General features: G+C 38.1%; 2 protein-coding genes across 2 annotated transcripts; both read right to left on the bottom strand.

The window, feature by feature from the left end:
* Positions 1 to 13645: 13645 nt before the first annotated feature.
* On the bottom strand, positions 13646 to 28247 carry LOC139942733 (uncharacterized). The gene is made up of 13 exons (XM_071939527.1): positions 28217 to 28247; positions 24256 to 24537; positions 23496 to 23614; positions 22677 to 22938; positions 22014 to 22342; positions 21576 to 21714; positions 20252 to 20574; positions 19694 to 19835; positions 16693 to 17027; positions 15953 to 16091; positions 15041 to 15255; positions 14510 to 14645; positions 13646 to 13929 (listed from the first exon to the last, which is right to left on the bottom strand). Exons 1-13 carry the CDS (start codon positions 28245 to 28247, stop codon positions 13646 to 13648), a joined length of 2736 nt encoding a protein of 911 aa, XP_071795628.1.
* An 18369-nt stretch (positions 28248 to 46616) lies between these two features.
* Positions 46617 to 106718, bottom strand: LOC139942896 (uncharacterized). Its single transcript, XM_071939704.1, has 19 exons — positions 106498 to 106718; positions 99791 to 99862; positions 89611 to 89670; positions 88836 to 88904; positions 87421 to 87492; positions 86640 to 86708; positions 85042 to 85110; positions 84325 to 84390; positions 79256 to 79339; positions 77778 to 77849; positions 76371 to 76448; positions 73902 to 74045; positions 72575 to 72643; positions 71925 to 71999; positions 71643 to 71714; positions 67266 to 67322; positions 66926 to 67098; positions 48857 to 50740; positions 46617 to 47678 (listed from the first exon to the last, which is right to left on the bottom strand). The coding sequence occupies exons 1-19, from the start codon at positions 106701 to 106703 to the stop codon at positions 47485 to 47487; spliced, it is 3585 nt and encodes a 1194-aa protein (XP_071795805.1). The 5' UTR covers positions 106704 to 106718; the 3' UTR covers positions 46617 to 47484.
* Between the last annotated feature and the right edge of the window lie 7115 nt (positions 106719 to 113833).

The following is a 113833-nucleotide window of genomic DNA, read 5'->3' as shown; positions in this document are numbered from 1 at the left end:
GGGGGCTGACTCCGCCTACCCCTTTTGTGACGTCAATCGAGGCAGACTTTGCCTGCAATGCGTACAGTAAACACACGTGCAAAGTACATGTACGTCCAAGTCGTGAGTTGGTACATTTCATAAAGTGTTTTTCTGCATTCAGCAGCAAATACACCTGGTCGGCATTTTTTATTTTGTTTTTTAAACGTACAAACTCACGACTTGGTCCGTACATGTACTTTGCAATTGTGTTTACTCTACGCATTACAGGCAAAGTCTGCCTCGATTTACGTCATGAACAGCGCCCTCTCGGGTCGGGGTCTACTCTTAAGTTTGTAAATAACATAAGAACTGATTTTTTAAAACCTTAGTTAACTGTGTATTCACATTCCACTCATCAAAACACATATATTAGTGACAAAAGCTTTATTTTGAAAAAAATACCACTTCCAGGTGACTTTAACAAGTTGAGGTAAAATGACGTGTTCTTGGATCATTGTCTTGTCTTTTGAGTATGTCCTTGTTATGAATGATACACCTTTGAATTAATGTAATTTCTTTATCCATAGTTTGTTTTTATTAATCTTATTCCTCATTTTGGTTTAACCCATACTCAGTACTTCCACCAAATTATGTGAAAAAAACGCAAGCATGTTACTCGGGTGGGATTCAAACCAATGACCTTTGCAATTCTAGAACCAATTAGACTAGTTTGTATGACACTGCTCTAGAATTGCAAATAATAATAATATAATAACTTGCATTTATATAGCGCTTAAAGGAACACGTTGCCTTGGATCGGTCGAGTTGGTCTTTGAAAAGCGTTTGTAACCGTTTTTTATAAAATGCATATGGGTAGAAAGATGTTGTAAAAGTAGAATACAATGATCCACACAAACATGCCTCGAAATTGCGTGGTTTTCCTTTCACCTCGTCGACTAATACGTCGGCCATTTATGGGGGTCAAAATTTTGACTCCAATAAATGGCCGACCATGTTAGTTCGCACAGTAGAAGGAAAAACACGCAATTTGGAGGCAAACTTGTGTGGATCATTGTATTCTACTTTTAAAACATCTTTCCAACCATATGCATTTTATAAAACACGGTTATAAACGCTTTTGTTTTGACCAACTCGTCCGATCCAAGGCAACGTGTTCCTTTAATACAAGGTTTCTAAGCGCTGCAAGGGTCATGGCTTCGAATACCACCCAAGTAATTTGTCTTTGAAGGTTTTTTTTCACAGATTTTTGAAAAGTACCAAAATACAGTGGCTCACACGCATCGGTTTATATTGGTTAAACCAAAATAAATATTCATAATCCCTAATGCAAATAAAACATATTCTAAATCTTATATTGTTGTTATACTTAATATTTGTGTGTGTAAAAAACATTCACTATGTTCGTAACAAACATTCACTATGTACAAATTAGCTACATACCCTCCCATGTCTCAGTTGCAAAATTTAATTAGCTGAGCTTATAAATTAGTGTGGAGACACTCATACTAAAATAAGCAACAAACAACAAGGGGAACAAATTGTGGGAGTTTTAAAATTAGTTTGGGTTCGAACAATTTGAAAAGTAATTGGAGTGAGACTTGAACCAACAACCTTAAGATTAGCGTACATGCACTCTAACAAAATGAGCTAGCCAGCACTATGTTGGCTGTGTCTCTATTAGTCAGTTTCTGATGACAAATAGGGACACCGCCAGCATGGGCTGGATAGCTCAGTTGATAGAACACTTGTACGTTAATCCAGAGGTCATTGGTTCACGTCTCGCTGCGGTTAATTGTTCTTTGTTCAAACTCAAGCAATTAAAATTTTAGAACATGTTGAAAAATTGCAATATTATTTGTTATAAGAGCCTTCGAGGTCTAAACCGAATATAAACATGTGTGAGGCACCCATTTCACCTTCTAGTGCAGCATTTATTCTCCTCCAGCAGCGTTATATCCCTGAGATTTCTACATCTGCACCATGACAAAACTTCTTGGGGGGGGGGAGCTTGGGGTTCATGGCTTGTGCTTGTTAGCTGCATAATTCAATTGACCTGCTGCAAGCTGCTGTCTCTACAGCTCTGAGGTTACATTTTCAACCTCTTTGGAAAAGCGTTGATGTATTTCTGAAACGGTAGACACACATTATTGTTATTTACATTCAGGCATATTCATCCTAGGCTGTTTGGCAATGTGTTGCCCTTGGGAAAACCAGACAATTGTGATAAGTGTACAATAGCCTTACGACATGTGTAGATCAGCCCTTCCACTATCTAAACTATTTGTAAAAATTACCAGTATACCATGCCTGCACCTGCTCTGAATGTTTTATTTTGTGTATTTATTTTGTATTTGCATACGCCCCTTTAAATGTTTTCCTAATTTTTGGTTTGTAATTTTATGGTTTGATTCATAGTGTTTTTATGTGTATAAATATTATTTATTATCCCCCCTTGCCTTGCTGTATTTCTTCAATCAAGTTCAGTTAGTTTTCCATATACGTAAATATTGTTTTATTTTGATGAAATTCATCCATATATTTTCAGAGACTGATTCAGGTACATGCAGCTCCTGTAAACCATAAAGACATGTTTTAACTTGTCTTTGTACAAAAATAATAAACATTGACAAAATACCTTGATGTTGCTTTCTCTTCTTGAATTTGTTTCGCACAGCATCAGATTTGCCTGTTCTTCCCTCGCCTTCAGTTGTTTCTGAATCCGACTGCTGAAAAATAGTGTAATTGAATTATAGTGCCCTATCCGTTTTCCATAATAAATTGCTGTAAACATTTTTTTGTATTTTTTGTGTAACATGTTTTCAGATTTACATTTAACTTACGCATTTTGAATATAAGGGTAGTAAAAAGCTTCTCTTAAAATGCTACTTGCTGAAGTATTGGGGCAATTGGTAAGACAAAGTCACGCAACATAATCCATCGTCTTCGTTTTAGCACACATGTAAAAACGTAATTACCAGTTATGATATAAATACTAGTATAACTGGTAACACATTTTACATGCTAAAATAATTGTTTGTCTTACCGGGGCCTCAGCAAGTATAGTATTTCAAGGGTAGCTATCATCAGTATTTACCGTGTAAGTATGAGATATTTGTGTTTTGTGTTCTGATCATACAAGTACAATAAGTACTCAAACCGTTTGCCGTTTTCTCGAGAGATAATTATGAAACTTCACCCGTTTTCCATAACGGTGAAATATAACGAAAGTGACAATAAACACGATTGGATCGTGGTAAAAAAAAAAATAGTGGTAATGCTTTCTTTATTATTGAGATTCCTGTTGTTGTTCCTCACTTCCTTCCGGTCATTTTGTTTGTCTTGTGCCACACACACTTGCATAAAGTTGTAAAAAAAATAATTCCGCAAAGGTCCCTTCCGTGGGAAAGCTCCCCGTGTTCCACTGTTTTCTGGCAAGTGTTCTTGCAACAAGCACAGAGTGACGGGCTTACCATGAACAGTGTATCATCTCCGATTCCGCCATCTTTGTATTCACGACGAATTAACAGAGGGTGTAAGTCACCGTCGCAAAACAGCGTAAACAACTTTTTTTGTTGAGCGAGAGGGCGCTATTGAAAAAAACTGTTTTTTTTTTCTTTGACGATAGGGGGCCTTTAATTCTTTACGACAATTGGCATGCATTGTCAAAATCTACTTATATTGTGTATAATGAATTGGTATGGAAACGAAGAGCTATTCTTGTATGGACACGAATAGCTATTCTTGTTTGATAATGTTGTAAAAAGTTCAAATTTAGTGGATTTATTCTTCGAGACTTTGACCGCTGAAAATGGTTTCGGTAGCAAAATTTGTGGTAAAATGCTTACCTGAAAAAAAGGGTAAAGAAAAAAAAAAAAAAAGCTTGATTGAAAAAAATTCTATAAAATTTCAGAATACTCGCACCTCAACCATTGACCTTTCCAAACTACAGAGCCAGTTCCCGGTAAATAAACTTCCGGGAAAATCCCGGAGTGTTTTCCCTAACCACCACCCAAGCAACCATTCTCTTTATCCAAACTTGGTAATCAAGGGAGAACTACTTCATGGACTTTTGACACTTATAATCAAACCCCAGGTAATGTGGTAAACATGTTAGCCCATGCGAAGGTTAGGGTAAGTTAAACCCGCTTTTGTGCTCCCAGCTGTCCTCACCGAAAAAAAAGTTAAACCGGAGTTAACCCCTAAACCCTACCCGTGAGCGGGGTTAATTTTTTCCCGGGAAAAAAAAGTAATATCTGAGATTTTGTTTGTAGTGTGAAAAGATCGACCAAACGTTCCCGGTAATTTCCCGGGGAATAACTATAGTGTGAAAAGAACTGATGAAAGCAAAACACATCCCAGATAAAACCCCAAAAACGCACCATCCACTCCTAGTCTTAGCGTATCGAAGGCAGCGTTGTAATTAATTGTGGTGGTTTTAATTTGAAGTGTTTTTGTTGTATTAGTTATTTTGTTTAACTAAGTTTTGTAAAGAATATTATGTAATGCAGAGACAAAACAGTACAGTTCATCTGATTTTTTTATAAACCTAAACATTGTATAGTATTTTTTTTTTTTTTTTTTTAAATTGCGATGGGGTCTTCTTTTTGGTTACATTAAAAAACATTGACTCATTTAAATGTTATACAAAAACTACTTGTGTCGGTTAAAGATGCTATGTCAGATTTTGGGCCGAAACATTAAATAATATATTTTTTTTTTGAGTGAATGGTATTTCAAAGAGTATCAGCCGCTCTAACGAAAACAAGTTTTACTTTTACTTTTAATGGTCAGGAACCATGAAAAAAACTTTAAAACGTTTCTTATAAAAATACATAAGAATTGGTCACGTAATTAGTTTTTGTCGGGATCCCGACAAAAACTAATTTTGAGCACTTTATTTCACTGAATAATTGGCGTACTTTTGAATCGCTCAAATTTTGGCTCAAATGAAAGCTTGTAACTTTCTCGACCCCAATCAAAATACCTATTGAATTTTCAATCAAGGTTTTTGGGTCTAATCGGCCAAAAATCTGACATAGCATCGGTAAATGTTATCACTGCTTTCGCGTTTTAAATTAAAGCTACAAAAGCAAGCACAATGTTGTTTAATTGTTTCGTTCTTACTTCCGTAGGTTTTGGTTTATACAAAGTATGACGACCCACAAAACCTAAATCTTTAGTTTATACACATTTTAACCAATTAATCGTTTATGTAATGATCATCGGTAGAAACATCAACACTTTTATTAAACTGTACGCCCCTATCTATTTGTTCATCACACTGATCTTGCAAGTGATTGAGAAGATGCTTGATGTTGTTGAACATAAAGGTCCATACAGTGCCGATATTACCCGTAAAAGTCAAACACTCCACTCTCCGGTAGAGAAAAAAAAAAATATATTCTGAAACCAAGTATTCTGAATAATTGTTCCTCGCAATGTCTGAGCACGTCTGGGGGGGGGGGGGGGCGGGGTACAGGTGACAGAATGTTTATTGTAAGGAGGAAGTGCACAGGTAATGTTTATTAGAATGTTGGGGATGGGTGGCCCAGGCATTTGGCCGGGATTGTAGAATGTGAAGTTATTGCTGTCCTAAACGGAACGTAGTGATTTGTCAATTAATCCAACATTATGTTGGCGGGATAATAAGTTTCTGTATCTAATTTCATAAGTCATGATAGATTCATTTATTATAGCTATTCTTCTTGTTTTCAAGTTTTAGTTAGACAACCCCTTGGAAAAAGGTATCCATTTGGCACTTATCTGGGACACTAGGTTGAAGCAGACTAACCAGCAGGCAACAATGGGGGACTTTTGTGACGCTTGGTGGCAGCAGACTTACCAGGCAAAATCCATTGTTCTCGGTTGTTTGTGCATACTCAGAACTACGTCAACAATGGAAAGTCTGCTGATACCTAGCGCCCCAAAGTCTCCCATTGTTTAAATCCATTGGACCCTTTCGGTAAACAGTATTGTCCAAGGCCCACACTTCGTGTATCACAATTTCTATATAAAATAACAAACCTGTGAAAACGTAGGCTCAATCGGACGTCGGAGTCGGGAGAAAATAACGGGAAAACTCACCCTTGTATCCGCACGTTTCGCCGTGTCGTGACATGTGTTTAAAATAAATCTCGATCTGTAATTCTCGATATCGATAATTGATATTGTTTTACTGTTTTCTCAAAAAGTAAAGCATTTCATGGAATAATATTTAAAGAGAAGTCTTTCACCACTACCTTCTGTAATCTGTGAACTTGTAGTATTTTTTGTCTGTACCGAAAGGGTCCAATGGCTTTAAGGAAATGTGAACAGATGGGTTGCAATACGCGTCATTGACCGCCCTTTCTGATTTCAAACAATTTAAAAGTGCATGCGTGTACGCGCTGCGCGTGACTCTCAGCCAATGGTGGCTCTTCACATCAAGCATCGCGGCCGATGACGCCTCTTCGATCAAAATGACGTAAACATTGGATATTTCCATTGTGAGTGTGCTGCCGCATTATTGTTCATTGGGTTATAACCGCAGAATATAATCCTTCACCTTTGAGCAAGTTTAGGCAAGACAGAGGTACAACCTGCAACGTTTAGGTATTACACCATATTTTTTTTTATTAGCGTCCTCTTTCTACAACAAAACATAACAATAGTTCAAGTACTATAATGTTATTACCATTCATGACATAATGTTATTACATTTCACTGACATGCTCTGTGTCTTAAGTAACCCCTGTAATGGAAAACCTTTATTGGGCACCAAATTATTATTTAAGGTTTTCGAACTTGTAGACTAAATTAATATCCACAAACCTTCAACGCCCACAACATGTGCACTTTATTGTTGGTTTATCTATATACATTTCTGCAAATTGACTTATTAGCTGAGATTTCTATACTAACTTTGGTGGTACGAAAACCAACAATTTTTCGAAGAATTGTAGAGTCAGTTACAACTTTCCATTTACAATTTTAAATTTGAGGGCAGGGAAAACCAATGCGATTATTTGCCATGTTTAACAATATTGGTACCTGATACCGCAGTTAAGCAATCGAGAGGTAAGGGAGGGCATCATAATCAAACACGCTGTAATGCCTTGTTGTGTAGCGAGGTACAACAAAGTTAAAAGAAGGTATTGCCGATCTAGGTTTTTGGAATGGAAATCTTGTGGTTCATGAATACTCAGTAGGCAAGAGGTCAAGCAGGACAAACTGAGACTCATTAAAATTGACTGAGCCCCGACAACAGACATCTTAGTGTCGGTCTACCTTCAAACACTATTATAGGATTAAGGGATTATCGGATTACTACCATGAACCTCTGATTGCCTCCCCCCTTTAACTGGTGAGCTTGTGTTAGGTCATGAATATGCCAGTGACAAAATACAGCTATAACGGTTGGGGTTTGTCTGAAACATTTTTTTCAGTCAGTCATCTTTTGTTCTTCCTTTAAAGTCAACTTTATTTTTCTACTGAGTACACATATTTGTTTTTGACACAGGGATTTCCTTCATAAGTTGTAAAATGCACACTTTAGTAACGAGTTTTGGTGACTAAAGGCCGAGTCACACTGCAGCGATAACGAAAACGATAACGAGAACGACGCAGAGAGAACGCATTCTATCGGTTGAATTGCTCCCATATAAATTATTATTTTACTTCTATATCTATGATTGCTCCACGCAGAATACGCACACGCTCATTCAACCAATGGAATGCGTTCTCTTTGCATCGTTGTCGTTGTCGTTATCGTTATCGTTCTCGTTATCGCTGCAGTAGGGATGTACCAGAACCTAAACGAAAGGACGTACGGAAACCTAAAAATTTCGTCCATCAGTGTGCAGTAGGCCGCATCTGAAAAGGCTGTGCGTGTCACATTGGTACCTAATTATTCCATTTGGCGTACGCCCAGTTCTGAATAATGAGCAATGAACAGTGCACTGGATAATACAATTCACTCGCAGAACTATACATACCGCCCATTTGGGTAAATGGGGGGGGGGTGGGGGGTGGGGGGGGGGGGGCTGCACTATGTGGTTTTCTTTCTAAATAATAGCCTAATCCCGGTGGTATAGCTCCATGTGGACTCGTTTACAAACGGCGAAGGGAAATATTGTTTCCCCCGCTTTAGCCATGTGTCTTCGTTTCGTGCATGTGGCCTTTTAATACGGACCCTTGTTTTGTTTTCTCGAAGTAATGTTTAAATTTCAACTTCAAATATTCAATATCGAGGAGATTTTACATCCGAGTTTTGTTTCTAAAACAACCCTTGGCTCCCCTGAGAAAATCGGAGTGTGCATTCAGCTCCTTCGATACTTGAGTGGGGCGGGGTGTATGTGGGGTATACATTAATTTACTCGAGGGACATACATGAAGAAATTAATGTAACCAATAAATTAACACAAAACTAAAAAATTCACACAAAGCATAAAAGATGGGGGGGGGGGGGGGTCTACAGAATTCTACCCTAAATAGTTAAAGGCATTGAACGCGTTTGGTAATTTGTCAATGACCAGTATTCTCACTTGGTGTATCCCAACATATGCATAAAAATAACAAGCCTGTGTGAACATTTTGACTCAATTGGTCATTGATAACAAAAGCTGAAAGAAAAAACACCCTTGTTGTACAATAGTGTGCTTTCAGATAGTAATAAAAGTCATTTACCTCTTTCTCAAAAACCGTGTTACTTCAGAGGTAGTCATTTCTCGCAATATGTTATACTATCAACAGCTCTCCGTTGCTCGTTACCAAGTAAATTTGTATGCTCATTTATATTTTGATTATTTACTAAACGTGTACTGTGTCTTTAACAAGCTCACCAACAATAAATAACTAAATAAATAAAATAGCGCGAAATGGACCAAAATGGCTTAAAATTGCCCCCCCCCCCCCTTTATTTAGCATTGCAGGCGATCGGCGGCACTAATTTTTCATAAACTCCCGGGAAAAAAATCCCTGGAGTTTTTAACCCCACCGTCACCACAGCAACCGTTGTCACTATCCCGTTTTATATAGGTAACTTCCGGGAGTACTATTTCAAAGGAATATGCACGGCCGTTTCACACTTACGATCAAACCCAAGGAAATACTTTTGGTGTGAAAAGGGCTTTTCTTAGTAGTTTAAAAAGATCGACCAAAGGTACCCGGGAATTTCCCGGGAATAACTATAGAGTGAAAATGACTCATGAGATTCCACACTTCACTCAATTCAATTTGGCGGGTTGAACCAACGACATGCGGTTACACGTGCCGGGGCTCTAAGCTGTCTCTATCTCTTCTGTCAGGAGGTATGCCCATCCTTTGTGTGCCACAATTGGACAATAGGGCTACAGGTTAATCTGGGCATGGTCGTGGTGCGCCTTTCAGACCGCCTCTCGGACAATAAAGATTTGCATACGTTCCAGATGGTTGCAGTAATGAGGGGACAGGCAGTGCTGCTGGTGCAAGAGTATCGAGTGACCAATCAAAATTCTGGTTACACGCCCGAGCATTTACCATACGTCCTATTTAGGTTTCCGTACGTCCTTTCGTTTAGGTTCTGGTACATCCCTAGTGGGACCGGGCCTTTAGGGGGAAATTAACAAAACATGTATACAAATGTGTGATGAACCCCGGCAAATGAGCATGGACAATGGCTGAATTTAAACTTGAACACTATACTAGACGCGCCAAGACATACTGTACGTACATTTCCACAACAAATCAATAGACTGTGTAAGTCGACCTTGATACAATCTGGACTTCCTGACACTTTTAAAAGCAGCTTTACAGCGTGTATTATTAACGTTTTGTGCACTTGTATGGTGATGTAATAAATAGTAGTAATGATGTAGTAAATTCATCCAATGAATCGCGTAAAAAAAAAAAAAAAAAAAAAAAAAATAATAATAATAGTATTTTTGGGTCTTTAAAAACAGTGCAACCAACGCATTGCAACAGTTCTTTTCAGAACCACCACAACTCATTTAGAGATTATTGTTACATGTTGTAACAATAAAAAAAAAGTAATGAGAGATTTGTCATCGTTGAACTTACACGGTCTATTAATAGTTACTACCAACAAGTTTACTTAACGTTGCAAATCACAATCGAGGAACAAAATGTAAAATTTTTAAAGTGGCAAGGATAATGATTTGTTTTTGATAATTCAACAACGTAGCAGTTTGACCCCCTTTTTGATTGGTAAGTGTTACCGTTATTCTTAATCATTTTACAGCCCTATTTATCGAGGCATTATGTGATGGCCTGAAACCTTTTTGTATCGACAAAGATTCGAACCCACAAACCGATTATCTTTGCCACTTTACTTTGATTCCAGTGCAATAAAAACATTCAATTAAAACATGCAATTGAAGTAAAATCTAGGTCTAATTTTTTTGTTAGCTTAATAAAGTTACGTTTAAATAAGACATTCTTATTAATCAGAAGAAACCATTCTTAACGCTTGAATTCTTGAGTATCAATATCAATAAACGTTCCTTGCTTTTTGCAAAATATATATATATATTTTTTTTTTCATTATTTTCAATACATTATTTGTTTACTCAGAAAATAGTAAAACCCTAAGTCTTCCAACTCGTTTTCCTGGTCGTTAGCATTTTGATGTTTAATTCATCAAAAGAGAATTCTAGCATTTAACAATGATTTCAACTATTACCATTTATACATACATCGATATAATAATACATAACAACTCAACAAATGTTGAAAGGTTTAAAAGTTCTTTTGACTGATTATATAATAAGGTTACCTAGATAAAGATTATTGATTTCTCACTTGATTGTGATTTGTTCAGAATTCAAAGCTTTAACAAACCGTCTGCGATAGTGTAACAGACCTGCTTGGTCACCAGATGTTATGAACTCCATTGCTTACCATAGCGAACTATAAAACAAGTACCAGTTGATGCTCGTTACCATCGTTTGCCTTTAACTTTTGAAGGTCAGTGTTCAGAAATAAATGTCAATTATAATAATATTATCGTTGTTCAAAAGATATCTTTCTGGTACCATTTTAGTCTAGTTTATCATGTTTTGTTCCACTAAAACCAAGAGACTTTGTAAATCTTTGAAAACTGGCAGTAGGAGAGCTCAATAATGATCTACTTCTTACTTAAAATTTAGTTGAATGATTTTTAACAAGTAGCTGTGACCTATTTTAACCGCTAACTATCAAGTGTGTTCATGTGTTTGTCTCGTCTTGAGTTTGCTTGCTTGTAATTCTTATTTGATTACATTGACACATACCACCAACATTGGTTGTTCTGTTTACAATTTCCATCAGTTTTGCGGATTATTGTTTTATCCCCTAAACCATTTCAGCTCTCTGTAGACAGACATGTTGTCACTTATAAGTCATTATAACTTAATCCAAACACTCACAATAACTACATATCTTCCATCTAGCCATACATACCCAGCGACCGGGATTTGAATCCAACTCATTGCCCTAGTTACTGAATTTGTTAAACAATTAACGGCAAGTACCACCACTAAAATAAACACTTTTCCCCTAAATTTAGGAACTTTTCAAAACAATTACAATTGAATTACAACACTTAAAATCAGAAACCATTCTTAAAACAAAGTTGTTTTTTTTGTTTTACCAGTTTGGTAAAACGTAATGTTTCTTTTAAGGTTTTTTGCCATGTTTGCTTTGTTGACAAATATAAAACTGTTTTTATTATTCTACTCAATCGCAGCTTTCATGTATTTAATTTTAAAAACATTTTTGTTTAAACCTAGTCTTGAAAATGGTTTATGAGATGACAATTTTACCAATAATTTACCATGTTAATCAACACCAATATAATACTACCTTAACACACAAATATTGATAGGTGCAGATATTAGTTAAAATAAGTTAAAATTTAGTGAAAATTGCTTGCGACAAAAGTTCTTGAATCAAGCTGAAATGTAATACTTAAGATTGGAAAACAAAAGTTTTGTAAAAGTATTCCCACCTATGTCAATGCACAGGTACAACTTCTCTGTTCATTTATCATTCAGCAGTCGTTGTTAAAAGTTGTTTACATAATGATATGTTTGAAGGTTTCTGTTCAAATTTCAAGAACAAATCTTTCCCTTGCAAGGCTAAGTTGTTTGACAAATTTGCCTCCAAAGTAGTCCTGTAACATTCACTGCAGTTGGTTTGCCGCCATGTAAAATTGGCCTTGTGTGACAAGGCCCTTACAGTATCTCTAACGAAATGACATCAAAACCATCGATAATTAGGCATGGGAACACAGTGTAATAATTTTCCTTCAATGTTGTTATGGTATGTTAGGGGGATGTTGATCACCACAAAGCTCGTGACTTGTTTTAAGAGACTTGTTTTAATGTAACATATACAGGTGAACAAACTGAAAAGGTTAACGTATTACCATGACAACTGTTTCATTTTACCATGGTACGCATTGTTTGATATGGCTGTTTGACAAGTTAACTTGCTGGGTAAAAGGGACAAAACGCTGTGCCGTTTTGTTTGTAGAAAAAAAGCAGTCAAAGTATTACATTTGCGTGATTTTGATAAAGTCACTGAACATTTATATAAAGTTATAATTTTTTAAAGCGGCAATGCTAATTACTTAATACTTCTTCCTTCCGAATTGTGCTGAAAAGTTAAATAATCCGTTCGCTTTATTTATAAAACCCTTTTAAATGTTTTGTTTACATCAACCTCTACAAGAAACCATTCTTAAAATTGGAACTCTGTAAAATTCAAATCAATTACAAATGTTTTGTTTTCCTTAATTTAAACCCCACTCATTGCCCATAAATTCGTTTCCACCTGTGTTTCCCCTAAACCGTAGAGTAACTGTAACTTATTTAGCAGTTTGTTTTTAGGTATCCCTTGTGTACGACAAGTTTATTTAACTTTACATTGATGTGATAACTTCTTCTGAATTTTAAAGATGGTTTCAGCATCTATCTACGAAATACAATTCAAAATTACTTTGATTAAAACAATGCTTAATAAATGCATAATATGAATACATAAAGATTTTAGGGCAAACCTGGCAAATTCAATTTCGTAATCTAAAATTATATTTTCATCCGAAAGCCGTTTTTGTTACCACACTAAGAGCTTGATCTGAATACGCCGTATTATTCCAAACCGCCAATCGGTTCTTACTCAATGTGAATGTCAATTTAACTTCAGGCTGCGGTTGATACACTCTACAATCGTAGTAAAGCTTTGCATCTCTTAAAAGAATAAACAAGTCATAGAGCAAGTAGTCCGCTCTCATTGGTGTGTGAGCTTGCTTCTGTTTAAATGAGTGTACTTGAGGGTGAGTAAATGTTTAGAAAAAATAGTGCTTAACATTTTTGAGCCAAGTAAAAAACCAGGTTACCAGTCATGCTGCATTTGTTTTGTTTTAGCTGATAGACCGTATTGAATAACCCTTTTTGCCATGAAAAGTCGCCATCTTGTATGACAAACGGTATGTGAGTATGATAAATATTGCACAAACATACTAGTCTGCGTTTCTTGATCTTTTGACGGTGAAAGACCATATTTTAAATGGATTTTTGTAACACCATGTTTAAGACTCGGCTTAACAGCTTTTCAATTTGACAAATAAACGCACCAACATGCGATTGTGCGTTTCCTAATCATTTGACTGTCAATGGGCTGAGCAAATTTTCATCCTGAAATATTTTTAGCCACGAGGTGGAGATTGGCGGCGTATTTTGATTTCAGTCTTTACAATACGAGACCCATTCCATTCAGTAGCTCTAATAACTCGTTTGTATGGACCCTTAGTATCACCAGTTTGGATATATTCAGCATTAAGGTTATTATCTACACCAGGTATACCAGAGCATCTATTAAACCACCATCCTCCTTCACTATTCAGACCTGGGCAGTTTGTGTCGTGTTGGTTATTATCTGTATGATGGTGAATGCTGAAGGCTTGATTATTGGCAGTCTCAAGAATATCATCTGGAAAAAACAAAATAAAATACAAATATAATTTGATGCTCTTTTAAAGGATTCAGGTACTTTTTCAAAAATTAAGTAAGCAATTTTTAATGTCTGGTAAGCTTCTTTTTTTTTTTTTAGAAAAGTTACTGCACGCGTGTTCTAGAATATAAGTTATATCAAAGGTGTAAATGAGCAGGCTATACTGAAAGGTGTAAATTAGCAGGCTATACTGAAAGGTGTAAATTAGCAGGCTATACTGAAAGGTGTAAATTAGCAGGCTATACTGAAAGGTATAAATTAGCAGGCTATACTGAAAGGAGTAAATTAGCAGGCTATACTGAAAGGTGTAAATTAGCAGGCTATACTGAAAGGTGTACATTAGCAGGCTATACTGAAAGGTGTAAATTAGCAGGCTATACTGAAAGGTGTAAATTAGCAGGCTATACTGTTTCAAAACACTTTAATACAAGGCTTGTTTTACACACGTTTCACATCGTTTTTATTTCTTTATATTAAGATTAAAGCCAAACCAACAAGTAAAACCACACCAGCAGTTGGAATTACAATTCAGTTGGGTTATTACTTTCAAGGAACTTACTTCTGCATCCAACGAGTTCAATGCTTACGGCTGGATGTCCGACGTCTGTTTGAGTGACACGGATGAAGCGTGCTCGGATCGGCTGCTTAAACACGTTGGTTAGCGGTGCGGATTGCAGAGTATTACCATGGAACGTCTGTAGCACAGGAGATAGAACAACATGATTAAGGCAAATTTTGTTTTTACCTTTACTTTTTCTTAATCACAAAGTAAAACATTGTTCATAATGTTGCAATGTTCCTTGTGCGCACGAGCTTCTGGGATTATCAATTGTCCTTGTTTAAAGCTAAGTTGAGTAACAACTCCGCCAGAAACAAAACTCGTCAATTTAAAGAGGCACACCGGCTCACCGTATACGCAATTTAGTGGTGTAGGATCATAACTCATATTGTTATAGTGACTGCTCTTCTCCATTCCTGGCAGACCTTTGAAGTCATTATCTTAGTCTATGTTGTAGCCCTAATAGCCCAATTCAGCCGATGTGCCCCTTTACAAAACCAATTTTGTTTGTGCAATGACAGAACCATTTACCTGAGGTTCTCCTTCATCAGGTGCTCCCTGGTGGCTGACGTTGACCCAGGTAACGTTATCGAGGCTGTATTCTACTTGAAATGACGTTTCATTTTCCCCTTGTGCTATGACTCCCTCAACTTGAGTTACTAACAGCAGGTCAATCTGAAGCCGTGGTGATTCGTCTGGAATGATATGGGCTTGCTTAAGAAGACGTTGTCTACATACCCAGCGTACTGTAAATACAAATATTTGATTGATTGAATATTTGAATTTAATGTGTTGTTCTCCAGTTCTGTAAAGTTCTGGACTGTCTTTGTAAAAGGCTTCTCTATAACACGATAGGCTCAAACTGGGCTCTGGCTCGTGAGTTAAATAAACAAATTTGGTTTTGGTTCATCAATTGAGTTTATAAATACTTCATCAACAAAAAAAAAACTAATTTTTGAACATTATAATTAAAAAAGTCACCAAGCTTTTGATAAATTTCTGGTCATCCAGAGCAATTAAAGCAAAAACACTTGTCCATACTAAGAGAACAAAACGGAGAGACATTAGCGTAATAACCAATTCTCAGATCGAAAGTTTGTGGGGGGGGGGGGGAAACAATTCCGTTTATCAATCAAAAAAGTTGTTATTGCCATTACTTTAAAGAAAGATTACAAAACGTGAATTTATCTTAACTATTCGAGAACAATCTTGGTTTAAGAGTTGTAAGTTGCTTCAAAAAGCTGAGCAAAACTCATTCAAATATGTACACTTTAAAATTATGAATTGTAACTTTGTCAATCACTCTTTTAATGTTTAAAATATTGCTGTGTTGGATTTTTTTTTAATGTATGTACACAGTTTTCACGATCAGTTCACTGTTATATTTAGACGAATACAACTTTTTTAAAGACAATGTGTCTCAGACATCTCGTTAGAACTAACCTTTGCACCCTAGTAGTTCAACACGTATCCACAGAGAGCCATCAGTCTGGTTTAGTGTGATGCGGATATAACGAGCAGTGATTGGTGGATTGAACATGCTGGTAGCTACCGAGTCTGCTGCGGTGTTTCTTCGGATAATCTGTTAAGAAACAAACACTACAAATTATGATCATGCTATCTCCATCAAATAGCATTGAACTTAGCAAAGCAAAATTATCAATATACATTTTGTATTTTGTTCAAATCAGACTTTTATGGTCTCAAAATCAATTCAACTGTGCATATCACAACAGTTGAATTGATTTCGAGACCATAAGTCTGATTTAAACAAAATACAAAATGTGTAGTTAAAAAGTAGCCATAAAAGCTTAAACTAAACTATCTTCGGCACAGCGACATTGTGGTTGTCCAAAAACAAGTTGAACAAGATAAACCAAATCCGTTTGAATAGTTTTGCTTGTCTGTTCTTACAGTCGGACTTAATGGATTTGTGAAACCATTATAAAGCGCCAATTCATCAAGAACACAGCGTGTTATAGTGGGTAAAAATAATGTTTGATACACTTCTCGAATTTGAGGAAAGTCTGACTCCCTGTCTGATTGAGATGGTGAGTGCATTGCGGGTGTGAGGAGCAAAATGCGAGAAAGTGCGAATTGAAGCAGACTTAAGAAGCTTGACAGGTTGACATAATTAGGTTCCAATAACCTAATCAGTTTACATTAAACATGTATGTTCTTACCTGTGCTGAACCCATAGTATGCCAAGTGCTCTGGTCATCACTGTACTCCAGCCTGTACCCATGACTCACATCTTCATTGATTACCTGATCAGATCCCTGCATCATCATAATTCCCTCTACTATGACATTACTTTCGAGATCAATCTGTAACCATGGGTTGTTGTCATTATGATCAGGGCACCAGCCAATAGTATGACTGTTTGCTGATTGAGTGAGTCGTGCATTGCTTGGTTGACAGTTACCATCTTCCCTCTGCTGTGGACTTGATGCTGTGATTCTGTAGTCTGGAATGCTGCCATCTCCCATTCCGAGACGATCCAAACAAAAGAAGCGTTCTGTATCAATTAAAAATAAAAGGCAACGCAATAATAGGTTAATCGGAGTGCATTTTTTTTTTATAATGTATTGTTCGAATTCCGATCACAGTGTGGTATTTTTCGGAAAAAACAAGCAAGTGACTTTACCGCCACTGACAAAAAATGTTTTCTCAAATTGAAATTGAAAATGAATCGTTGTGGGGTGTTATGCCCGAGCGGATAGAGCATCGAACTCAAGCTCTGGTACTTCTGTTCAGCAGAGTGTGGGTTAGAATCCCGGTCGTTACACTTGTGTCCCTGACCAAGACATTAATTGTAGTTGCCACTCTCCACCCAGGGGTAAATGGGTACATGTGGATGAGGGCAGAGATGGTTCTTGTGATTGGTTTTAATAGCCGAGTAGTGCATAATAACGTTGAACAGGCTGCATACTCCCCACTAGGGAGCTGAAATAGTTTAATGAGTAAATTAAGGCCTAGTGACCAGTAATAATGTGAAGCGCTTTGGGACGGCCTCCGGGTGTGAAAAGCGCTATAAAAAACGGGTTGTTATTTATTATTATTAGTAAGGTTTAAGGTTGAAGGTTTATTGTTTCCACAGTAACGTTGTAAAACAGACAACAATATATACATATTCCAACAGTTAAGCCAGGAGGAAATACATACACTTTTATAAAACTGCAGGGGAAAGAGGTACACCCCTAAAGCGGTTGTATTTAGCCCTTAAATTTCGCTACTAATTGTTATTTGCTTAATCAAAATAAAGTATCAATTAGGATTATCAATTGCATGTAATACAAGTTTAAATGATACATGTTTGGATAAAAAGCAAAAGTATTTGCAGCGATTGTCTATAATAATGTTAAAATTCTGTCAAATGGGATCAATTTGAATTCCGTAAGTGTTTGCCTAAAATATGAGACGTAGCCCATTAACATCATTAATCAAAGTTTCAACAAACCAAAATAAAGGAGAATTTATAGTTATGTTGTTGTCAGTTGTTGTTATAAAAATCAACGGGATAAATAATTGTTTTTTATGACTTTACCATTACATCCAAGGAGTTCAATACGCAACCCAGGACGACCGCCCCCATGCCGGGTTGGTGATATGCGGATGTAGCGTGCTCTGATTTCCTCAATGAACATGTTGGTTACTCTGGTATGTCGATCTGTATTTCCAGGGAATCTCTGTGGAAAACAAATGTGATGCTCAATAACAGCAACTATCTTAGAACAAACAAAACATATTGATTTCGCCCATGTCTCAGGAATCGCTGCTCGTACACGATATAAGCCCTATATGTTTTTTTTTTTTTTTTTTTTTTTTTGTTTTACAGTTAAGATTAGTAGGATTTGAAATTGTGCATGGTGGATAACGGTATGGAAAGGTTTGCGGTAACACCATATAATGATTATCTATACATTAGTTGGGGGTGGTTCTGAAAAGAACCGTTGGTTTCACCGAGACGTTTCGATCAGTATGCTCTGATCATCTTCTTGAGAGTTGGTATTCCTAAATAAATGCAGACGCTTATTACTGCAGTTTATTTGTGTAAAACGTGCTGCCGCTCGTTGTTCTGAGGAACACTCTGTTATCAAAAATGTCATGCAGAATCTGGTTTAAACGTTCCTTTTGTTCATAATTTTTAAAACGCTGTAGACATCTGGAAACACTGTACAAAAGAATGATTGACTTTGAAGGAATAGTGAACTTGCCGGTGTCAGTGAATTCATTAAGAAACAATATAATCTGCCTAATACATTACATGTGGTTGTTGTTGATTTTATACAATACATGTAAAGGTTTTCTGTAATGTAGGTATGAAGTCCTACCTGTGAATTGTCCTCATCTGTCCCTCCTACGAAGCGCAGGTCTTGCTCATTGTCTCTGTAAGATACGGTGAACTCTTTAACCCAGTACCCTTTGTCGTTGTTACCCTGTGTAACAACACCTTGAATCAATACCGGGTGCTTCAGATCCACCTGGAACCAAGCACTCTCTCTGTCATCCGATGTGGGACACCAGCCACCTTTCACATATAGCCGTCCAAAAGGGTTCTTGCTGCATTCCTTGTCATCAGTAGACGATGTCGTTATGCTTCCATCAGGGATGGTACCATCTCGCATTCCGAGCTTCTGCTGACAAACTTTATGAGCCAAGAAAATAAATAAACTCATAGTGTTTTATCAAGCCAGCCTTTAGTGAACACAATAAGTTTTTGCGAATTTTGAAGTTGGTCTTGTTAACCTCAGAATTGTTTTAACTTAATTAATTCTTATTGAGAACGCGGTTTACCTTAGAAACGCGTTTTATTTTGCCTATAATAGTACATTTCAGAATAGTAGCTAAGGTGTAGTCTAATTGTTTACACTAACTTTGAAGGGGGGTGAGGTAGAGTGCAAATATATTCTTACTTTACGACTTTTTTTCTTCATTTATATATTTTGCAATGTAATTATTTTATTGATACTGTGCTCAACTCACAAACGAGTACAGTTTGAAATGTCTCAATTATGTACAATGAGATCAAAAGGACTGCAGTAAGTGTCTGTTTAAAATTTGAGATTTGAGTAAAAACAAAAAATCAACAACTCAAAAATGAGAACAATCTTGTGATTATTTTTGTTGGTAAAACTCAAAAGGGATTGAACAATAAATGAAATAATGTGTTTACGACTTTACCATTACATCCAATGAGTTCAATACGCAGTCCAGGACGATCATCTTGATACCCAGTTGGTATTATGCGGATGTAGCGTGCTCTGATTTCCTCACTAAACATGTTGGTTACTATTGTATTCTTATCTGTATTTCCGGGGAATTTCTGTGTAAAAAAAATAATTATGTGATGCTCAATAACAACAGCTATCTCAGAACAGAACAGTTTGATTCCGCCAAAGTCATGTGTATCGCAGCTTCCATACGCGATATCGATTTTGTTTAGGTTTTGATTGTTAAATATGTAGACGCTTACTACATCAGTTTCTTTTTGTGGTAAAACATGCTGAGAAACAGTATGTTATAAACAATTGTTTTTAAATAATCTGGTTTAAAAGTTCATTCCGTTTCCATATGTAAAACAAAATAATTATTGATTATGAAGGAATAGTAATATTGCCGTTTTAGTGAATCGATGGTCAAACAATATAATCTTCGCAATCAATTATATATGGTGGTGTTCAATATTTGTTCAATATTCTGCATTGAACAGTTTTCTGCCATTTATTTATAACGTCATACCTGTGCATTGCCATTATCTGTACCTCCTATGAAGCGCATGTCTTGCTCGTCGTCACCGTAAGATACGATGAACTCTGTAACCCAGTACTCTTTGTGGTTTTTACCCTGTGTAACAACACCTTGAATCAATACCGGGTGCTTTAGATCCACTTGGAACCATGCACTGTATCTGTCTTTCCATGTGGGACACCAGCCACCTTTCACATCTAGCCGTCCGTAAGGGTTCTCGCTGCATCTCTGGTCATCAGTAGACGATGTCGTTATGCTTCCATCAGGGATGGTACCATCTCCCATTCCGAGCTTCTGCTGACAAACTTTATGAACTGAGAAAATAAATAAATTCATAGTGTTTTATCAAGCCAGCCTTAAGTGAAAACATTCAGTTTTTGCGAATTTTGAAGTTGATCTTGTTAAGTTCAGAATTGTTTAGTTTTAATTAATTCTAATTGAGACCTTGGTTTACCTTAGAAACACGTTTTAATTTGGCTTTATAGTACATTTTCATAATATCAGCTAATGTGTAGTCTAATAACTGTTATAGTAGCTAATGTGTAAGTCTAATAATTGTTTACAGTAACTTTGAAGAGGAGTGAGGTTGAGTGCAAACATATTCTGACTTTACGACTTTTTTCCCCATTTCTATATTTTGCAGTGACTCTATTTGTACTGTGCTCAACTCACAATCGAGTACAGTTTTGAATGTCTCAATTGTATTACTTCGAGTTCTTGGAGAACGTGGTGAGTAGTCAACAGCATACATCTTTAAATTATATCCTTTACCTTTGCAGCCACTGAGCTCAATACCTTAAGTATTCCAGGTTGTTGGTTTGCAGCTGATGCACCGAATTTGTTATGTGCAGTGTTCTGTGTAAGTCTGGCAATACATTGTTTTCTAGTTACTTTTTAGATGAGATTTATAGGCGTGTCTCGTTTTAAGGGTATGTGTACTTTTTTAGAACACCACAAAATGTCACTTTACACAGTTTGAAAATAAAAATTGTAGAATGTTTCCCTTGGTGCTGTTGTTTTTTGAGAAATTAGTAAAACAAGTCACGAACATAATGCTCATCTCAGGAGATAACATTTGTTTTAGCATGCAAAACGTATTGTCGTGAAAATGTTTCACTAAATTCTCAAAACGACAGCACCTCAGCAAGTAATAAATAAAGGTAAGCTTTTTACTAACATAATCTTAAAACTATGTTAGTTAAATGTAAATCTGTAGACATTGTGTTTTGTGTTACAAAAAGTACCCAATCATGTTAGTGAGATTATGTACGATAAGCCTGACATTTGAAAACGTGGTAATTGATTGAAACAATACCTCTGCAGCCAATGAGTTCAATTCGTAGGGCTGGTTTGTCTTCCCAGGCTGTTGGTCTTATGCGGATGTACCGTGTTTGAATAGGCTGCTGGAATATACTGGTGACTGGGCTGTTTTTATCAGTGTTGCCAACGAATGTCTGTAAAAAGAAAATACAAACCAGAGGTGGAAACAATAATAAACACAAATGATAATTAACACTTTGGTTATAAATAGTGGCTGTACTGCATATTTGAGTGTCTATGTTTTTAATGAATATTGGTAACTGGGGTGTTTCTATCAGTGTTGCCAAAGAATGTATGTACATAAACAGGGGTGAAAAAAAAAATGATAATTAAGCCTTTGGTCATGAATAATAGTTCTACAGCTTGATTGGAGTGTCTTTGTTTATAAGGAATACATGTTGGGTTGAAGAGTGTCTTTGCTGAGTACTCTTACCTGTGGAGTAGAGGCCTCATTCACGTACATCCATGCAGTGCCATCAATGCTGTATTGTACCTGGAAGTGTGTCACCCAATCCCAGGAATCATAGTGTGGGCCCTGTGTGATGACTCCCTCAATATGCACAGGCTCCTTACCCATATATATTTGAAGCCATGAATCATCGAATTGTTCTTTAGCTGGTCTCCAGCAACCGTTCAGATTCAGTCGTGCATTACTTGGCGGAAACCGTTCATCATGCTCACTGTACTGACTAGATGCTGTGATCCCATCATCAGGAATACTCCCGTCTTCCATTCCTAGTTTGTGTCCACAATATCTACCAACTGGAAAACAAAACAAAACAATTTAGCCTTTAATTATTTTAAGTAATGTTCAATTAATAATAGCTTTGTTAAGATTTTTGCCCGGATTCAACTGGCGGAATTAATTGTGTCGAATTTAATGTTAAATTGAATGACGGTTTTAAAAAGTTAACATAAACAACATAGTAATTGAGAACAGGCCCGTCAAAACATCGTTTGTGATTTACAAAAAAACATTTTACAATTTGTTCTTTAAAAAAATACAATAAATGGAGCCTTAAAATAACCTTAATAGATTATTAATATAATCAGTAGAGCCCTGGTAATGGTGGGAACAAACTAAAAGTAGACATACCAGTTGGTGGTATCTCGGAGTGCTCAAGAAACATGGTGTAATTGTCAGGTCCAACGTGAAACTGTGGCTTCAGCAAATGACCCGTGATGTTCTCTTCATTGGTCAGGTCTAAACGGATTGTCCAATTCCTCTCAGCATCGGTCAGGTTGTGGAGAATCTCATTTCCAAGCCAGAATTCACAATCCATTGACCCAAAGCCTTTCTTGTATTCTGCCCAACTGCGGTTGAAATTGACCGATCCGTTAACGCGCCGCTGGAACACCTTGAAAACAAATGTTTATATGATGTTATTTTGACTTGTCCGTCAGATTTATATCAACCTTTTCGTTTTTTTTTTATAATTTATTCTCTTCGCACTTTGCACCGTCAACCATTGACGTCACCAACGCACCATCCCGGTTTAGTTTCCTAGGTGAGCTGTATAGGGATTAAATTACCCAAGACTCAAGTTGCGGGCGCTGTTGGTGAGTTTGCCCCGCTGCGCGTGAAAGGAAAACGAGAACGTCTTGCACCAAGACTACTACGCGCACGGGGACGAACGACTCCAAAACTTGTCTGTCACAAAAATACAACACACGTACAGAGCGCAAGGACGTCGGAAACGGATACATTTTACAGAGTTGTTGTACTTTATTACTTCTTTTAACCAAAAAGGCATTCACGAATGGGAATAAAAGGGTAGCGACGAGTTCTTAAACTGCCGTTTAAGGGTCGTGGCCGTGCCGTCACACGACCATGACCCTGCCGGTTTTAAAAGGCCGTTGAAGAATTCGTCGTCACAGTTTAATCCCTCAAATAAAACACCACTTGAGTACTTACAATCCAGCCGGTATGGTGTGTCATATCACAAAACACCTTTATTCCTTTATCATTCTGGAATGGATGGATAGTGTAAATACCATCCTCTTTGTAACCGGCATCCAGCAAAGCCTGACAGTCTGAAAGAATAAACAAAACGAAGTTATTTATTGTAATATAATCTATACAATTTGTTTGCTTATAAATGACAGCTGTGATGATTGATATTTCCAATCAAAGTATTTGGCGTTGCTACATGTTTGTGTCCTATCTAAATTTATGAATAAAACATATTTTTTTCCCCTGGAAACAGAGTATGAACAATCATTTCATATACACAGCCGTTTCCTCTATCCAATTTTAAGCATGCTTAACTTTGATTTTTTAACATTAGTATTAAGCTCAATGCATTAGCTGATTTCCTGCAAAAAGTGGTTCTTCTTGTTAGGGTAAAAATATGTTGTTCACCCGATGCAAAACATAGCATTTGTTGATTCGATGCGGTGCTGACTGCTAAAGATTCGTTACGTGCCTCAAACAATCGAGCTAGCTTGGCATTCTATTAGTAATACTTCTTCTGTAGCAATGCAGATGCAATTTTTGTTGGAAACTCGGAGAAGTACCGAACAGCTATTGTGCTAGGGGTATTTTGTGTTATAATAGTAATACCATTTTTATAGCGCCTTTCCCTAAGCGCCTTTTCCTAAGACAGGGGCTAGCTCGATACCATAGTGGTAGTACCACACTCTTGCCATGCAAAAGTCTTTGATTATAATCCCACCTGAGTCTTTTGCCCAAATCTCCAAATCGTCTTGATAATGGCAACCATAATGGTCATGTATATCTTCTTGGTCATCAGTGAAGATCGGTTCATCAGTGTAGCTGGGTTTAGTCTTTCTATTTGGAGCTACTTTAAACAGCCCTCCTGGTCGGATTGACGTACATAAACACATATCCTCAAATGGTTGGATCCATCGTAGTATGTTTCCTTTATCCGGATCAGGTTCTTGGGTTAAGTAGCAAACTTTAGTATCAGCTACGTCACTGGCACTCAGCAAATAAACTACAACAGAGACAGATAATACCACGCAGTTGGATTTGGTTAATCTTATTGTTGTTTGTGCAAAGATATTCTACGTATACGCAGTGATGTTAAAACAAAGTCTTGCTTGATGCAGACAGTTTCGTATTTGGGAATTAAACAGTATATTGTGATATATTGTGATAAGAGTTTTACTTCAAGTTTAACTGTCGGTGCTTTTACATCTTCACTATCTGACCATAACGATTGTGGCCTTCGTCTTAATATGTTTTTGACTTTCATAAGCATACACTTTAAAAAGTAATCGCAACCAAGTTTACAAACCAAAAATCAATTCAAGTAAATGTTCTTGGTTCAACCGTCAATTGTATTGATAGTCACGCGATTGGTGAAAATAATTTTCAGATTGTGACAAAAACATGACACTTTGTACACAATGATCAAGACAACCGTCTTTACACTTTCAAAAGAGAGATCAATGTGAAAAGAGCTTTACACACTGTTGTACAAAATGATCAAGACAACATTCTTTACACTTTCAGGGGTGGAGCCCATATGAACTGATACAAAAAGAGATACAATGTGAAAAGAGCTTTACACACCGTTGTACCCTCAAGTTCACCGTGTACTGTTGTTTCTTATACTACATGCTTTGTTTACCACACAAGCAGGAAGAGATTGCTTAAGCGAAGGCCTAAAGAAAGTTCAAGGTGACAACACAGTTGTCAATTGTTAGTTGCTTTTTCTACCGATGATGTATCGTATAGCAACAATGTTTGGATCCGATGTAAGCTTACAGTGTGAAATACCATTGCTCTCCTTGTATAAGGTATTATTTTGATATAAAGACACCTATTAGTATAATAGTGGTACGTTTATCAGTCAACATCGGATACACTTCGATGATGTCAGTCGTGTTTATTTTAGGGTCGATTTGGGGTGATCGTTCGATGTCGATTGATTTGCCTGACATTTGAACATTGAAAGGTTGTTTCAACACATGGATATGTTGCATTGATCTTCTTGCCGTTTCATAGTGAAACATTATTCATAAATACCCCAGACAATTCTGCTACTCCTTTTGGTGGAGAGCGCGTCACGTGGGGGTGTTTAAACGGTTGATAATGACCAGCTGGAGCTGTTTATAACCGGCTGGCTTCCGCGTGTCGGGCGCGCAAGCTCATGTACGCCAATATTATCACGCGGAACGCAATTCATAGCTATTAGTAACAGCGCGTAATCTATTTCTAAGCGCGCGCGCGTACACACAACCCACGCGCATCAAACAGATTCTTCACCAAGTTTTTGAAAAACATATTTCAAACCTCGAATTTATCAATGTGTCTATAATGGTAATTTGTTACGTTTTTAACAAAAGGGCATCTTATGGATGGGAATAAAAGAGTACCGATTCGTTCTTAAACGTCCGTTTAAAAAGTCGTCGCTACCCTTTTATTTCCTGATTATAAACTGTGCACGTGTCTACTTACATCATTTCGCGACATTGTCACCTAAACTTGTCAGTTACAGTGCCTAAACGAGCGTATACCCTAACCTTTGACTCGCAAATTCGCTTTTTACGTGATGTAAAACCAAAATTGCAAGGGACAAATCATAATTATTACATACATACAAAGAAAAACAGTTACACGAGTATTGCAAACAAAATAAATACCAGACGAACTTAAGTCAAGAGAAAAACAGTGATCAACATTTTATATGTTAGTGGATTTAGATGCAACATCCTACAGAGGTAACTACAAAACGAACTTAAGTCAAGAGAAAAACAGTAATCAACATTTTAAATGTTAGTGGATTTAGATGCAACATCCTACAGAGGTAACTACAAAACCGAAATTTGCCATGAAAAGAAAATATTACTGCGTACATGTTTCTCCTTGTAAATATGAATAGAAACAGGTTTGTTTTTACGAGGCAACCTTTTTTTAACGCGTACACCTCTTTAGCGAGAAACAAACAGCGTGCAACATGCAACACCATAGCGTAATAAACAACCAGCTGGAAAATATACGAACAACACAGGAAACAAAAGGAACAACTCCTACATAAACAAATGTTTCAGAAATAATTTACCATCGGCAATGTACTAACCAACAACATGAAAATGTATAAACGCTTTTAGCGAGCATCAAAATGATCAAACTGACTAATTGACAAGTCATCGGTTTTTGACAGTATCATGATGATGAAGAAACGAAACAGTAAAACTAAATATTTCAACCACCATCAACAAGTCAACTATGAAGGGGAAAGTAATAATCATAATGTCAAAGCCTTTACTTCTATTCACCATGTAAATTCATCTGTTAGCGCGAGGCGCTTGTTGTATTCTGCACACATTATTACTCAGCAGCTTGAACTAATCTGTTATTCAATGAAATCATTAATCAAATCGACATCACGTGTAGTACGCAATGTCAAGTCGTGTTACTTGTTGGCATTTAAAACCACGATTCTATAAATTACTTTAAAGACAGTGGACACTATTGGTAATTGTCAAAGACCAGTCTTCTCATTTGGTGTATCTCAACATATGCATGAAACAACAAACCCGTGAAAATTTGAGCTCAGTCGGTTGTCGAAGTTGCGAGATAATAATGACAGAAAAAAAAAACACCCTGGTCACAGTTGTGTGCTTTCAGATGCTTGATTTCGAGACCTCAAATTCTAAACTTGAGGTCTCGAATTCAAATTCGTGGAAAATTACTTATTTCTCGAAAACTACGTCACTTCAGAGGGAGCTGTCTCTCACAATGTTTTATACTATCAACCTCTCCCTATTTCTCGTAATCAAGAAAGGTTTGATGATAATAATTATTTTGAGAATTACCAAAAGTGTCCACTGCCTTTAAAGAGTCTTTTGAAAGAATCTATTCAACAAACTCAAGCGGCACGGATGGAAACAACAACAACATCCAAGACCTTCGGACCAAGATGGAGTAAGCAATTAAGAAGAGTATGGTTTTACCCAGTGGTCACATTCAATAGACTTGCGAGTCTCGCGAAGATAAGGTAACTATTGAGTTTCCGGGCACCTCTGAGCCGTAGGCCTACAGCTAGCGTGATATTAACGTTGGTTCATTTTGAGGTGAGGTAAAACGCACAAAATAAAAGAACAATCATACAATATAGTTGTACAATCTAACAATGACATCAAACAGGTGTAAGAAGCTGTTATTTAATCCAATCACTCAGAAATGTTGTCAACGCCCCTACTGCGAGTGATGCACAGCAGTTTGACCTGATTGACAACAAGCAGTTTTTTATCAGCAGGTTGAATTTTGGTTCGCACAGGTTTAACAAGTATTCAGCGTACTTCAAATAACAGTTTCCTACTAGCTATTATTTCTACAAGGATGTAAGAGCACCTCTTAAAATAAAAAAATAAAAACAGAGTAGATAATTTAATGATCAAGATAAAAAGGCAAATTACTCATGACGGAAGCAGGTCCGTTGCCTCACATTGTATCATTAACTACCGCACAGTTACTTCACACGCGCGCCCAACGTATTATGACACCATGGGAAACAATTGTTTTTTTTCAAAGAAATATACAGGCTTAAGTAGTTTGTTAGATTACGAAAAAACAAAATATCGAGGACAAATTCAACTGAATTTTTGATGAGAGTCTGCAATACTCGTTTTTTTTTACCTAGAGGAGAAAAACTGTGCACTTACCACCGAGAACCAGGAACAGCAAAGGACCCATCATGTCCTCTCCACTGACAAAAACTCTCTGTATCAACAGAGACAGGCAGAGTTCTTGAATCGTTTTGAAACAGAGTAGCAATTTTACCAACAGATGCAGAGAACAATCTAAAACCGAGGCGAAAATGTGTATTTGTGTTGATCAACAGCTTCCCTCCCTGCACTGAGTAATTAAATATACACACAACGTTTCTATACATATAATGTACACACTGCGTGTAGATACATTATCACTTAATTACACATTTTTGCAAAACGGTGTTTTTTTACAAACTAAGTGGCGCATGTGCAGAACACAAAAACTCAACGGCTTGGGGTGTGGGTTCACGTGGAAAGCTTTTGTTTCCTAGATGCTCTGTATTGCAATCAAATTGTACTATGACACTATTTGGCACATGAGTTCCTTTTGGGCGGGATTTGATATTAGTGGTGTATGCAAAACTATTAACACTTAAATACACTGGACACTATTGGTAATTGTCAAAGACTAGTCTTAGCACTTGGAGTATCTCAATATATGCATACAAAACAAACCTGTGAAAATTTGCGCTCAATTGGTCGTCAAAGATGCGAGATAATAATGGAGGAAAAAACACCCTCGTCAAACGAGGTTGTGTGCTTTCAGATGCTTGATTTCGGGACCTCAAGTTCTAAATCTTAGGTCTCGAAATCAAATTCGTTAGAGCAGAGTTCGTCAATTTTGAGTAATTACCAATAGTGTCCACTGCCTTTAAACTGGTACAGAAATGTTTCCAAGTGTTTGTTATTGCCGACATTCTGCTACACTGAACAGTTTTATGGCGTGGAGTGAGGCCCCCAGAAGCGTCTGGGTCATAGAGATGCTTTGTCGTGCAATCTGAGCCACTGTTTGGTAATTAGTATATCTCTTTGCGAGGGATGTTGTTACTTTAAGGAGCAATTGATAATCCATTTTAATATTCTTTTTCGCGAGGCGAGCTTGGTAAAATGGCCAAATCATAATTTAAATACAAAACCCGGTAAATAGGGTGTACGTTGTGACATTGTTTACTCATTTCAAAAAAAAACTGCAGCACCTCATGAAGTACACTGGAAGCTTTAAACTATCTTCAAACCGTGTACGTTTAACGCAAAGATGTGCATATTTTAGTTTGAGTCCTACTAAAAGTACCCAAAACCCTTCAACCTTACACCGCAGTATAATACAACTTGTTTTTAATATTCTAATTTGATTTGCAGGAGTTCTTCAGTTTTCAATCTGGATTTCTGTCTCAAGAAACCCCCCTGGTTTTCCTCATGAAAAATATTTGGAAACTTATCAGACGAGCTAAGATTAGCCCTATTTATTAAACACATGCATACGTTTTGCATTATTTACCATAACGAATATTCCTTTGGGAACAACCTACTCAAGCCGTACATAGTATGACCATGCCAAACGCTACCGACGACCGTTGCATGCGTGTATATCGCACCACGACTGTTCCATGAACAGCAGGATTTGTGTATTGGTGATGCATGGCACCTGTAGTAAGCAGCGCTGCAAACAATTGTACACTGGCAAACGACTCATCCAGTTTATGCTTTTAGGGCACTGAACAACCTGTGGCTAAAATTGAAATAGTAGCCACTCGATCGCACCGTGAAGCTTGAGCAATATGTATTCAGTTTTAGAATTTTCTTGATTTTATTAAAACTGTACTTATATTAAAGTGTTGGTTTTAAACCTAATGATTCAAACATTATTTTTTGGTAGAGAAAAAAAACAGAAACAAAAACCAACTAGTTAAATGTGTTTGTGAAAACAAACACTATGTGCTCGGCTATCGTTGGGTCAGTGTTTTAAACAATGAAAATAATGTCAATGCAAAGAAATCAAATAACACTTTTGTTGTTGTGTGAAATATTGTGAAGCATCGTAAGGTGTACATTTCAACCTAAAAGCCGCCAACTAACGCCTTTTAAAAGCATTTTACGATTTGACGACTACATAATAGACTATTTAACAGGAAGGGAAACGTATGTTGAAAACGCCTTGAACATAGACTATACACAAAGCTACATAGCGCACTCAAAGGTTGTAGCGTGACCAAACGTTGTACGACCCATAGGGGAAACACGTAGTTCTTTAAAGGAGCACGTTGCCTTGGAGCAAACGAGTTGTGCTATAAAAAGCCTTTGAAACCGTTTGTTATAAAATGCATATGGGTAGAAAGATGTTTTAAAAGTAGAATACAATGATCCACACAAATTTGCCACGAAATTGCACGGTTTTCCTTTTACTTTGCGAACTAACACGGTCGGCCACTCATGGGAGTCAAACTCCCATAAATTGCCGACCGTGTTAGTCGACGAGGTAAAAGGATAACCGTGCATTTTCGAGGCATGTTTGTGTGGATCATTGTATTCTACTTTTACAACATCTTTCTACCCATATGCATTATAACAATCGATTACAAACGCTTTTCAAAAACCAAATTTACCGATCCAAAACAATTTGTTCCTTTAAACAAGAAAAGAAAAAATGTCAACTTCCAATTTGAATCGCAAGACAAAATGGGGGTCATGTCTTTGAACGTTCACGCGGTTTTTAAAGACCTTTCCGATGATATACTAACTGTAAGACTCCATTTTGTAGATCAAAATATTTTTTTCGAAATAATTAATTTTCAATTTGCACAAATCAATAATTTGTAGAATGCAAAGCCATTGGACACTTTCTGAACATAACACAATTTAAAAGTTCACAGTAATATAAATAACTTACAGGGATTACAGAAGGTAATGGTAATATACCTTCCTTGAAACTATATTCCATGATATGCTTTACTTTTTGAGAAACATTCAAACTATTATCAATTCTCGGATTTGTTTTAAACACATGTCATGACACGGCGAAACGTGCGGTTTTTCCGTTATTTTCTCCAGACTCCGATGACCGATTGAGCCTAAATTGTCACAGGTTTGTTATTTTATATTTAACTTGTGATACACGAAGTGTGCCTTTGGACAATGTCGTTTTGTGTGATTGCTCTAAACAGCTTCCTCTCCTAATGGACATCTAACCAGGTGTGAGGAATCAACAGTCTATTGAATGACACCACATGGTTTACCCAGTCTATTGCCTACTCGGTCATGATCCGAATACCTCCATGGTCGGACTTTGATTAAGGCCATCCTTCGCCCGAGTTTGGCGAAAAGATGTTTCAATTGTTGAGCCTCTTGAAGTAAGGTACTATAATCCTGATTAAAATTTAAAAATGTACCTTTAAGGCTTTTTTTACCTAGAGTTATCTAGCCTTGCTCAAGGCAGTCGAATTATTCACTCCGAAAAAAGACCGCCGCTGTTTAAAAACCCACCCGTATTCACTATGCGTAAAACCCACCCGTATTCACTGTGCGTAACATCACACGACACGATGCCCCCGTACACTATCCGCATGCGGAGGCCGTCAGGCCGACAGCCTTGTAGGATCTGTGTTGAAGCCACTGACCTCATTACTATAATAAGCGAGGAGTTCCCACGGTCAGCTCATTACCATAATGCCCGCGAAAGACGAGACATGTTTACCTCACACACCACCACCACGGACGCATGATAGGGTCCAAAGGTCGTGATAAGGGAAGTGCGTGATTGGACGTCAAAATGAATAATTCATTTGCCTCACATCCTGTGTTGTCTGATAGGTCTGACGAACGATATACGTATTCATGAGCTGCATACTAGCATATCCTAGAGCCCCCCCAATTTCGTCCACTATTGGAATTTTTTCAATACAACACATTAAAACGGGAAGATACAGATCCGACAAGGCTGTCGTCCTGACGGCCTCCGCATGCGGTTAGTGGTGTACGAGTGCGATGACTTGTGTGAACAGTATTCGTGCGATGTGACAGTATGTATACGGGTGGGTCATTCGGTGTGATCGCACACACCGTGCACAGGGTATACGGCGGGTGGGTTTACAGCTGCGTCTTTTCGGAGCGAATAATGCGACTGCCTTGAGCAAGGCTAAGAGTTATCGTACTTTTCATGAATGATGCCATTGGATATCATTTCTGGTCCAGAAGTGATGAGTCATTAGGTAACAATAGGTGCCTCTCGTTAACGGGTACCGGTAGTTCTAATGATGATTGGTTTTTATTGAACAAAATTAGATTATGATGGTTTTTACCCGGAATTAAGTAAATAAATTGATCTATTGCTAAGTCATTAGTGTTTTGACAGTATCACGCTATGGCACAAATTTATAATAAGCCAAATTAATATTTCTTCGTGAACCCCAGAGTTATCCACATTAAACACTTTACACGATAGCTCGCACATTGGTTTCTCACATTATTTACACAATATTTTACACGTACATCACAACATAATTATTTGTTTAACTTAACAACTGTTTACTACTTATTAAAGCAGTTAACAGTTACGTCTTTTCCCAAAAGGCACAGTCGATTCTGTGCGACAGTCTTTCTTCCCTCTCTTCTCTCCGTTTAAAAATGTTGAGTAAATTCCTTACTTACGAGATCCAATGATGAGAGTAGCCGGTTGGAAAGTCTTTTTGGGTTATCTCATGGAAACCCGATGAGTGGATTTTTTTTTATTTATTTTTTTGTATTATTGGTTTATTAAAACACATTCAAACATTGCAGCTACAAGCTGAATTGAATTTAAAATACAGAGATTCATAAAAAATCGAAATGTTTAAAAATTACAAAAAAAAAACATAAAGAATTACAATCTGTTTTTATACATTAAAAGGGCAAACTGGCTAGTGCCAGTAACAAATTAGATAAAACAAAAAATGGCACAGCAAGTCACCTTAAAGGAACAAGGCGAAGGGTTGGGGACAAAAGGCAAGCCAGCTGAGTGAACAAAAATCAAGAGCTATTGTTGAGTGCTTGGACAAGGGATGGAATGCAACTATTTTTGTAACGACCAGTTCTACATTTTTGGGGGCACATTTTGTTGGCATTCCGCAAGTTGTTGTTTTTGTTTGGTGGGAGCCAGTGCCTGTAATTTTCAGATTCAAACAAGGTCTTACCAGTGATTGTAGGTAAACTGAACAATTGGCATACTTCAACACATGATGTTGGTGTATTTGGCTGACCAGCCAAAATGATACGAAAATCCTTTTTGTGTAACCTTTCAAGGGTTATGAGTTGTGTTTTAGTAAATCCAGAGTACCAGACAGGACAGGCGTATTCGATAGTGTAATCTCTACAAGTTTATATAACGATGTTGTTTAAAGGCAGTGGACACTATTGGTAATTACCAAAAATAATTTTCAGCATAAAACCTCATTTAGTAACGAGTAAAAAAAAAAAATAATGTTTTGATATTTTCCACATTAAACTGTATACTACCCGATAATGCATTTGGCGACATCTGACTCATTTTCACAGATTGGGTCACATAATTATGCTAATTCACAGATGGCGGTCAAATGCACATGTGTCGTCATGAACGTCCAACAAGTTAACTGGAATTTAATAATTGAGAGGATTGCCTTCTGCAGCAATTCGCACTCTTGTTTACTATTTATTTTTAATTTGATTGTGCGTTTTCTTGTCCCACGAATACTAGTCTTGAAATCAAGTCGCCTTGCTGCTTTTATTTCCCCAACGTTCCCACTGTAGCGGGGAATAGAAACATTCATCGATCCCATAATATGTGTGCGTGTCATTCCTAATATTACTGTCTTGGATAGTTTGTACCGAGCTGTGTGTACTTGCATTTGACTTGCATTTGACGTTTAATTGGTTTAGGAAAGTGAGAACATTAATATTCATCTTACATCTTGCAGCTTCTGGCATTACAGTGTTTGTCACTCGGCCGCTTGTGTGTGTACAATTCCCATACGCGTCTCTTAATGCCTGATGTACGTCACAATGCTAACCCAAAACTAGGCACAGCCACTGCAAGCGGTGGCAGTCGTGCGCCCATAGCCTAATTTTGGGTAAGAATTATGACGTCATGCATAAATGTAAGGCGCTAAGGCGCATACTTTGTTCACTAATATGGATATATAATCGATAGTATCAATTAATGATAATGCAGCGGTCAAAATGCTTTTAAGAAACAGTCGCACATTGTCATACTGGAATAAAATATTATGCTTTTTACAATGATGTGAAAGAAACTGTCATTTGTAAACAAAATCTAGCTAGTTAAAATAAAAATACATTTCCATGTCTATAATGAATTATTCCTGACAGGCTACCATTAACCATTTTTATGGAAACGTTTGCATAAGCATTGTAGTATTTACCATAATATAAATATATTTATTTGGGAACAAACTACCCAAGGCGATAGAGCAAGAACCATGCCACGCGCTACCTACGACCGTTAAATGATTTCCATTATCGCACTGCGACTGTTGCATGCATGGCATGATGTGTGTTTTAGAGACGCCTGGCGCTTGTATAAGGCATGTGCCGACAGAAAATTGTTTACTGTATAACGACTTGTCATCAAGTCCTCTCGTCATTGAATACAACCACGAGTCTACCTAGTGCTAGGGGACCAGTCTAGTTCACACCTAGACTGGTCCCCTGTCTTTGTCGTATAATTTAATTGAGAAATGAACGCCAACGCCAACATCGCATATGTAAGTTTCAATGCCAATATCTGGCATAATTCACGAGCCTGGAAGTATGACGTTAGAAGTTCTGGCTTACATTTTCTTCACCCCAACATGGTCCGAATACCTTTGTGATCTGATTCTACCTTTCTGTCGAGTTTGGCGAAAATAATATGCGAACTTTTCGAGACTCTTACAGTAACAAACTAGAAAAGTGGTTGAAATTTAACAAAAATACATAGGCTTGTTATTCACGTAGAGTTATCGTACGTTTCGTGGAAGTGTCGTGGCCGAGCGGTTAAGAGCACCGAATTCAAACTCTGTGTCTGATCAGCAGAGTGTGGGTTCGAATCCCCAGCCATGACACTGTGTCTTTGAGCAAGACACTTAACCATTGCTTCGTCCTTCGGATGGGACGTAAAGCCGTTGGTCCCATGTGTTGTGTAACGCATGTAAAAGAACCCAGTGCACTTATCGAAAAGAGAAGGGGTTCGCCCCGGTGTTCCTGGCTGTGGCTGCTGTATGCGCCGTAGCACCTTGTGAACCCTTATAAGGTGCTAAATAATTGGGTCTCAGAATTCATCACTGCAATAACCTATCTTTCTGAAAGTTTGTATATCTCAGCGCCTTGGGTACCTCGTTTGGTAGATACGTGCGCTATATAAGACTTCGATATTATTATTATTATATCGTACGTTTCATGAATGAATGGTGCCGTTGGATAACAAATTAATTCAGGTCCGAAAGTGATGAGTCATTAGGGAACAATAGGTGCCTCTCGTTAACAGGTACTGGTTATTTTACTGGTGATTGCATTCGTATAGGATTGACCGAAATTAGTTTATGATGGCTTTTTACCTGGAATGAAATGAACGAACCGATTAATTCTGAAGTCATTAGCCTTGACAGTATCACGCTATGGCACAAATTTACACTGAAGCTAGATTATTATTTCTCCAATGAACCCCAGAGTAAACCATGATTACCACTTTACACGATAGCTGGCATGGTACAGTTGGTCTTATTTCGCACATTGGCTTCTAACATTTATTACAAAACAGTTGACACGTACATCACAACATAATAATTTATTAAACTTAACAATTGGTTACTACTTATTAAAGCCATTGGACACTTTCGGTACAGAAAACAAAATAAACGTTTTCAGATTTAGAAATAACTTACAGGGTTTACAGAAGGTAATGGTGAAAGACTTCTCTTGAAATATTATTCCATGAAATACTTTACTCTTTGAGAAAACTTAAAACAATTTCAATTCTCGATATCGAGAATTACGGATTTATTTTAAACACATGTCATGACACGGCGAAACGTGCGGAAACAAGGGTGGGTTTTCCCATTATTTTCTCCCGACTCCGATGACCGATTGAGACTAAATTTTCACAGGTTTGTTATTTTAAATAGAAGTTGTGATACACGAAGTGTGGGCCTTGTAAATATTTCGCACATTGGCTTCTCACATTAATTACAAAATATTTGACACGTACATCACAACATAATAATTTGTTAAAGGAACACATTGCCTTGGATCGGACGAGTTGGTCTATTAAAAGCGTTTGAAACCGTTTTTTATGAAATGCACATGGTTAGAAAGATGTTTTAAAAGTAGAATATAATGATCCACACAAGTATTACTCGAAATTGCACGGTTTTCCTTTTACGTCGCGAACTACCACGGTCGGCCATTTATGGGAGTCAAAATTTTGACTCCCATAAATGGCCGACCGTGTTAGTCGACAGGGTAAAAAGAAAACCACGCAATTTCGAGGCATATTTGTGTAGATCATTGTATTCTATTTTTACAATATCTTTCTAACCATATACATTTTACAATAAACGGTTACAGAACGCTTTTCAAAGACCAACTCGACCGATCCAAGGCAACGTGTTCATTTAAACTTAACAACTGGTTACTACTTATTAAAGCAGTCAACAGTTACGTATTTTTCCAAAAGGCACAGTCTATTCTGTGTGACAGTCTTTTCCACTCTATTCTCCTTCAAGAATGTTTAGTATAAATTCATTATTTTTGAGATCCAATCGTGATAGAAGCAAATTACGCAAACTCGAAAAACTGTTGGGAAATTGTTAACGTAGTTTGGCCCAATGCTTGCTATCTCATTGAAACCCGTTGAGTGGATTATCAACAAATTTATTGAAACCTAAAGGAACATTACAGAATTGGTTTAGCTAACAAAACTTTTGCTGGCAGTGTATGCACTTAAAGACACTGGACACTATTGGCTTTTGTCAAAGACCCGTCTTCTCACTCTTCTCACGTAGTGGATCTCAACATATGCATAATAACAAACCTCTGCAAATTTGAGCTTAATCGGCCGTTGAAGTTGCAAGATAATAGTAAAACAGAAAAAACACCCTTGTCACACGTGGTTGTGTGCTTTCAGATGCTTAAATTTTGAGACCTCAAATTCTAATTCTGAGGTCTCGAAATCAAATTCGTGGAAAATTACTTCTTTCTCGAAAACTACGTCACCTCAGAGGGAGTCGTTTCTCAGAATGTTTTATACTATATATCAACCTCTCCCCTTTACTCGTTACCAAGTGAGGTTTTCAATTTAAGGTCAAAGAAGCTTAAAGACCTTTTAATAGGTTCCCCAAATTCTCAAATTTTAAATGAATTAATGTGTAATTATAAATTAGATCATTCATCGATTTACGATAGGGGAATTACAGAGTGAATATTTGTCATAAGTTCGTTTTGTAAATGATTACTTGTCAGTGTGGTCCTTTACCAAAGAACAATTTTTAGCAAGAAAGAAGTGCTACTTGTAAGACTCTTACTCATCATCATAGCCGTCCTCCCGAGGTAGATCCCAGAGATGGCTTCCCAACTAAGAGTCTCCATAGGTCTCTATTACTTGCTAGGTGTCCTGCTGCTGCCACAGATGGTATGTCAGCCTCTTCACAGAAGTGCTTGATATATTCCAGCCATCGTTTCTCTGGTCTTTCTCTGGGTCTGTTTCCAACGATGGGGCCTTATACATCAGCATAAAGGTTTTCTTATCTCATTATACTTTTCTGCTAGCTGTCTTAAAGTAAGAGTTTGTCGGTGCTGCTACGTCCTGGTCTGAAGCCTGCCTGTGATTCAGCTAGGATGTTTTCTGTTTGGGTCTGCATTCGTTAGTGTAATAAGTTGCAGAAGACTTTTCCCGCCAGGCTAAGGAAGCTGATTCCTCTGTAGTTGGAGCAATCCAACTTGTCCTTTTTCTTTTAAATGGGTACAATGATGGCTCTCCCCCAGTCCCGTGGGACTTCACCCGTGTCCCATATTTTGTTGCACAGTTTGTGTATGATTTTAGTGCCTATTTCTCCTGTTGCTTTTAGCTCTTCGGCCGATATGCCATCAAGTCATGGGGCTTTGCCTGTCTTAAGGTGTCTAATGGCTCGGTGAACTTCATCCAACATATTTGGTTATTCTCCTTCTTCTAGGATAGTTGGGATGGATTGAATAATTGAGGTGTCCTCGGGGCTAGGTTTATTGAACATATCCTCTCTTTCCATCTTTCCTTTACTTCGTTGTCCTCAGTGAGAACTTTCCCAAGTTTGTATTTGATGCTTGCCATCCAGTTGTGCGTTTCCCTCTGATTGTTTTAATAAGGACGTATATTTGCAATGATTTCATTTGATGTTTAATTGATTGATTTCTTGATATCATTCCAGAAGACATCAATCCCAACATCCGTATCTGGGATGTCTAGAAGAGGCTGTAATCTTCCTCCTATTGTCACTTTGTATTTGTCTTTTGTCTCTGTTGACTTGAGTTTTGACACTTCAAAACGTGGACATTTGTTTGATTTTGGTATAACCTTCAACTTGAGATCAGCAAGCACCATCTGATAGTCTGATCCAACATCTGCACTGGGAAAGCTGCGTGAGTTGTAGATGCAGCTTTTCCATTTCTGCTGAATGAGTCCATAGTCAATTTTGTTTCTTTTTGATCCACCTGGGGATTCCCATGTCCAAATTTGGGTTGTTTGAACCTGGTGTTGGTTATGCAGAGATTGTTGGAGGCACTAAAGTTTAGGGGCTTATCGCCTCTTGTATTCCTCTCGCCTCACCCGAACTTGCCTTAAATACCATCCCAAGGCTCCCAATCAGACTAGCAATATTTATTACATCTTGTATTTATGCCCTCTTTCTACAACATAACAATAGTTCGACATTATACCAGTGGAGGTAACAATAACTGTCTTAATCCCCCTTTTAAAGAATATTAACAGGTTCACATGTATCTGCATTTTTATTGTTTTTGTTAATTTGAAATTTTACAGCTTAAAATTGTCTTCATGGTCTAATCATTGTTCTCGAAATGGGATTTATAATCAACAAATTGTTGTTTTAACATGTTTTTCCTGAAAATCGTGAACAACATAAATTACACTCATTTGTTGCTTTATATCGCACACTTAGGTGTGTTTGAGTTTCAAGGTTTAAACAAATTTGTCCCCTTCTCTTGTTTGATGGTTTCGCGCTTCAAAGGAAAAACAATATCCCTTCCATTTTCCAGCTTGATTTTGGCAACAAAGGATAAACACATCTATCCTTTTCTCTTTTTGGCTAAGTTTGTGCAACATTCACTTTGTTCTTCCAGTAATATTTTATGGAGAAAAACAGCATAATTTAAAAACTTTGAAAGCATCTTCAAGAAAATTTGCTATAAATAACCGAAAAGGGTAAACAAATAAATATCGTAGATAATTGGGAACCTGTTGTTAAATACATTTCACTGAGTAATGTTTGGTTTGTCTAGTGACCCATAAGATAAAACATACATTGGGCATCGGATCTAGTTATAAGTTGTTTAGGTTGAAATAACTGGCTCTTTAGTTTTACACTAGCCGGATCTTGCACAACTGCAAATTTATATGGTTTTTAGTGCTAAATAAATATATATATATTTGTTTGGTATACCGAAGTTGAACAATCTAATGTTTGTGTAGGTTTAATGCATGGATTTGCAAATCTCTTGAATGGTGAAGGTTAGTTTGACACAGTTGTCTTTTTAATACTCCTCTGTACAGTTGTCCTACCAAGAAGTCAGATTGTTTCATCTTCTATTTTAAACACTGAGCACACGCATTCGATTTTGTAACAGGCAAATCTTTCATAGGTTATAAAATGCAACAATTTTAAACGGGTTAAGGTAAATGTATGGGAAATTAACAAACATTTGTTTGTTGTACAATAGTAATGTATCCCAGCAATGCACGAAGCAAAACCTTACTTTAAATTTTGAACAAATACAAAATATTGCACTTATAGAATATCACACAACGTAGCTTATTTATCACGTGTGATTGGTCCGTCATTACCTCGGTCTTGGGTGTTCATACCAATCAGGAGCCCTTTGTGATGTCATAGTCATAGGTAGGGCGAGCGTCCAGTGGCTTTGCGCATACAGTGCAAACAAAATAACAATGGACCTCATCACTACATGGGGAACCGACATGGTGCGGCTTTGATCACGTGGTACAGGGAAAGGGAAGGGAAGTCGTACATGTCTGTGGGTAGGGGGTAGGGGAACAGCAACAATTTACGGGAACAAATCAAAAGGGCCGAAGAAATAATACGGGAAAACGAAAACAGATAATGAACTTATGATGATATTGGACAGGGAAACACTAAACTGAACGGGACAAAAAAAAGTGAAACGGTGAAACAAACACCAGCGAGACCCGCGCGAAACGGATCATGAGTCCAACAGTCGAGCAACAAAAAATGCCAACGCACCCGGATCACTGGTTCAGAGGCACGGGTTAGATGTGGGACGGGGTGAGAAGGAAGTGGCACACAAATGTACGTCTTTGGGAAGGGGGAACGGCAAACAATGACGGGGAAAATAAACGTTGCTGTGGGTACGGGAAATGAGTTACTGAAAGGGGACTATGGTGATGTTGGATATGGATATGGAACAGGAATATAACAAACTAAACGGGGACAAATCAAACAGTGACTACGGAGATAGAACTACAACCAGGACCCGCGCGAACCTGGAAAACATGAGTAATGGGCAAACAGTGGTAAGTAAATAATACTGCCAAACGCACGGGAATATGGTGAGAATAAAAGGAAACACACCAGTTTGGTTTCTAAAAAGTGCCGCGCAAACCGCGGCATTCCGCTAGTATACAACAAAGCCAGTGTTTTCAGGTGACCATAATGTCGCTGTGGTAGTAACTAGTGAGTAACACGTCAATGCAGTGGGTAGGGTTCAACTGATATACATCTGTCTCTTGGATCCTGATTGAAAAACCAGTTGCACCAAAAGGTAAGTTGCAAATACCTTGTGATCTTTTATAAAATGTTCTTTTCAGTTTAGTATTTATTTAATAACTGTTTTGATGTCTGTAAATGAAAACAAATAAAACATGTTATATCGCCAATTACCGCAAAGATTTCACCAGTGAAATAAGGGCCAATGGCTTTTCCTGAAGTAGCCATCCAAATCCAGACATGGATTTACCAATGACAAAGGGTATAATAATGACTGTGCATGGATGCCCCTCCAAAGGTAAAGTCATTATTAGGTAAATAACCATAAGACATCAAGAATTACTGTTCGAAAGCTTCTTTGTGATAAACCTATTAGTGGGAGCAAGCACCCATCTAAGGTATTCTGTCTGAAATACCCCCGCACAGTCTAAGGTACACTTTGATACAAGTTTCATCCTTGCACTCAAAATTTCATTTAAACGTCTAATTAGCACTAATTAAGGGCCTTCTTAAGTACACTTGGCACCATTATTTATTTTCTTAAGTACGGATTTCATAGTCAGTGGACCATGGCATTTCAATCTATGGAAATATTTAGCTTGCACTCAACATTTAATTGAAATGGACTTTTGGGTTGAGTTTAGGGGACTTCCCCCTCCCAACTCACCACTCGGTGCGCTTAAGAATTCACATTTAAAGGTTCCCACGGGGGCCCTGCACATCACACACCTCAAACCCTTTGCACTCAATATTTTTTAACAAACCATGCTGGGCTCCCGGATCATAGACGATGTGGCCTGTGTTTACATTCAAACCGCCCTCTGTTGACAAAACACTGTATACGTCACGTTTCGCCGGGCAAAAAGACGCGTAGTCATGGTAAGATTGCATACACTTTCTAGCTGTTTGCCAAAACACAAAGGTTTTGCCCGGCGGTATGCGCGAGAATCATGTTCTGGTTTTCGAGTGACGTCAGAGGTCACATCGTCTTTAGGTGTTGTGTTACACGAACACGTTGCCTTGGACCCGTCAAGTTGGTCTTTGTAACCGTTTGTTATAAGATGCATAAGGTTGGAAAGATGTTTTCAAATTGTTGACTCCCATAACTGGCCCGACCGTGTTAGTTCGCAAAGCAAAAGGAAACCACGCAATGTCGAGGCAAATTTGAGTGGATCATTGTATTCTACTTCCAAAACATATTTCCAACCATGTGCATTTTATAACAAGTATACATGTGTTGGGGTATGTTCAGAGATGATAGTGGAAAGCGGAACAAGGGAATACAAGGAAGATAATGCTGTTTAAAAATTTGTAAATTTTGTATTGTTATTGTCAATTTGTTTTGTATTCGCTTAGTCTATGGAGACGGTTAAAGAAGAACTTTAACTTGAACAAATAATAAGTCATATTTGCTAAGAAGCTCCGTGACGTAATCCTTCTGAGGTTAATACGCGGGACGTCATGGGTGTTGGTGTTGTTTACCTCTGCGCTGTAAGCACGCAAAGTAGGGGGTAGAGCACTGTGCATTAGAACAGTCGAAAAGAAAAACCCGTACTATGCTCATTTTATACAACCACATAAACTGAACAAGTCCTGTAAAAGACACAATAAACATATACTCGTGAGCCTGACCATTTCTATAATTACGTGGAACGGTTCTCTGTAGAACAAGAAGACATTTGACCTCCAGTCTTTACACTTTGAAACTTGTTATCTTTTTTGTGGTACCATTAAGATCGGACAAGTGCCGGTGTGACATGAGATAATGTCCCCTTGGTAATCGGTGTCCCCCCCCCCCACCATACGGCGAAATGTGTACAACATTCTCCTGGTAGCGCCCTCTGTTGAAGCGTCCTCCTCCAGACCATGATAATTTCCCATTGGGAGACAGAATCTCCGGCGGACAGAATTCCCTGGGACACTGGTGTACACTTTACCAGTTAAATGATACTCACTACGACATCACCTTAAACAAAAAAAAATATACGGGACCTTACAAACCTCTTAAATATTGTAATGGTCTATTTAATGTTTCCAAGGAATACCTAAACCCCACCCCCAAGAAAAACAAAAAAACAAAAAAACAAAAAAACGTCATAACATTGTAATTGGAGAATTAGTTTAATTGGGTGAATATCAGCTACAAACATTTGTCTGGCTATTTCCATAACAATGATTAAATCAAATATTGTACGTTTAGTAAGAAGACCAAATAAGACATTTTAAAATATTGTTAAAACAGCATAATGTGTACAACATAACTTGTTGTTGGCGATAAAAATAAAGCTAAAACAAAATTGTTTTACAAAGGGTCATTTGTTTCAGTTTCGGCAAGCAATCCTTTCTCAGAGATTATAGCAAGGCTAAAGCATTTTTTTTTTTGCTTAAACAGCTCAATGAAATTGGCCACAGGTGTAGCAAAAAACGGCTTTGAACATCTTGCTGTGTAATTCGGGATTCTTGATTTCGCGAGGCAGGCCCTATTTGAACGGAAATCATTATTTATTTAATATATAAGTCTGTTCAATTATATAAGTTGGTTTACGGATCGCGGTGAACGATTTTCTGGAAAAATTGGGGGGGGGGGGGGATGGAAATTCAAACTTTGTTGTTGTCCGGCGACGAACATTATATAAGCGTCCGATATAATGGTATTGACACAAAAACTTGCGTGAAGGCAAATGATGTATCAAAGCAAAACAAAAATTTCTAATTTTTGCCAAAGATCCGTGAATTACGCTCTTTAGATGGCCACTTGTAGGAGGGGGTCAATGTGTGGATAGAGAAGGATGTCGTTTAAGTTTTACTTTTTGAGAAATGACATGATACAATATCCAGACCATAATTTGTCAACTGGGTACACAACTATACCAAACAGGTATATGCAGCTTCTTCACCGGCCGTCACCTGCTTGATGAATAACCATCTATAAAGATAACTGATTGTCCAAGGTGTGGTATAGGGGTGCTCGTGTTGCATAACAACACGTCAATACATCATCTCAAGAACCTCCTCTACCTGGCAACCAGCGTTAGCAACCCACCTCTAAATATCGACATGACAAGCTAGGCCGTCTCCACTTCATTTATCCTAGAACTGGTACACTTCTTAATTCATGAGAAATGACGTGGTACATTATCAAGACCATAATTTTTGCAACTGGGTACAAAACCACACCGAACAGGTATATGCAGCTTCTTCACCGGCCGTCACCAAAACAACACGTCAATACATCATCTCAAGAACCCCCGTTACCTGGCAACCAGTGTCAGCAACCAACCTCAAAATTTCGACATGACAAGCTAGGCCGTCTCCACTTCAACTATCCCAGAACTGGTCCATTTCTTAATTCATGCAAAATGACGTGGTACATTATGAAGACCATAATTTTTCAACTGGGTACTAAACTATACCGAACGGGCATATGCAGCTTCTTCACACTGGCCGTCACCAAAACAACATGTCAATACATCATCTCAAGAACCTCCGTTACCTGACAACCAGCGTCAGCAACCCACCTCAAAATATCGACATGGCAAGCTAGGCCGTCTCCACTTCAACTATTCCAGAACTGGTCCACTTTTTAAAGCCATTTGACCCTTTCGGTATACAGTATTGTCCAAGGCCCACACTTCGTGTATCACAACTTATCTAAAAAAAAAAAAAAAAATGTGATTTAGGCTCAATCGGTCATCGGAGTCGGGAGAAAATAACGATTAAACCTACCATTGTATCTGCACTTTTCACCGTGTCATGACATGGTTTTAAAATAAATCTGTAATTCTGGATATCGAGAATTGATATTAATTGTTTTACTGTTTTCTCAAAAAGTAAAGCATTTCATGGAACAATATTTTAAGAGAAGTCTTTCACCACTACCTTCTGTAAACCCTGTATGTTATTTGTAAATCTGTGAACTTTTATTTTGTTTCTGTACCGAAAGGGTCTAATGGCTTTAAAGGCAGGGGACACTATTGGTAATTACTCAAAATAATTATTAGCATAAAACCTTACTTGGTAACAAGTAATTGGGAGAGGTTGATAATATAAAACATTGTGAGAAACGGCTCCCCCTGAAGTGACGTAGTTTTCGAGAAAGAAGTAATTTTCCATGAATTTGATTTCGAGACCTCAAATTTAGAATTTGAGGTCTCGAAATCAAGCATCTGATATCATACAACTGTGTGTGACAAGGGTGTTTTTCTTTCATAGTTATCTCGCTAACTGGTGAGAAAACTGGTCTTTTAAAATTACAAATAGGTGAACAGCATGGTAATGCATGTACAGTGAATGGTTGGCCTATATTGTTCAAATTTAAATGCAGCTATTGTCTATGCACACTTGCTGGGGTTCATCACACTATTGTATACATTATTGTTTGTTAATGTCCCCTTAAATCACCAAAACTCGTTATTACTAAAATTGTGCATTATTTATAAATTATGAAGCAAAATACTTTGTCAACAACAAATGAGTGTACTAAAGAGAACAAATTCATTCTAATTAAATAAAAAAAAAAAACATTGTCAGACAAGCCTCAACCATTAATTGGGGTTTTCGAGTCCAGGCAATTAACCCAATTATTACCTCATAATCTAACACACAGTAATAACCTTGTTGTACCTCGCGCTTAATGTACAACTTGGCTGTAATGAGTTCATTATCTTCAGGTCAATGCACATATCTGCATTTGGTCTATGACATATTCATGACCTAACCCAAGTTCACCAGTCAAGGTAGGGGTGCAAAGAGTCCAATCTATAAGACCGTAATCCCCGCTAATCTTGTACAATCTAACAAAAGGCAATCAGTGGTGCATGATAGTTCTCCAATAATCTTTTAATCATATAACAATATTGTTTGAAGCTGGACTGGCAGTCATTTCACCAAGATGTCTTTTGTGGGGGCTCAGCCATTTTAATGAGTCTCACTTCCTCCTGCTCGACATCTTGCCCACAGAATTTCCATTATAGAAACATAGATGGGCAATACCTTGTTGTACCTCGCTGTACAATGCGTTACCACACGTTAGATTATGAGGTCTCCCCTTACCTTTCACATGATTAACTTCGGCATTATGTACAAATCTTGTTGAAGGAACACGTTGCCTTGGATCGCACGAGTTGGTCTATAATAAGCGTTTGAAACCGTTTGTTATGAAATGTATACGGTTAGAAATATGTTTTAAAAGTAGAATATAATGATTCACACAAGTATCACTCAAAAGTGCACGGTTTTCGTTTTACGTCGCGAACTATCACGGTCGGCCATTTATGGGAGTCATCATTTTGACTCCTATAAATGGCCGACCGTGTTATTGGACGAGGTGAAAAGAAAACCACGCAATTTCGAGGCATATTTGTGTAGACCATTGTATTATACTTTTAAATCATCTTTCTAACCATATGCATTTTATAACAAACGGTCACAAAACGCTTTTCAAAGACCAACTCGACCAATCCAAGGCAACGTGTTCCTTTAAGCAGGCCAAACAAACGTGATTTTACTAAAATGTTATTATTATTATTATTTTTTTCGCTGCCCTCAAATTAAAAATTGTAAATGGAAAGTTGTAACTCGAAACAAATATGACTGGTTTTCGTAGCACCAGAGTTAGTAAAACGTCACAGCTAAGTAAAATATTTGAAAAAAAAAAAAATAATTGGCTAAACCTCCAATGAATGCACATGTTCTGTGAGTAAAAGGAAACACAATGCCTTCGATGGGTCCAGTTGTTCCTTCAACAGCGTTTGAAAACTTCCTTTTTTTTCCCAGATTTCTGTTAATTTTGACATTTCTTAAATTTGACATTTAAGAGCTGTGTTATAAAACATTATTGACTGGCATAATTCGGTAACTCGGGCCTCTGAGTGACCAGAAGAGGGGCCTATTTCCCTCGGCCTTCGGCCTCTGGAAATAGGTCTCTCTTCTGGTCACTCAAAGTCCCTCGGGGATTAGACGTACACTAGTTACCTCATTGCCAGTCAATATGTGTATACAAGTGCTATGTTTTGTTGTAGAAAGAGGACGCTTATAAAATATGTTATAAAACCAAAAGGTTGCAAGTAGTACTTCTGTCTTGCCCTTAATTGATCAACGGTGAAGGATTATACTATGCGGTTATCGTTTATAACCCTATAACGGTTTAATCTACTTAAAGTACTTTGTACAGTTTCTATCAATCAAGTCGATGCTTATAATCAGTTTAAAAGTGCCATACAAAAAAAATGTCTGGACAAACGTTGTTTTATACAGAAAACGACTCACATTATGTACCCATATAATCTGCATACTACTTGTTTTTTTTGAAAAACCCGGACGATCAACTGGTAGTTTATTTGTATTCGGCTGAACTAAATATTGTCAGGCCAGTATCAATTACTTAGTGACTGGAACCACTGATGTAGCGTCTTGGTCTCAAGTGGTCTGCTCATCCTGGTCGTCAATATTCACCAAAAGTGAAAGATGTCCGTCGTCCAGATAACCCTGACCATCTTGATCCCTAATGCAGCGTCTTCGGCACCATCTACACATCTGCGCCGACGATTTTCTTATACTAGCACAGCATCCCTGTCTCGAAAGAACCTTGATGCCAGTCCACACGGAGCTTACTAAAATACAATAAAACGTACGAGTGATGCGATACAAACAGTTTACAGAGAGGTTGGTTCATAATTAAAGGAGGAAATTGGTTGATGCTTTAAATAGTGTATTTCGGTAGTGGCATAATGTGAACAACCTTCCATCAGCCAACGTGAAGTTACCTCAAAGGAAACACACACAATGTAAAAACAAAATATTATGTTGTACGCGTCAACTTTGCGGTGATTTGTTCTGATTTAATGTAGTGTAAATGCGGAGGGCGCTTTGGGGTACAGAATCACTTTGTGACACCAGTGTATATAATCGGAGATTATGAAACTCAATATTGTGAAATGTCTATAAATTGTGTGTGATGGCGCGTTCTTTTGAATTAATTTCATTCAGCCGACACACATTAGGGGAAACTCTCCCATAACACCGATAAAGGACACTAACACAGGTTGAATTCATTAGTATAGTCAAAACTCCATAATGCACTTTCACACAGTCTCGTTAGATCATCACAAATCGTATTGCTAGGTGCAATGTATTGTTTTCAAAAACATTGCATTTGGAACTTGTTTAGTTGACCTGACCAGTAGTGACGTGTTGCGATTACTACAGGGTTCTTACCCGGTCAGCAGCATAACCGGGATTGCTGATTATACTAGTTTGCAATATGTTTGATCGCTTGATGGCGTGTGTGAACCAAATTTATTGTTATGCGAAGCGAGTTAATCAAACTGGTGTTTGTTGTCACTGTTCTTGTTATTATTGTTATTCAGTCACTGAAACGGTTTCTACTCTCGGAATGCAAAACTCTTTTTCGAGTGGTCTTTTACTTTTTTAGATTGAAGTTTGCATCTTTTTGAGCGATTTTTCACTATGTCCTGGAGTGAAACCCCTCTAACAGAGTGAGATAACCACCACTCCTTTTAAAGACCCATATGAGGGACAACTCGAAATGTAAAGAGTGTAGTTTTTCACTCTTTTACATTTAGAGAGTAGAAAGCCATACACGTGAGCAAAATAAAAAATAAAATTGTCATTGTGACGATTGTATTCTCTATTGAAGGCGACCCAAACGGTCAAGAAAAAAAGTAAATTATAAAGAGTTACAATTATGGTAATTGCAGACATGGAAGAAACTGCAGGCGGGTTGCAAAAGGGGATTTAATTATGAAAGTTAAGGTGAGTGATCACTTACTTGCAACGAATACAATAATGCTCAGATTCATAAGAACCAACGTAGTTGAAAGAAATCCCGTTTTGTCATCTACAATTGGCCCATCGTCATTTGGTATGAGGAGCAAGGACGCCGCCAGCATGTTTATGAAGATGATACCAAGCGAGCACATCTGAAGCCGCTGTTCAGCCGCATCCTTCATTGGTTTCAGGTAGGCGTGGATGAGCAGAAAGAAGACAGACAAGAAGACAGACACAAAGAGCGTGAAATGGTCATCGGGTCCAAACAGCAGTATGAAGAGCGTCTGCAGGATCTTACGGGTAAGTTCAATTATCTCCCAGTACCAGAACTCGGCTTTGTAGTTTTCACACAGAAAACTCTCCCAGCTAATGTTCGTATCTGGCTCTGAGGTGTCATGAACATCTGACTCTGTGACAAGGTTATTAAATTCATCTGTCCTATCCTGGGTGACAACAAGCAGTTTTTGACCCGAACTCTGACTCGACACGGGTGCTTCTGTATCATCTATCCCATCATAAGAGGTGCCGGGCAACACTTGATCTGAATCCTGACTCGAAACGGATGCTTTATCTTTTTCATTGTTGTTGGCCTTTCTTTTGCTATACCAGAGAAGAATGAGCAATGCGAGCGGGAAACCCACAACGTACACCATAGCTGTTTGGGCGGCATAGTTGTAAACATCGTGTTCTGGGCTCTCACAGTCTATTGCGTAATCATACCTCAGCAAGGTGATGTTGAGTTCTTTATCCTCATCCATGTAAAACAGCTTACACCCAGTCGGCAACAGAGTGATAACAACGCTGCATACGCTTGGGTACGACAGAAAGAGCAAAATGACGACAATAAGGAAACATCTTCGTTTACTTTTACTGAGATCATTTCTGCATTGCGCAGGCAACCCTTGCGCGTCTCTGATGTAACATTTTCTGAATACATAGTAACAAAAAGCAACCAGAACAACAAATATGATGAAGCTGAAACCGACCAAGAATTCAATGTAAATATTGTGGTAGGTGAAATCCGGAATAAAGCATCGAGGACTAATCAACCAACCAACTATGCTAACCTCCATTGTCTTAAAGACTGATCCTAATGTCTGCAAATTCTTTGGCCAAGGAATGTCATCTAGAGCAGAGAATATCTCCCCCATGACCTGGCAAAAACCAACTACGATTTTCCCACGTGCTAAGAAGACGCTCACGATATTTCTTTCATTCCGACGATGCCTTCTATATGCATCCCACACAAAGAAACAGACTACGAGGCAGACAACAAGCAAGATGCAGAAGACTTCTACAGCAAATAACGGCCACTCTGGACATTCCAAACAATGACCAAGCCAAGAGTAATACTTGTTTGCACATTCGGAACACAGCCAGCCCTTGTAACCTTCACTGCAAGTTGAGTCGATACCGAATCCACCATTTGGACACACGTCGTCGCGTGGACATTTGTGTACCTTTGGTAACTTCCCGCTAAATCTCTGCGTGCTTATGTTATACGAGTGTGTCATAATGCCTATATTGCTGACAAAATTCACATAGGAATCGTGGTTTTTCTGCGATATATGGTCTTCTTGTGAGGTCCAGTTCCACGTCCACCAGTAGCCCGGGAGAAGATGTTGATATTCCCCGGAGCAGTTGATCCCTTCGTGGGGACACTGATGACATTCGCCAAACCGGTCAGTGCGGTAATAGTTGTCCACACATGGACAAGCCCGGAACCCTGCAGCGGTACTTTTATCTGTCCCTGTTGGACACACCTTGCAATCAGTAGCTCTCGTGCCAGGTGAAGCTTCAGGCGAGACGTAAGTTCCATTATTGCATATTTCACAGTTGAAATCACCATTCGAATACTGACCAGTTTTGCTTTGGTAAAACCCACCTGTGGAGTAAACAGATGTGCCATTAGAACAGCATTGATGCTGCTCTCACACTGTGGAGAATACTCTTGCGAATGTGAACATTTGAAACTCGCGGTGAGCTTACCCAAAACTTGCGTTTGTTAACGGGAAGGTACACGTTTGGTAGTTGTCAAATACCAGTCTTCTCATTTGGTGTGTCCCATCATAACCATAAAATAACAAGCCTGTGAAAATTTGGGCTCAATTGGTCATCGAAGTTGCGAGGAAATGATGAAAGAAAAAACACCCTTGTTGGACGAATTTGTGTGCTTTCAGATAAGAATAAAATACTTCGAGCTAGAATTTTTTTTTATATTATTTTAGTGAGAAATAACTCTTTCTCAAAAACTAAGTTACTGCAGAGGGAGTCATTTCTCACAATGTTTTGTATTATCTACAGCTCTCCAATGCTCGTTACCAAGTCAGTTATTAAGTTAATATTTGTTTTGAGGAACTACCAAACGTGTACCTTCCCTTTAAGTGAATATGTTCATACTCCACAGTTCAAACCGTCATGCTCTGGTAAAACCCAAATATGGAGTAAATAGATGTGGTAGTTACCATAACCTGTCTTAACGTATCCACTTTGAGAAAATTTTGGTTAACATATGGCCGGGATTGTAGTCCTTCAGCATGCGCACCTCGGTTTTAACGGAGGTTAAATCGTCCCGTAAAAAACAATATGTGCATGGCCTTACATGTATGTCGGTTGAGTATGTAATCGGTTGAGACAAGCTCAGCGCACTGAAGCGTTTGAAGAACCTATCCCCCAATCGTCTCACAATCGCTGCTGAATCATTTGCTACTGTAATCGTTTGACAATCGTGTGATGGTTGCCGAACCGGCCCTAAATGGACCGTGCGCCTAATCAGTAAGGTATGGTGTAAGAATATTGGGTGATCAATCAAAATTCAGGTTTCATTGCCCGAATGTTACCATACGTTCATTTTAGGATTGCGTACGTCCCGTGAGTTGGCACAAACCTTCTAAAACGAAACTCAATTTTGAGCCATTGCTGTAATCATTTCTAAAAAACCGAAGCACCTCGGCAAGCAATATTTTAAGGGAGGCTTTCTTCTATCGTTACCTTCAAACCGTTCGAGTTTAATCGAGTAATTTCGAGTAAAATTGTTAACGTTTTGCTTTGTGTCATACACAAAGTACACAAACCCTGCCATTGGACACTTTCGGAACAGACAAAAAAAAAAAAAAAAAAAAAAAAAAAAAAAGTACATATATTTTTACAAATTACTTTAATGGTTTAGAGAAGGTAGTGGTTAAAGACTTCTCTTGAAATTGGATGCAGTCACTTCCACGTTATTGTTAAACATTCTCTATGGTAAATGCAATTCAGTATGTACCTATCATGAGTTGTGACTTCTTGAGAGGAGTCTACTCAAGTCCTTTTTTCTTGTTTTTCTACCCGCGTTCTGGACCCATTACTTAGTGTACAACGCAGTCCTTTTTTCTTGGTTTTCTAACCGCGTTCTGGACCTATACTTTGGACACGGTTTTCGTTTAACGAACGTGCGTAATTAAATATTGGTTTTTGACGACAACGAACGTGCGTAATCAAATAGGGGTTTTTGACAACGACGACGACATTATCATGTGTCCACAGATTTACACTAAACTTAAACAGTTTGAAGAAAATGAGGGTTGAAAGCTTCCATAATAATATTACTTGCTGTAGTGTTGTAGTTTTTGAGAAATGAGTGAACAAAATGTCAACGTATTTAGACTATGAGGTGGCGTCCTCCGTGGACCGGGTTCGTTTCAGGCGACGAGCGTGGACGACGAAAATAGACCGCCTGGGATTTGGAATCATTTAAGGGTGAAGTCACCTTGTTCGCGCAATTTGCCTAAACTAATTCTAGTATTTCGCTTTACTTTCGGAAATTATACCAAGACAAACAAAAACTCTTTGACAGGAAACAACAGCAGATATTCTATTATGCTGACGTTTCTCTGGTTGTTGAGTGGCTCAATGTTATAGAGTTGCTGATATTAGGCAAAACATTTTGCTTTATAAAAATGCAGAAATTGAGCAGAATACCTGGATTTACAACTTGTACAAAAATGAAGAATGGTATTTACTGTGTTTAGCTGTTTCTTGTGTTGAAAAAGCTATATTTGGTCTGGTCCTGGGCCAATGGCTTTTTACAGAAAAGAATTGCAGCGCTTACGTTATCTGGGAATTGTGCTATTACGCTAAGCGTATTTAACAGCTTAGCAGGGAATGTGTTGTTGAGCGTCACAATTCGCACATTTTTTTGTTTTACTACATGTGACTACTTGTGCTCAATTCCTGTGGAACTTTCACTGCAAAAAACATTGAGTTAAAATTGTTATTTGTATTCGCAGGATAACCGTGCTTTATAATTACTTGTGCAAAAGTGGGCCGGGGCGACTAATGTGCTTTAGTGTTAAAGTCGCGACTAAGAGGTTTCGCAAGCGTGCGGATACAGATACAGATACGGATATGATAACCGTATCCGTTCACATCAGCTTGTGTTGAATTTTGTTTCGCAAACTATAGATACGGATATGCGAACCGTATCCGTTCACATCAGCCACGTGTTGAATTTTGTTTCGCAAACTATAGGTATGTTTCACTTGAGTGCGCTCGCATTCATCATGAGTGTTTTTCTGACATATACACTACCGATTAGAGACCCCGTGTTTTATACACTGCATTTTCTCGTCGTTTTGTTTGCAATTTACTAAACAAATTATATCTATATCAAGCACGATGTCAAAGCTATTCAGTGGGAAATGTTTTTGTTTTGGGAAAAAAAAAAGTAAAAGTCTGCAAAACAGTTATCTACGACGTGTATGAACTCCCGTATCCGTTACGAACGTGTATGCAAAATACGATAGTCACGGATACGCCTTACAGGTATCTGTATGTGTATCCGTACACTTTCGAAACCTCTGTATTATTAGAGTTGCGACTACCGTTTTTCTCAACTCCGTTATTATTGTGCTCACACGTTGACTACAAAAATTGTCCCGACTACCTGTTTGGTGAAGCACATTGCGGCACAAATCTTGAGAATCCGTAATTTATCTCGATAAGTGTCGTAGTTGGGTTTGAAGTGTGACTAGTCGAGTAGTAAATTTCACTGGTCACCAGGCCTATCATGATGGGAACTTGCATAATAAAAAATCTTGTGCGAAGGGGCCCAGTGTCATGCTCTGCTCTGGAAGCAAAGATTCAGTGCTTAGCAGAAGCAGTGAATTATGTGCTTACGTCAAGCGAAATACACTGCTTAGCAAGGATTTTTTTTTTGTGTGCTTCCAAGCTCGCACATTATATTCCGCGCTTGCACAGTAAGCGGAAAATGGTGATCTTAAGCGCAGAGTTTGGTGGTTAAGAGTTCAGTAAAATCCACTCGTACCAGACCAAACATCAAACCACCAACCAAATACAAGAATTTAATTTTTAAGTACCTTGTCACATGACAATGGACTATACAACTACTGTCATGAACTCAAGAAAGCAACCAAATCAAACAATTCTGAGTCAAATACAAGTTTTTACATTTATTCAACTTTAGGGACCACTCATCTTATATATAATTTTAAACCGTCTGTAGTTAAAGACTCCTTGGGGCATGGAAATTAATTTTGAAAAACTGTGACCTCAAGTTGACCTCTACTTCCGGGTCAACCGCAAGTGGGACCATATCTCAATAAGTACACGGCCGATTTTTAGACTGTTTGTGGCTATTGACTCCTTGGGGATTGGAGATAAATTGCAAAAAACGTGACCTCAAATTGACCTCTTGAGATATGGTCCCACTTCCGGGTCAACCGGAAGTTGGACAATATCTCAATAAGTACATAACCAAATTTTAGACTGTTTGTAGTTATAGACTCCTAAGGGATTAGAGATTAATTTTGAAAAACCATGACCTTAAGTTGATCTGTACTTCCGGGTTAACCGGAAGTGGGACCATTTTAAGAACTACACAATCGACTTTTGATCATTTTTTTCAGTTATAGACTCCTTAGGCATTAAAAAATAAACTTTGACCCCAACTTGACCTCTACTTCCGGGTCAACCGGAACTGGGAAATATTTAAAGAACTACACAACCGATTTTCATTTTTTTTCAGTTATAGACTCCTTAGGCATAATAGTGACTTTGATAAACCGTGACCTCGTGTTGACCCCTACTTCCGGGTCAAGCGGAAGTGGGACCATATCTCAAGAACTTCTAAACATTTTTCAAACCTTTTTTTCAGAGTATAACCCCTTGGTCATTGAAGCACATAATCAAAGCAAAACAACACGGAACAGCTTTGTGTTTGTTCACAAACACCACATGTCTAGTTTCATTTTGTGTCTTTCAGAGGGGTGGTAGGCTCAAATTGATTAATTTAATTTAATTTGAACCACCCACCCCTCTGAAAGACACAAAATGTAAATTATTATGGCTCATAAAATTAGGTGTGTGGTTCAAATTGATTAATTTAGCACTTTAAATGTGCAATAAACTTGTCCCATGTTGTCAACAATACACTATGATTAACATGCTAACAAAATTCAACTTGGTGAACAGAAATTTGAAGAAGAAAAAAAAAAAAAAAAAAACAGAAGCCTACATGTACACTTCCATAATAATGACAACACACAAAATGTATGTATTTGCAAACAAAAATAGTTTATTTTTGAGTTTAAAATATCAAAATTTAAAAAAAGTTGCCTAGTTATAGCGAAATCATCTGAACATTCAGTCTTCAAATAAAGTTAACTGTACAACCCTGTCAACGCCCCCCTAAAATAAAAAAATGAGCCATGTTAAGTTAGCTGTGGTTCTCTTTGTAAATTAAATTATACATTAAACGAAAGTAATAAAGTCATTGTGTACAGACCATGTCATTCTGTTTTCAAAAAAAGTTAATTGTATTACCCTGGTTACCCTGGTTACACAGCTAGCGCAGAAATTTAGCGTTTGGATGTAAGCATTGAACGGTGATTATAGCGCAGAATTTGGTGGTGAACAGATCCATGCAACTAGGCACAGGTCATTTCGTCTTCAAACAAAGTTGATTGTACTACCCTGGTTACCCCCCCCCCCAAATAAATAAATAAATAAATTAATGAATAAAAATCATTGTGTACAAGCTAGGGCCCAATTTCTTGGATCTACTTACTGTAAACAAAGAATCGGCACTTGCGGAAGCAGGGAATTATGTGCTTACATCAAGCGTGTTTCACAGGTTGCCAGCGAATTTTGGCTTTTGCGGGTCATGGATGCATACTCTGTTTATACCAGGCATTCTACGTTTACACAGCTAGCGCAGAATATTAGCGTTTGGACAAAAACAGAGAACGGTGATCATAGCGCAGAATTTGGTGGTGAACAGATCCATGAAATTGGGCACAGGTCATTCTGTCTTCAAACAAAGTTGATTCTACTACCTTGGAACCCCCCCCCCCCCCCTACCAAAAAAAATATAATACAAAATATCAATGTGTACAGGCTAGGGCCCAATTTCATGGATCTGCTTACTGTTAACAAAGAATCGGCACTTGCGGAAGCAGGGAATTTTGTGCTTACATCAAGCGTGTTTCACAGGTTACCAGCGAATTTGAGCTTTTGCGGGTCATGGGTGCATACTCAGTTTGTACCAGGCATTCTACGCTAACCCAGCTAGCGCAGAAATTTAGCGTTTGGACTTAAGAAGAGAACGGTGATTATAAGCGCAGAATTTGGTGGTGAACAGAGCCATGAAACTGGGCACAGATCATTCTGTCTTCAAACAAAGTTAAATCCACTACCTTTGAACCCCCCCCAAAAAAAAAAAAATAAATAAATAAATAAATAAATAAATAAATAAATAAATAAATAAATAAATAAATAAATAAATAAATAAATAAATAAATAAATAAATAAATAAATAAATAAATAAATAAATAAATAAATAAATAAATAAATAAATAAATCAGCGATTTTAAGAACTACTTAATGGATCCTGATGATAAACAATTCATGTACAAACTTAGACACAGAAGTTTACCTACTAAAGATGTTTTGCTTAAAATTGGTATTGTTAGAGAAGAATCGTGTCCGCTATGTAATGTAGAAAGAGAAACTCATGAGCATATTTTCATTTACTGTTCTCACACATTGGATGCTTGGATTTTTGTATGAAATATTTTCTTCGAATGGAAAAGAACAGGTTAAAACCAGAATCATTCGAAAATTGCTATACTAGGAACAATGCTTTGTGTTTCACCACTAAGGACGAAGTCAGTTTTAATTACTAATTGCCTGTTTTACCAAGGGCCAAGTTATTTCCTTTGTCCCATATGTATCATGTTTTTCTAATTTTTGTTTTTTGTTGTTGTCAGTATTGTTTTTTCCCGAACCACGTGATTCCCGAGTCACGCTAAATTGTAGATATTTGTATATATAATAGAGGTATTCATTTAACTATTTAATTATTTTGTTTATTGTTAATATTATTGTTATTTTCTGAGCTTCTGTTACTTACTGTGCCTGTTATATATTAGAAGTATTTACTGGAGTGTCTTTTGATAGTGTGTTTATTTGATGTATGCCTTTGCTGATGAATGTTGAATAAACGGAGTAATATAACTCCACATCAAGAGAAAAAAAAATAAATAAATTTTATTGAGGACGTGTGATATAGCTACATCGAGCTCCAGGAAATTGACAGAAATTTCACCTTCTGCGTTTTTGTGGAAGCCTTTTCTACTAGCAAGTGTCTCTCAAGTTGTACATAGAACACTTTCGTTGAGGTAAGAGAGATTGAAACCAACCTTTTAGGGCCTTTTGGCCCTAAAAGCGCTCTCAAATCAACGGCGGTGCCGCTTGGCCGCCATGTTTTCTGCCATGGGTCTTAACAGACCAAACACCGTGAGGTTCAACACCCACCATCTTTCGAAAGGTGTCACACCCCGAGACGTCTACAAAGCTGTCAATCACGAGTTGGATTCAACATCAACAATAGTATGCATTGCTGAACTGGAACGTAACTGGTACAACGTCACTTTTGACAATGAGCAGGATTGTGAGACTATAGCATCGCAAGGCCTGCTATTACATAATGCCCTCGTCCAGTGTGAAAGAGCTAACATTCGCAACTCTGTGATCGCGTACATCAAGGCACCATACGAAATTCCGGACAATGCCATTACATCGCTCCTGTCTCGGTATGGAACTGTCGCCAACATCCGACGTCAATATCACGGTTTTGACGACAACATTGAAACCGGTGTGAGAAGCTGTCTCGTCAAGAGCCTCAAGAAACCAATACCGAGCTTTCTCAAATTCAGCGGCTTTATTTTGCCAGTTCGATACAGGGGGCAACAGAAAACCTGCAAAATCTGTGAAGAAACAGGCCATCTAGCGAGAGACTGTCCGGCAAGAAACCGATGCTTTGTATGTGGAAGCTACGACCATAGGGCGGCTTGGCACGACAAATACGACAACAGCGAACAAGATGAAATCCGTGACGACAATCCGGCAAATGAACATAAAGAAAATGAAGAGGACACTACTGGAGAAAAAGAAGATAATGAGCCCCAAAACACAGAACCGCCAGCTGAAGATGAAACACACAGCTCCAAAGCAAAGAAAGGAGAAGAAAAGAAAGGTATGGATCAAACAGAGAACACAGAACAGCACCCACCAAAAGAAGCCGCCTCTAAACCTAAGCTATCATTCAAAGAAGTAGTTGCAGGAACAACCAGCAAGAAAACTCCCACAAAACCCCAAGGATTTTGGGACGAAGCCATGAACAGCCAAGCAGTTAGAAAGTTGTCGCGGAAAAGGAAATCCACTGAAGCTTCAACAGCATCATCTAAAGTAGCTCGTGATGAGTCATCACCAACAGATATGGAAACTTTGGCAGCCGAAAACCCAGTTGATGAGACACCAGAGAACATGCACGACCAGGAATATACGGATGAAAGATCCGACGATACATATTCGGAAGGATCGATCGACGAGGATAGTGGAAGACTCGTTGATCCAGATTATCACAGTGAAGACCCACAAGATCTAGGCGGAGAATTCACTCTCTACACACGCGGGGGAGTCCGTCGACGAAGGAAAAAGCGAACATCATGGGAAAGGAAATCAACAACGAATAACTCTCTCAACAAACAACAAGTAAAACCAATGACACTGATCAACCGGGTCCATCAAGCTACCCAACTACCAACAAGCCTAGTAAGAACAACGAAAGCCAACCCAAACAACGAGTTCAACAAAGCCAGAGAGGGAGAGGAGGAGGGAAGCCAAAGTAACTTTTACCTTCATCATGGCTGGTGAGATGAAGACATTAATGTACAACATCATCATTGGTATGTTCATATTGTCTATTGTCTCCATAAATGTTAATGGCTTGAGGAATAACCTAAAACGTAATGTGATCTTTGAATTTTTATGTCGTAACAAGTTTAGCCTAATTTTTCTTCAAGAAACTCACAGTGAAGAAAATGACGAACCCGTTTGGAGTAAAGAGTGGCAAGGAAATATGCATTTTAGTCATGGCAATAGCCAATCCAGGGGGGTTGCTATTCTCACTTCAGAAAAATCTGGTCTCTGCATTGATAATATTTCTAGGGATAAGGAAGGGAGATGGATAAAGGGTCAAACTAAATGGAACAATCTTGACATTCCAGTTGCCTCTGTTTATGCTCCAAACAATTCTTACGATAGGGCTTATTTTTTTGATGACATGTCTGATTGGATTATTAGCGATTCTTCTATTATTGGTGGAGATTTCAATTGTAATATTGATAATGTAAAAATCAAAGACGGCAGTAAAACTATTCTTAAAAATGTCATTAACGAGAAAGATTTATGTGACGTCTGGCGCACTATTCATCCTGATAAAGCAGGATACACACATTACCACAAAGCTAGTAAGCAGTCGACTAGAATTGACTATTTGTTTTTATCGTCCAATCTTCTGAGTAATGTTTTAGACGTGCGTGTTAATCCACATGGTAATTCTGATCACTCTATAGTTTGTATGAAATTACATGATCCCGGTAATGTGCATGGCCAAGGAAGGTGGATATGTAATAATAGTCTTTTAAATGACAATGATTGTAAATATCGTATAGAAACCTTTTTACAATTCTGGACTTCTCAAAAATACAACTACAAGTCTCTGTTGGATTGGTGGGAAAGTTGTAAATTCAGAATAAAAGAAATTCTCCAAGATTACGGCAAAGAAAAAGCGCACCTTCAAAAACAAAAAATTAATGATCTTAAGAAAAAATACAACAGGCTCTTGGAGAATCCAGACTCCAGTGCTGATGCCATTAAAGACATTGAAGCTCAAATAAAAACCTACGAAATTGAAGAATGGTCCAAGGCTAAAATTAGAGTTCGGAATACCATTAAAGAGGAAGGTCAAAAAGCCTCTAAATTCTTTCTGAATCTTGAAAAACAGCAAGTCCAGAATAGTAAAATTGATAGGTTGGTTAATGCCGAAGGGAAATTTATCGATCAACCTCACTCTATGCTTGATCATGCTAATGATTTTTACTCTGACTTGTATAAAGAGGAAGACATCTCTGATGATCACTTAAATGATATTATCTCTAAAATAAGTAGAAAACAAATTCCTCATGATATTCATTGTAATCTTGAAAAAGCAATAATAATAATAATAATAATAATAATAAGACTTGTAATGCGCACATATCCACCCTGCTGGGTGTTCAAGGCGCAGTAAACCAAAACAAAACAAAACAAAAAACACAACACAAAGAAAAACAGACACAACAAAATTAGTCATTGAAAACCTGTGACATAAGATAAGTTTTGTGAAAAGACTTGAATTTTGCGGTACAAAGACAAGATCGAAGATTAAGTGGTAGAGAGTTCCAGATGCGTGGCGCTGCTACAGAAAAAGACCTGTCACCCCATGAGTGTCGAGACTTGGGTTCAATGAGGAGAAGCATGGAACTTGATCGAAGATTCCTTGAAGGAGTGTAAACTTGAAGCAGTTCAGAAATATAGTGGGGAGCCTTGCCATTTAGAGCTTTGTGGACAATGAGCATCAGCTTGAAGATGATTCGTTGAGAGATAGGGAGCCAGTGTAGTTGTTTCAGAATGGGGGTGATAGAACAAGATTTTCTAGACAGTGTCACAATGCGAGCAGCAGTATTTTGGAGCCGTTGAAGTCGGGAAATCTGGTTGTTAGGAAGACTGTAGAGAAGAGCATTGCCGTTGTCAAGACGAGAAGTAACAAATGCGTGAATGACCTTTTCAGTGGCACTTTTGTCCAAGTACTTGCGAATCTTACCTATATTCCTGATGTGATATGATGATAAACGAACAATGTTGTTGATGTGTGGCTGAAGTGTCATCGATGAATAAAAAATAACCCCTAAGTTCCGAGCTTTCAGCAAGGGAGCTATCCGAGCATCACCGATGGAGATGTATGGCACTGAAACCTTAGTTAACTGTTGACGTGACCCAAATAAAAGGAACTCTGTCTTATCATCATTTAACTTCAGGAAGTTTTGGTGTGTCCAACGTCGAATCTCTTGGATGCATTTCTCAAGTCTTGCAATAGATGCATTGGCGTTTTCTTGAGAAGATTTAAACGTGATGTATAGCTGAGTGTCGTCTGCGTAAACATGGTAATTCAGATTAAACTTGAGGATGATGTCACGAATCGGTAAAGTGTACAGCGTAAACCACTGCGGGCCGAGTACCGACCCCTGTGGCACAGAGTAGTTCAAAACAACAGGGTCGGATATCGCAGTGCCAATACATACATGCTGAGTTCTGTTGTGGAGATACGATTTGCACCATGCTAGGGCTGTGTCCTCTATGCCAAGGTGATTCTGGAGCCGAGAGAGAAGGATGTTATGATCAACAGTGTCAAAAGCAGCACTCAAGTCTAGCAGGACTAGTGCTGTAAGGTTACCATTGTCCATAGAAGAGAGAATATCGTTGCTCACACGGACTAGTGCAGCCTCGGTCCCATGGAAAGGCTTGTATGCTGACTGGAACACGTCGGACAGGTTGAAAGTATGAATGTGATCAGAAATACGTGATGACACTACTCGTTCGATGACTTTTCCAAGATATTTTAAGTTTGCAACCGGTCTGTAGTTTTTGAATATCTCCTTGTCCAGGTTTGGTTTCTTGATGAGCGGCCTGATGTAGGAAACTTTGAGGCTATCGGGGAAACAACCGGAACTGAAAGATTCGTTTACAAGCTTAGTGATGTAGGGTACAAATATACCAATGTTTTGCTTTATCATGGATGTTGATACTGGATCCAGCTCACAGGATTTTGAAGGAGATTTCATAATAACCCTTTGAATCTCAGCAACAGTGGCAGGCTCAAACACAGATAGTCTACACTCTGGTTGAAGATGTGGCAATGTCTGCGGTACGTTGTAAGGGACTGATGAAAATGATGAGCGGATGTCTGAAATCTTGGTGACAAAGAATTTCGGCTGATGAAGTCAAGTTAGCGCTATTTCAAATGAACAAAAATAAGTCTCCTGGCTTAGACGGGCTTACGGTTGAGTTTTATCAGACATTTTGGAACACAATCGCTTCTGATGTCTTAAAAGTCTATAATTGCTGTTTCAAGAATGGTATTTTATATAGATCAATGAACTCTGCGTTAATTAGACTTATTTATAAAAACAGAGGTGAAAGAACTGATTTAAAAAATTGGCGTCCTATCAGCTTGCTCACTGTCGATTATAAGATCCTATCCAAGGTCATCACTAATAGAATGAAGCTTATTATGCCCCTTCTTGTAGGTGAAGAAGAAACTTGTGGAGTTGTAGGAAGAAATATTCATGATAATCTTATGGTTATGCGTGATACCATTGACTATGTAGAATTAGATAATTCGGAGGCTGCTCTCATAAGTATAGATCAAGAGAAGGCGTTTGACAGAATTAGCTGGAAATATTTGTTCACTGTTTTGACTTTTCACTGTTTTAATTAAATGGATTAAATTATTGTACAGCAATCCCAATTGTAACATTATTGTAAATAATTTTATTGGTTCACCAGTTAAGGTTTCTCGAGGGATTATCTCCTTTATTCTATCTGTGCGGAAGGGTTAGCGAGTTTGGCTAGAACTGATTGTGATTTAAAAGGCATTGTTACGCCGGGAGGTGAAAGTAGCATTAGATTAATTCAACACGCTGATGACATCACTTTCTTTGTTCGTGACAATAAGGAGTTCGTTACTATTGATAACATACTTAGTACCTATTGTAAGGGAAGCGGGTCTAAACTCAATGTAGACAAGTCCAAAGGCATGTGGCTTGGGAAGTGGACGGGTAGAGTCGACAAACCTTGTAACTTCCAATGGTGTGATAAACTTAAAATCCTTGGGATCATATTTGGGAATGATGTCGTACCAAATGACAACTGGGGTCCGAGAATTACAAAAATCCGTAGTACTTTAGATAAATGGTCTAAACGTAATCTCACCTATCATGGCAAGTCTGTTATTGTAAATATTTTGATTGGGCCATGTATTAATTACCTTGGCAGCGTGCTAACCTGTCCCGATGAAACCGTGAAAAAGATGAATAAAATGATCTGGAATTTCTTCTGGGATGGTAAAATCGAAAAAATTAAGAGGGCTACCATCATTGGTCCAAAAGACTCGGGTGGAATGGGTCTTGTTGACATTAACTGCAAATTGATGAGCCTCAAATTAAACTGGCTAGCTCGCTACCCCTTATCTCAAGGGAAATGGAAATATTTTTTTGACTATTGGATTAATAAAGCTAGCGCCAATGATCACTTGGGATGGTATATATTTGCCAATCAGAAAAAAGCTTTGAAAACCACGTCCTTTTATATTGATGTGATCAATGCCTTTGATAAAGCAGGAGGTATTATGGATTGTAAACATTCTAGTGTCTTAGAAACAAGAGAAATGCCTTTGTGGAATAATGTTAGCGTCACCAAGGACAACGTCACTTTTGGTAGTACCTTGCTTAAATCTTTTGGTATTAACAGGATAAAACATAATGTGAAACAGGGTAAACTGATCTCTTTTAAAGAAATTGCTGAAATGTGTGCATTACGTAATATTAATGCCGGTAGAATGCTAGGTCGCCTTAAGCATCATGTGGATTACAACCTAGTTGAAGAAAAAAGAGAAGGTCCAGCTACTCCTTTATGTAATTGGTTAGTCATCAAAGATTATAACGGAGAGGAGTCTGCTCCGATGTATTTAACTAAAGCCAAGACCAACTACGGCAACCTGATTAGGAAAAAAAGTGTCGTTCCTAGAGTTCAACCAATTTGGCAAAATATATTCAGTATTAGTCAAGATCTTGATTGGTCTGCGATATGGATCAGCGATTTTTAGAACTACTTAATGGATCCTGATGATAAACAATTCATGTACAAACTTAGACACAGAATTTTACCTACTAAAGATGTTTTGCTTAAAATTGGTAATGTTAGAGAAGAATCTTGCCCGCTCTGTAATGTAGAAAGAGAAACTCATGAGCATATTTTCATTTACTGTTCTCACACATTGGATGCTTGGATTTTTGTAGAAAGATTGCTTAGCAAATATACAGGTAACAACCATTTTTATTTAAACCACTCTAACAGAATTCTTGGATATGCTCTAAAACCGGTCCAGGCCGTCGTTGTTGCTAAATTGCTTAGGCTGATCTGGAATATTCGATGCAAAAAGGTGTTTAATAGTTATTCAAGACCAGCAGAAATCGACATCATCTCACAGTTAAAGTTATCTTTGAAATATTTTCTTCGAATGGAAAAGAACAGGTTAAAACCAGAATCATTCGAAAATTGCTATACTAGGAACAATGCTTTGTGTTTCACCACTAAGGACGAAGTCAGTTTTAATTACTAATTGCCTGTTTTACCAAGGGCCAAGTTATTTCCTTTGTCCCATATGTATCATGTTTTTCTAATTTTTGTTTGTTGTTGTTGTCAGTATTGTTTTTTCCCGAACCACGTGATTCCCGAGTCACGCTAAATTGTAGATATTTGTATATATAATAGAGGTATTCATTTAACTATTTAATTATTTTGTTTATTGTTAATATTATTGTTATTTTCTGAGCTTCTGTTACTTACTGTGCCTGTTATATATTAGAAGTATTTACTGGAGTGTCTTTTGATAGTGTGTTTATTTGATGTATGCCTTTGCTGATGAATGTTGAATAAACGGAGTAATATAACTCCTCATCAAGAAAAAAAAAGAAAAAATAAATAAATAAATGAATGAATAAATAAATAAATAAATAAGTGTCTTTTGATAGTGTGTTTATTTGATGTATGCCTTTGCTGATGAATGTTGAATAAACGGAGTAATATAACTCCACATCAAGAGAAAAAAAAAAAAAAAAAAAAAAAAGGCTGCTTCTTTTTCCGGCTGGTAAAGGTTGATGTCAATGACACGGGGTTACACATCAGCTGCGGAAGGAGTTGTTTTCATGTCTTGTCACCCCGCTGACCAAGAACTAGTGCATTGTGCATGCATTCTTTGCGTATCTGTTTTATGAAAAGAAAAAACAAATAATAATAATAATCATTATGTGGGATTTCTTAAAAATTTACATGGCAGAAATACAATCTCGTCAGGTTTGACGTAACACCATGTAATGACAATCTCTCTGTGAGTTGGCGTAGTTTTAAAAAGAACCTTACATGAGTTAACGCAAAACCAGAACATAATGAGTCCACATGCAACAACAGCAAGGGGGCAAATTTTCTTTATGTCTGATAGAATAATGGAGATAGACTTCTCAGTACAGCAGTAGATGTTTTTTTTTTCTTTTTTTTTTATTAACAAGTACTTACCAGGCTTCTCTGCCTCTCTTTTCTGTAATGCCACTTGATTATTTTGCTGTTCCACGGCCACTTGCGACCAGGGCCAAGCCGACGACCCCGCCGACGTCGTAGCATGCACAAGCAGCACTGGCTGAGGCCTGGTGGTAGTAAATCCCCCTGAATTATCTCAATGTTTAGCTTTAAATTTCGGGATCGATCCAGGCTTCTTACAGTAATTTTCAAACTTCTAGTGCATCCACAAACAACCAAATAGTCGGCAGTAGTATAGCTGATACACTATAAACAAAAAGCTTCGTAACACGCACGCCTATAGTATGTATAAAAACGCATACATAACACACGGAGTAACATGGCGTAATCTTTGTTTACTCTCGTTGCTTCATGGGTATGACATCATCACTTTTTTACCACGTTCATTGCGTTCGCTGGTTTACAAATCCGCTTAGATTTCAGTGTTGGTTTAATAGCCGGGAACCAGTACGGGCCGGGAAATTTCAAAATCGAAGAATCGAGGTCAATTTTTTCTGGAAAATTGTAGCCAAATTATTTGGAGAAAAACATGACCAGTACAATAAATTGATAGCTGAACACAACATTAACAAGTTATGATAGTGATTTTAATGTAGGAGTACCGTAACACCGATCTTTAAACACATGTCATGACACGGCGAAACGTGCGGAAACAAGGTTTGGTTTTACCGTTATTTTCTCCCGACTCCGATGACTGATTGAGCCTAAATTTTCACAGGTTTGTTTTTTTATACAAATTATAAGTTGTGATACACGAAGTGTGGACATTTACTGTTTACAATACTGTTTACCAAAAGTGTCCAATGGCTTTAAGGCTCAATACGAATTCCGTTATGAATCCGTCTCTTTTCACTCTTATTGATAGCATGATGAAACTTGAATTCAATTAATAGTTAAAAGGTCTGAGTTCCCCTAATTGTTTGTATTTTTTTATATTTTTATTTGTTGCTACATAAATAAATAACGAAAACTATAAAACTATAAAATCAAAAGTAAATGAAAAAATATATACAAACAACACACAAATTAAAGGATGTTCCAATTGTGCGGCGATCTGGTAATGATTTTTGTATATGTTTGAGGGAACAAACAAATATTTCTAGGGAAGAAACAAATATCTTTAGGGAATGAAATGATTTTGAGGAAACGTAGCATCGTTTCAAGTAAACGAAAACAAGAAACGAATTAATTTTTCGACGGAATGCAACAGTATTTCGAGGGAAAAAAATAAGTGTTTGTTTACCTTTTTAAATAAATAGAATACCCCTTTCTGTTTGGGAGCACCTTACAATAAGTACATTTCCTGCAAACTCACCTGGCGGACATGGACTACAGCCTGACTGCGATCCGAAAGTTCCCTGGTGACAGGGCATGCATTTACGCTCGAATTGTGCAATTTGTTGGCACACAAAACCCGATGATGAAAAGTCACTGCTTCCGAAATACAGCATGTCGAATGGAGGTATAAAGTCGTCTCCGACTAATGCACTGCGAAAGTAACATGTCAATGTACATGGTTATTGAACGATATTACAAAATTTTAAAGAGGGGACGAACAGTTACTTCGATAGAAGAAATTAATGATGACATTTGCATTTAAATGTTATTATTTTTTCTGTTTTTAGGTTTCCCATATTTTCCATTCGGGTACTTACACATTAATGTCTGTCCGATTCATTTGTGGTACTTTTTGAAGACTTTTATCAACAGATCTAAAAAGAAAATTAGTTTAACTGAAAGTAAACCAGAGGAATGAAATGATATTCTTAGGTTACGGACTGAAATTATATTTCGAGTGTACAAATTGATGTAATTAAATTAGATCAATTTGGTTAACCTATGCAATCTAAGTTATTCACATATGCAATGTTAAAATAATACAAATAATGTTCATATAGTTTTGGTGTAAAGTTCAGTCTTTTTTAGAAATAATTGCAAGTGATATTCGGTAATTATGATTAAAATCAATTTGAACAAACACACGCAGTGCAGTTATCGCTTAGGGCATGATGGTGGGCTACCAGTATTACTTAATACTATTATGTGTTTTAAAGCATGGTCATATATTGATAATGGGAAAACATTAATAAAATACAAGTCTGTTGTTTATTGTGTAAAATAATTTGAAAGGGTATTGTGACGAACTGAAACTGTACGCCCCGCCGGTGCGTAGTGGCCCGCCGGATCTTGGAGAACAACGCTCCCGAGGCAGCTGGCTTGAACTTTTGTTGAACTGTTCAGTGATTGGACGAACTATCGCGCGCAATTGATGATGTATAACAGTGTATAACATAATGATAAGATTTTATTCATGTGTGATTAAAGGGACACCGGCTCTCCATTTACGCAATTTAGGGGTGTAGAATCATAAATAATGCTTTTATAGATGGTTGCTGTAAAAACAATCATCAACATGTCACGTAATTAGCGAAATATTATTTAAAAAATCAAAGCGGTAAAAGGTCACCGTATACGTGTTTCCAGCCGTTGCAACTGTCAAATCTTCGTGATATTGTCGCATAATGTTGTAAGTAGACTGGTGCTTTGTTTAAAGCAACGTTTTTACTACGACGCAGCATAAGGATCCAGTCTATCCATGTATTATAAACAACCAGCATAAATATACGGATCAGGCAGATCCTTCGACGATGGAGGTAGACCTTCGTGCTTCGACGTACATCCAAAGATCGTCACGAAGAACACAAACAAACTATTAACCCAGAATATGATGGGACAATGACAAGTAAATAAAGCATTCCTGTCACCAATAAACTAGGCCTACTACCACATAGCCATGATGCAGTTTGGAATGCGATCGTGGCGTTACGTTCTTCCGACGTGCCAGGGCCCAATTTCATAATGCCTTTATAGTGGCACAACAATTTGCTTAGCACAAAATAGTATTGCATAGCAGAAACTGATTACCAGTAAAATTTTAATTAAATTTGAAAACTTGTGGCTCGTGCCCGACTAAATTTTTAAATAGTAAATACATCAGCGGTATTTTCTGCTGAACAGATGAAATTGATAAATGGGCCCTGTTATTCACGGTAAAAAATAAATAATAATCTTGGGGGGAAGGGAATCTTGAGGGATTCAAAAGCGTCCTTGTGAGAATGTATTTTGAAACATAAGCGTAGCTGCAAATCTTGAAACGTAAGCCTAGCTTGACTCGGGATTGAAAGCGTACCTTTTGATTATTGCGTAACTGGAACCTATACGTATGTTGGATTGTATAAGCGTATCTGCGTAGCTTGAAACGGAACCATATCTTTCAGAACGTAACCATATTTTTTTGGAACATAAGCATATTTTGGAACGTAAACAGAGCTGCGTATTATAGCGTAACTTGAAGGAACATAAGCAAAACTTGGAATGCAAGCGTAGCTGAGTAGCTGTGTACCTTAGAACGTAACCTTATCTTTTAGAATGTAAGCAAAGCTTGGAACGTAAGCTTAGCTGGGTATCTTGGAACGTAAACGTAGCTATGTATGGAACGTAAGCGTAACTTGACTCAGGATTGAAAGCATACCTTTTGTTATTATAGCGTAACTTGAAAGATTGTAAGCAAAACTTGGAATGTAAGCGTAGCTTGGAACCTAAGCACATCTTGGAAGGTAAGCGTAGCTGGGTATCTTGGAACGTAAACGTAGCTGCGTATGGAACGTAAGCGTAACTTGACTCGGGCTTGAAAACGTACCTGTTGATATTATAGCGCAACTTGAAGGAACGTAAGCGTAGCTGAGTATCTACGTAGCTTGAAATGTAACCAAATAATACCTCAACAATCTCAAAAATAACACGTCATTCACAGAATTAAATACTATTTATTTTACAAAATAATGCTTTGAGGGAATTTTGTTTTATCATTATTTGTGTTCAACCTTTTACACAATTATTATTCACCTGTTCTTTTTACGATCGGGGGCTCCGTTTTTGTAATCCTTTTTTTCTTCTTCATAAAACATTTTTTTAGCTACACACACAATAACACTGGCAATATAACGAAATGCGGTATTCCTATGTTTTTACATCATCAGTCTTTTTTAATTACCTGAAAACTCCTAACACAAATAAATTAGGAGCCATGAAACAAAACAGAGCATTATATTGGAATGTTGCGATCATAAGAAACAACGATATCGACACGAGGTGTACCGACTGACAAACCCACGATGACAAACATAAACTTTGATGTCTGGCTCCCAACCCTTCCCAAGCTCACGGCGAGACCCGCAAGCTGAGAGTTCATAGCGCCCGGGATTACACCTCCAGCCCCCACGAAACACGGCATGTGCGGTACGTGATATGCCTCATAGCTTACGTTCCGATTGCTCCACGCCGTGGGGCCACATAACAAGCTTCCGTTACTCGGACTCTTTGAATGCGAATCTTACGTTAGATTTTTCACCATTATTTACATTTTGTAGCGTTAATTTGAATACATGTTATTTTTTGTCAATTATTCGTTAATAATTTTGTAAAAAAAAATATTTAAAATTGGTTTGGTAAGTTACTTTTAGACGGCTGGAAGTAAAACTAGCCCGGAAGGTCACGTGATTGTTTGTACCACGTTTTGGTTACAACAATCACGCGATTTTCGTTGTTGTCTTTAAATGCTCAAAAACGGCTAAATTTGATGATTTTTTTTAAGACTGTTCCTCTTTATTCCTCGAAGACCACTGAAGTCATATATTAGTCTATTTTGTAGCCCAAATAGCCCAAATCAGCCGGTGTGTCCCTTAAAGTTGTGTATAAATACCAAATGCTGAGTTCAGTGAGTGAGCATCGAATAAGTTGTCGGTCTCGAAGAATAAATAATAAGTGTGTTTTATATTGAACAGCATTGGTTCGTTTGTTTTCGGTCTGCGTTTGGCTCTGAGCAAACAAGGACCCGTTGGTAGTACGTTACAGTGTGAACAAAGTTAAAGGCCCTGTCACACCATGGCGTATCCTCATTTCTTCATGGTCGGTCGTGCTGAACGCATCACACCATCAATACGTTACTCTTACGCTTGCATACGCTGTGATACGCTGTCATAACATTGTTATTTAGTTAGTGAAACGCTATCAATGCGTTAGTCATACGCTATGTATACGTTCAATACTCTATGGATACGCTATGGAACCGTCCTTTCCAACACCGATCTCGACTTTTTTTGATGCAATTCGTTGGGAAGCTGGACGTTTTTGTGCATGCGTTGGCATACGTTCAGGCGATACGCCATGGTGTGACAGGGCCTTTAGACTTGAATTTTTTTTTTTTTTCTTTGTTCAATCCTAAAGAATCATTTAAAAATGTACCCAGTCAGTTTCCCTTGTGGTTTATTATTTGATATCTGATATAAAAAGTCGCATCCCCTTAAGATGATCCCCTGTCTGCCGCTTCCCAGGTTGTATCGTTACCCGGGTGTGATCCCTGGCTACACGGCAGTTTGCGGTTTAATGGCTTCTGACAGGCACTCCCGAACAAAGATATTGACAAAATTGGGAGACCACCAACAGAGGGCTAGATAGCTCAGTTGGTAGAGCGCCGGCACGTTAAACCGGAGGTCGTTGGTTCAAATCCCGCTCTAGTCAATTTTTCTTTGTTCAATCCTAAACAATCATTTAAAAATGTACCCAGTCAGTTTCCCTTGTGGTTTATTATTTGATATATATATATCAAAAATATAAATAAAACCAAAATAACTGTAAAAATGTACTAAGAACGGGGTAAACTTAAGAATGTTGCGGCCAATTATACGGTTGACACCTCGCTAAACGTTGGTGAGTCGACTTTCTTGTAACAATACAATTATACACTTTTACTGTCATGCAACTTTTTTGTTAAATCCATTTCTAAAATAATCTAATAACAAGTAAAATGAGGCGATATATAACAATTGAACGTAAAGTAAGAGATTTGATTTTATTTTACCCTGCTCTCATCATAATACTATTAAATATGTTTGTTTCAGCGATTTTCCTTTTATTTGTTCAAATCCGGACAGTTAGGTTAACTTTTGCTTACCGTATGTTAATGTACTTACACGTAACAGTCATGTCTCAAATCACGCCATACGGTGTTGGAAATATGTTCAATTGGATTTCCGTGCATCAATCTAATCAGTCAATTAACACAAATACAAATAATAAGCCGTTACGAAGATCAATATCTTTCGAAATAGGATGGCATAGGAAAATGGATCAAGACACAATGAACACAGAAACAAGCAACAATCATAGTGAAAAGTGATTACTCAAATGAAATATGTATGAGTCAACACAAATAATGTTGAACGGAATAATTTTATTACAAACATTTAACTCACATTTGCTTCATGGTGTCTCCTTTCGTAGCAAACGGTCTCATTCCAACTTCTGATAAATTACACTGAAACATAAGACTAGAAAGGGGAGAGAAAAGCAACAAATACATTACTGTGTGCAGAATATTCACATAATTATGTCATTAACTTCTAACTGTGCCCTTCTAATTATCGTCCTACCGATCTGACGTCTGTTTTTTGGGGGTCCTCATTGTCCATGGATTTTGTGTTCTCTGTGATCGTGAACAAAATGGTTGTATATTACGGTTGTCACTCTACCTGGACGGGTCCATGCATTTTAATATTTATTGTTTTCAGCTTACATCTTAATCCTGAGACTACCCGGCCCTCGTTTCTTCGAGTGGATCCATGTAAAGAAAAAAACAGGTCCCAAAATAAAACCTAGTGGCAATCCAAATTGGAGAGTCTGCCGCCTGGACAAAAATGACCAAATTGACACCCTTTGTGTTCTTCCACGCATAAAATAATTCAGACAGTCGTAGACTTTGCTCCGAATTCCGAAGCAGCCATTTAATCTTTTTGCAAGAATGTCATGGTTAATGGTGTCAATCCAACATTACTAAAATATTGCAAAACATTACTAAAAATTATTGCAAAATTATAATTATTGAACTTTGAGTTTATTTACTTACAGAAGTTCTAGGTTTGTCTCAAAAAATTGAAAGTCTGCCATCTGCGTTATCGGATTTTGATAGATGTATCTGCAAGAAAATCCAGAGTTGTGTATGACTAATCTGGTTAATATGCGCTTAGAGGCTTTTGCATTAGGCGCTTTATTATTATTATTATTATTATTATTATTATTATTATTATTATTATTATTATTATTAGTATTATTATTAGTATTAGTATTAGTATTAGTATTATTATTAGTATTAGTATTAGTATTAGTATTAGTATTAGTATTAGTATTAGTATTAGTATTAGTATTAGTATTAGTATTAGTATTAGTATTAGTATTAGTATTAGTATTAGTATTAGTATTAGTATTAGTATTAGTATTAGTGTTAGTGTTAGTGTTAGTGTTAGTGTTAGTGTTAGTGTTAGTGTTAGTGTTAGTGTTAGTGTTAGTGTTAGTGTTAGTGTTAGTGTTAGTGTTAGTGTTAGTGTTAGTGTTAGTGTTAGTGTTAGTGTTAGTGTTAGTGTTAGTGTTAGTGTTAGTGTTAGTGTTAGTGTTAGTATTAGTATTAGTATTATTATTATTATTATTATTATTATTATTATTATTATTATTATTATTATTATTATTATTATTATTATTATTATTATTATTATTATTATTATTATTATTATTAATATTAATAATATTATTATTATTATTATTATTATTATTATTATTATTATTATTATTATTATTATTATTATTATTATTATTATTATTATTATTATTATTATTATTATTATTATTATTATTATTATTATTATTATTATTATTATTATTATTATTATTATTATTATTATTATTATTATTATTATTATTATTATTATTATTATTATTATTATTATTATTATTATTAATATTATTATTATTATTATTATTATTATTATTATTATTATTATTATTATTATTATTATTATTATTATTATTATTATTATTATTATTATTATTATTATTATTATTATTATTATTATTATTATTATTATTATTATTATTATTATTATTATTATTATTATTATTATTATTATTATTATAAAATGTATATGCCAAACCGTAAGAACTAAGCATATAATGATAAAGGTTTTTCATATTATAGGAAGTGAGACACCCCTTAATGTGTAAAACATGGTTACTATTTATTGTCACAATGTAAGTGTTTGCACAGTATAACACAACTTCAAACACATTATTTGTCAGTAACATTAAAGCTTTTAAGAAAGTCAAACCAGGTCCAATAAAATAAGTGAACATTAACCACCCTAATTTGGACACACAACAAATAAATTGAAAACAAAACTTACAGTGAATCAAGAGAGTGAAGTCCTTTGAACATGGTTTCGTCTAGAGCAGTGATGTGGTTGCGTTGGAGGTAAAGGTGCCAGAGCTGGTTTTGTGTACGTAGAAGTTCTCTTGGAAATTTTGTCAGCTCATTCATTGATAGATCACTGTATGAAACAAAACAAAACAGCACATTGCGGGGAAACACTTCAGAAATAATAATAATAATAATAATAATAATATTATAGGAAACTTATAATGCGCTATGTCTGTCACAGGTTTGACATATTAATTGATCAATCAATAAACAATCATAAAATCAATTATTCATTCGATCAATCAATAAGTGGCGTTTAATTCCATTGTCCACAATGGTGTGGCCAACCATACAAATTACAGTGTTGGGATAGGGCGTGCAAACAACTTTGATATGCTTAAGATGTGCACCTTTTGATAAAATCACACTGTTAGATTTAATTATACTTCACATGTGTGCAAAAAACAAAATACTAAATCTTAATGTCATTTATAGGCTTAGCATGTCATTGTGATAATTTATGGATATATCTAAAACTTGGGGTAACATTTGGTGAAAAATCTAAAATGTCAAAACTTTCAGTTTATTTGATAATTTGACCTCAAAATTACCAAACATTAAGGTGTTATATGAATTACTATTTTAATAAAAACATTCCTGGGTATATTTACCTATGAAAACAAAGTTGTTGAAACAATAATGCCAATTGGTATAGACGGTGCAACAATTTCGATATAGTCAATTATGCACTTTTCAAGAAAACCGTGCTTTTACGGGTTTCTTTTTCAAATTTAAGTACAAGGTAATTAACTGTTAATTACGAAGGTTTGGCATATCAACATGAGTTAACAGTATAGTTTATTTTTCAGTTTATAGCAAATTTTTATAAAATTATCGATTTTGGACTTTTTTGACCTGTGTTTTAACTCAAGCGCGGCATCCACAGTCTTCCCGATGCCATAATCATATGTCTAGTTTTGATGCCAGTCATTAACAAACTATGCCGTCCAAAGTGACTTCAAACTTTTGCTGTCCTATCTTTCGGATCACTGTTGCTTTGCCAAAAGTCTATCAATAACGTTTTGACTTGTTTAAATCAATTGTTCAGTGCCCGGCAGCTGGATTTCACGTCGGTTTAAAATTATACATTGACCAAAACATGTAATAAATAATAAATAAATTACTAGATCTAATGTGATTGTCAACAATCACAAAGCTGTTCCGGATGTTTGTAAATAAACGTTTTCTATGCTACAATAAAACATACGCATTATGACTTTACGACATGGGATAACCTGGTCTTGTATGTGATACTAAATCGAAAGAAGCTTTAAAACCAGAATTAAAGGTCAACACGGCGTAATGGTAATTATTTTGATTGAATTTAACCCAAGTTCAAAAATCGGTTGTGTAGTTCTTGAGATATGGTCCTAGTTCCGGTTGATCCGGAAGTGAAGGTGTATACTGGGTCACGGTAACGCAAGCTCGATTTTGCATGCCCAAGGAGTCTATAACTGAAAAAAGTTTGAACATTGGTTGTGCAGTTCCGGTTGACCCGGAAGTTCAGGTCAAATCGGGGTCACGAGTCTATTACTGGAAACAAATTTGAAATCGGCTGTATACTTCTTGAGATATAGTGTTGCAAAGAAAAACTCATTAAGGCTTCTAATTAGCGTAATTTGACATCTGATGACGTCACAGTCTCAAAATTGTGTTTGTCGTACTAATAAATTTCATAAGGTACAAGATGGTATGTAACTTATAGTCCAGTCAATCTATCAGAAATACTGGCTTGACCTGGACAAAAATTGCAGGAGAATTGATTTCAACGGTTATGGGTTCCATAAACACTCAAGTCCTCCAACATCCAAATGGCGGAAAGCCGTCAAATTTGCATAATTATGTTACCTAGTTTCCGCCATTAGCTGAAAATGAAAAAAACACGGCTGTCACGTGAATAATTAATTAAGAATTTTAATCTAAATAAATCTCAAATTTAAGTTAGGCCATAATCTTTAATTTGGTATATGATTTGTCTCATTCTGATAATTGTAATTTGACATTTTAATAATTTGAAAAGTCAAGTTGTTAAGTCAATACGATTTTGAGGAAATAAATAATAATAAAAAAAAAAAAATATATATATATATATATATATAAATAAATAAATAAATATCGACGATTACAGTAGCTGTTCCGACTAAAGTTCGGAACAGCTAATAATAACAATTTTAAATCTCGACGATTACAATAGCTGTTCCAACTATGTTCGGAACAGCTAATGATAAAAAAAAAAAATCTCCACGATTAAAATAGCTGTTCCGACTGAAATGTCGGAACAGCTAAAAATAAAAATCTCGACGATTACAATAGCTGTTCCGACTGAAATGTCGGAACAGCTAAAAATAAAAAAAGGTACCGCCACGCTTAACATGAATAATTACTGACTACTTACATCAAACCTTTAAGCGTAAAGTTGACCAATAAATCATTCGGTAGTGACTCATCATTCAGCTTGTTTGAAGCTAAAGATCTGAAAAGCAAAAAATGAAACATGAGGCAAGTTTGGAAATAACGTCAGTCGTTCAGCGACGTTCATTGGTTACTTTATCGGGACTTTGAAATGAAATAATATTTGCCTATTTTCGGAAATTTATCTTCCCAGTCGCTATTAGCTAAAGGTAAGTTGCCACTTGGGTACTATTCATGTAGTCTGAGCTCTTGCCAATTTTTAAAAAATTACTTTTATAAGGAACATTACCATAGTTAAGATGTTACAAAATGTGGAGCCTGAACATAGTCTAGAACAAATAACCAGCAAGATACGATCAATAATGTAGGTCAATGTTTTAATATAATGTGATTTCAAAGCCTTGGTAGTTATCTAAGCAACCAAAGCAGGGATCAGTGGATGCACCAGGGTCGAGTTGATGCGCCTGGAATGCATGACCATATATGTGATGTATAGTACACAAACAGACAATAAATTATTTCAATAAATATTTAGTTTGCGGTAACACCATGTGTGTATGTACTTCCCAGGTAGAGTTTGTTCTTACATAACCGTCTCTCTTTTTTATACTACCGCGGAGTAGATTTATCGGATATTCGGGAGACTTCTCAGTTCTGAAAAGAACTTTCCTGTTTTTTAACTACTACCCGGGCAGAAGGTATAGTAAATTGGCTGTCACTACTACTTTCGCTTATAGGATCGTAATTAACGGTACTACCGCAGAGTCAGTTCTTGAGTCGGTCTCAACGTTTCGACTATAGCTTGCTCTAGTAATCGCCAGGAGACTGTTGTTATTTAACACAGCCTAGTTTAGGTCTATCAGAGTGGTGTGCTGTGATGAAAGACCCTAGATAAGTTCGATTTCTTTTTTGATGAGAATTATACACATTAGTCAGAATTGTGAAATACGTTTTGCTGTACTAGAATTGTCAGTTTAATGCAGACGACGTGTTTGTTGTTACACTCATCATGCTAGATTATCAGACAAATAAAACATGTCAAAACATGAGCTCTAAAAAAAGGGCTCGTTCAGGAAATAGGACCTCAACAAAAAGTTTGCACCCACAAAACCACTCTGAACTTTTACCCAAGTTTCGACACTGCTCCCCAAATTGATGTTAAAAGTTAATATTATGGAACATGAATTAACTGTCAAATTGTCACCGAATGGTCTGGAAAAACCTCGTGGCACAGCAGAGAACCAACGCACAACTCAACTCACATAATGGTCTTGGCCGAGTATCGAACCGGGGTCACCTTGGTGAGAGGCGAGCGCTTTACGCACAAGCAAACCATGCCCCCACATATAGAATCATGTACATTAACAAAACATAGTATTTGTTTACTTACAAAATAAGGCCTTCTTTTAAACCTTTGAAAGTTGATGGAGACACCTTTCGAATTTGATTGTTAGCAAGATCACTGTAAACACATAATAACATGGCAACTTGTTATGATTTATATTGCTAGAACAAAATGGCAAAAAGGCGAAACAGAAGGTTAAAGAACATAATCGAAGCTATAAAGTGTAAAAAAATATATAACTTACTTTAAGAACGTACTCTACTAAGTATGTGTTTGATAAGAACTTAGTAGTATCCACTTGTGATTAAGCCCATAACCCCGCAGTAAAACTTTACGACGCAGGAATAAAACTGTTACTGGAATTGTAAAATTGTGTTTAAATCACGTCGCACACAAGCAACATGAAAACCGACGTAACAAACTATCGACTTCCGCATAATAAACGAGCCACGGTCTGTTGTATTTGTTTTACGTTGTATACGCAACAAGTAAAAACGTTATACCTTCCAGTTAATTGCTATTGTTTTGTTGAATTACAAAGCCCCCCCAAAAAAAAAGTTCAGTAATGGGGGTTCATCACCATCGTACCTTCGATCAACAAGCTGCAGAGGCTCATTATCAGAGGAGATTAGGGTCATCTTGTAAACTTCTTAAAACTCATCAGTCACTCTCTTCAGTCTCATCAACTCATCAACTCTCTTCAACTCATCAGTCACGCAATTCATATACACACAACCCACGCGCATCAAACAAATTCTTCACAAAGTTTTTGAAAAACAATTATTTCAAACTTCGAATTTTCAATTGTCAAAGTGTCTATAATTGTATTTGTTTAACGTTTTTTAACAAAAGGGCATTTATGAATGGGAATAAAAGAGTAGTTACACGTTCTTAAACGGCCGTTTAAAACATTGCAGTTGCCGTGCGAAAAATGCCCTCGCCTTCGGCTCGGGCCTTTATCAAACGGCAACGACCCTGCCGGTTTTAAACGGCCGTTTAAGAACTCGTCGCTACACTTTTCTTCCCTCAGTATAGGGCTCTTGCGTTATGATCAGTCATTACTTAAGTCATGGTTATTCAGCAACAACCAATTAAAGAAGATACGAATGGGCTACATAGCAAGTCACTTTTTAGGGAATCAACCTTAGCCTTGATAAAGATGTTAAGATAAACTCCATACGAAACAGTACGATTTCGAAGACTGATTAATTTAAACTATCGTAGAGGTGTCGTCATAAGATCAGTTAAGACATAACTTGCTTGTTAGAATGGTTAATAAATTTTAATGTGGCTTTTCGTTGACCCTTTTAGTACTTATTATAAAAGCATGTTCCATTTCAGGCTCATCGAAAATATGCCTTTTTGAAAAAGAAAGAACGAAACGTATACAAAGTTTTAGTAACTATGATTAGAAGAACTAGCAGTAAACAAAGCAAACAAATAAAATAAAACAAAATACGGTTTAAACAACAACATAACACTTTTTTTAAACTACTTTCGGAGAAGCAAAACATAATACTCACATATCTGATACAGTTCGTTCTGAGTCTGTCTTATCTGAAAACAATCCGTCTGGAAGTTCCTGTAAATTGTTGTTGCGGAGCATTCTACAATTGATCGATAAATACGTACAAAATAAAGTAGACTATTGCCATGTTTCATTGTTATGGTTTACTCGCTAACATGTAACGTACGTCGCGGGTTATCGGGAAATTACAGCCTATGCACATGCAAACAATTGATAAGCTCGTAATGTCTATTCCACCTGGCAGTTTCTTCCATCAGACCCGTTTCGTGTCCGGTCTCGAGCTGTTGGTATAAAGTTATGGAAGCGAAATGGCCTGAGCCATCTCCCTGGTCATACTTCCTGGTGAGTATAATGGGCAATTAAAAGGATTAATTACTATTGAGAATCCAAGGGAAGGTGTGTCTATTGTTTGGTTCAAGGAAGGGAGCCCTGGTTGTGGACTGAACAACAATGGACCTAAAGGGAACGTCTTGAAGCCGGGCCAGTACACCTGGTTGCTCACCATGTGCCCAATTTCATAGAGCTGCGCAACGGTCGATTTTGTGCTAAACGGGCGCACCTAGCAATTGTTTTCATTTCTCAGCCTTGCTTAAGCAATGTTGTTTGCTTAAAGCGGTAAGCAAGCAAAAAGGGTCATTAAAGCCCCCCTCCCTTTTTTTATTTTTTTGTTTAGCTTAACACCCTGTTTAAGCACAGCGCATTGTGCAACATCATTGCAATACGTTGTTAGTGTGGCGGCGCAGCTGTGTGTATTTTGCGTGGGTGTGCGGTAGGTGAATCGAAGTAAACGAGTGTCTAAAATTTTTCAGAATTTTTTTACAATGTATCTCCTTCTTGTTTACTCTTAAGTTAGTGTGTAAACCTTTCAAGGGGCACTTTTAACCATTACAAACAATACATATCACACACAGAATGTTATGATTTTGTTATCGCCACTGCATTTATTTCACCCGCCATTATGTCAGAACCTTCTTCTTTTTGGCTTAAGCAAACGATCTTAAATGTTGCGCGCGCAGTTTGCTTACGTGCATAAGCTAGCAACCGCTCGTGAAACAGGTTTACGCTTAAGCAATTTGTTTCTCTATGTTAAACAAACAAATCTGCTTACCGTTAAGCAGCTCTATGAAATTGGGCCCTGGTTGTAAGACACCAGGGGATTTTTGTTTTACCGTGGAAGAAAATATCTCACGCCTTTCACATCTAGCGAAGAAAACCAGCGCTTGCACAGTAAAACGGAAATGGTGATCGTCAGCGCAAAATTTTGAGGTAAGTATAGACGATGTGACCTGTGTTTACATTCAACCGCCCTCTGTTGACAAAACACTGTATACGTCACGTTTCGCCATGCAAAAAGACGCGTGGTCACGGTGAGATTGCATACACTTTCTAGCTGGCTGCCAAAACACAAATGTTTTGCCCGGCGGTATGCGAGTGAATCATGTTATGTTTTTCGAGTGACGTCAGAGGTCACATCGTCTATAGCCAAAACAGAGCGTATGGACTGTTCTGAATAGTCTCTTTGTAAACTAGCAATTGCACTGCGAAAAATGAGTCTTACGGCGAAAGGTGATTACTAAAACCGCCCCAAATTACAGGGCAATTTTAAAAAGGTCAGCGTGGCTGCTTATTATGATGATGTACAGTTAACCGAAAATCGGTTATTCCGAACATTGTTTGAATTCAGTTCTCGATAGTTAATTTCATAGAGTTTCAGTCTGTCCTTAGGATAACTTAATGTTTGTTTCGTTGCATTGTTAGTTACAATGAACTACTAACTTAAAAAAAAAAAAAAATGTAGAAAGTGTTAATACAAGGCCTTTTGTGGCTTAAAATTAAAGCACACTATAGAGGACTAGATTGAGAATTGTTTTCATGTTGAGTCAAACAAATTGCAAACGCTTGTTTTATTGTTGTTTCTTGTTTATTGGGTGGTTATTGATGACATATCCAAAATGGGACAAGAGTTTCAACCCGGAAGTGACCTAATTTGCATATTTAAACTAGGCGGTAACTTTATGGTCAATTATCTCTAAAACTATTCATTTTCAGGACAAACATTGTGTTAGAGGTGAATAGAAACCTGACCCCGAGAATCCAAAAAAACGTATTTGTATACTCGAATGACCCTTTCTAAACCACTAGGTCAAATGTCAAGAGGGTCAAACATACATTAAATCGGTTTTCTCCACTCAAATGCATTATTACATTTCATAACATCACATTGAAAATAATAATGAATGTATTTGTTGGTTTAAAATAATCCACCCTGTCCCAAACAATCTTAAAAAATGACACCCAAATGAAATAAAATACATTCAAATGACCTCTCTACAGGTAGGTCAGGGGTCAATGTTTCAACAATACGTAAAAAGACAAAACAAATGGTGTGCTGGGCTTTAACAGCAAAGCTTGCTTTGTCTCATCGCAGTTTATTAGTATCCGCATTTGTACTCAGGAAAGCGGAGACTGACAGGAGTGTACCAGAAGTTTGCCAATGTTATTGCATTTTATGTTTGGTTTCATGGAGCTCACCAACAAGTTGTATGGGAAAGGGCTTTGTCTGTTCTATAATGAAGCTCCGCTATTCAAAGGGTCTGTAGCAAAACGCCAGAGCGATGGCTTCTCTGTTAGCTTCTGGGAGCGATAGCTTCTCTGGTAGCTTCTGGGAGCGATAGCTGTTCTGATAGCTTCTGTGAGCGATAACTGTTCTGGTAGCTTCTGTGACCGATAGCTTCTCTGGCAGCTTCTGGGAGCGATAGCTTCTCTGGTAGTTTCTGGGAGTGATAGCTTATCTGGTAGCTTCTTGTAGTGATAGCTTCTATGGTAGCGACTGGGAGTGGTAGCTTCTCTGATAGCTTTCTGGGAGTGATAACTTCTCTGGCATCTTCTGAGAGCGATAGCTTCTCTGGTAGCTTCTGGGAGCGATAGCTTCTCTGGTAGCTTCTGGGAGCGAGAGCTTTTCTTGTAGCTTCTGGGAGCGAGAGCTTCTCTGGTAGCTTCGGCGAGCGAGAGCTTCTCTGGTAGCTTCGGCGAGCGAGAGCTTCTCCGGTAGCTTCTGGGAGCGAGAGCTTTTCTTGTAGCTTCTGGGAGCGAGAGCTTCTCTGGTAGCTTCTGGGGTGATAACTTTTCTGGTAGCTTCTGGGAGCGAGAGCTTCTCTGGTAGCTTCTGGGAGTGAAAGCTTCTCTGGTAGCTACTGGGAGCGATAGCTTCTCAGGTAGATTCTGGGAGCGATAGCTTCTCTGGTAGCTTGTTCGAGCGATAGCTTATCTGGGAGCGATGGTTTCTCTGGTAGCTTCTGTGATCCATAGCTTCCCTGGTAGCTTCTGGGAGCGATAGCTTCTCTCGTAGCTTCTGCTGGGAGCAATGACTTCTCTGGTAACTCCTTGGAGCGATAGCTTCTCTTGATCTCCTTTGGAATATTTTCTTTCTCCTTTTCTCTCAGTGTAAGACAATGGCGGTCCATACAAGAGGAATACCAACAGGTAATTAACAATGCTTGAAAGAAGTTTAATGAGGCAACAACCGGATTAGAGGCAGGAACGTGGCACCAGCGGGGAGGCAACAACAGGGGAGGCAACAACTGAGGAGGCAGAAACAGGGGAGGCAACAACTGGGGAGGCAACAACTGCCCAGGCAACAACTGGGGAGGCAACAATGGGTTTGGGGAGGAAGCAACTGGGTAGGCAACAACATGGGAGCTAACAACAAGGAAGACAACATCTGGGGAAGATAACAACTGGTGAGGCAACAACTGGGGAGACTACAACAGGGGAGGCAATAACGAGGGGAGGCATCAACTGGGGAGGCAACAACAAGGGAGACAACAACTAGGGAGGCAACAACATGGGAGGCAACAACTGGGAGGCAACAACTGGGGACGCAAAAGCTGGGGAGGCAACGACAGGGGAGGCAACAACACGGGAAGCAACAACTGGGGAGGCAACGACAGGGGAGGCAACAACAGGGGAGGCAACAACTGGGGAGGCAACAACGATGGACGCTTTGGCGGGTAGTCAACAGTGTTGATGCAACCGGGGGTGGATACAACTGTTGGGCAACAACTTGAGAGTGACACCAACGGGGGAGGCACCAACAGGGGAGGCAACTGATCTAAATGTCGAAAGCATCGTGGTAAATCACATGGATGGGGGTGGACGAGGCACAGCGGACAAGGTTGCTGCTGACGATGCCTGATTATGCACAGAAAAGCTGAGTAACTACAATAAAGTGATAAGCTAAATGATTGTATGGCCAAGACAGCAATCATTGAGTACCTAGAAAACGACAATTCATTTGAAAAGAATCACTATTTTTAAGACATATCATCATCAGGCATCGCATCCATATAGTGTGTCAAACGTCTGTTCTTCAACTTTTGCCATGTACACATGGACAGATGATGGTTCAAAGTATCACTCATACACAGGGTATATTTGCAGAAAATGCACATCAATCCAGCCCCAGAGGATTAATGAAAACTAGGCATAATGATATCATGATGTTTGTGCAATAAAAAATTGTTTGTTTAAATTTGCACCTACTCGCATGGAAAATGACTAGAAGGCATTGGCACCAAGATTCAATCGGATGAATTTGATTATTAATTTATTTGATTTTATTGAATGTCATCAATAGAGGTCAATTGGGACAAATAATTCTTTCAATATTAATTTCTCTGTAATGGTACGCCATGTAATGATGCATTTAAGTGGAGAAAACCAATTTAACGTATGTTTCACCCCTTGACCTTTGACCTAGTTGTTCGGAAAGAGTCATTCGAGTAGACAAATATGTTTTTTTAGATTCCCGAGGTCAGGTTTATATTCACCTCTATTACAATGCTTGTCCTGATAATGGATAGTTTTAGTGAAAATTTACTTTAAAGTTTGATTATTACCACCTAATTTAAATATGCAAATTAGGTAAATTCTGGGTTGAAACTCTTGTCCCATTTTGGATATGTCATAAACAACCACCCAATACACAAGAATCAACAATAAAACTTGGGACTACCTCACCATTCGTTTACTCCCTTAACTTCAACACTGTACTAAACCACTCACACAGAATACTGAAAGCCTCCAAGTGTGTAGCTCTCTATACTTGTCAAATGATTGCTGTTGAATTGTCTGGAAGAAATGTTAAGATTTACATCAATACATTGCTAATACAAATGAGACCAAGACAGTGACTTTTCAATCAATGGGTGTCAAGTTTTCTCAGTTGTATCTGTCATGCATTTCTCCTCTGTTGACCCTGATCACAATCCAAGTCCGGAGCTTGGCATGGGGATTGGTTCCTTAAGTGAGTGCGTGTGTTTTATTAACTTGAAATTCCTTGCACTGCCAGTGTAAAACTAACGCCATTCAACAATCCCTCTGCCCATTTATTATCTTCGGCCCATTGGTGGTACATTGCGGCAGATCGTTTACCTTACAGATCAACATTTTTATTGAATGTTAAAAATCTTTTTGAATTTGTGCAGTTTTTATTTAACTATAAATGTGGAGCATAAACCAAATTAGAACAATGAGATTTTTTTATTTTTTTTCATTAAAATGAATGTGTTGCCGGTGCTATATAATGCAAAATCACACACGAACGAGTTTAGAAACATAACATGTTTTGTGACTAAACAAAATTATAAGTAAAATCTGAATTTCTTATCTCGGGAGCTTTTAAATACATTTATTTTCTTCTTAACAGGCTTCATTCTTGACGGGACAAACTTTTCGTAGTAGTTTTATTTATTTACAAATCAAGGTGTTGTTTTGCATTACATCGATTTAAAACGTCTACCACCAAACGTGGCGGGACTTAGCTTTACACCTGGGTTGTCGTTCAGAAATCTGCCAAAGGAAGAACAAATAAAACGTGTCAAACTTGAATCATACAAAACATTCGTTATTTGGACTTCTAGGACCATTGACTAAGTTAAAGGTACACACAAATTGAAAAAACTTAACATATTTGAACAAAACCCATTAACACCCATAAAACCCTGCGGCCCTTGGGGGAACCCCCACGCCTAAAAAAGTAAGTAAATAAATACAAAAAACAACAACAACAATCCAACATTTATTTATTTATGAAAATAATGTATATCAATACGAAACCAATGTTTTGGCTAGAGTTGTGGCTCGTGCTACCTCAGTGTTTCTTGAAAACGTACTTCAAACAAACGAGCTATGCATGATACATGAGCCGATACCAAGAGATGGTTTCAAAAACAATTTGTGTCTATGTAAAACACTGCCGCTGTATAAATCCATTCACTAGTATGTTTCAAGTCAATTCGGCGTGTCATGGCCGAGCGGTTCAGAGCACTTGATTCAATATCTGGTGTTTGAAAACCCGATCGTGACACTTGCTACGTAAAATTGGGGGGGGGGGAGTGTTTTCTGCTCTACCGGCCAGGCTTCGGATTGATGATACCCAAGCCTACATCCGTATGAACTGTAAAAGGGCTAACCCTGTTTCAGCCCTAGGAGTAGGTGGCAACGGCCCCTTGAAAAAAATAAGGGTATATAGCCCACACCTTGAATTGGCTTTCAGGCCTTGTGTGTCTGTCGACTTGCATAAAACAACAAATAATAATAATGTTAACCCTCTTAAGTTAAACAATATCTAAAATTTGACTAAAATTACAAACAAAAAAGGTTAGTTTTCCACTAATCTGCCTTGTCTTACAGTCCTTTTTACTCTGAGTTGGTGTACTGTTTAATAAACGCAGTTATTTTACTGTATAAGTATTTCATTATGAAACAATTAAAATTTGTGTCTGTTTGTAGTTGTTGTTTTTTGTATTTAGTTACCTACTTTTTTTCATTTTTTTTTTCAGGGTAGGGGGTTCCCCCAATGGCCACAGGGAACATTATCAACCACTGATACAAATCAGTGTTAATGATTTTGTTCAAAGACTTTAATATTTTCAATTTGTGTGTACCTTTAACTTGGTAAATGATCATATACGTCCAAATAACGACTAATTAAAACCAATCATCCAATGTGGTATTATCGAAGAGCCAATTCATTGAATATACTAATACTATTCCATATTATTTTTTTTCTAAAACGAGATATTGCTGGCTTCGTCTAGCGGAAGATATAAAGGTTATTTATAAACATCGGCCTTGTAATAGTTGGTGATAGTTGGCTTACTGACAGTGAGTTAGTGGGCATTGTGTGTTGACATTCATGGTTTATATAAGTCAGTAAGACTTACACATTATGCACAGTTGTTTTTAACTTAATAAATATCGGATAGTGTGGACACTGGACAGGAAATATTCTAAACTTCGACAGTAATTTTTGGCGGGGCTGCCACACCCACAAATATTTTAAGTATGCATCTTTAGTATTTACATTTGGGACTTACATTTCGGTTGAATCAGACACAGTAAGACCACCGGGCTCGATTTGACATATCTTGTTTGAAGAAAGCACCCTTAGAATAAAAACAACATAGTTAAAACTGTTAAGGGGTGTCAAATGTCTATGACGCAGTAATTATTTTTTTTATTTTTTTTTACGCACTTCTGTCATTAGTATAAGGTGAAACGTTTCACTGGTGTTTTCAGTTACTCATAAATGGCACCAGGACTAAACATTGTACAGAGCAAAGATCATGTATTATTTACTCAAAATAATGATAGCATAAAACCTCACATGGTAACGAGAAATGGGGAGAGGTTGATAGTATAACACATTGTGAGAAACGGCTCCCTCTGCAGTGACGTAGTTTTCGAAAAATAAGTAATTTTCCACGAAATTGATTTCGAGACCTCAGATTTATAATTTGAGGTCACGAAATCAAGCATCTGAAAGCACACAACTTCATGTGACCAGGGTGTTTTTCTTTCATTATTATCTCGCAATTTCACAGGTTTGTTATTTCAAGATTTTTTTTTTAGGTACACCAAGTGAGAAGACTGGTCTTTGACACTTACCAATATTGTCCACTGTCTTTAACAACTAAGACACTGAATCTTAAAAACTTGTACCGCAAACATTACGTTACTATAAAAGTGACACGGAAACTGCACTGGCTGGTCGAAGCAGCGTTAATATGAACTTAAAGATTAACTTCACAAACAGACAGTTTAATACAAGGGAGAAATGAGTTGTATATTGAAAACATTAAAACTAATAGTTCTTACACTAGAACTAGGTCATTGCAGTTTCTAAATGTATCCTTTCGAATTACTTCCAACTTGTTTCTTTCGAAGAATCTGGGGGAAAAGTGGAACAAAATGGTTACTGCGTCGGACATATGACAGGTCAACGTGTCTGCTGATGGAGGCCCATTTGTTCGCTTATCAGGTTTAAAAACTGCCAATTATCCCTACATATGACGTCACACTCTCTATCAGCCCCCCCCCTCCCACCCCCCCCCCGAGGCAAATGATGGATATATTATATGTTCGCTTAAAATAACAAAACAATAACAAATTTGTATACAGCGCATAACACAATAACCTTCTCATTGCGCTTTACAGCTCCCTTGGGAGTATTCAACTTGGGCAACAGTAACGCTCCAGAGGCCTTCTCATGTACAATATCAACCTTTACCCTCGCGGGTTTCCATTTATACCCCTGGGTGAAGGGAAGCAATCATGGTAAAATGTATTGCTCAAGGACACAAGTGTCACGACCGCGATTCTAACACACACACTCCGATGACTTAACCAGCTAAACTTTAAATCGATGCTTAAACACTCGGCTATAATTCAGATGTGCCAAATACCCCCTTCATATGACGTCACACTCTCTATCAACGCCCTTCTTGAGGCAAAAGCTGGAGATCGATGAACAAAAGTTTTTTTTTTTTTTTTTTTTTTCTTTTGTGAGTTAGAACGTGCGCGTGACTGCATGCGTAATTTAAGGATGTCCATAGACCTCACACAGATACTTGGAACGCGTGCATTAGGCGTGAATGAGGTGCATGCTGGTCTACCTAGCAATCAAGTTTGATCGCCAGCTAGATTAGCATGCAGCCAATTTAACAGTTAGCGCTTGCGCAATGGATATTCGCGAAAATGTATTTTTGACAATCTCAAACTAGAACGGCGCCCTCATTGAATCATTCAGGCAAACAGGCAGATCATTTCGCTCGGCCCCAGCGGCCAGTCTATCCAGGACCGGTGGGATGGGCTAATCGCTTGCACAGATTCTTGTTCAGGAAGTACGTCATGCGTATATTAAAGTGCATGGAAATATGGCGCAGTGTGAGTGTGATGCATGATGGGACTGCGCATTATTAAATCAATGACAGTGCATGATACGTTTGCCCATCCCAGCGCCTTTGGTTTAAGCAAGGCGCTGGGGACGAGCGAAGCAGATCATCAGAAGATAGCTTCCATTGGTGGTTGAACACGTGCATGTGACCTGGACATGTAAGCGTGGTGCATGAGCTCTTTACGTACGCAATGTATGGGTAATGTTAGGGGGGGCACATGAAATGGGCGTGGCTTAATGATGAACACAACCGTTCACCATTATAATGCACCCGGGTGAACTGGGTCCATCATTTAAACATCATGATTAGTTTGGCAAACAAAAAGTAGGTACTTACACTTTCCATAGTTTTCGTCCGGTTTCCATCATCATTCCTATATCTTGCAACTGGTTATCAGAAGCATACCTTTGAAGAAAAAAATAAAAACGATGTTGCAACCCGAAAATTAAATCGCTGAAACATTTGGATAATTTAAATTGTCTATTTAATTTAGCTTGTCTGTATTTCAAATCTTATAGAATGTTATCACTCGAAATGGACATCTGACAGGACCATTGTGGTTATAAATGTATTATAATTGTTTTCGCCGTGTCATGACATGGTTTAAAATAAATCCATTATTCTCATGATCGAGAATTGATAATTGTTTTAATGTTTTCTCAAAAAGTCAAGCATTTCATGGAATAATATTTCGAGGGAAGTCTTTGACCATTACCTTCTGTAAACCCTGTAAGTTATTTGTAAATCTGTGAAATTTTAGCGATTGTGCAACCAACCTCTTTCGGCTGGCTAATCGCCATTTATTTAGAATTGTGGCACTGCTCTCCCAATAACATTCTTATTGAAATAACATTTCTATTGAAAATATCATAACAATGGATTTGGTTCACCAACTTTAACACTGTGTACCTTTTCCAACCGTACAGTACTTCTAAAAATATATCACAAAAAGATGACAGTTTATTGAACCGCACGGTATAGGATAGTGGATGATATACTCCACGCGTTCGATGAAATACTACAACAAAACAGGCATCGAGTCAACGAGCAACTGGTCTAGTGAAATAATGAGCTTTAATCCCAAAATGAGACAAACACGTATTAAACTTACAGAGACCTGAGGAACGGTGGTACTTTAAATGAATTCGAAATAAGATTCTTGGATACATTCCTGAAATTAAAAGAACAAAGTCAAAACAATCTTAGATCGTCTTTATGCAAATCATGTCCCCCTCTTCCCTTATCTCGATGTCCCTAACAAATAAACACTCTCCTCAGTTTACATTTACTACACATATTGGGAAAGCCCCAACAGTTTGGGGCAAACATTATACCCAAAGAACGCCAGCTAAATAACTTTTTACATGGAAAATATAACGTTTTATAATTGCATGGGTACCATTTTACTGAACTGATTTATTCACAGCATTCTTGTGTAGTTTAATTGTCTATGTCTGCTCCTGTTCGGTACATATGGAAACTGAGGATATTAACAAAGTATACACTTTATAACACCCCTTACAAAATCTTACAAAAATTCTATATTTGCATTGGTTTAAAGCGCGACACATGAAATGTCCTAGTTTTACTAGAAACCTAGCCTTTAGTCAAGGCGCACGCGGCACACCGGATGGCACGCACAACCCCAAAAATGTAACGCACGAAAAAAACATATATATATCAGCGCGAGCGGCGTAAGCCGCGAAGCACCTTTAGCAACTCGTTTTGGGGCCTTTTGTTTTTCTTTACATTTGCCAACGATTTTGGAGGGAGAAAATGTAATGCATAATACATTAGCGTGGTGATTTGCTGGCAAATAAGAAGCCACAATTACTTGCATGACGTCACAAGAACGTTCGATGCAAATTCGATACATTTTCTCCCACCAAAAATGTGGCAAATGTAAAGAAAAACAAAAGGCTCTAAAACGAGTTGCTAAAGGCGCTTCGCGGCTTATGCCGCTCGCGCTGGTAGTATCTATTCGTGCGTTACATTTTTGGGGTTGTGCGTGCCATCCGGTGTGCCGCGTGCGCCTCGACTAAAGGCTACTAGAAACCCGGCGGCGTTCCTTCGTGACGTACACTTTATACAACGTTATTCAGAACTGTGTGTAAACATTCAGAACAATAGAGATCCACACAATGCAGGTGTGACGGTCATAGAAATTGTACCCCCACTGTTATTTTTATTGCACTTACTTATTATGTAACATTTAATTATTCAAGAGAAGCGCCCTCTCTTGGACAGCATTCCAATTTCGCGCGCTTCCGCCACCCTCATAATGATTCCAGCGAAGACCTGACAACACGTATTTTGTCTTCGTCTGTTTCAGGTAATAATCTTTTGGTTTATTTTCATACATTTTCCCTCTAAAATCATCATTCATGTACATTATTGTAAACTGGTGTTTATCTTCAACCACTATTGATTCTATTTTTATTCATTTCGAGATTATTAGAGATTTAATGGAATTGATTGATTGCCGGACTAAAGATTTGTCCCGGTTTAGTTTTCTGAATACAAGCTTATTATTTATTTGTTGAACTATACCCTTGTAGTTTAATTGACAAGAGTTGCTATTTATAAGTATTTGTTCTTTAAAACATTTCCGATCAGGAGCATCGGCCAAGTTTTCTTTGCATTTAAGTTGTTGTTTTCCATCGACAATCAAGATGGCGCATGATGTGAAAATCACATGTCATGATCTTGAGACATACCTGTTTACTTAAAGCCGTTTACGATTTCATTTAATACTGTTTGTACATAAATACTGTTCTGTGATTATTTGTTTTATAAGTTAATTAAGATAATGATTCCAGCGAAGACCTGACAACACGTATTTTGTCTTCGTCTGTTTCAGGAAATAAAATGGTGCACCGAGTGTAAAGAAAATCAACTTGCCGTTAGCCTTTATCCTTATACGACTCTCTTAAGTATTGAGAGGGTCACATTGGTGGAGAATTCCGGTATAGAGGCACACCAACGGCACACCTGATTACGACACGGCCGTCATTACTACCTAACCTCTGATGAAGAAGTCCATACACCACTTCACATGAAAAGTCCGCCCAAGCGAGCCTCGAGTGGCCGCCATCTATCCGGCAGAGTGGGACCTTCCCCCATCCCAGCGTACCCACCGAGTTTGACTGGCCCGGGTTTTGAGGTACTCTACCGTGGACATGGAGTGGAACAACGACAACAGTTCAGGAGCGGTTTAATGACGAAGCACCATGCAAAAAGAGAGTTGACTTTATTGACTGCAGTTGCGAACACTAAGTTCATTTCGGAAAAGAACAATTTCTGCAGATTGTTTTGACAACCGTATTTGAACATTCTTCTGAAAAATCGTGTGTTTCACCAGCCAGATTTTTTTTCAATTTCAATAAGCATTTTCGGGACTGTTGACAAATGCTGCGTTAGTTTCCACAGTAACTGAGCACACAAAAGAACTTTTACGCCCACTGTGTGTTCATTACATTCCAGCCATTCAAAGTGATAATGACTATTGCGTAACTTCTCCAAGTGTTCAACAACTTCCAGCTATTCAAAGAGACAACGACTATTGTATGACCATTATATTGAGCCTCTGTTGTGATTGGATTTAACCCTCATCGCATTAGGTGTATCACTTACAGTACACCGCCCAAGTGCTACTGGTCTTTCGCATTTCAATTGATTGACATTTGTTTTGTATTGAATTCATTGTGATTATTTGTGTTTGGCAAAAGTGTGTGGCAAAGCAATTTCTTGTAGTGGTTTTACAAGGACAGTAGCAAACCGAGTCCTGATAAATTGCGAGTTGTTTTATTGCATTGCCAGATTGGTTTCCGAAATTGTTTTCATTGTTGCGCCAAAATGAGTACACACTTTTGAATTACACTTCAGATGTATTTGAATTTTGCATTGATTACCAAATTTGAATTTCAATCTCAGATATTTTGAACTTTGCATTTATGTACCAAGTTTTGAATTTCAAATACTTACCTTTGCATTTTCTAATTGCATTATCAATCATCTCTTAAATTGGACTGTGTTCTTGCAAATATCCATTGTCTTCTTCAAGCAAGATGGATACCCCAAGGAGATTGGTTCCCGATGCAAATTTCTCATCACCAACCTCAACTACACATCGACGACCAAGCCGCCAAACGCTACACAACCCTTCGGCAGACACCAGACCAAGGCAAAGATTTGGAGCTCGAGAACAATCTTCGACCCCAACTTTGAATTTCAACAATGTCAATCCGCTCAGTAGTGATCAAATGCTGTCTCAACTTGAACAATTAGAGAATCGACTGACTCACAGTTTGTCTCGGCACCCTCCTGTAGATCTGCATCACCCTACACAGAGTACCAGAACACAGCCAGTGCCAAGACGAAGTTCTTCTTCAGCAAGTTATCCCTTGCTCACACCACACAACCAAAGCAGACCTGATACTGAACACCGATCGTCTCCATCTCACCATCGTCTCCTTCCGTCACACCAAGTGAAATCGGTACCAATTTTCACTGGGCGTGATCAAGGTTCCACTGTAGCCATTGATGACTGGGTACGAGATGTCAAGTACCTCATCGAGACAACCTCAATGCCAATTGACATTCAGTTTTCCACCATAGTCAGGTACCTAGGAGGAGCAGCAAGAAAACTTGTCCTCAATCTACCTCCAGAACAACAAACACCTCGTCAAGCTTTTGCAGAACTGAAAGCCCAATTTGGAGATGTTCTGTTGACTGGTGACCCTTTAGCTAACTTCTACGAGCGCATGAGACTCCCTAATGAGCAGCCGAGCATATACGCCGTCGAGCTTGAAGCGACACTGAGAGCAATCGAGGAAAGATCTGGTGAAAGACATACCATCCAAAACAGGAACGGCATGCTCACTCAGCAGTTCATGAGGGGTGTGAAGGATGAAAAGGTCACCCAAAGACTGGCACCAATGCGACCGAGAGAAATGACATTTAGAGAACTGCAGGTCGAGTTGCGACAACTAGAAAGAGAAGCTAGAATGGCAGCAGTTCTGAAGACTGGAGCAAAGATTCAATTGCAACATAGTCAACAGTTTCGACCTCAAGTCCAGCAACAATCTCCTTCGATGTCTCCATCCATGTTCCCATCTATTTCTCCATCAAGTTCTTCTGGTAGTATGAACTACGATAGAACCCCACCTCTTCCTCAAAGCTTGCAGCCCAACACTGAACGGGAAGTGCTCGAAGACCTCATTCTCACAGTTCGTCAGCTAGCACAGAAGGTTGATCAAATCACTACCACGACTTCACACAACAGATATCAACACAGGAATGCAGACGAAATATCACCGAACCAGCGTGTCTTTATTTGCCACAGGTGCGGTCAGGAGGGGCACATCGCCAGAGGATGTAGAAGTACCCCTTTAAACGAGCAAGGCCCACGGCCAGAGGGCAAGCCGTCAGAGGCCAGGAAGTAACATGCCCACCAGAAGTTTCTCCTTCAAACGAAATGTCATGGAATTCTCCTTCAATAACTCGACACCCTAACACAATACCTGGTCATCAACAACTTATTGGTCCCAATAATGAAGACATCGTGAAGATTGACGACTTCAGTTACAGAGCACTAATCGATTCTGGTTCACAGGTTACTTCAATAACAGAGGACTTATGGAAAGAACACCCCAAGCTCAGAAATGTCGCTCTCTCTTCAGCAGATGTCTCCATCGAAGGTGCTAGTGGTCACCGAGTACCTTACTTAGGCGTCATTCCTGTATCACTCACAATCATGAACGTTGTCTACGAAGACGTCCCAGCCTTTGTTGTACCAACAGATAAGTACCGCAGAGATGTTCCCATTCTGATAGGCACAAACGTGATAAGAACTTCAAAAAGAGACCAACAGATAAAGAGAGGTGTAAACTACATGAAGCTACTCCAGACAGAAAATCCAGCATGGCATGCAGCTTTCAGCAACACTACCAACTCAGAACCTGGAGATCAGCGTGGTTCGATCGGTTACGCAAAGTACATTGGTCGCTCTGTTCGTGTGATTCCACCGGGAAAAGAAGAAGACATCAATTGTCAAGCGCCTAGTAACCAAGGTTTTCCCTACACGGCTGTTGTTGAGAGTCTTCTTCAAACCTCATCTTGTCTGAAGGTTAGCAACTTGGTAGCAGACATTGGTCCCAACTGCCGAGTACCTGTTAGACTGTGTAATATCTCAGCAAAGCCCATTGTCATCAAGCGCAACAGTAGACTAGCCCAACTGTCATCCATACTACGAGTTGATGATGTACCTGTTCAAGAGCAAGCTGGAAACTCTCCTTCAACCGCAAGTGTTAGAAGTGCCACAGCCACAGACACGGTGCCTACCATCATTCCAAATCTTGATTTATCCAAATCAGCACTCGAGAACGAGGCACAGAAACAACAGCTTGACAATCTCCTTCATGAGTTCTCAGATGTATTTTCATCCAACTCACTTGACTTTGGCTGTACCTCAACCATCAAACACAGCATCCCGCTCATAGACGACCAACCATTTCGACTCCCTCATCGCAGAATTCCAGCCGCTCAATACCAAGCAGTCAAGGATCATCTGAAAGGAATGGAGGAATCAGGCGCCATCCGCCGGAGTAAGAGTCCATACGCCTCTCCAATCGTGATAGCGCACAAGAAAGATGGCTCCCTCCGTATATGCATCGACTATCGGCAGCTGAATAATAAGACAGTTCGCGATGCATATCCTCTTCCTCGCATCGAAGAAGCTTTAGATGCCCTTGGTAAAGCCCGTCTGTTCACGACGTTAGATTTGACATCAGGCTATTGGCAGGTGCAGATGGAAGAAAAAGATATCCCAAAGACAGCCTTCACAACTCCCATGGGACTGTTCGAGTGTGAGAGGATGCCATTCGGATTATCGAACGCCCCAGCAACGTTCCAGCGTCTCATGATGTCCTGCCTTGGAGAACAGAATTATGTCACATGCCTGCTCTACCTTGACGACATCATCGTTTTCTCAGCCAACTTTGACGAACACATCGAACGCCTAGGCAAAGTTTTTTCCTGCCTCAGAGAACATGGTCTGAAACTCAAACCGTCGAAGTGCAACCTGTTGCAAGAGGAAGTTAAATACCTTGGACATGTTGTTTCCGGTAAAGGTATTGCCACGGATCCAGAGAAAACAGCACAAGTGTCAGACTGGCCATCTCCTTCAAATCGCAAAGAAGTACGAAGATTCTTAGGTTTCACAGGCTACTACAGAAGATTCATCAAAGCATACTCAAACATAGCTGCACCACTCTACAACCTCATATCTGGTGATCCAAAACGCAAGAAGAGAGGAACAAGACAGAAGTCTCCTTCAGTACCATTCATATGGACGGAAGATTGTCAGCGAGCAATGGATCTACTGAAACAACACATGACGTCACCACCGATTCTTGCATACGCTGACTATGAACTTCCATTTCTCCTTCAAACTGATGCATCTGGTGTAGGACTTGGAGCAGTACTCAGCCAAGTACAGAATGGAAAGGAAAGGGTAATCGCCTACATCAGCAGAGGTCTTAAGCCAGCAGAATCTCGCTACCCTGCACACAAACTGGAGTTTCTAGCGATGAAATGGGCTATAACAGATAAACTACGAGACTACCTGATCGGCAACGAGTTTACTGTACTGACGGATAACAATCCACTCCTATACGTCACCACATCCGCTAAACTTGACGCCACTGGTCAGAGATGGGTTGCCTCGCTTTCGCAGTTCAACTTCACTGTGAAGTACAAGCCTGGCAAAAACAACGCAGCAGCAGACGCACTCTCTCGTAAACCACACCCTGACAGTCCAAGAAGTTCTCTCTCATTCCAGACCGATGCAGTTACAATCCCGCCACATATTGTCCAAGCAATCTGTAACAGCCAACCACTTGTAACTCTCTCCTTCATGGAACCTCCAACAGCTAGATGTGAACACATTGTGCAGAGCCAATCACATCTCTCTGCCAATGAACTACATCGAGTGTCTCACACTGAACTTGTTTCAGCTCAAAGGTCAGATCCTGATATCTCAAGAACTCTATACTATCTTGAGAAGGGCAAGAAACCAACTCTAGCAGAAAGAACTCGAGAACGCAGTGGTTGTCTTCTTCACTTGAAGCAATGGAAGAAACTTCACATGAGAGATGGGTTATTGCACAGAGTGATACAGAAACAAGACGGGTCATCAGCTCAACAACTAGTTCTACCACAGCAGTACAAGACCACAGTGATGAAACACCTTCACGATGACTTTGGCCATTTTGGGTATGAAAGAACTATCGACATGGTGAGGAACCGCTTCTTCTGGCCCAAGATGGCACATGATGTGAAGGAATGGTGTGAACGCTGTGAGAGATGTTGCCTCAGAAAAACACCAACCACAAAAACAAGAGTACCCCTGGTCACCATCAACACCTCAGAACCGATGGAGCTGCTATGTATAGATTATCTCAAGCTAGAGCGAAGTAAGGGAGGTTATGAGAACATACTTGTTGTAACAGACCATTTCACCAAGTATGCACAGGCATTTTCAACAAGAGATCAGAAAGCAGACACAGTTGCAAAAGTTCTTTGGGATAACATCATCCAACACTACGGCTTTCCCGTCAGACTGCATGCCGACCAAGGTAGAAACTTCGAAAGTCAGCTGATCCGAGAGCTCTGCAAAATCTCAGGCATCAAAAAGAGTAGGACCACCCCTTACCACCCTCAAGGAAATGGTCTCACAGAACGCTTCAACCACACACTTCTTAATTTGTTAGGAACACTTGAGACTGAACAAAAGAAGAATTGGAAACAATTCGTTGGTGTAATGACTCATGCTTACAACTCAACTCGTCATGACTCTACTGGATACGCTCCATTCTACCTCATGTTTGGTCGACATCCGAATTTACCGGTAGATCTGATGTTTGGACTGAAAGCAAACAAAGAGGATACAACGTCCTACGAAGAGTACATAGAGCAACTCAAAGGCAGACTTCAGTTCGCCTACAAAAAAGCAAGTGATCTCGTCAAACAAGCACAGGCAAAACAAAAGCGCTTATACGACCGAGGCACACACACAGCTCCTCTTCAAATTGGTGATAGAGTCCTCATTCAAAACAAACATCTCGTTGGAACCAGTAAGCTAGCAGACCGATGGGAACCTCAACCTTACGTTGTCATCTCTAAACACTCAGACGTCCCTGTCTACACTGTCCGTTCCCTCGACGATGGTAAAGAGAGAACCGTCCATAGGAACTTGCTGACCCCTTGTATGTTTCTTCCTATCGAAGATGAAAACTTAAAGGATGCAACAGCAAATGTAAACGGAGTTGACACTCGAACAACACAAGAAATCGAGAAAGTATCATCCAAACCCACAGCGGAGGACGATATAAGTTCTAGTGAGGATGAGATCGACATCAATTTTCTACCTGTAGAGACAACACGTGACATTATGCATTCTCCTTCATTATCACGCCCAGAACTCACACTAGTTACGATAGATGCAAGACCAGAGAACATCACTTCTACGTCTCCTTCATTGTCACCCCCAGTGCTTACCCCAGAGAACATAAGCACATCTCAAAGTGTGGATGAAACAAACACGGAGAGCTCATCGTACACCTCACCACCAAGCCAAAGACCAACTAGACTCAGACGGCCCGTCAACAGACTGAATTATGACTATCTTGGACAAACCAAGCAACACAGAGTCCAACCTCAGTCAAGGCAGACCAAAGTTAGCCGAGGACGCAGACTGTTTGAAAAGTGGAAGGACCCAAAGATGGCTGAAACGCGAAAGAAAGTGTGTTTCAGACTCCTTCTACAAGAACACAGCCCAATCTAGATTTCCCTTGTTAATATGTATTGTAAATAGTGATTTATGAGATAGTGTATTTACTTATACTGCCGTAATGCAAAAATTGCTGTTTTTTGTTTCTAGCTTACTAAAAGTAAGTAGCCTAAGCGAAGAAAGATTGCAGTGAAATTTTGCGACTTTCTTATGTTGAAGTTTTTATACACTTCACGTGTTCTAAAATTTTTCTGAGTAGTAGAAAATACACTATTCAGTAGCGATTTCAAATATTTCTAATTGTGTTACTATAGGCAGTGCAAGTAATACGTAGTTTCCTGTTGTATAAACTTTGCACATAATGATTTTTCTGTAAATACTGTGCATGTAAAGAAATGTTGAGGACAACATTTCCTCAAAGAGGGGAATGATGTGACGGTCATAGAAATTGTACCCCCACTGTTATTTTTATTGCACTTACTTATTATGTAACATTTAATTATTCAAGAGAAGCGCCCTCTCTTGGACAGCATTCCAATTTCGCGCGCTTCCGCCACCCTCATAATGATTCCAGCGAAGACCTGACAACACGTATTTTGTCTTCGTCTGTTTCAGGTAATAATCTTTTGGTTTATTTTCATACATTTTCCCTCTAAAATCATCATTCATGTACATTATTGTAAACTGGTGTTTATCTTCAACCACTATTGATTCTATTTTTATTCATTTCGAGATTATTAGAGATTTAATGGAATTGATTGATTGCCGGACTAAAGATTTGTCCCGGTTTAGTTTTCTGAATACAAGCTTATTATTTATTTGTTGAACTATACCCTTGTAGTTTAATTGACAAGAGTTGCTATTTATAAGTAATTGTTCTTTAAAACATTTCCGATCAGGAGCATCGGCCAAGTTTTCTTTGCATTTAAGTTGTTGTTTTCCATCGACAATCAAGATGGCGCATGATGTGAAAATCACATGTCATGATCTTGAGACATACCTGTTTACTTAAAGCCGTTTACGATTTCATTTAATACTGTTTGTACATAAATACTGTTCTGTGATTATTTGTTTTATAAGTTAATTAAGATAATGATTCCAGCGAAGACCTGACAACACGTATTTTGTCTTCGTCTGTTTCAGGAAATAAAATGGTGCACCGAGTGTAAAGAAAATCAACTTGCCGTTAGCCTTTATCCTTATACGACTCTCTTAAGTATTGAGAGGGTCACACAGGGATTTAAATACCAATCGAAAATTCACAGTTCAACACAAACTAAGCTAATTATTTTTTGCATTCTCTAATGAGAGACTATGGCCCTTTTCGAAACAATGGCTTCGGCTTTTGGATTCTGCTTCAGGCTCCGTCCTCTCGTGTGAAGATGAGCGCGCACGCAAGCTGGCCTTGGAATCGAAAAGAGCCTTTGCTAGGGTTAATAGGTGATGGTCGTTGAGCTATGTAGATCATTATTATTAATCAATCACACATTATTATACGTACAGGTAAACGAGACGATCAAACTGCAACAACCAATCTTCTGGTATCTCTCGCAAGAAGTTCGTACTGAGGTCTCTGTAGCACAAGCAAGAACAAAGAAAACAAAAGAAAGAAAAAATACCATCTAAAAACTTTCGGGGTAGAATTTATTCGTATTCTTTGTCACGTTTGGTCTGTCCCATTTCCTAACGAACCTTAATCTGCGTCTAATTGACACATCAGTTCATTATGATAAAACAACCACAGTTCCAAGGTCACACTCCCCAATAGGCCATGGGTCAGGCCGCTTTGAACTCGGTATCAGGGTCAAGTCTGCTCATGCAGTTTCAAGAATGGCCTACACAATACACTATATCAGCCTACTACACCTGTTATATCCTAATACCCCCGGATCCAAGCATTGCACCTTAAGCTGGTAATTGGACCAAGAATAAACCAGTCATGCTGCTGAATGCTCGGGCAGATTACATGCCTATTAAATTTAAAAACTCATGTAATGACAACATTAAAATCCCCACATGAAAATTACTTTTAGTTTAGGTTTAGCTTTGCATATTATGTTTTGAACAAGCCAAGTGTCAGCTTATAATCAAGCAGTCCCCGTGAGTCCAACACATGCTCAAAAACGAAATGGTGCTACCGCAAAGTGTGCTTACTACAAATCTTTAAGCCTTTGTAGTATACAAATAAGTAACATTATATCTTCATTTGACGTGTAAAATTTCGGGAAAACCAGCCATGTTACCTCCTTTAATCAATGAGTTCCTCATATGACCGTGTGAACTTGAACTCGCGCTCCCCTACATTTTGTTTTTACATAACAAAAGAACATTTTTTTACGAGGAAGGCTCGTTCTCTTTATAAAGAATCAGATTTCCCCAAATTTGTAATCTTTGGCAAAATGGTAGAATATAAGCTGACACAAAGGGAGTAATGATGCTTGACTTCGCCTGGGGGTTTCTAATAAAAATATAATGCTCTGCTTGAAAGGGTGCCATTCAAACTGTATGCAGTTCAGTTTAAATTTATCGCGGATCATTCATATCAGCATGTTACTTCAGCGTCACGATGTCAAATACCAACATGTAGAAACCTCCTTCAAAATTAATACACGACTGTTTACAAACAAGACTTATAGAAAGCATTCTAACAAAAATTACTCTTGACTATGTTCATAATGTGCTAATTTATTTGTTAGATAATAGATTTGAAGAGTTATATCCAGCAATTTTTCTGAAAAAGTAGCCGTCCCATTTTCGAACTGGTTGTGTTGGATATTCATGCATACAATGAAATAAATGCGCTGTCCGACTTGTATCATAAGATTAACCGATGATTTGTTTTATATTAAAGTCACCTGGACATATTTTGTTAGTATTTGTTTGTCACGATTTATATGTTTAAAAATATATAAAGTTGTTTGGGGGTGACTCCGCCTACCCCTTTTGTGACGTCAATCAAGGCAGACTTTGCCTCGATCGAACAAAGACCCCCTCGAATTTGCCTGCAACGCGTAGAGTAAACACACGTGCAAAGTACATGTAAGTGGAGTCGTGAGTTTGTACGTTTGTTTTTCTTTCATTTTCCCGGCAATGTCGACCAGGTGTATTGCTGCTTGAAGCAGCAAAACAAAAGATGGGGTCTGTTTGCATAGTCAGACTCACAAGAGCAATAGCGGTCCGGTCCGACGTCTTGTTCAGCGCTGCGTGCAGCGAACACTTCGAGCCGCCGTGCTTAGAATGCGGAACACACCAAACATTTCACATGAAGAGAAAAGTTATTAAAACAAATTACGCCATCACAACAATTGTTCCAGCTAGTGGGAAGTCGAAAAAGGTACCTGGAAGACGTTACGAACATAAAGGAGAACGTAAACAAAATTTCAGGTAAGTTTGAACTTTGAGGGCATGTTTTTTAGCGTGCGCCTAGCGTCACGATTTTTGTTTTGGTTGGCACTGCATGTAGGCCATGGGCCCAAGCCATTTATTTTGTCAAAATGCTGCAGGGTCAGGGGTAAAGAAGGTTTGAGGTCATAATATCATAGAGAAGGTATTCATAATAAATAATTTACAATGTTCAAGTTCAAAGTTTGGTTTGGCTCCCCCAAAAAAGCGATTTTCTAAGCCCCTATTTTAGGCAAATTATTGGAGTTACAACCTTGTTCCCAAATATCACGAAAATGGTGATATGGGTCTTAAGTACACATAAATTCACTACCCATGGGAACGAGTGTGAGATTGTTTGTTTGTTTGTGTAACAACACAGATGTCAGACAGTGCATGCAATGGAGGGGTTGCAGTGGGTGTTTGTCGCGTAACAAAAGACGAATTTGAACCTGTTATTGCATTTAAAGAGTCTTCTTGGGATAAAGTTATTGAATGTGTAAGTACATGGAAAGAGTTAGATGGTTTAGAGAAGAAAGCTGCCATGGAATTTGACCTAGAAAAGAAACATTTGTACGGGTATGACATACAACATCATGTATGTATTAGTTTCATAGTACTACTACTACATGTACCAACGTTTTACTGGAGGCGTATTGGATATGGGTTTCAGTTGAAGGAAGATGTTATATCTATCCTCTCCAGAAACAGTTATATCCAAAACCAATAAGAGAATGGAGAGGTTAGATCTTCTTGGATATTCTTAAGCAAAAAGCAAAACAAATCAGCAATTTGTAAAAAAGTCTGTCAGACACGCATTTTACAGATAGTGAGCTAATCGTATTTTTGCGTGGTTTGAACTTCATCCCCAAACGGTCTACCATCCTACGCCATTTGAAACTGCTTTTCAGGAAAATAAGACTAAGCGTTTTAATGGCGGGGAAACAAAGGTGGAGCTTATGTACACCCCTTCCGAATGCCCTCAATACGGAATCTTCAAGTCGCCCGACACATACCTAGATTCGTACATTGAAGGTACACTGGAGGAGTTGTTCAAAACAAAAATAAAAAATGTGCGACAAATTGACTAAAGCAGACGTCAAAGTCAAACAAAAGAAAAAATTTCCATAAAACCATCTGACAAAGCCAGGGGTGTTTGCGTTCTCAATAAATCAGACTATATACACGAGGGGACTAGGCAACTATCTGGGCCGTACTATAAGTTGGTTGACGAGGATTTAACAAGTGAAATCACAGCTGCGGTCTACCAGGCCGTAACTAATCTGTTCAAAGAATGGATAATATCCAAGGAAATATTCAAGTTTATCGACCCCGGCCCCACAACCACCAGATGATTAAAACACCCAGCCTATACCTACTGCTGAAGATCCATCAGTGGTTGCGGGGCCCCAACTCAACAATTTTCAAAATACATGGATTTTTCCTTGCTTCCAATTGTCAAGCAACAAAGCACATACACACGAGACTCTTCACAGGTTCTCCAAAAACTTGACACTTTGACATTGGACAAAGACTATCTCCTAATCAACTTGGATATTGTTTCAATGTTAACAAACTGTCTACAAAAAGAGGCTACTCAGTTTGTGATGCTTTAGACGAGGACATCCAGGGCTATACGCTGTACAATAAAAAAAATAATAAAAAACAAGCACGTTGTATTTTGGAACTAATCAATGGCGCAAATGTCTTTGAGTTTAATAACAGATTCTATAAACAAACAATAGGCGTGGTCATGAGATATAGAGATGATGTTCTAATCATTTACAATGGCAACCGAAGCAGGGCGGAGGATTTCATTAGGACGCTAAACAACTTGCATCCAACATCTATTCATCTCGGAGATATCTGAACAACAAGTTACCTTTTTAGACCATGTCCTTAACAAAGGAGAACGTTTTCAAAAAGAAGGGAAACTGGATACTCGAGTATAGCTACACAAAAAGCAGACACATTCCAATATCTTGCTCGAGATTCAGCACACCCTAAATCAGTATTTGGCAGCGTTATTAAGGGTGAAACGACAAGATACAAACGTTATATGTCCACACTCAAAAGACTTTGAGGAGAAGGTTAATTTCTTCAAGACTAAACTGTCAGAACGGGCTACAACACGGAGAATTAACCCGCTCGCTTCACACTTAAAGTAAACGAAGACCACCGGAACTCAATGTTGGCTGCCTCACCTTATTTAAAACAGCAGACTATATCTAATCCCCCACTCGTGTTCATCCTGCCATACTTTGCACAGATCCATCATTCCATCCTTAAATGGGCTCTCCTTAAACACTGGCACCTCTTGGAAGGGAATGCTTATACATCTCAAAAAACTCTTCCCAGCCCCACCACTGCTGGCCTACAATTTACATAAAACAAAATTACGATCTAGATTGCCAGACCCTACAGAAAAAGACTGGCTCAAGAAGTTAACAATACTTGGCTGAATAAACACATAGAGAAACAAGACTCAAGTGAAAGGGGTGATACATTAACCCAACATATAAACACGAATGTTCATCACCTTTCACTTAGAGTCCAACACATACGGAAGAATGGATATCTTTCAAATTTCCCGCACACAAGTCTACACAACGTTAATTGACTGGAGACTGAGCAAACCTGTGGCTTGCCCCCCCCCCCACTCAACCCCCACCCCCTCCATTAAACTCAACCATCTGACCTCCCAAGTCATATAAATGAAGCGTTGTAGTATAAGAACTAATGCCTTGCACTCATCAAACATATAACATGCCGGCATTACATTTTACGTAATAATAATTATTATTTAATACATATTTGACATTTCAAACGTTATGAGAAACTACAACGTCTTACTTGGAATGTTTCTAGGCATACCGTATATATCGGAAACTTCATGGAAGATGTATGCTGTTCCTCACCACACCTTTCTCTCCCCCCCACCACTTATCCAATGTCCTTCCCTCTCTCCAGTCCAAATGTTTGTTTATAACAAAAACAAGCCTCCAATAGTTTCAGAATAGCCTGTCCCATAAAAGTGCTCTTCATTTTACAATGATTGCGCCTTAACTATTACAGATATCTGAAAGTATGCGAGTATGTACCGGTTATACTTTTTATGTTTGTCTTAAGGCCTTTACATACACTAACAAAGTTAATTGACGCACCTGTGTCTTGTGAAAATTACAAATAGAACTGTATATGTGGCTTCACTGTCTTCCCTTTAATTCACAGTATGATCTCACTCTTCTTTTCCAAACACAGTAGGTGGCTTAGAAAATAAACTTGCCCTTTAAAATTGTGCTGGGCTAGTCAGGGCGGTAGTTCAGGTTTTCTTTCTTGTCAGCCATGACTTCTATGTGACCTTCCCTTTAATAGCTAAATTATTAAAGTGAGAAACGTCACTTTATTCCAATATTCCATATTGATGCCAGCGGTTCCTTCTAAAAAGTCTCTGTCAGGGATGGGGGGGGGACACAGACACTGCAGCCACTTCCATGATCTACATTTACCTGTACATACTGTAAAAATTATGCAATTCACAAAATATTGTTCCCCCTCATAATATTGGAGGAAACTTGTACATTTGTAATTGTGAAATTTTTGAGATTTTTTGTGGGCGTGGCTTACCAGGGCTAAATGGGGGCACATTATCCCCCCCCCCCCAGTTTCTGGTTTTCTGGATTTTCAAAGCATATAAAACTAGTTCATGTATGCCAGTTAGGGAAAACTAACGACTTTATACTCGGCTCAACAAAATTTCATCACTGCATGCAAAAGTTGTGCATGTAATGACTGTATTTATAGTAAATTGTTGACTTTTTCCTAAAAATGAGCTATTTAACTAAAAAATGGCAGCCATTTTGTAAACGGGCACTTTCCACGTTTTGTGAAATCTTTCCAGATCATAATTTGTATGCAACAGGACAACATTGTTGTATAATAGCTGTTCATATAAGGGTGTTTCTTAGACATTTCTACAAATAAATAGCCGCAATCTTGAATTTTAGCCGCCATCTTGGATTTCTCGCTTGCGAACCAATATTTTTTATAAGAACATTGTTTTTTCTTGGAGAGGGCACCATTCCTTACATTTTGATGTATAGATCTTCCCTTCACCCCTGGGGCTGCAGCATTCTTCTATTTCTAGAGGACTTTTTGCCCTTCGGCCCATGGCCTAATGCGATTCACCGGGCAGGGTAATCCGAGTGGACCATCCGCACAGCAGCCGTAGTGCATGCAGTCTGCTCCGTGGACCTTTGTTCTCTAAGTAGGCATCATACCGATCAGGTACCAGACGTAGTGTACGGGGCCAGACTACACATTTTCTCTTCAAATAGCGCGCCTCGATTGACGTCAAGAACAGCGCCCTCTCGGGTCGGGGCAAACTCTTAAATTTGTAAATAAAATAAGAACTAACTTTGTTGAACCTTAGTTAACTGTTTATTCACCTTCTACTCATCAAAACACATATCTGAGTGACAAAAGCTTTATTTTTAAACAAAAAAAATAACACTTTCAGGTGACTTTAAATTGTTTGGCCAACCGTCTGTGTATCGATACGTCTGTACTAAAGGACTGCGGCAGCCGAGTGACCAAACTGCGTGAGGCTCATTCCGAGTACAGTGCTCACTCAGTAACTCTAACATACCGCTGTTCCGTAAACAAGTCCGTTGTCCGTTTGGTTGTCATTCAAAATATTATGTTTTTCTTCTGAAACGTTCGCCTCAATAAAAAACAGAACGAAAACCAATCCAAATACTTAATAATATCAACTCTAACTAAACACATCTTGAAATAATTATTAACATTAATTTAAAAATTACTTACAGTCTTGCAGTGTCATTTGGTATGCCGATTGGTAGCTCTGTCAGACCCCTAATGCTGCAGTCAACAGTCATAGGCTGTCTATCGCAATGGCAAACCTCACACGCGTCCCCCGTATACCTGGCTCCAACTAGTCCAATGACCAGTACACAAGCAATCACACCTAAACAAAGAGGTCGCAAGACGCCTTTAAATCCACGGTCGGCCATATTTTCCCAAAGCAACCTTCTTGCAAATATAACAAGTCACCTGTAGCCTGTTTGTGGAGTTTTTGCGGCGTTAATCTGTAAGATGAACTTTAACATAAGATATGAGGTTTAAATGTAACCAATATCAGGAGATGTTGTTCTGGAAATTTGTTCCAATCTTCTGTGACCGCTGTCCTGATAGTTCTGATCGAAACTATATAAATTCAAGTTTATAAAGGAAATAACACTACATCATCATTTGGTACGTGTTATTGTTTACACAACTCAGGGGTACTTTCTAAAGCTACGTATGCATTGTACGTAAACATCCCAGTTCTATTCATGTTTTTGTATGAATGGTACCTAACAAAATATTTCATGTTTGGCTGGGAGTGGGGTTTCCCAATAAATTTTACCAAATTACGAAATACTGTGACAAATGAACCATGGCGATTGTTGTTCTGGATCGAAAAAAAAGTGCAAGGTTAAAGCCATTGGACCCTTTCGGTACAGAAACAAAAATAAAAGTTCATAGATTTACAACTAATTTACAGGGTTTACAGAAGGTAATGGTGAAAGACTTCTCTTGAAATATTGGTCCATGAAATGCTTTACTTTTTGAGAAAACAGTAAAACAATATAAATTCTCGTTAACAAGAATTACGAATTTATAGAAAACACATGTCATGACACGGCGAAATGCGCGGAAACAAGAGTGGGTTTTCCCGTTATTTTCTCCCGACTGCGATGACCGATTGAGCCTAAATTTTCACAGGTTTGTTGTTTTATAATGTATAAGTTGTGATACACGAAGTGTGGGACTTGGACAATACTGTTTACCAAAAGTGTATAATGGCTTTAAATATCTACTTGAGCGGATTTTTTTTTTTTTTTTACGGAAATGCTGTTTTAACTTGTTTATGATGCGTTTGTTCACCATTTAAATGTAATTTTGATATGTGTACATATCTGAATTGTTCGTAATTATCGATTAAAACATCATGCACCAACCTAAAATGACAATGCTTTGATGTAATGTCTGGAAGTTTGCTTTGTTATACCTACTTGCTGCAACAAACAAATTGGAGGCTATACAAACTGGAGCTCCCAACTATGACGTAACATGTATGTGTGTAAAAACGTAACGGAGCTGTTCGCGAATCTTTCATCAAAAAAACACGGGAGGAGGGTAATAATTATTCGAAATGATTTTGTTTACACAATTAAAATTTATTTACATGTTTAGTCATATGACTGGATTTCCTTATTGATTGAAAATGAAGAGAAATTCAGCAAAGTTCATACTTGACATTTCCGTGCAAGCAGGTCTTTAATGTGACCCAGTGGCTTCACACCGCTTAGGAAGTCCCTTTACTTGTATTTGGTATAACATTGAAATGCTAAACAGTTGTTTTTATTTACGTGAAAGGGCCCTGTAACTATCGGTTACAGCTCGATAGTCCGAAGGTTCGTTAGTCCGAAGGTTCGTTTGTCCGAAGGTTCGTTTGTCCGAAGGTTCGTTCGTCCAAATGTTCAATAGTCCGAAGGTTCGATAGTCCGAAGGTCCGATAGTCAATTGACAATAAGGTTCGATTGTCGATTCGGACTATCGGACCTTATCGTCGATTCGGACTACCGAACTTTCGGACCAGTGAACCTTCGGATCAACGAACCTTCGGACTAATAAACCTTCGAACTATCGTATTAAATGTTCGGATAAACGAACCCTATTTCTTTTTCGGACTAATGAACCCCCTGTTGTGGAAAAAATTTGCGTTCGGACTATCGAACCTTCCGGAGTATTGAACCTTCGGACCATAACGGAAGACCCTTTCGTTTATACATTTAGTTCAGCAGTGAAAGCTAAACTCATTAATGCGGTTAAACAAAACTCGTACAATATTACCCAGTTTATCATTATGTTAATAAAGTCCAATTCCAGTCTCAATGTTTAATAACATTAGACCCCCCAAAACAGGAACTTTGAGGGCATGTTTTTAGCTTGCGAGTCACCGTGCAGGGTTATCCGAGTGGACCGTCCGCACAGCAGCCGTAGTGCGTGCAGTCTGCTCCGTGACCGTAGTGATGTACGTAGGCATCATACCGATCAGGTACCCAGGCGTAGTGTACGGTGCCAGACTACACATTTTCTCTTCAAATGTCGCGCCTCGATTGACGTCACGAACAGCGCACTCTCGGGTCGGGGCCTACTCTTAAATTTGTAAATAAAATTAGAACTAATTTTTTATAACCTTAGTAAACTGTTTATTCACATTCCACTCATCAAAACACATTATCTTAGTGACAAAAGCTTCATTTAAAAAAAAAATACCACTTCAAGGTGACTAACGGGGAACAACACATCAAAGACTGATCGATTTGAGGATGCTAATGCAGCAGGGTGCAGCATGAATCCCATGTATCTAAATTTACAAGAGAGATGTTGGCTAAATGGTAGTTACTCCATTTGATAATCAACATTTGACAAGGTCTAGGTTCATGGAACAGGAGGTTTCGGCACCAAGAATCGGGTAAGGTTTCAAACAACTTCGTGTGATGTTCCTGTCTGTAAACACTGTTTTCACGCAATTTTCTAAAACATTTGCACATGGCTAAGTGTATTCTTACAAATGTATACTTCTGCGTTAACCCGAACTCTTCCAGGATAAACTATAGCCACACTGTACATAGTTTAAATACACTGGACACTATTGGTAATTACTCTGTATAATTTTAAGTTGCTATGCCTTTTGTTTAAGATCTCGCATAAGCATTATTATAAACAACTAACTAAATATATGATTATGTTAGCAATATACTACAGTGTTTTTCACCAGCCAATAAACTGGTCCGGCAGCACAGCGTAAAAAATTATGATCCTTTTGGCTTCTAACTAAACTGTCAGGCCAGTATCAGTTAATAATAGTCATTGGAACCACTGATGTAGCGTCTTGGTCTTCATTGGTCTGCTCATCCTGTTCGGCACCATCTATACATCTGCACCGATGAATTTCTTATACAAGCAAAGCATCCATGTCTCGAAAGAGTCTTGATGCCAGTCCAGACGGAGCTTACTAAAATACAAGAACATAAGAATGTTGCATTTATAGAACAATTTAAAAGCAAGGCTTCTTATTTGTTTTGAGTTCGTTTATGTACACAGCGCCCCCCCCCATAAAAAAGAAAAAAAAAAAAAAAAAAAAATCTCTGTAGAATCAGTGATTCGGGGTGTGCGTATGCGACTAAAGGTTTCGTTGGTCAAAATAGGGATGTACCAGAATCTAAACGAAAGGACGTACCGAAACCTAAATAGGACGTATGGTAAATGCTCGGGCGTGTAACCAGAATTTGATTGGTCACTCGATACTCCTGCACCAGCAGCACTGCCTGTCCCCTCATTACTGCAACCATCTGGAACGTATGCAAATCTGTATTGTCCGAGAGGCGGTCTGCAGGGCGCACCACGACGATGCCCAGATTAACCTGTAGCCTTATTGTCCAATTGTGGCACACAAAGGATGGGCATACCTCCTGACAGAAGAAATAGTCGTGTGCAGTGGGACAACTTAGAGCCCCGGCACGTGTAACCACATGACGTTGGTTCAACCCGACAAATTGAATTGAGTGAAGTGTAGAATCTCGTGTTACTTTTTCGCACTATAGTTATTCCCGAGATATTCCCGGGAAAATTCCCGGGAACCTTTGGTCGATCTTTTTGAACTACTAAGAAAAACCCTTTTCACACCATAAGTATTTTCTTGGGTTTGATCGTAAGTGTGAAACGGCCGTGCATATTCCTTTTGAAATAGTACTCCCGGAAGTTACCTATATAAAATTGGATGGTGAGAACGATTGCTGTGGTGACGGTGGGGTTAAAAACTACAGGGATTTTCCCGGGAGTTTGTAAAAAATTAGTGCCGCCGATCGCCTGCAATACTAAGGGGGGGGGGGGGGGGCAATTTTAAGCCATTTTGGTCCATTTCGCGCTATTTTATTTATTTATTTATTTATTGTTGGTTAGCTTGTTAAAGACACTGTACACGTTTAGTAAATAATAAAAATATAAATCAGCATACAAATTTACTTGGTAACGAGCAACGGAGAGCTATTGATAGTATAAAACATTCTTACTAAACTTTTCAAAGACTTCTGACCTTCTGGTCAGAAGTCTTTGAAAATTTTAGTAAGAATATACCTCTTTCTCAAAAACCGTGTTACTTCAGAGGGAGTCGTTTCTCGCAATGTTTTATAATATCAATAGCTCTCCGTTGCTCGTTACCAAGTAAATTTGTATGCTGATTTATATTTTTATTATTTACTAAACGTGTACAGTGTCTTTAACAAGCTAACCAACAATAAATAAATAAATAAATAATATAAGCCTTTTATTACTGTTTTTTATTCCAGCTTTTTCTTGTCATCAATGACCAATTGAGTCCAAATATTCACACAGGCTTGTTATTTGTTTGCATATATTGGGATACACCAAGTGAGAATACTGGTCTTTGACAAATTAACCAAACGTGTTCAATACATTCAACTATTGAGGGTAGAATTCTGTACTAGAATTATGCTTTGTGTGAATTTTTTAATTTATTGATTACATTAATTTTGTCATGTGTGTCCCTCGAGTAAATGTACACCCCACATACACCCAACCCCACTCAAGTATCTAAGGAGCTGAATGCACATTCCAACTTCCTCAGGGGAGTCAAGGGCTGTTTTAGAAGCAACACTCGGTTGAAAATCTCCTAGAAATTGAATATTTGAATTTAAAATTTAAACATTACTTCCCTGAGAAAACAAAACAATGGTCACTATTGAGAGGTCACATGCACGAAACGAAGACACATGGCTAAATGGGGAAACAATATTTCCCTTCGCCATTTGTAAACCACCGGGATTAGGCTATTATTTATAAAGAAAACCACAGTGACCGCTGTCCTGATAGTTCTGATCGAAACTATATAAATTCAAGTTTATAAAGGAAATAACACTACATCATCATACGAGACGTGTTATTGTTTACACACTTCAGGGGTACTTTCTAGGGGTACTTTCTAAAGCTACGTGTGCATTGTACGTAAAAATCCCAGTTCTATTCATGTTTTTGTATGAATGGTACCTAACAAAAGATTTCATGTTTGGCTGGGAGTGGGGTTTCCCAATTAATTTTACCAAATTACGAAATACTGTGACAAATGAACCATGACAAATGTTGTTCTGGGTTGAACAAAAAAGTGCAAGGTTAAACAGCTACTTGAGCGAATTTTTTTGTTTTTACGGAAATGCTATTTTAACCTGTTTATGATGCGTTTGTTCACCTTTTAAATGTAATTTTGATATTTGTACACTTCTGATTTTTTTCGTAATTATCGATTAAAACATCATGCCCCAACCTAAAATGACAATGCTTTGATGTAATGTCTGGGAATTTGCTTTGTTATACCTACTTGCTGCAACATACAAATTGGAGGCTATACAAATTGGAGCTCCCAACTATGACGTAACATGTTTGTGTGTAAAAACGTAACGGAGCTGTTCGCGAATCTTTCATCAAAAAAGCACGGGAGGAGGGTAATAATTATTCGAACTGATTTATTTACACAAATAAAAGGTATTTACATGTTTAGTCATATGACTGGATTTCCTTATTGATTAAAAACATTTGAAGTGAAATTCAGCAAAGTTCACAACTTGACATTTTCGTGCAAGCAGGTCTTTAATATGACCCAGTGGCTTCATACCGCTCATAGGAAGTCCCTTATTTTTATTTGGTATAACATTAAAATGCTAAATAGTTGTTTTTATTTACGTGAAAGGGCCCTGTAACTATCGGTTACAGATTCGATAGTCCGAAGGTTCGATGGTCCGAAGGTTCGTTAGTCCGAAGGTTCGTTAGTCCGAAGGTTCGTTAGTCCGAAGGTTCGTTTGTCCGAAGGTTCGTTTTTCCGAAGGTTCGTTCGTCCGAATGTTCAATAGTCCGAAGGTTCGATAGTCCGAAGGTCCGACAGTCCGAATTGACAATAAGGTTCGATTGTCGATTCGGACTATCGGACCTTATCGTCAATTCGGACTACCGAACTTTCGGACCAGTTAACCTTCGGATCAATGAACCTTCGGACTAATGAACCTTCGGACTATCGTATTAAATGTTCGAATTAACGAACCCTATTTCATTTTCGGACTAATGAACCCCCAGTTGTAGAAAAATTTTGCGTTCGGACTATCGAACCTTCCGGAGTATTGAACCTTCGGACCATAACGGAAGACCCTTTCGTTTATACATTTAGTTCAGCAGTGAATGCTAAACTCATTAATGCGATGAAAAAAACTCGTAAAATATTACCCAGTTTATCATTATATTAATAAAGTCCAATTCCAGTCTCAATGTTTAGCAACATTGGACCCCAAAAACAGGAAATCGTGAGTTTGTACGTTTCGATTTTTTTACGTTTCGATTTTTTCTGATGCAGCAGGGTGCAGCATGAATCCCATGTATCTAAATTTACAAGAGAGATGTTGGCTAAATGGTAGTTACTCTATTTGATAATCACCATTTGACAAGGTCTAGGTTCATGCCACAGGATGTTTCGGCACCAAGAATCGGGTAAGGTTTCAAACAACTTCGTGTGATGTTCCTGTCTGTAAACACTGTTTTCACGCAATTTTCTAAAAGATTTGCACAGGGCTGAGTGTATTCTTACAAATGTATACTTCTGCGTTAACGCGAACTCTTCCATGATAAACTATAGCCACACTGTACATAGTTTAAATCAAAGATACTATAAAAGGAAGATAGGACACTAGCTCTGTTTTACACGCAGGCCGTTGTCACGCGATGACTCGGCACAATTGGAACGTGGGGACGGGCGCCATCACTCGGTGGGCAAGTAAAACGAAGCAGGCGACGTTAAGCGCAGTATAGAAATAAATAGGATGGTCATGGCAAATGTTGGCAATTTGCGATAAAACAATAAGATTTCTTAGATTTAAAAGGGCGTTTCTTAGGATTTAAAAGGGTGTTTCTGAAGGATTTGAAAGTGTGTTTACTAGGGATTTAAAAGTTTTTTTCTTAACAATTCAAAAGGGTGTTTCTTAGGGATTTCAAAGGATGTGTCTTAGATAAAAGAGTGTTTCTTGGTCGATGA

This window comes from Asterias amurensis, chromosome 10 (genome assembly GCF_032118995.1).
Source record: "Asterias amurensis chromosome 10, ASM3211899v1".
NCBI classification, from domain to species: domain Eukaryota; kingdom Metazoa; phylum Echinodermata; class Asteroidea; order Forcipulatida; family Asteriidae; genus Asterias; species Asterias amurensis.
Note: the sequence above shows the minus strand (reverse complement) of the source record. Positions and strands in the feature narration are given on the sequence as shown.

What these genes read in the sequence shown, in the direction of transcription:
- LOC139942896 (XM_071939704.1), bottom strand. Translation starts at nt 106,703, where the DNA reads ATGGCCGACCGTGGATTTAAAGGCGTCTTGCGACCTCTTTGTTTAGGT. An exon ending in GAACGAACTGTATCAGATAT is followed by an intron (nt 77,850 to 79,255) that starts GTGAGTATTATG and finishes ATGTGTTTACAG; the next exon opens with TGATCTTGCTAACAATCAAA. An exon ending in CTGTAGTCCATGTCCGCCAG is followed by an intron (nt 50,741 to 66,925) that starts GTGAGTTTGCAG and finishes TTTACTCCACAG; the next exon opens with GTGGGTTTTACCAAAGCAAA.
- LOC139942733 (XM_071939527.1), bottom strand. Translation starts at nt 28,247, where the DNA reads ATGGGTCCTTTGCTGTTCCTGGTTCTCGGTG. An exon ending in ATGAGGCCTCTACTCCACAG is followed by an intron (nt 21,715 to 22,013) that starts GTAAGAGTACTC and finishes TTCTTTTTACAG; the next exon opens with ACATTCGTTGGCAACACTGA. An exon ending in TGAACTCGTTGGATGCAGAA is followed by an intron (nt 13,930 to 14,509) that starts GTAAGTTCCTTG and finishes TGTTTTTTCCAG; the next exon opens with ATGATATTCTTGAGACTGCC.